The following is a 144,179-nucleotide window of genomic DNA, read 5'->3' on the forward strand; positions in this document are numbered from 1 at the left end:
GAAAAGGGAATTATTGAGGGCTAACACTGCTAGCTAAGCTTGAAAAGTCTTCCAGTGTTATTCTGTTGAAAAGAAAGCTGATACAAAATAAGGTTATGATGTGTCACAATCTTCTCAGGGAGAAAAAAGGAAACAAAGGAAACTTTAATAGGGAAAGGATTAAAGAGTACATGAAAATATAAGTCAGACAAATTCAAATTTAGAAGTATAACTCTTTAATCACTAGACCAAACAGTGAAGAAGTCTGGTGGATCCTTAATTTTTCAATGTTTTCCTGAGTACAACATGCCTTTAAGGAAGAACTGCTTTAGTTCAGAGTTAATCAAACTTTCTGGAAATACAGTACTCACCTATGCATGCTCCCTGGAGCTGACAGCAGTTGCTCAGTTTCTTCCAGAAACTGAGAAATGAAATCCAGAATATACATTTTCCACGAAGAGAAATGCTGCTTTAGTTGAACACAAGTGTAAGTTGTTAGCCCCAAACACAGGTGTAGCTGGGTGGAATGCATTGTCCTTGGAAACTGCAATGGAAGAGGCAGTAAAAGATAAGCATTACAAAATCCTTTTTTGTAACCTGGATTGAAAAATGCTCTAGCTAATCTGTTAACATTTTCACATGCATTTCATTCTGAGATAAGTTTGTGCTCAAACCCTGGATCAATTTGCTAATATTTGAGTTGTTCAGCTTGCATTTCAAAATCTGTTGATGCATATTTTGCAGGAGGAGTTTTATGAAACAGTCAATGGTCAGAAGAGGACCGCTCTTCCTTTGTCAAATAAAGATCAAAAAGAGTGTGATCTAAGCTTGGTTTCAGCCTACTGACTGCTGTAATTATAAATGTAACTTAAAATGCTTCCTCACTATCATAAAGTGAACAGGAAAACTTGATAAGCACAGAATCACAAAATAAGCTGAGTTGGAAGGATCCACAAGGATCATCAAGTCAAAATCCTCGCCATGCACAGGCCCATCCCCAAGAACTACACCACGTGTCAGAGAATATGGTCCAAATCCTTCTTGAACTCTGTCAGATGCTGTGACCCCTCCCCTGGGGGGTGTTCCAGTGCCCAGCCACACTCTGAGTGAAGAATCTTTTCCTGATATCCAACCTAAACCTCTCCTGACACAGCTTCAGGCCATTCCCTTGGGTCCTGCCACTGGTCACCACAGAGCAGTGATCAGTGTCTGCCCCTCCTCTTTCCCTCATATGAGGAAGTTGTATAACAAATGAAAAAAATGTATTTATTTTACTTTCTCATATATTTTCTTTGATTGCTCTCTCCTTAAGACTGTATGTACATGAGGTTACACAGCTATATTTAAAATGAGCTGTCATTTTTTTCCCACATCAAAACTAGGATCTAGTTTCCCAGCCCAAATTTTACTGAGATAGTAAGGTTTGTCTGAAGTTGGCTTTGTTTTTAGACAAATTTTGGGAACACAACACTTCCAACAGCCAGTTGGTCTTGGCACACTGTGATGCCTAGAGAGGCTACCTGGAACAGAAGCTAGACAGGGTTAAAGGAATAAAGCAGGTATCTATTAAAAGGCCTTCAAAAGATACACCTTGGGCAGTACAAGAGCTTGACCATGGCTGTACCCAAGATGGATGCAAGACAGACCCAAGATGGACCATGTGTCATGAGTTTTCAGACTTTGATAAGTTTTGGTCCATTTACACATTGGGGTTAATTGTTCAATTACAGCTTCAGGTTATGAAGTCTCATCCTCCCAGATTGCTCGCTGTTGTTTACACTTTTTGGCCCGAAGCTGTAACGGTGTCTTTGGTTCTCAGGCTGGAAAAGGATTGTTCTGTCCAACTAAACTGTGAAGAGAACTTGCTAACACTTGATATGAAGTTCAGAGTCACACACTAAGGCAGTACAGAATCTGAAAAATATAAAAGCTAAAACTTAAGGGATCATCTGGTCTTCAGATAAGAATGCAAGTTTTGAAGTTTTTGGGCTATAACATTATAGGTATTTTTTGTTGAACTGATTTGTTCTAAAATGGGAAAAGCAAGGACTCATTATTAATATTTTTCTATTAAGTTCTCTTCCTAACTTCAGAGTAATCCTGCTTGAAATAAGACCATTTCATCTGGAAAGGGCATGAATGAAAGGAACTTTCATTTTCTAAATTCATAGAGATTTCTATGAAATTTCAGCATAACAAATGCTGGAGTATGAAGAAACAAAGAACAGCTTCATTATTCTCTCCCCTCAAATACCAACCAACCAACTGCAACCAAAAACAACTTTTGGGAGAAAATCCTTTGCTTTCCTAAATACTTTTTCCAATAAAATTTAATGACGTTAAGTTTCCATGCTATGCCCTCTCCTGTTTTCTTCCAAATAGTACATTTGCAGGTATGCACACACAAACACATCCATATAAATAAATATTTTTATACAGCAACATGCTAGATACTCAAGTATTCAGAGGAATTGAATTCAAATGCTAACAGGGTGCCTAGGATCCAGTTTCTGATAACTTCAACTTAATGCTTTTCTTTTCCTTATAAGAACAAAAGACAGGCTGTGTAAGTCAAGAAAGATTGCTTAATGGCTGCATATGACAGGATGGAAGGAAGATTTTCTATTTAGTAATGAAGTAATAAATTAGCTGTATAAAATAAAAACAGATCCCATTATCCTCTCCCAAATTTTTAGTTGAGAAATATGAGTAATATTGCAGGGACAAGGAAAACTGGATTTTAGTACCATTCCTGCCATCTATTCTGCGTATTAACTCATCATATTAAATACAGAAACAGCAGAAGGAGCTGATGCTGTCAGCAGAGAGAACACAGGATAGTCTCTTCAGGAAATTACTTAGCACTAGGCTAAAATCACACACTCCTTATCACCTCTGAGTTCTTACAACACGGAAAAAAACAGTCTCCCTGTTTCAACCTGAGGTGGGTATTCCTCTAGGCTGACTGGGAATTCTGCCTCATAAAAGGTCCTGTCACCTGGCCAGGCTCCAGTGTGAAGGTCAGTGCCTCAGAGAGAGATTCCTAAAGGAAAAAGAACCCCGGAAACATCCTCAGGAGTGCAATGAAACTGCCTAGTCCAGCAGAAGACCAGATCTATACAGTTGTCTGAGCTCAGGGCCACCTAGGCAGTCACTGCTGCTCTTTGGCCTCTTTTGGCCACTGCTTCCAAAAAAGCTACTTGGAGTGTGCTCCATTTCAAAGTTACAAATATTCTTTTTATATATTATATGCTTGCTAAAAGTCAGTTTGTTGAATTTTCCAATAAAGGCCTCTTACCAAGATTACTGGTCTGGAATTTTCCTCTACAAGGTATATCGAGCCTGAGTGGGAATAAGGGAAGGAATTTAAGATACGCGGGCAGAAACAGAGGAGAGTACAGCTTCAGCCAGGAAGACCTTTAGAAGGAAAAGGGGCTTTTGTGACTGCTTGGCTACTTACTTGGATAGTATTTCAGAGGCTAGGATACACATCTGTCTGAACTTAAGCAAATTATTTAGATAATACTTAGCTATTACCCAAAATATATGCTCAGGAATACTACAAAGGAATGGAAAATGTATCTAACAATGGAACTGCCTCTTCTCATCTGGAGTTTCAAGATGTTTTAATGAATAAATTTGTAGCAGTAGTGTATAAAATTACTTCTGAATTACAGTAAAAAGCTGCAACTTTTCTGTGGTTAGAGCTATGAAAACTCTACTTTGACCAGAATCAAACACTCGTTGAAGGTAAAATTTATTTTGTAAAGTAAAACTTGAATTACTACAAAATGCATCAGGAGCACAACTGAGGAAAGGTACTCTTAGTTAAAAATCTATTTGTAGCTTTAATAAACCACTTGAGAGAACAAACAAATGAAGCACATACCCCACAGGAGGGAGAATTCATGTTTAAAGAGAGATTGTATCACTTTTATAGAGTGAGATTATTAATTAGACATGAATGTATCAGGATAATGGAGCTATCAAACTTTGAAGTGATGGAAATTGCCACAGATGTAGAAGAAGTGACATTAGCACACTTGCAAATTGTCAGGTAATGTGGTTTAATATGTTTAAGTCTTAATATCTGTAAAAGATATCTAAAAAATATAGTTCTTTAACAAACGTGATTAGTTTACTGTAGCAGTACTGAATTCAATATAGCAATGAAATACCCAAGACTCCAGGAGATGTCTTTAGGAAAATTAACTAAGCCAAAGGAATCCAAGTTTAAAACTTCAGAGCTGAGGGTTAATGACATTTTTGAACAATGAAGTATTTTTCCCTGTGAACATTGCTTCTAGAAATTAAGATATGTTTATATTATTACTAATATTGAAACTGCATAATTATGTTTTTAGAGAAGACTTATTCTCCATTAGTGGTCAGCCAATTTCCAGCATTTTTTCATTAATGCAACAGCCACACACAGGTCTATTGCGCTTTAGGTCGATAGTGTAAGTGAGCCTTTCTGGCACTTTTTATATTAAGTGTAGATGTCTACATGCATATGTTAAAATCCTTCCTTCTCACTGTGGCATATTGCCTTCTGAATATCTAGAGTGTAATGCCAAAACCTGAAAGTGTTCTCAAGAGAAATATAACTGCCCTTTCCTAGTGTGTCACACTTGCAGTTTTACTTTTCTGTGTGAATGCAGACGAAGATTATCTCCCAGCTTCTGCTTTAGATAGTTACAATGAAAGGTAAATCTCTGCTATACAAATGGTTCTGAAATGGTTTTACAATTAAAACCAGCATTGCATATGGGTTTCTCTTATTGAAGGTGGGTTCTGCAGGCATAAGGGTATCAATCCTCACCTCAACAACAGCTTAGGAGTGCTGACCTTAAGCTTGGCCACAACCATGTCCTGACTTGCTTTGGACTCTGCTGATACTGGACCAGTGCAGCCTCACTGGCTTGTCCTCAGATTTGCTTCATCCCCAAAGCCTGCCTGGTAGTCTGGACTCTGAGCTGCCCCCAGTCACCCTGCTCGTGTCCTGGCTGCCAGGCTCCTTGCCCCATGGTCAGCTACATCATGCTTGTCTCCCTGTCCCTTTGGGGCCTGCTTCCTGATGAAGAGTTGTGGAAATGCAGTGGTGTCTGTTAGGACATGTGAAAAGGGAAATGAAGGAACTCTATCTGATACCAGTGCCTCCTCACAAGAGCCATCATCATCATCCATCTTCTCACTGCCTGACACACATAGGGAACACAGCAGCTAAGCAAATCCAGTGGCAGAACAGGAATTCTGTATGGGAAGGTATTAAAAGAGCACACAAAGAACTGAGTGCTATAGTTCGGAGTTGAGTGTTGTATTAGTGCTGCTCTAGAACTGACCAGATGTCAATGGGAGAAAGAGACAAACACCCCCTTTACCTCACTTACCGAGTGTAACACAACTGGAGGTTTACACCGAGCTCTGGAATGCCTTATATTAACATCGCTTAACCAGCCATTAAAATGGACAAGCAGTTGGTGAACAAACTGGGACACTGGGGCTGCACCTGTCAGAAGCAACTTCAGCAATGTTTGTTTTGCAGCAACATCAAAGTTTACAGCTCAGCATCTTGTCGACCACAGAGGAACACCTTTACTGCCACGTGTGCAGCAACCCGACACCGCTGAAGTCCAACGCCTTTCTCTACGAGCTCCCCGGAGCCAAAGAGCCGCCTCAGGTCCCCCCAGCCACTGTGGGCGCGGGAGGGAGGAGGGAGGGGCGGCGCAGGCCGTAGGCAGGGCGGGCCGCGGGCAGCTCAGCTGCCTGCCGCTGCGGCTCGGACCGCCACGTGTGCCCGCGGGCGGGCGGGGAGGAGCGCACGACAGGCGGAGAGCACGGCTGGCGGGGCGGGGGGGGGCGGAGCGGAGCGGAGCGGGGCGGAGCACACGGCAGGCCGAGCTCACGGCAGGCGGAGCTGAGTGGGGCGGAGCGCACGGCGGGCGGTGCGGAGCGGAGCCCACGGCAGGCGGGGCGGAGCTGAGCTGAGCGCGGCGGAGCCCACGGCAGGCGGGGCGGCCGGAAGGGGCGGGCGCGTCTCCCGGGTGACGGGACCGAGATGGCGGCGCGCGAGGCGGCGGAGCGGCGCGGGCCCGGCTCTGGATGAGGGGCGGCCGGAGGCTGCGGGAGCGGCCGCCTCTGCCCCTGGAGCCCCGCGACCCTCAGCGAGGCCTCTCCCCCGGGGCAGGTGAGCGGGGGGGGGTCGGTTCCTGCGGCGCCGGGTGCCGCTTCCGCCTTGCTGGGCAGGGGCCCGGCCTCGGCGCCTTCCCTCCCGGGGCAGAGCCGCCCGCGCAGTTCTCCCGCCGCCCGGCCCCGCTCCGTGCTCGGGCTCCCGGCCCCGCGGTGCTGTGGCCGCCGCCTCTCGGCCGGGGGCAGGGCTGCTCGGCCGCTCCGGGCACCTTCGGGGGCGAAATGGGGGGAATCTCGGGCTGCGAAGAACATGCAGTGGCGGAACAGTAGATAAACAGCGTTTGGGGACTGAGGGGCTTGGCACCCTGTGGGAAGGGGCGAGGGCACACGTCCTGTCTGAGCTCGTGGTGGGACGACATTGCTTGGGGTTACCTACTGTTTACACTGACGGGCAGATTTAATAATACATAGTGCGAAAATTTCTTAGCACGCTTTTAAGTACTTAAAAATCTCTAATAACTCACAGAAAAATTAAGTGCTACTATCTGGCTTCGGTGCTGTGTCTAATAATATTCAAGCATTGGCTGGTCAGTAGAATGGTAGGGCACTGCTTTTTGGTCATGAGTTCACAGTGTAAGTGCCTGATTTGCATGTCTAATGAAAAATGGCATAGCTTGCTGCCTTATGGCTCTGTGGAAATACACATGTGCACTGCAGAGATTTCTTTAGGCTGTCTTGTAATGTAATTGTTTATAAATAGCTGGTTCTCCTCAAGACAGGCATTGCAAGATGGTTTTGTAGTGGTAACAACGAGCATGTTAATTTCTTATTTCTGGAATTCCATGTAGTTACAGAAAACTTAGGTCCAGGATGAGAAGTAAGGACTGGAACAGAACTGGAGTCTCATATGCTCTGGTTCTATGTCTGAGAACTTCAGTTCTGTGAAGTGAGTTACGTGAATTAGTGCTTTTGATTCTGCTTCTCTTCCTAATGCCATAATAGCATGGCTTTAAGGTTCAGTGATGCTGCCACTTAATGTATCTATTTATTAAACTCGGTGGTCAAGACAGGATTTTTTTCTCTCTACACACGTGTTCCCAATATTATGTTTCTATGTCAAGTGATGAAAAAAACAAGAAACCAAACAAATCAGCCAGGAAGAAGGCAATTCTCATTAAGTTACAGAGTTGTGGTTGCTGTCTTTGAAATGCAGAAAGTGCTGGTGTTGTCTTTCAGTAGCCGACTGAAAGCTGTTCTTGAATCGTTACTTTGTCTTTTTTAAAATACAAAGTTTCTTTATACATCTTGTAACATAGGTGGTTTGGAGGAGGGTTTGTGTTCTTGAAATCATGTTTTTATCTCTGTCTACTAATCTCAATAAAATTCCATCTCCCTATAAACCTACTTCTGATCTTTGATGTGGCCATTCTACTTTATGTAGAATTTCATACAAGATCGACTTTTAAGAACTTCTGTCCTGACCGCTGAAACTTTGCTAGGGTTTAATCAGCTCTTCTAGTGACAACATAAAGGCACTACTGAACCAGAATGGATTTTTGATGCTGACAAATGTAAACACTTAACGCCATGTTATTCTTTTATGCTAGGAAATGAACTTCGTGTTTTGCTTTAAGAAGGTGAAGCTTTTTTTTTTTTTTGTCTCCTTATGTAAATTGGAGGGGAACCTTTCAGTTTCAGACAAGTTATTTTAGGCATCATCGTCAGGTTATTTACCTAGCTGTGTTTAATATCGGCTAAAATCACTGATTCCAAGGTGTGTTCGTGTTTACATTCCAGAGTCATAAGTGAGTTGATGTGACAGGTAAAAGACGAATTCACTGGGAGAAGACAAGCTTCTAAAATAATCTTAGTGCCCCAAAGTGACTTTATTTTAGAATTGTCTCTGCCTGTAGAAATCCTGTTTAACTGAAATTTGTGTATACAGTTAGATACGAAAGAGGAAGTGTTTCTGCAGGTGTCAGACTTAAGTACAACACTTATTGTACAACGATAAGCAGTGAGAGTCTTGCTTATTGCACCGTAGTTGAGTAACCAGTCCACCTGCGGCTGGACTATGCTGGCTACTGTCAGTGAAGTGAGAGGTGCCAAGAGTTTTAATGAGGCCATTGTTGCAAGCTCTAAGCAAAGTAAAACTGTTAAATAAAATTCTGAACTTTGCTTTCATTCTGTTTCCTTTATGGGTCTCTTAAATGTTTGTTTCCTCATTCTTGTGACTTGGCTCTAAAGTGTTTAACATCTCATGGCTATTGTCATTTAGTCCTTTCTGTGCTCATATTCCATGTGAACACCTGCTGTGACTTCTTACCATTGGAAGGCTCAGATGCACAAGTCAAACTCCGGCTAAATTTGGTGTCTGTAACATAATTGTTGAGTTTGCCATGAGTATTAAATTGATTAGGATTCATGTCTTGATTTATTTGCTTGTTTGTATCTGTTGTAATGGAAGATCATTTGACCCTAAGTCTCATAAATAGAACAAAACAATTTCAGTAGTGGGAGAAGGAAATCTATCCCATTTTATAAATGGGAAACTGAGGCATGATGTGTGATACGCAGAAGGATGTATCAGGCTGGCAGGCAACTGTTACCAGATGTTCTGATTTTTAGTCCAGTGTTTCACATTTGCCTCTATCTGTTAAGAAATGTTTTAGGATTCTTGATGTAGCAACTTTGCATTATGTCCCTGTCATCCTGTTTTATAATTCACTGCTGGTACAGTTGTAGTTCCTTTTGGGATTGTTTATCAGGGAAAGGCTTAAGAAAAGAAAGAGAGAATGTTGTGGCCTGCCATTTGGCATTACGCTGTTCAATATTTTTTCCTGGGAGAAAGAGAAGATACATAGTTGTGGTTCTTTCCAGTGTCTGAGAAAGATAGACAAGAAAAGGATGAACGCCTTGTTTCACTTAACAAGTTTAGTATGATGGTATCACATGAATTAAATTTGCAGTGAACTGAGGAAAATTAGGGTTCTGTGTACATCTATATTCATACACCTACTTCCAAATATAAAATCGTTTACCCTGAGAAATTTAACATAAAATAACTCACAAGCACAAAAGAACCGAACCCCAAAAGGCATCAAACAAAACTCAAAACCTTTAACAAACCTTTAACAAACCTTTAACTTTTCAGGTAGTGCTGTTCTTAGAGCAGCAATGCACATGTTTCAAGTGCAGTTTCAAACAAAGGGGAAAATACTTATCCTTACTTTAAGACAATAATTGGTTCAAGACTCTGTTTTAAATTAATTTATGAAAAAATAATATTAATTAAATTTATACCTATATACTGCTTCATATCATAAATAGCAGTATAAAAACCAGGTACATAGAAGAAAGTTATTTTTAAAGTTAAACTGTTGCTAACACTAGTATGGCTGGCTGATAGCGTATTGTTGACAAAACTCTGGTTGTGCACCTGACAGTTCATAGTGTATGGAGCTTAACTGGGAAGACTGCAATCAGTGCTCAGAAAAGAGATGGGTGAAACACTTCTTACTGTCTTAAATTATAGAGTCACTAAAGTTGGAAAAGACCTCCAAGATGATCAAGTCCAGCCTTTGAAGGGCCTAGTTCTAGCTCAGCTGAAATGAAATGCAGCTTTATCACAGATATGTTAACTGTGTTATAGTCTCATTGTAACTCTGAAATCTTTGCCTGACGCATGGAAAGTGGAGAGGTTCAAGTTACCTGAGTATCATGGGGAATAATGATAGGTATTGAACTCTGCCAAATGGGCATACTGGTGATACTGGAAGTGTAGTCACTCTTACATGGGAATGACCCAGGAAGTGGATTGACTTTTGGTGACTAGTTCTTGTTAACAGTGGACTTCACTGTTGTTAAGTCAGTTCACTGATTCTGAAAGCCAGAGTTCTTGTGGATTATGTTTTTTTCAGTTAACTTTATATTGAGAGCTCAATACTGTATACAATTTGATATAAGAAAAAATGGAGATGAGTTGAAAACTGGGCTCATTTATATACACATATAAATATATATATTGGTAACTGACACAGTTGAACGTTGCTCTGATTTTAGTTTCCCACTTAGTAATCTTCCTAGTTCCTTGACTTTAGGCATAAATAATATTGAGTCTGCAAAGTTTTTTGGTGACTTCCTAAAACAACCTTCTCAGGCAACAGTTATAAGTTTTTTAAATTTAGGGTCTGTCTGTACTGTCCATTGTAGCAGTTAGATAACCTGAGCAAGGGAAAAGAGCATTACCCTTGCTAACACTGAGTACTGTTCTCCTCCTTCTCTCCTGCCTGCCAAGCTGATAAAAGAGTGAATTCTGGTAGAGTGGAGTGAACTTCCTTTCAGAAAAGATGTGCCTTTATAATCATTTCAGCAGGTCACGTGCTCTCATGCCTCAAATCCCAGGCAGATAATTTCTAGCTGCGTCTCCTAAAAATAGCATTTTCTTTCACCAATTCATTGTTAATTTGCAATAATTTCTACCTTTAGGATAGAGAACTTTCCACCTTATTACTGTTCACTCTTCTTTCACTAACTTCCATTATTTCCTAATCATTCAAATTCTTGACTGATGCATTCTTCTGTCATCTAGATATTGTCAACATTGCTCATTCTGAAAGGTAAGGAAGTGCTTGAGCATAATATGAAATGACGGTCCAGTCTTTTAAGCTAAAAGCTAAATATGTCGGACAATGTCTGTTCTTGCTTCTTTGTGGGAGCTGACTGCTTTCTAATTCTGTTAGATGAAAAGCCAGTCTAACCTGGTATAAAGTTCTCTGCATTTCTGCCATGAAATGAAATAAAATAGCACAAATGTTGAAGTAGAGGTGATAGGTGTCCTATGATGCCTTTTTCCTGAGCTACAGCTCAGTAGTGTAGTCTGTAATTTGGTGGGTACTACTGACTTAAGCCTTCCATTTTGCAGTAAAAGTTAGCCTTGTTTGTTTAACAGCCCCTGTATGTTTTTTCAGTAGCAGAAAGTCCTGTTCTGGACAATATGTAAAGAAGCATTTCCAGTACTATATTGCTATTGTTTAATAGTAGTTACGTTATCTAGCAGATGAGCACCAATAAAAATACATCTATGCTCCGTGAAGCTCACAAATCCCATTATGTACCTTTTTAATAAAATCCTCAGGACAGTATTGGAGCAGCCTACCTAATGATCCACCTTCCTGACTCTTCCTAACTTAAAGCCTGGAATATAAAAAGTGATTTAAATGCCATAGCATATTTGAAATCAAGCTGTCCTTCCATGGAATACTCATGGCCTGAGGAAAATGTCACAGGGCTGCCTTCTCTTCTCACCAGGAGGTATGTTAAACTTGCAACAGAAAATGTTGTTACAAGTGTAGATGTGTATAATTGAATCATAACCTCTTATTCTTTACTCTGAAATGTTCACCTGCGGAAGAGAAAAGGGATCCTTGAATTCCAGCAGATTTTTCTGAGTCAGCCTGTATTCAAGATGGTGTGTTGGAATGATGTGATGAGTATAAAATCTCTAGATTATCAATTGTCACTTAAAAAATAGCTACAAACAGGAGTGGCTTCAGCCAAAGATGAATTTTTTCTTTTCTATGTTTGCTATCATGATTCAGTCAGGCGTAGAAATATCATTAGCTCCGTGGGTTAGCTGGTGCAGTAGTTCACACAGGATGAACACTTTCTTCGATGATGATTTTTCAGTGAGACTAGTTCTAAAATAAGCAATATTTGTTCTCATCATACATTTCCATCAAAATGGAAGGTAAATTTAAACAGCTAATTTGAGGTTTCACTTAATGACTAAATCTGTAATTTGTATATGCAAGACATGCTCAAGCGAGCAAGAGCTTCTCTCTGATGATTATTCTGTTTTGCACTGCCGGTGTTCAGTGCCGCTGGTAGTGCCTGAAACACAGCAGCTGCACAGGCACTGCAAATGGTTGCCTGTGCTTCTGCTTTTAGAGTGCCTTTAGCTGTGACTTTACCTGTAATTTTGTGCTGTTTCTTTGAAGGCCATATATATTAGATACTTATATTATTTACATCAGTGAAATATCCAATAGTAGGCAGGTAGCATCTTTGCTCCAGGTACCTGCTCTCTCTCTTTGCATTAATACAGTTTCACAGAATGCTCCTAGCTTAATAGCAACTAAGGTAATTTGCTTTAAGTACTGTATAAAGATATATAATCCTCTGCATCTAACTTTTTTCTTTTGCAGGAAGGGTTTCTTACCATGGCCATAACACAGTTTCGACTCTTTAAAGTCTGTACTTGCCTGGCAGCAGTGCTTTCTTTCATTAAAAAGTTAATATGCAGGTAAACAATTTAATTTGGCATTTAATTTGGTTACCTTTTCTTTTTCAATTTTTCAATTACAGGTTCTTCCACTTCTGTCCTTACCCCAGCACCCAGCCACACTTTTACCAGTTCTAATTTTACTAATTGCAAAACAATCAACACAGATGAAAACTAAATCAAATTAATTCTTTAATTTGTGTATTTGTTGGGAGTTACAAAAGTCTGTGTAGTGTATTTGTGAGCGTATTTTGTTGTATGGTAGGTGAATGAGGTTTTGTAAACAGCTATGACAGGGTTTTAAAGTGGCTTTTAAAACTATTCCATGTCAAACTTGAAGAAAAGCTGTGCTGCACATTTAAGAAAAGTACTTAGCAAGTGATACTTTGTTTTAAGAGATTCAGTTAATGGGAGCATCCACTCTGTCATCATTCTGTAGGCTGTCATTACAAATGTAGGCAATTCTCATCTGGTTTGTCAAAAAAGTTGCCTGAGACTTCATATTCTTCTGCCTATTGAAGATTCTTTCAGAAGTTTGGAGGTCAGTGATTGAAGTTCAAGGAAACTGTTTTTTGGGGTTTTTTTAAATGATGAAGAATGGTTTATTTTTTACACTCTTAAGTCATATGTGGTGTTCTTATGAGTTGTAGACTCATGAATGCTGCGGTGTAGTACTTAGAAGCAATCTAAAAACCCTCAAGAATTAATGTGGAGTAGTAGAGTTCAATAATACAGTAGTAGAGTGCAATAGAGGCAATTCTTGGCACTGTGCTGTCATATGAACTACTGTGTTCCTGCCACTTTTGTGGCATGTTGTTTACATAAACACCATTCTAGAGAAATGTATTCTCTTTTTGTGTATGATGACTACTTTCCCAGTGAGGATTAAAGCATATGCAGAATATGTGGTAGACACAAAATAACTGTATTTCCTCTTCACCTTTACTTATTCCAAGAATAAGAGGAAGCTCTTGACTTGTTGGTAAATTCACTACAGATCTAATGAAGCGTTAAAAAGATACATTTTAATGCTGCATACAATATATATATATATAGATGTCAACCTTAGTTCTGTGATTTGAATTCCAAATTAAATTATGAATACTTGTTGTTCAAGTTCTGAAAGAAGTCAAAACACTGAGTTGATCATAGCTTCTGTATTATGTAGATCCTTCATTTCTCTAAGCATAAAGATATTTTTTATAAGCAGATAATTGTTTTCTTAGTGTAGTGACAATATTTTCATCCTTTTTTCTAACTTCTGAATGAACTATAATCTTAAACAGCTGAGAAACTACTTCAGAGTATAAAAAGTAGAAAACCCTTTCTTTGCTGAATAGCAATTAGTTGAAGAAATGAAAATTTAAAATCTTTCATATAAGCAAGTCCCTGGATCGCATTAATTCAGAGCACTAACTACAGAGGTTTCTTCTCTTAACTGTTAGCTGCAAAGTGTAGTTTGATAAGTTTTGTTTTCCTGTAATGCACTCCTCTGTATAAGTATGCCTAATAACCAACAAATGTGATTTAATTAAACCTTCATTTTAATTCCATGGATATGAGCTAGTACTTAGATTACATAGTTCACATTAGGTTTTCATTTGAAGGAGTGCCTGTAGAGATTATATAAGAACTATGCTGCCTAGAAAGTTGCACATAGTAGTAGTCCTTTCTTTAGTTAAATCTTTTCTTGATAAACAATGTACTGCCTGAATCCAGTTTTCAGGAAATAAAACATGTAAGTATAAAAAGAGATTAAACTTCCTTCCATTTAAAATCTCTAGTTATCTCCAACTGAGAAATCTGGATGCTGCTTATTAGGAAGAAGAAACAAATCCAGTAATTCTTGAGGCATTTGGCATTCAGAGCAGTGATCAGTATCTAATGATAGCTGTGGAGCAGCTGTTCCTGTAGGCATCGTGATCCCTTCCTACAAGAAGTGATCTGTAGCCTTCCTTGGTGCTGCTCTGTGTACCAGATTCTTTCTGATTTTCTATGACAAAAGCTTTCTTCCTATCTTCACCCTTCTTATTGTAACCATTTTGACCTGATTAATGTTTTTTATAAGCCACTTGCTAGTCTTCTAGATCCTGTAGAGAAAGTCAGTGCAGAAGTGATGGCTTATAATAGTATTAAATGTAAATAGTATTTAGGATGTGTATGTTGTAGAGGTCTGAAGGAGGATGTTTCCAAGCTTGGGTTTCTTTAGAGATGTCAAGTAAATCCCATCAACCGGAAGTTCCTAATGTGTTTGAGGGAACAGTGTTTTCACCTTCCTTTACCCCTAAACTCTGTTGCTTTTCAACTTAAAAGAACAATTTATAAAGGGAATGGTAGAGTTAATTAAATAAAACTTGAAAATTTGATGATAGCACCTGACCTTTCCTAAGGAGGAACGTTTGGTCTAGAGTAGAAAACATATATCTACTCATTCACCAGCATACAGTAGAGGTCATATTAGAAGCAATTCAACTAGTTAGTTAGTAGTATGTTCTCTAATATTAAAACTAATGGATAGAAACTAGAAATTGAAGTTTCAGTAGTAAGAAAAAACCACTAAATTTTCCAAGCTACATAAGATCAATTATATGGGTGCTTTGCTATAGGAGCTTACATTCTGGGAAAAACATAAGTGTGAGCCTGAATTGCATTCTGTTGAATTGTAAGGTGTTAAAACACAGTGAATGTCAGCTAGGAATATTTTAATTATTATTCTGATCTTTGAACGTTGCCATGAAGTAAATATTTAGGTGGTTTATTTACAATGCATTTGTGTTGTTTTCAATTTAAATTATTCTATATAGTTGCTGAAAATGCATTGAAAGTGTTCTTTAAGTAGAAGCATGACTTGAACTAAAACTATTGTCTTGCATAAACTCGTGCTACCTCTGTTCAGACTTTGAAGAAAAAAGAGCTTTAGAGGAGCTTTCAAATGAAGAAGCTCAGAAAGTTACTCATTAGACACAGCTTAAAATTTAAAACAAATAGCAAAATATCTCATTTTACAGTAGAAATGGTTCTTCAGCAAATGTAAATTACAAGTGCTTGTTTCTTAAGCACTGACAATATAAAAATTGTGACTGAATTATGCAGATGAGTTGTTCTATTTTCATATTTCTCAGAAGTATTTCTCTATTTCACTGCAATTAGAAAAGTAAGTTGCACTTTGATATTCTTGTGAACACAACTTTCAATTCATTATGAAATTCCTTTGCTTAGCAGACTTTTACTGACAGTAGTTAGCACAAAAGTAATTGAAGCACTAAATGTTTTAGCCATTACTCTTTTCAGTTGTTCTCAGACTTCCTTTTTTTGTTTTTTTTTTTTTAAACTTAGTGCTTATGTTTTCAGAGCTTGGAGGAATCCTACATTTTTTTTTCAGGTCTGGAAGAGGGCGAAAGTTAAGTGGAGACCAAATAACATTGCCAACCACAGTGGATTATTCATCTGTTCCTAAGCAGGTAATTGTTAAAGTGGTAGGTGACTTAATCCCTTAACAGGGTGATTATACAAGTCTATTATATATGCTATTATATATGTGATATAATATTAAGTATATATCTTAGCAAGATATAAAAAGACAAGTTTTTACCTGTAGATAATATTAGCTTGTAACATATTCTTATATTCAGCCTGAAGTAGAAGACTGGTCTTCATGGGATGAAGATGCACCTACAAGTGTGAAGATTGAAGGTGGCAATGGTAATGTGGCTGCTCAGCAAAATTCTTTGGAACAAACGGAACCTGATTATTTCAAAGATATGGCACCAACTATAAGAAAAACTCAAAAAGTAAGTATGACACTTTTGGCTATACTTATGGAGGGTTTTCCTTGCTTTAAAATAAAAGCAAGTAAATTGGCAACTTACAGAAGGTTCTGTTGGTAAATGAGAGTACATACTGGTGCATAGTTTATCATGTTCAATGTTAAGATCTTTGAGATCACATGTTTACATCTTTAGTCTTCAAGTTATTGGAAACTTATGAATAGTTTCATACTCTAAAAGTTCTGGGAAGTATAATGTGTGAACCCTTTAGTCATTTGTGCTCTTATCCTTACTTGAACAAAGACATTCCACGTCTTGCTCTACTGAAGTCTGAGGGAGCAGCCCTGCTGTTTCAGAAAACAATGGTTATTTGTTTCATCAAGTTATATTGGGGATGCTGGAATTAGGGAACTGATATTTCAAAGTAGATTGTTCTTCAAATACCCCTTTTTACTATGGAGACGAGATGTGAGGGCCTCTCTACAGGAGCATCAAGATTGTAAATAAACACTGATTAAAATCTGGTGATTGCAGGTTTTGTTTCTATGTGCGGATCTTTCAGCTGAGTACTTACAGGTCTTTGAGTCAACTGGAAAACCCTCCCAAGTACTGGAATAGGTTACCAGAGAAGCTGTGCAGCCTCCATCTCTGAAAGTTTTTAAGCCCCAAGTGGATAAGCCCTAAGTACTTTCATCAGCCTTAGAGTGACAGTGGTTTGAGGAAGAGGTTGGATTACAAACCTTCTGAGGTCCTTTCCAACCTGAATCTTCCTGTGGTCCTATGAACTGGGGGTGATACTGGTGTCAGCCTTCTGTACATTCAGGATCTGCAGTATCCTAAATTCTTCTAAGGATTTTGATCTCTCAAAATCTGAGGAGCAGAAGAGGACTAGGGAGATGTAGATTTCTTCTTTATGTCTGCTGACATTTTTTTCTTAATAGAATGACCTTCAGGTTCAGAACAAAATTGGGGAAGAGTCCATGCTGTTTGAGTACTGTACACTGGGTTTAAATGTATCTCTAGGGATGACTGCAGGTACTGTAAAGAACATCCCTGTTCACTTGGCCACGTTAACATTCCGTATGAATTTATGTTTATTTCCACTGAATTTGAGGTACGGTCTACTCATGTCACTCATCTATACTCATCTGTTTGGCAGTAGAACCTCAGTCAAATAACAGTCTGTCGTTGCTCAATAAGATTGTCTAGTACTGTTTCCTTTCTTGGATTGGTGCTAGCATACAGTCAGTGAAACTGTGGATCTGCCTTGTTGGGAAGCAGCAGAGGCTCAAAGTAAGCAAAAAAGTTTGTGACTTGAGGTCAAGAAAAGTGAGAGGGATATGTGGTCTTGACAACTGTTTCGGGAAAAGCACTGTTTTTCAGCCAAACTAGTACAGAGCTTTACTAGTTGATGTTGACAGAGAATCTGCAGCTATTGAAACTGCACAGATATGCTACTGGAGTAATTGAGAGAGCTGAGACTACAGTGCAGTACAACTGTGCAGACAGCACTGTCCTCAAAAGTAGTACCTTAAAGTGACCTGTCGCAGAAGCAGAATTTCTTCAAGCAATACATCACATAATTGGTCGCTTTTATAAGTACTGGGAGTTGTGGCTATTTAATCTGTGATTCTTTGTGCCTATCCTCTGTCTTGATACAGTCACAGATTTCTATGTGACTAAAGAAAAACCTAGTGGGGAGAGAAGTTGGGTTTTTGGTTTTTTTTTGCATTTATCATCTTTCACTTAAAAGTTCATTTGACTGTGCAGCTTTCAGAACCTGGCCAGGTTTAAGAGACAGTGAGGTGCTGAGTACTGTACACTCAGTACTCAGAATTATGTGGTCACTAAGGAATCTGTGCAGTGCTTTGATTTACCACTTTTTTGTTGCTTTTTTTTTTATATTTTCAGATCGTTATTAAAAAACGAGAGCCTTTAAATTTTGGGGTTCCAGAGGGAAACACAGGATTCTCTAGCAGATTAGCAGCTACACAAGATATTCCTTTTATTCACCAATCTGTAAGTATGCTCTAAGTATTGATCTTGTATTTGTTGGTTAAATGATGTGCTGTAGGGGAAGGAATAGTCTGCCTAAGTTGTGCATTGTGGGGAGTAAGAGGAATAGCTGTGGAATAATTGAAATTGTTTTAAAATTGTGTGGAGAATTAAGTAATACAATATGTTCTGCTGAGGAACTTGATAGATCAGTGATAAAAAGGTAAGAAGCTTCCATATACTTATATGCTTGCAAATCTGCTAAAGCAATGAACTATAAGTTTTGGATTTTACACAGTAAGTTACTAACATAAGAGTAGAAGGCTTTTTGGAGAGCCTCTGAATAAATAATAAAGCCTTTGCTTTATTATCTTGGACACATTTTAACTGCTTCTCCCTTCCTTTCTGTAGGGATTGTAATGTAGCCGTTTCCTAATTTTTGCTTCTTAGCCTTTGAAAAAATTGTCCAGTTGCCTAAGAACCTGGCCAGTTAGTAGGAGATGCTCTCCCTCCCTTGCCCTTTGCCTTTTTTAACAGTGCTTCTCCTTTGATTGACATTGTGCATGAGAGGGTACAGGCAGGAAGCAGTACAGAATGGTCAGATCACCTCCTTGCACTGTCCTTTACGAAAGTAGTTCAGGAAAAGACTTTCAGTGAGTAAAAGTGTCACTCAACTGATACTGGACATAAAAAAACATGTGGATGTATGTGTTGGTTTGTCCATGCAACTGCCAGAAATCTGTTAAACTACTCATATAATCTGCTCAATTTATCTTCCTCTTGCTAAAAATGCACTCCACTATTTCCCTCCTGCCTTTGTCCAAAAAATCCTTTGACAGCTGAAAAAACTCAGTATTATAGCAGGGAAAAAAGCACGGACAGTAAGATGAGAAGCACTGCCATACTTCAGATATTTATGTAAGTCTGAAACATTAAGGTTAAAAATAAATGTGTAAGGAAACTTTACTGTCATCCAGAAACCACTCTGGGAAGTCACAACACCAGTGTTCTATCTAATTTTTCCATGGGCTTAGAACTTCTCTTTTGTTTCAGCCTGAACTGGGAGACCTGGATACCTGGCAAGAAAATACGAATGCCTGGGAAGAAGAGGAAGATGCTGCTTGGCAGGCAGAAGAAGTTCTTAGGTAATTGAAATTACTTTAATACTAGATAAAGATTTTGCTTGTAAAAGAATTGCATCTGTTTATTTGACACCTTTCTGGTAAGTAGCAAGAATTGTTAAATGCCTCTTAAAACAAATTATTTTTATGCATCTAATCTGTGTGTAACTGGTATTCACCAGAAGACATTTTGGACCTGATTAATTTAGTAGATGACATAGTAGGGGAAATCTGAAAATCACTGGAACAACACATTAATGCATGCACATGCAGATGCTATAGAAACCCTACCCCAACAATGCCCCACCAATCTCAACATTTTTTTGTGTTCAGATCACATTACTTGATTAAGTAAAATACCACATGATGTCCTTATAAAAACTACCATTACCATCTGTGTAAGGTAAAAATAGTTCAGGATAGAAGGTGAAGTGATAAGTGTATGCTTGGAATCCTGTAGGAGCTAGCTTTTCTGACTTAACTAATCTAGCTGATAAGGCTGAATGGAAAATCAGTGTCTTGCACAAAGTCAGTGTGAGTACTTCAGCCGTTCAGTTTGTTTTCTTTTTGTTCTTTCCTTTAAGAGGTATGGAGAGTAAAGAGATGCAAATTGAGTTTAAGTTAATCATACACAATGATTTGAACAGGTAGTGACTTCCAGTTATATCAAATGTTTGCTACATCATCAGGTAACTAACCTCAGATAACTTTATCTTCCTAGGCTGTTGTAATTCTGCTCACTAAATCACAAGTACATGGCTTCCGTGGTCCATTAATGATAATATGAAAGAAAGATATGATCAAAAATCATTCTAAGGAAAATAGGTATTGTGGGGAAAAGAAGAAAGGATTCTGATTAAGTTATTTTAATGTTTTGAAAAATTTACTTTTTCAATTTCTGAAATAAGACAAGAAGGAAGCTACCAGCTCATTTTCAATGCGCTAATCATAATTAGAATTGATTCCATTTATTATCTCTGTCAGTCTTGCTCTGCAGCAGCTTAACATGTGAGGATAGGGTTGTAATACAAATATTTTAGTAAACTTTATCTGGTATGTATGTGTACATTCTGGCCAATACCTTGCTATTCTTTTTTTTTTTTTTTTTTTAAACTTCATTACTGTTTCAGGTCTTGTACCAAAGTATGAGCTTTGTGACATGAATGATGTGCTTTTGGGCTGGTTTTGTTCCAAGGATAGTACTTTTTCCTATAAAAAATATCAATAGACTCAGTAAGACCTTTAATAGCTAGAGTGCAGTCTGCTGAGGCTTAAATAAAAGACAATGAAAATACTTTTTTTTTTTTAACTGAGAAATGGAGCAGCTACTTTTGCTAACTACAGAGGCTGCATTGTATTTACTTAACCGTTACCACATTCCATTACAGATGGTGTTAGGACTATAAAAAGTAGTACTCAAACTTTCTGAAGCAGGGGTTTGTTGTATACGAATTAGCTACTAAAACTTATCTGGTGTGTGTGTATGCCAGTTTATTAATGGAGTGTAAAATTTGTGCAGTGAATATTTCCAGGGTGGTAAAAGTGACATTGTTTGCCAACTGTCAGGTTCATGCTCTGGAATACTTAGGAAGAGAGATCTCTTACATGGTGATAGCAGTGGGGTTTTCCAAAAGCTTTAATTTTTCAAAGTGTCATGATACTTGGTTGAACCTATCCTAAAGATTTCAGCCTATCATCTCTACTGTTGAAAGGGTTCAACTCAGATGGATACTTTTCATAGGATTTCTTTTTGGTCTCACTAAAAAGTACCAAACTGCAGTTGTTATAAAAGGGATGCGTGTCTAAATATTTCCAGTAGGTAGAACACGATCAGAACTCCAGCTGTCTATGGCTTACCACTTGTCCAGCTATTGCTGGCTACCTCAATACAGCTGGTCATTATGTAAGCTGTATCCCAGCTGGGTGAAATAAAATCTTTGTTTTATTCATGACACAGAAATAACAATGTTTATCTGTAAGTGAGTAAAGTCCCGGCTGATTTTTAACAAGATTGGTAGAAAATCCCTTCTGAGTTTAGTTTCTCCTGCAGTAGACATCACTGGACTTTAACATCTGACATTTAATGTAAAACTTAAGTATAGTACTGGACAGGCCTGGCTCTGTTTTCAACAGAGTGTAGTAAGAAAGTGGTATGGAGTCTCTTCTTAATGGTAGCAGTTGGTCTGCAAAATGATCTGAAGATCCTGTGGCCACTCTGGTGAACTAATGCATAAGTATAACACTTGAAAGAAGCTTATATAATATTTCATAGTGCCAAATAGAGGACAGAGTCCCCCTAACGTTCCAGAGTGTTAATGCTGACAATACTCCAGTGGTGCTTTTTGAGAATGAAATGAATGTGCAGAAAAATGGAGTAATGGAGTGCTGATAAGTCATGCAGAAGTGGGCTGTGCCCTGCTAATTAGCAGTGAAGGCTGTATCCTGTGGCCTCTCTGGTGAGTTTATGAATAAGCATAACAGTTGAAATGAGCACACAGAGTAAGTCAAATGCTCCCTGGAATTAAGGGATGCAGAAAGACAGGGCTGAAGAGTAGGCTATCTGAGCCTGAGAAGTTCCTGTAGTCTCTGTTTCCCCATTTTCCAGTAGGTTCTGGGGTGGGATGTAATGAAATTTTCCAGTCATTGGTGAATTGGTGTAGTGGATGATAAGCTGCATTTTCAGTTGAGTTAGTTGGAACTTAGTTTCTTCTGCAAATTTTAGATACCTATCTGCAGCTTCAGACTTTATATTACCAACAAAGTTTTTATCCCAGTGGAAGCAGTTAAGCTCACACATTTTTAGAGTATAGCAGCTCTTGTTTATATTTTTGTTGGCCAGTTTCAGTGTCTGAGGCGAGGAGAAGGTCTCTCACTCTGGGCAGAACTGAATGCAGGTTCCCAAACAGCAGAGGGTGTGGAACCGCTGCTGTGTGAAGGAGCTCTGTGTCCTGGGGGTCATCCCTGAGAAACAAACAGGAGCTGCTGTGATCCCTCCCTTTAGAATTGACATGAACAGCAGCATTAACACCATGTGGCTTTTTGCAACTTTGCTGTCTCTATATATGACTGGTGTGCAAAGCACTTCTTCCCTTCTGCATCAGCTCAGATATGTGGGAGCTATAAAAATCTGCCACTGTAATGTGGCAAATACTATTACTCTGCATATTGCTAGACTGACAGCTCTGTCAGCTATCAGGTAGAATGTACAATAATGAGTGACAATCTAAAAAAAAAAAACCCCAAACCAGCAAAAACTCAGAACTTTTGAGCTACTGCTGAAAGCATTAGATAGATTTTTAGTTTTTGCTCTAGGCCTTACAACAGTCCTGTACTCTCACTGATTCACTTATTCTGAATCTTTGAGAAGCTAGTGGCTTTTAAATTGAAGAATAATTGAACAAATATTACTGCCTAAATATAGATTGGATTGGGTTGGATATTATGAAAAGATTCTTCACCTAGAGGGTGATCACTGGAACAGGCTCGCCAGGGAAATGGTCACAGCACCAAGCCTACCAGAACTGTTTGAACAACACTCTCAGGCACATGGTGTGATTCATGGGATGGTCCTGTGCAGGCCAGAAGTTGGACTTTGATGATCCTTGTGGGTTCCAGCTCAGAATATTCTACAATTCTAGATTAACCTGAAAAAAGGACGTCAGCACAGCAGAAGAATGACTGTTCTGAGCCTAATGACAATAGACTGAAGCTCTGTTTTTATTAGTTATACTAATGTATGTATTGACAGGAACTTAAGGTATGACCATGCTGAAAATTGAGTGTCTGTTATTTAGCAATTCCTGTTTTCTTTAATTACAGACAACAGAAGATAGCAGAAAGGGAAAAAAGAGCAGCAGAACAACAGCGAAAGAAAATGGAGAAAGAGGCACAAAGGCTAATGAAAAAGGAACAAAACAAAATTGGTGTAAAACTGTCCTAACAGAAACCACACAGCAATGGCAGTGCCAGTGAAAAGAGAATTTCAGCTCCACAGCATATTTACTGGTATTGATTTAACTATTTATAGGACTTCACTGCTTGGTTTCAATGCGTTCTTCAGGTCATCTTGGAAGCCAAAATTTTCCCAAAATATCTTGAACTACTAGTACGTAGTTCTTGAAGGAGAAAAGCCCCACAGAAAATCATGCCTTGATGGAATGTTTCCTGCAATAGTTCTTTTCCAGCACCCTTCTTTGCAGCAAAAGTGATTGACAAGGATGTTGATTGAAAAACACTCTAATGAACAGCTCAAGCCTAGAGAAAAGAATGTAAATATTGAGTGGTGGGAAATCTACCTGTAATGTCTGTGCTTACCTGAAACATGTAATTAAACAGTTTTAAAGAACCCTTTGCTTCCTGCCTGATAAAAAAATCTGCTTTTGCTCTTTGATAAAAGTATTTGTAAACACTTCAAAGTTTTCCATGGGAGATCATATTGACCTGTGTAGAAGAAAATAACTTATTATGGATGACCTGCAACTCAAAATGTGCTCCTGGTGGGTTATGCAGCCGAACACTGAAAGTGGGTTTCTTGTCACTTTGTCATTTGCAGCTTCCTGTGCTCCCACTTACATGTGACACTGCAATGACTACCAGCAGTGGCACAGTGGCATCACCACACAGGAGTGGTGCACCTTTCCTAAAAAGGCTGACTTGAATGTAAGGGAGCATTTTAATCACTTACTTGTATTGGTAAATTTGTATTTCTAGCAGAAATTCTTACATTTCCTACAGATAGGAATCCTCACACCTTACAGTCGTTGCATAGTTAGTGTAATTGAGAAAAAAAACTCGTGTCTTCCTGCTAATAAAGCTAGTGTGAAAATTCTCAGTTCAGTTACGAGCACTTTTCAAACTCCATTTTTGCACACTTACTGTACGTGGATGGTAAACGTGCAGTAGGAAGGCAGTGAAAAAGTTCAATGTCTGCTGGACAGAGACGGATGGGAGGAGGGGGAGATCTGTGTGCTTCCTATGTCCAGCCCAGTGCTTCAGTGAATGCTTTTTCCAGTTTCTGTTGTGTGGGTGCTATTGTCCCTGATTCATGGGTTGTATGGATTTCTTACCTTATGACAGATGAGTGACATCAGCACATTTTGCACATGAGACTTGGTTCCTGTTCATCCAGGGGACAGCACAGGAAGTGTCAGTTGTAAGAGAATGAGAAGGGGAGGGAGGGGCATGTGACTAGATCTTTCCTGCCTACAAAAATAGAATTTGTAACTAAGTTCTAGTAGGTTCTGGCACAAGTGTTGCTTAGAGCATAAGTAATTGGGAAAACAAGACAGAATTAATTTTAATGGCTTTACTCACAGAGAAGTTTTTAAAAATGTTAAGTATACTTGTCATATAGGTTCAAATTTTGCACAAGTCAACTGATTTGACAGCAATTTTCAGGTGTTAAAATTTAAAATATATTTTGAAGCCAACACTGCCATGCATATTTTCTGCACAACTGTTCTGGCTGGAGTAGAACAGGTTACTTCAGTGCAACAGTATGGCACACAAATCTGCTCCTACTACACACCTCCAAATCCATCCAGGGGATGGGAGATGAGAAAGTTTATGAATAAGCTTTAATAACAATCAGTGTTTGTCCTTTTAACAGCATGTAAGAAGCAAGGAGGTACCAGTCACAATTCTTTCACTATTGCTGACAAGGGGCAAGGAAACTGGCTATCTACTGCCTGTTTCAAGTGAAATCTGTTGGAAGCTATGTCTCATTTTTTAGAAAACTAGTAATTATTGTTGCTATTTTTAGGATAATATAAAATAGGTATAAATCAATACTATTCATTAAAAATAACAAGAGGTGGGCCAGTTGCTAAGTTGCAAACAAAGCCCCTGAATACATCATGAAAGCACATTTGATCTTTATGCCTTCAGCCATTTTAAAAACCCTTGAGTTCTGCCACCTTCCCAGTTCTTCCTGCATTGCTTTTCCCTCCTACTCTGTACTGCTTTGCTGTTCTTCTTTCCATCTACCTGCCAAACTTGAGCACAGGTGCTCTAGAGATTCCTCTCATCTCTGTCCTGTGCTGACATGGTGCCAGTGGGGAGGACACTGCTCTTGGAGGAAGTTTCTTGAATGGTGATAACCCATGCACTATTATCAGTTTTGCCTTTTTTCCTGTGCTCTCTCTTCTTTCCTCCTTCCTATATCTTGATTTTTATCCTTGATAAATATGAAAACACTTTTGCTAAACTTACTGAGGCTGTTGCTCTGATATTACCTTTTCCATTGATTTGAGTTACTTGAGGATCCTGTACACTCCTGTGTACACTTCTTCTCTTTTCTTCCTGCTGCCATATGCTCCTCCATTTCTCTTTCATATTTTGGTTGTTGATCATGTGCTTTTTCTTTCTTGGCTGAAAGCTGGACTTGATTGCTTTCACTGATATTCTTGACTGTGGAGGAGTGACCTGCCACAAAAACTGAAAAATCATCCTTTCCTTGACTGTGCTGTAGTTGTTCATGCTTGTCACGTCCCATGTTCATTTGTCTGAAGGGTTTTGGAGCAAAATACTTCTTATATAGGGCATATGTAAAACTGTTAAATAGGTTTCTGGAGTTTGAGATTAAGACAGCTAATTTGCAGGGAAAGGAAGGAGAAATGTGTAATTTTAAGTTAGGAACAACCTTGTGAAAAGGACATAAGCAAGGGTGAAAAGAGGCAACAGGCAGAAATTCCACCTCAGCGTGAGGAAGAACTTTACTGTGCAGTTGAATGTGCACTGGAGCAGATGGCCCAGAGCAGTTGTAGTCTCCCTCCCTAAAGATATTCAAGAACTGTCTGGATGCAATCCTGTGCCATGTGCTCTGGGATGACCCTGCTTGAGCAGGGAGGTTGGACCAGATGACCCACTGTGGTCCCTTCCAACCTGCTGCATTCTGTGATTCTATGGAGAATAGAGATGGATCTCTGGTGGGAAGGGGGTCAAATGCCTGAGCCTCAACATTTTCAGCAGCAGGGCATGTTGGGTACCTCTTAAGATGAATATTAAAGAAAGGCTTTTTTTGTTCCTGGATTAGAAAGAAAATGTCTAATGGAATTATGAACATGCATCTCTTCAGCCCAGGAAGAAGCTGACTTGGTTCCTATGCCCGAATTCAAGTATCCTCTGTTTTACCCTGTGTATGTGCTGCATGTCCTCCTCATCATCTGCATGTTTTGAAAATAAGACTTTCCAGTGGCGTACAGGTGTGGGTATGAGCATTTTCTAAACTGAAAAAAAAAAAAAAAAGGATGGGAGTTTTTATTGAACTGTTTGGAGGCTGATGGTCCTCCCCTAGCTGTGTACAGCACCAGTGAAATTCAGGTGAGACACGACTAGGATTTAAGTGTAATATGAGAGGGAAAGCTAAGTTGGTATGTTTGGAGCAACAACTGGCATATCCCCTATGGATTGTGGAACAAAGACCAAAGTCTGGGACTGGTGAGTAATTCAGGTGTGTTCTAACAAAGGGCACCTTGAGCTGTCTATGTCCTTGCAGTATGGAGGAGGAAAGGCAGAGGCTTAAAAGCAAACTGAGTTTGGACAGAGATCAGAGCAAAGGCTTTTATCAGGAATGTGATTGGAATGCTGTCACCTCTTGCTGGGCATACTAGTTAAATGCCTTATGAGGGTTGAACTGACTGAAGAATCTTAAGGCAGAAAGAAACTTTGACATTGTTCTGGTTATGAGACAGCCTATTGGCATCTTAAACATAAGTGTAGGTTTCTGCCACTTTGTTGCCTCTTGCTGCAAAAACCCCCCATGCAGTCAACTGTGAATGTATCTAGAACTGAAGATCACTTTTTCCTCTAAATTATGGTGCATTTCACTGTCACTCAAAGCAAAGATCACTTAAACAATAATGGCTGTGAAAGAAAAATCCAACATTGTAATGAAGTTGGTAACATTAGGTATAAAATACTGCTGTCTTGGCCCTGCACAGACATATTTTGATGTAGGAATAAAATTTTCTGTAATACGTTTCAGTCCTAAGAAGACATATTCAGGAATTATGAAATTCCGTGGTTGTGTAAAATTTACATTAATAATACATCCAACTGGTAATTTTGGCCGTAATGTCCCTATAATTTAAAAGCTTTTGAAGGTGACATTTGAGCAATATGCATTGCAGCAGTATCACAAGGCAAGCCAGATGGCCACAGGCACCCAAGAAGGCAGGAGAGCTGGGAAGACAAAGTTATAGCAATGCAAGCAAGATGCTCTTGTCCATCTCTGTTAGATGGGGATTATATTACTTCAAATGATCTGTTAGAGTTATCTTCCTCAACGTAATGCTTAATGAAGCCCCTGGAATCTCTACTGCAAACACAAAATAATTAATCCTGCAGGCATCACAGGGACATGGAAGTTGTGCGAGTCCCCTCTGTAAGCATCAATATCACTCTCTTGAGTGTTGCAAGTGCTCCCCACACATGGCCAATTATACTCTTTTGTGGATTACTAATAATTTCCTCCCCAAAAGCTGCAGAGCAATACATGGCACTGTCAGGCTTCTCTGCATCCCTTCTTCTCTGGGTCACACATGGAAATACTACGCTTGTTTTGCTGAAGGGGAAAACAGGAGGCCAGTGAGGTTTAAATGGCCAGATATGGGGTTGAAAGCTTGGGTGGAGCCATCAAACCCCACTGTTTTGCTTGTTGGGTAGCATTGCTGTCCTCTGATCTATCCGTAGACCTTAGGTTTTAGACCTGGAGAATTCATGTTTTGATAGTCACAGTATGCAGACACTCTGAGACCACATGCCTGTCAGATGGGTTAAATGTCAGGAAGACTGGTAGTATTCTGGGATTGCAGTGCTGAGGAGTTACAGGTTTCCAGGTGATTGCATTGGGTTAAAGATTAGGTCACTTGCATCTGTGAATGCAGTGTGAGGCAGCAGAGGGTTGTGTGTGCAACTGCAGCCCAGCTGGAGCCTTTAACAAGCCTGGTGAGTACTTGGAACTGTACTCAGATTTTCTCAGTCTAATTCTGTTCTGGAACAGTACCTAATAAGTACCTCCCCTAGTTCAGCCTGTACCTGACAGCTCAGCTAGAATTTTTTTAATACCTTTTCTATAGTAAAACACTCACACATTTGACATTTCTATCATGCTTTACTGAACTTGTGATTATAAAGGTAATTTACAATAAAGCAATTAAATAAACAATAAGTTAAAACACATTACATTTATACATAGTATTTCAAAAGACTATCAGGTTCCAATACATAAAGACTTTAAAACAACATTAAGAGTCAAAGTGTATCCACACCTATATTTATCATTGTAACAAGTGTTAGGACTCCCAACAATGTACATTTTTGGTTACAGTCCCCGTATAAGCACAAGACCAGTGGAATGCTCAAGCAATTGCACAGTTGAGAAGAGCACTACATGAGACAGGCACAAACAATGTGCTGGAAGCTGCCTGGGGAATACGGGTTTTACCTCTAAATTGAATTGACACTTGAGACAACAAATGGAAAGCGCTAGCATGCTTTCTGGAGCACAGGTGTGATACCCTAAGGGAAGGTTAGTGCTGTCTAGAGAAATACCCCACCTTTCTCTGGCCATTTGTTCTCTCATGGGTCTCGCACTACCCTTGAGCCAGTGCAAAGTGCTTGTACATTTGCTCAATGAACCCTCCAGGGAGCATGACTGAGCTTAATCCTAGCTCAGCAGTGGAACATGAAAGAGCACTAGGCTCGAATTCCTGATTTCCCTGGTTATGTTCACTGTGCAGATGTGCTGGCACCAGAAAGTCACCAGCACAGGGGAGGAACATGGTGCCTCTGAGCAGGAGGACTATTTCTGTAAGCAGCAGTACTGTTAAAACATCTTGTGGAATTACGAGGTTCAGCTTATTTTTTTTTTTTTCTATTTTGAAGCAAGGAACATGTTTCTGAACTGATTTATAGTGCAAATCAAATAGTCAAAAGCAAATTATGGACTCTGCCAGAATATACAGTAACATCTTACAATCTATCTCATCCCTCTTTCGCTCTGGCTCAGCCAGTTGCTGCCCAGGGACAGAGGAGACTTTAGGTTTTGATACTGAAGGGTGTTCGGCGTAAAGAGTGCAGGGCCACCAGGCAGCAACCACGAAGCAATGCTCCAATATTATAAATAGGATCTGTTCCTCCTCTCTGAGTACTCAATGCCCACACAATAGTTGGTACAACAGGAGCTGCTACAGCCAGAAGATCCCCAAGGAGACTGCTGCTCCAGTATCTTCTCTTTATTCCTGTATTAACATACTCAAAGGCTTCATCATCATGAGTTTCTGTAAAATCAAGTTCTTTCATGAAACGGTTTTCATTAACTCTGTGCTCCACCTTCCTGCACGGGGACTCCATAGGAGACAAAAGGATGGCAGAATTGGGATCACTTGGAGTTAAGTCCACTATGATACCAGAATCACTGAAGCTTCCAAGAGAAAATTCACCCAATTCCTTCAGTGAAGAAGGTGGGCTGAGAGGACTGGTGTCTTGAGCCCTGAAGATGTTTTGAATGAGCTGCTCCACATCTAAGCTATATGGCACCACGTCAGTCTGGATGGCCTGTTCTACTGTCATGTTGCTTTTTTCTTCCTCCTGGCAATAAGTTAATTTTCCATCCAGAAAGATTTCAAGCATCTCTTTATTTATAGCAGCACTGAAGGGAGCTGGATCACTCAACTCCGAGGTTGTGGTCAAACTCTCTCCAGATGAGTCGGTCCCATTAGCTCTGTCCTCACTAAGAAGCAGATCACTGTCTGCCACCTCCTCCAGACCTTGGTCCTCTCTGATGGGGCTGTCTGGCAGGGTGGCACACAAAGCTAACAGCTTCCCCTCTGAGTCACTCATGTACTCCAGGCACTGCTCATCCCTCACAGAGTGGTTCTGAGCCATCTCCATGCTCTGCAGCAAAGATTCCAGTTTCTTGTTTTGAATGTTTATGTCTATGAAGTATTTCTGAATTTTTTTGTCTTTCTCAGCCAAGCTGTTCTTCATGCTTTCAATAACCTGCTTGAGTTGTTTAATTTCACTTCTTGCTTCCTTTAAGGCCAGCTCTGCCTCAACACGATTGCACTCTTCTTCAATCCAGTCTTCCCTCATCCGTCCCAGCTGAGCTTTAAGCTCTTCTATTTCTGTTTCCCTGTAGCAAAATAAAAATGATGTAACACTTCTGCTGACTGCTCAATTAAAGTCAACATGAGGCCCACGACACAGCGATGGCTCTGCTGCTGAGATGCTCCAAGAAGGAAGCAAATTTCTCCAGGTGCCATTTGTGGCCACCTCTGAGAGAGCCAAGATATGCCAGCTGGTTGCTAATGAGAGTCATTGACCTCCTAAAAAAAAAAACAGCAGCCTTGTGGGCTGTGCCATGATCCTGGACAATTTGAGGCACAAGTGGTGACCTCTAGGTCAGGTCTAACCTGTGTAGTGCTTAAAATCTCCCTTACTGCCTGGCCCTGGAGGAAATGGGAAACAGCTGCTGGGATGCATCCCCAGTGCCTGCCAGCAGCTTGTCATGTAGTGCCAGAGCCAATGCTGGCCTCAGCCAGCCAGGGAGCCCCGTGTGCAGCCACAGGGCTGGCTTTCCCCAGCAGGGAGCTGAGCCTGCTGCAAGCACATGGGGACCAAGTGGGGGAGAGGGGACTCCTGTGTCAGTTCCAGGCCTTGCAGATGCAGAGGAAGAGCACAGGGTCCCTGGAACTGTGTCTTGGGCTCCATTCAAACAGCCCTTTGTGCCTGTTGCTGCGTAATGCACGTTGTCACTTCTTTGCTCAGCATCCATACAAAGGGCTGTTGTGAAAAATTCAGCATATAAGTGACAAAAACACAAATGAGCACAGTGGTTTTTGGGTATGAACTTTTCTTTCACTGGGGAGGAGGGGGACATTTGCAGTCCTACTTTACTGAGAGAGGTAGAAGAGGACATTAAGGTAACACATACTGCCAGGTAGAAACTGTTGTATGTATAAAAGGTCTCAATCCAAATCAGACTTGCATGAAGTTGCCCATTTTAAGTATTCTATCGTGAAAGTTCCAAAAAGGAAAAAGAGACAGCTATATTTATAAATAAACTCATTGTTTTTCACCCCCTTAGTACACTCTGATACCTGAAACACTGAAAAAACAACCTAATCAGACTAATCATATTTTAAATATCTTAATGGAAACTTTATTGGTCAAGAAATGAATAAAAACACTAAGGATTCCCACCCCTAAATGTTCCCAAATAAATCTTTCTGACTGATTTCTGATATGAGATTTACCTTTCTTTAAGTTTGCTTTCAGATTCCTTCAGCTTGGTTTTCAAGTGCCGCACTGCCACTTCTTTCTGCTGCAGAGGAGTCAAATACTGCTCTGGATTTTGTGGCTTAATGCTGTGATTGTCACCACAAGAATTGTATCTCCCTGATCGCCTGAAAAAACCCAAAACAAACCATCACATAACATCACTGTTCCAGTTCTTAAGTCCTGGCAGAATGAAAAACATCCCATTGACTGATAAATGCAAAGCTTGACTCATCTGGGGCTCCTCAGTGTGCACACAAGTTACTTCACCTTGCAAATCAAAGTACTTAAGGGAACAGCTGATTTGTAGCTACAGTGCAAAATTCACTATTTATTTTATTTGGCTTCAGTGTCATTATATCAAATGAGGCTTTTAACTTGAAAATACCTGGCCATCCCCTCACCCCAAATGGGTGCTGTGCCAAGAGCAGGCAGGGCAAGGGCACCCATCTATAGGCAGCCAGGCAAGGCAGCCCAAGGAGTGGGTTCAGCTCTACTTAGGAGTTATAAAGCTGAGCACACTGAAATCTACACTCATCCTGTCTAGCTTTGGGTGTGTATCTTACATGCTTGGCTGCTAAGTTGTCTGGGAGAGAGGGCAACAGCAGTAGCATGGTGGCCATTTCTTCTCTGCAACATGTCACATGCTCTGGCAGGTATCTGTGTCCTTTCTTGTACAGGAAACTGCACTCCTTAGGGAGATGCCTAAGGCTAGGTAGGGTGAATTTTCACCCAAGTGTATCATGTTTCCTACACTATCCCACCCAACTCTCTTCAAAGTGAAAAGAGCCCTACAACAAACAAACCAGTAAATCTTCATGAGAACTGATGCCATGAAAATGCATGAAATAGCCTGCCTTGGAGTGAAAACCAACTGCAAAGGACTTTGACTTCAAGTAAACTTGAATTTTATAGTGCTGAAACAGTAAAGCTTTTACATGGCATGGAGAACCTTGCTGACTGCTAAGTCACCTACAGGAGGCATCACAGCTATGGTGAGGAGCAAGATGACCTGCACAGCAACTCCTACAGCTGATCCCATACTACAGTGCAGAGGGTGCCAATGTACCCAACACCAGGTGGCTGAAACACAGACTTGCCTCATCACTGGACTGCTGTCACTTCCTTTGTATGAGCCTGAGTTGCTGCTGCTGGCTGAAGAAGCCCTGTAACTCTGATGGATGTTAGCAGGACTCAGATGGTTTTTGCACAGTGTAGACGAAGCATCCTTTCCATGTGAAGCAGGTGGACTGGCTCCAGCCTTGTATGATAAGGCTCCATTATTCCGACCATAAGGACCACGACTGGAGAAGAACCAAAACGGTGAAGGCATTATTCTCATCACACAACCCATTATGTGTCTTGTTTTACACACAAAGTTCTCTAAACAATAAACCAGAGAGATAACTGTGAGTGGCTGGAAAAAAATAAAGTTCTGATATGATCAGCCACTGCCTGTTCCTCCACTGGCAAGGGGCTCTCAGTCTGAATTACATGTTCTAAGGAAATCTCAGCCATTTTACATCTCTCTGCAGACAGCACAGTTCCCAGTAACTCCATCAGATCATCCACGTTCCCTGAATCTTTGACTCTGTTAAGTAATGAGAGGCCTGTGGTCTGGACTAATGCCAAAAGAGCCACACTCCAGCTTTCCCTGGCCAGGCCTGAGTGGTGCCTGTGCACGGAGGGTTTTTGTAAGACTGCTTTCATGCTCCTCAGCAAGCAGCCTGAGGGATCACAGTGTGCAGCGAAAACAGATTTTGTTTGGGCCACTGTTCTTTTCTGCCTTTGGCATACTGGGTGCTTCATCTGTCATGGTCAGCTATTCATTCACTTCTATATAGTTTGAACCCCACGGAGAGCAGGCTGAAGTAGTATTAAAAGAGACAAAGGAAACACAGTCCTATTTTTTCCTTCTTTTTATTCTTCCAGTTTTTCTCATACACATTTACCTTTATTTTCCAATTCTTTATTAAAGAATCTGCTAACTGTGTGTGCTTGAAAGCAATTGGTATCCTCCCTGCCAGACAGCTGCCCAAGGGCTGGAGTGCTGAGGCCAGCTTCCTGGGATGTGTCCCTGTCCTAGTCACTTGGCTTGTCATCCTACACTACTATCTTCATTCTCCCATCGAAGTTGCTGTTCTAAATGGTAATGAAATGGCAGGTTAAAAATAAAATAAAATTTAAAAGCCCAAACAAAAAATACCAGAAAAAAGCAAGCCCAGCCAGCAAAAGAGAAGGCTTACATATAAAACAAAAATCAAATGCCAGAGAACTATGAAGCAACATCTCTTTTTAAAATTGTTTCACTTGGTTTTTTCCCTTCTCTGCAAATGGAACAGTTTATAAGGAACAGATGGTTGAGTGGCTGCTGTGAACCTTCATCACACTGCTGCGGTTTGGGTGATTTTGTAATTGTTTTACAATGAAGTACAGGACTGTGGTTTGTGACAACACTGAAGAGTTCCATAGCAAGTAAAGTCAAACAGTTAAAGAAGAACATATTGAAAAGGACATATCTCTTTCCACTTTATACAATGTATCATCAACTCTGGTGTGCGGAAGAACTTGCAGAGACTGTGCTTAACATAGCAGCACATCTGAAGGAGCCTTATTACAGAGGACTTCTGTCCAATGCAGGATGTCTCTATGCTCTAGGTCAGTTATATTAAAATGCACAGCAGTATATGAAATGATACAGAATCTTACCGAAATTAAGGTGATTTTAGGGCTTTCTATTATACTTAGTATACTCCATAGTATACTTAGTACCATTTTTTTCCCAACAGCCAGTAGCTTTACTAGTTAGATGTAATCTAGAGGGAACTTCAGTAGAGTTTATTTTTCTAGCAGTCTCATGCTAGAGATAGGAAAGCTCTCTCAAAGGCTCATTCTGACAACCTCTGTGTGCTGGGGCACATCACGACCTTCGGACGCCTGTGAGTGACTCAGGCACTCGGGTATCCTGCTGCTGCTCCCAGCCGGCCTGCCAGCTCTTCCATAAAAAAACCGGGCAGGAAACCAGTGCTGTCAACTCAAACCCCTTCCTCCTGCTCCACAAAATGTAACCAGCAGGGATTGCGTGGGCAGAACACAACGTGCACTGCTCCATCCCAATGCCCCTGTATTTCAAGCTGTCTAAATTTGCAATTCACATAGGACAGGGAGAAATCTTACAGAAATCTTTCATGAGAGGTTCACTTACACAGATGACTATGATATGATTAAAAAAAACCAAAAAACCTATAGGCTGGGTAAGGGTATTTCAGAAAAAAAATATGCCAACATCAGAGGCAATACTGTCTACTTCTTACAACAAACAATAAGATCATGATCTGGAAAGGTTCAAGCTGAGCTGAAAATTTATGACAGAGATAAAACAAAATATTAAGACCAAAACCAAAAGGTTTAGGTTAACTGGTTAGAAATACTGCAGTTAACAAACATACCCAGCTCTCTCTCTACTCCAGCCAATGTCTTCTCTGCCTTACCTGATTCTATTTCCCATACTTGCCATGAATATACAAAAAAAACCCCAATAGCTGGCTGATCCGGCATACTAGCAATTTTTGTGCTCTGAACACGGCATTCATTTCCTTTTCTTCCTCATATTGCAGCTCTCACCACTGTGCTACCCAAGAGCCTTGTATTAACCTAATTGTTTTAAAATGCAAGACCTTACACAGTAGTCTATCTTTGCACTATTAGAAATATTCAGGAAAAATTGCTTTGCTTACTTGCGAGAAAAAGATGATCTCTTGTTTCCAGCAGCTGACATATGGACTTCAGGTGCTGAAATACTGCCCGTGCTGCTTGAAGAGCTAAAATCGGCTTCACTGCCTGGAAAGGAAAAGGAAAGAGTGAAAACATGATGGAAATTATAACTCAAAGATTGTTTTCAAAATAACAGTGAATCACAAGCATCCTTCCTTTGTCTGTTCTGGGTGAATTTCAGAAGTCGCACGGATTTTCAAACATCCCTGAGACAAGAGATGGATTTGTTCCAGATTTTCAACATTTCTTCAGAACTGGCACTTCAACAAGAGCAGAAAAAAACATTTGGACACAAAACCCTCACGCTACCAAAAGCCATTTCAGGTCTCAGACAGGAACACTTATTGTGACAACCTGTTTGCTCTCTCACAGCCATCAATAGATGAATGAGGCTGCTCACATGGCTCCTTCAGGAGCACAGTGATTAGGAACACACCACTGTAACTAGATATTTCTCATGCTTTAAACCATACAGAAACACTGCTCACTACTTCTGTTTTGTTTTCTGAGATAACATAGAGGTACATATATATAGGTATAAACCCGTACAGGCTAATTGTATATCTATATATTTACATGCATATGCAGGTTTTCATGTGGTACAGAAGCATAGTGAGGCAGTCCTGATAACCTTAAAATAATCCAGTGATCACACGTAGGTCCCAAGTACATCTCAGGTACCAAGTCATGTGTCTGATTAGTGATTTTCTACAGATCACAGCTTTTATTTCACAAGCTCTGGCATATACAAGGAAAACTGCTCTCATTTTGCTAAGGCCAATAGTAGATAGATGTACTAAGAAAGTCTTATCCCCTGGAAAAAAAACACCAAAGCTGTAATTTTTTTTCCAATCTGTCAATCCAATGGCAAACGTCCTATGCCACACCCAGATCTCATGCTGTAGAGCCACAATAATGAATAGTGACCTTAGCTGAGGGGATGGAAATAACTCTCCAACATCCTTTAAGCAGCTGACCAAGGGGAGCATTTCTCACCTGGTAATTTATGGGTGTCATCCCATGGATAGACATCCCCAAGCCAGCAGCTGCAGACTTGCCATTTTTGGTATCGTTTCCACACGCAGGAGATGCAGCTGCAGCCACTATCATCCCCCTGTCACAGCTAGACCTTTTAGTCCTCAATCTCTCCTAAATTCTTCACAGAGCTGATGGTGAAGGCTGTATCTTTCTCCCTGAACACCTGAGACTAGGAAAAGGCTTTATCAGAGCCCGGCTTCACAGCCTTAAATAAACTGAGACAATAGCCAGCAACAATTCTTACCACCTGGCAACACTTAGCAACTGGCCTTAGGATAAGGTGTGATTGGATTTAACCCAATGCTTTCCCTACCTCATGACATCTGAGACCAGCCTCCATTTCTCTATGCCTCTGCATCAGCCCATCCCAGGATATTCCTCAGCCCAATTTCGAAGTGCTCAGATATAAAGCTTAGCTCTTCAAAAGAAGATGCCAGGGATCCAGCTCTAGCACCTCTAACCAGCTCCACAGCCATTACAACACCCCTGATAATCAGACCCAAGCCACCACAGCCATAACCAGATCAGAGCTGTGTGAAAATTTGCAAGGGGAAGGAAGTAAAGCAGCAAAGCCACTTAGTTTCATAGAGTATTTATATCATGTTTACAGATGTAAATGTGAGTGAACCTCTCCTTGGGGAAACAAAATTATCATGGGACATGACGTTTGAAGATGCAACAGAATCTTCCTGATAAACAAAATATCCCCATCTACAAGACTAACGTACACTCCAAATAATCTCTTGGTATCACACTACGCCCAAAACTACTTTTCTAAACAAGACCCAAACAGGTAAACACGTCACACAGATGTCATACCTCTGCTGTTCAGTTCCCCAAAGCATTCCTGCGCTTGTAAGACACCAGCAGCTTTCCCAAGGCAAGTCCTGGCTGTGGCGCAGAGAGCAGGAGCCCTAGCCAAGGTTCATCTCTGGGTAAGGAGATCACATCATAATCAGATCTCGCTATTGAAAGCATTGCTGAGCAGCAAGGCTTAACAATCGCCTCTCCCTGACCTGCCTGGCTTGGAGCACCAAGAGCTGCAGGGCTGGGCACTGCTGATAAGAGCCAGCAGAGCCTGCAAACACAACCATGCCACCAGCAGAGCTTTCTGAAAGACTGAGCTGCATCTGAGACCAGGAACTGTGTCTGCAAAGCATGAACTAACCTTTCTGGCCCCAGTTCTAATAACAGCTATACACAAGCTTAACACTTAGCACAGGAGACTACTTATGTTTAAAATTAGGCATGCAGCTATTTATAGGATCTTTGAGAACATTTTATAAGTTAAAGGGGTCACTGCTAGCAATGGTTCCAAGTGTATAAATGATGTTCAAGCCAGTTTTGTGTGTAGCAGAGCTTGACAGCAATGTTATTAAGAGACTAAAAAACATCTTCTCCCATTTGGTAGACATTTCTGAGCAAAATAACATGGCATCTATCCATAAAATATCCATTGCATCATATTCTCCTGGGTAGGCGTGACTTCTGTCTTACAAATATCTCAACAAAACATGAAACTCCTTGTCTAGCAGCAGTGCAGGCAGGAGCTCAACACGACTTCTCATTCTCTAAAGCCATTCTCCAGGCTGACAGCTTCCTAAGGATGCCTGTTGACTATTTTTGTCACTGTGACTATGTAATGACAAAAGCTCACACGTGTAAGCCCCAGCACAGCCCATTAATTTAGTGCTAACTATGAAAGAGACTGACATTTCTCAACCCCACATTCCTTGGTCCTAACTGGCTGTAACACTTGTTTAGCTCCAATCACAGACTTTCCTCTTAAAAAGACTATCTTACTAACTAACCCCTCCCTGCAAAAGATGCCACACGTTGGGTCACCAGCCTCAGCAGTATGTCATTTGGAGTTCACTCATGCATACTCTTCCACGCTGCAGATCTCAGTGTCCCAGCCCGGTGTCCGTGCTGTCCCCCGGCCCTCAGTGTCCCAGCCCGGTGTCCGTGCTGTCCCCCAGCCCTGTGTCCCAGCCCGGTGTCCGTGCTGTCCCCCAGCCCTCAGTGTCCCAGCCCGGTGTCCGTGCTGTCCCCGGTGTCCGTGCTGTCCCCCAGCCTCCCCCGCCTGGCAGCGGGCTCCGAGCAGCTCGCCCACGCCACGGGAGCACAGCTCTGCACTGCTCTGCAGCGGGGGAGCAGCACGAGCACGGCCAGGGAAGTACCGTCACATTTTCCAGGGCTGCTCTTTGCCGGGAATGGGTATCTGAGGAGCAAGAGTGAAACCCTGCAGAGCCCGGTGCTGTCCCTGCACTTCACCGCTCTGCAGCAGCGGCACCGAGCTGGGAGCGCTCTGCAGGCAGCATCGCTCTCTGCGCTGCCTTTTCGCCTCCTTGCTGCCCCGACAGCGTCGCGACAGTCACGGGCTCGGCTGAGGGAGGAGAGGGAGCCCTGCCAGCTGCTGTGCTGCCTGTGAGAGCCGTGCACACGGGGTGACCGCGGTCCTGCATCGGCCACCGCAGCCCGGGGAGCTCACACCCTCCTGTCGCTGCACGGGAACCAACTGCGACACTCAGGAACGTGTCTAGGACAGGTTTCCCATCCTGCATATGATGCAATTACAGATTTGGGGGCGGGATGGAGGAGCGGGAGAAATGCGAGGGCCGGAACGCCTCCAGCTGGCACTGCCGTGTGTTTATCCCACCGGGCAGGGCAGCAGCCACCACGGGCACATCCTGGGTGGGGACAAGGCTCACCTGGAACCCTGCCCTCTGCACTGCCTCAGGAAAAGTGCAAGGACAACACAGGAACAGGGCCTGTATCACACATACACTGCTCTCACACCTGCTACAGGTAGAACAGATCAGGTACATTGGGCTACCTGGTTCATAAACCACAGAGCTTATCTCTCTTCTGGCTAAATAAATATGACCTCTTTATATGTATATCAGTCTTGAAGCAGGTTTTGCATATAGCTGAAACAGAGCTGCAAATAAAACAGTGCTGACAGAAACAGCTTGTCCTCAAAATGCAAAGCACTTAAATTTGGCGAGATTTCTTGCCTTGAAAAGCACTCTGTTATACAGCAAAGTGACCAAAATATGCATACATATTACCCACTTTGGTGCAGCTACTTGAGGAATAAGTGGCGTGCTGCCTCTAGACAGCTTGATTTAGAGACCCTAGGGGTAGAGCTTGGGCCTGACTGTCTGAAAAAATATCCAGCAAAGTCATTAGAAGCTGCTGGAAAAGTAGAGAGAATTCAGTTGTGATGCCTACTAATGAAAAGACCTAGAGTATATTTCCTGAAAGCATTAAGGCTGTTTTTATTTTTCTGTTTAATGTGGGGTTGTTTGTGCAAGATAGATTTTGTACACCACAAACAACCTAGGGAAGAAAACCACACTGCTCACATACACTGACAAATGCAAAAAAAAAAAGCTGCAAAGAAGCAATGAAATCTTGCTTTAATATTTCAGGCTTTTCTTCAGATAATGACCCATTTTGAAGGCAAATCTCCTAGTGAGAAATGTGCTGAATTCAAAGCATCAAGACCATAGATGACAGTGGGTTTTGGTTCCAGTCCCTGGCCTTTGACTTATTTGATTTAGGATTATTGTACAGGAGACTCTTATTTTGGATTTAACTATTACATTTCACACTGAACAGTAACTGGATAAAAGCAGATGTAACCTTGATTGCAAGGAACAGGTCACAGCTCTCCTCCATGTGGACTGCAGTAATCTCTGGGCAACAGAAGCTGCTCCCACACACTCTGCCTCTGCCTGTGTCACTGTCCCCACTATAATGAGGTCTAACACCAGGGGAGGAAGCTGAGGACACCCAGTAGGTTGCACTGATTCAGGAACTCTTAGGAGAAGCGTAGATTTGAGCTCCTTTGGTCTAAGGAGGGCACTGGACTCAGACCTTTTCCTCAAGCTCTAACTACTCAGGTGTGACACAGCACAGACTGGCAGTGCCCACATTTCAGAGGAATGAAACCTGCTGGATGCCTGCACTCACAGAGATGGTCTGCCTCTGGTATGGAGGTTCACAGTGAATCCAAGGCATGCATGTGGGCACACCCAGGACTAGAGGCAGGTGACTAAATCTGGGAGATGGGCACTTCTCTCTGGCATCTCCTGTGGGCATGTCTGGCATGATTTCAGTACCTAATCATCCCTCTGGTTTTATATAAGTTTTAGTCATCGAACTCATATTTGTGAGTTGTGCTTCACGAATAATAGCAAGAAACTGGGCAATGTCTGGCATCCTCAATCCTAAGGGAACCAACAGGCATCCCTTCCCTAGCCCACTGCACTGGCCAATGAGTGGAGCATCACTCCCCACCCTTGGATGGACATCCACCCAACTGCTCGACAGTGCTGCTCAGCAGACAGGTCTGTGGCCACATTTCAGCTGAGTGCTTGGCCCAGGAACACCTGGGAACTGGGGCACATGGCAGAGACACAGAGGGGATATGGAGCAAAACTTTGGGTGTGGGTCTCCATAAATTGTTTAAATGTGTTGGGCAAGAAGACTTCCAGCTCAAAACCAGATAGACTTTTGGGAAGGACTGAAACACAGATCCTGCTTTCCTGTGTTTGGATCTAAATGTAATTTTACAAATGTTTACTTATGTTGATTTTCGCTCATTTTTCTTGCTTATTCTTTTTACTTTGAAAGAATTGTTGTCAAATAATTAATCTCATTAAGCAGTTTTCTGATCTAAGTACTATAGTTTTAGTAGTAATCTGAATCACACTAATGCAAATTATAAGCATTACAGATCTCAACATGAATACACAATGTGACTTATGTATTCTGTAAAACCACAATCAATCAAGCTCTTCTCTCAAAACACAGTCACTACAAAATAATTACTGACATTGGCTGAGAGCCATCATGCATATTCTGCATATCACTATGATCTGGGCTTGTGTTTTTCTTAATTGTTTCTAATTCACTGATTTGTAGAGAAGCCAAAAGCGGATGTTGGAATAGACAAAGAGCATTACAAGTTGGATTTTTTGCTGCTTTATGTATTTTTAAGGATATTTTTCATACAGAAGTCAGCCTGACCTAATTATTTTTTTATGCTTCTATATGGAGCTTGAGCCATTCTAACAACACCTTAGAAATGAATTCCATAATTTCACTCTTCTCAGCCTGAAGTGACCTTTGTCAGGGGAACATATGCTCATGGAGCAGAAGGGAACAGTCTGGGGAACTTATCTTCATGTTCAAATAAAAAGGCTCTTTGTTATCAGAGACAAGGATGTTGCTTTCCTACACCAACCTCAATACAAACATTGAGACTGGAGGTTCAAAAAATACACTGACAGTTGTATAACATAATGCTAACTTGCATTTGACAGTTTTATAAATTATATCTTTAATCCACCTATGGACAAGTATTTTTTATAAGCAACCATGCAGTATCGCCTCAGGGGATGTTTTTATGTACTGGGCAGTACTATTTGGTCTGTTTGAAGGGAAATGGATATGCTGGTCAGAAGTATTTTTAGGAACTGGAAAATGTCATCTTTGGCAGGAGTAATAGGCGTACATAGAGAGGCAGCAAACTTCATCACAGACTGGGAAAAGATCCCAGCCCTCCTGTCACGTTGGTGGCAGAAGTTTAACAAAGGGCTTTCAGAGGCCCCTTCAGCACATCTCCTAAATCTGGTTCCCGTGTGCAAGGAGGAGAGAAAGTGTCTGGGGCACAGGACAGGAGAGAAGCTGTCTGTGCAAGGAGCTGCACAGGCCCACGGGCACAGGGTATCTGCAAGTGCATGAAATTGCATGCAAAACCTGATTCAAGTGAAAGCTTTTGCATAGTCACTCTTAATATAAGACATATGGTTTTCATTATAATGTGCATAAAACATTTTAAATCAGTTTGACATGTTTTCAACAGGCAAGGGAAAAACACTGGAAGGAGAAATCTATCTGGGAGGTAATTGATGAAACAACCCTGCAATCCCAGGGTGAAAAGTAAAATTTGTCGTATGCTAATCAAATATTTACTGTAACACACGTTGAAATTATTACCAAAAACTAATGAAGTTCAAGTGCCGTCTATTGAAAAGAACAGCAAAACCTTACCCAATCGGTTGCATAAACTATATTTTTTACAGTAACAAATCCAAGGTAGGTCTGAGGCCAATGCATTTCAAGTTATGACTGACATAATTTGCTGCTTTTTTTCACTCTTACTGTTAGAAGCAAAAATGACAGACAAGAAGACTGGGCTTTTTCAGCTTATTAATCCTTGCAGGTTTGTGGTAAGCTCTACTCCACCAGCTCTAGCCAACAGACACAGCTTACCCAGATTTCAAAAGCCAACAGTTTCCTGTTATTTACAGAATCTAAGAAAGGTGGAACACAGATCTGTAATCAAGTGCCTCAGCATGAAAGCAAGACAATGTAATACTAATAAAATATGAAACAAACCTGGCAGAATTTTCATTTATTTTAAATACATTTTATGTAATGGTGTCTATAAAATACACTATTATAAAGCAGGCTTGCTAATTTTTTTTATGCCACATTAGAGGCAGTACATTTCAGACTCCTTGGGGAAGAGATGCCCACCCTGCAGTGGCTGGAGGCTGAATGTACAAAACAGGTCTCCAGCTCCTGGGGGGAGTTATGGGAATTTTGGAACTGGTGCTGTCCCTAGCTGCCATCTCAACTGGGAACCACCTCCCACCAGTGCCACTCAGCAAAGCTTCTCAGCTCTGCCAGATTTGTTTCTGTGCATGCCTAGAAGCAGGTCAGCCTAAAAGGTGATGAACAGTTTGGTGCCTCTTTCGAAAGGCCTGGGTGGGTGTTTCACACTACATCACATAAATCAGGATCCACACAAAACAAGCCCAATGACAGCTCTTTTATGTTGTCTGCTTTACTGGGGAAAGAAAGGCTCCACCTGGGATTCTAAGAATGGGGAGGATGCTGCACATGATCTCCCCAGCATACCCCCAGGAACACAGCATCCAGCAATAAGAACTTGATGAAGAGATGAGGTCCCATCCTTGCAGCTTGTCATGTCCTTCTCCAGCTCCTCCATAAAAACACCTAGTTTGGAATGCCTGTATTTATTAGCCCCTGCTACATGGATGAAATCCATACAGGCCTGAATTTCCCACAGCTCCCACCTCCTTTGGGAGACTCCACCCTGCATGCAACACAGCTGAGAAAACTATTTTCTGCAATCTAAAGTTTTAGCAGAGTTGGGCTACTTCTATCTGGTTATTCTGGATGCTGGGTTTTATTTTATGCATTGTTATTTATTGTGGTTTCTTTACTGGAACAGGGATTGGACATGCATTTTTCCTTTCCCCTAGGCTCTTCCCAAGCTCAGAATTCTTAACTTCAAGGGAGAACCAAAACAGAGTGAAGGCGTTTAAAGAACAGCTTCATCAAGATTTAGATATCTTGGTACATAAAAGCAAGTAAAATACCATTGCTTAAATAGGTCAAACGTTTAAAATGACACCACTATCTGAAAGATCTGGTAAGTTGTTTATGCTTGACCTTCCACTTCTAAGCCCACTCACCACCCACTCAACAATGCCTTTATACAACAGTGCAATCAAGTAAGTGAGATTTGCACAACTAAAATAAAGACATTCCCTTAGCTTTCCATTCCTATGCATAAATACAGATACATAAACACAAGGAATGTATAGACTTATCCACTCAATACTGCTCAAAAGTATTTGAAGTAATGACTCCGAGGGAAGCAAATCTTTTAGGTAGTAATTTGGTTGCCAAAAAAAAAACAAACCAGATCAGAGAACACTGAAAATATAGATGATTTGAAGTCAAACATGGCCAGAAAAATGGAAAATCAGATTTTTCTACTTTCTGTTTGAAATGATGCTTTAATTATGAAAACTAACAAATGCCTTTCTTCTTTAAAAATGTGGTAAAACATAAAACTAAATCCCGAAAAATTCAAAATATTTCAGATTGAATATAGCCTTTGTTCAGTTTGAAACAAAGATTTCCTTTAATGTTTTGATTTGGAAGCAACCTCCAAAACAATTGTTTGCATAGCTCTGCTTTGAACATAGTAAGATGCCAGACAAAAAAGCAATAGGGGATGAAAAGAAAAATAGAAAAGGAAATAATCTATCAACTCCTGAATAAACACTGCTCAGAAAACACTCTAAATCCCATGATTCTCATTAAAAAAGCATTAATAACCTGGAAAAATTCCAAAAAAGGTCAACAGTAATGATAACAGCATTGCAGGGCACTGTTTATGAAGGGAGATTAAGGGAATGCAATTTGTTTATTCTAAGATAAAAATGCATAATGACAACAGAGTTTATCATGGGAGGAGGAATACAGCTGGAAAACTGAACAGAAAACTCTGTAACAGCAACACAGGGTTATGGCTTTGATGCACATTATTTCATGAAAAAATTGCTTGAAGTAAGAACTCACGGTGAGTGGGAGTTGTGCATAGTAAAATGTATCTGGAATAGGTTCAGAATACTTTAACCAGGGAAGTTAGGAAGCTATTTTAAACATTGGCATAAATAATACAGATTGTAATTTAAAAGCAGAGGACAAAAAAAAATTCCTAGGGGAAGATCCATAATGGACTCTTTCGTATGGACAGTATTTCATCCTGTGAAGTGGGCTGAAACCCACAGAAAGCAACCACAAGGCACAGAAAACTGACTGCAGTAAATACACACATTTCAAATGTTCTACCTTGATCCCACACACATTTTAAAACAAATACTTAAGAGTGTGCAGTGTGTATAGCATCGGTTTCTCCTTTCTGGCTCAAATTCCGCTCTGGATTAGCAGAGGAGAAAAAAAACCCAAACAAACCTGCTTGAATACACAAAAAGAATTGTATTGTTTTTACTACAGATCACAGCTATTGCCATCTTCAACACCTACCACTAAACCCCAGGGCCCTTCTCATGCCAGGCCCCCAGCTGTCTTTTCCTGATGCAGGAGCACGTCCCCTGAGCCCCAGGAGACCTTCATTCCCATCAAAAGCACTTGGATCTGAATGATGTATTGTGTGCAGGGACCTCATCCTCTGAGCATCCCAGGCAGAAGCCCCATACCCCACACATCCCATATCCCCTGATTTGCAGTCAGAGCAGTGCCTCTCCCGTGGACCAAGGGCAAGGTTCAGCTCGAGCCCGCGGGCATCCTTGGCCACCATCTCCCTGTAACCGTGGCTGTCCCACTTTCTGTGGGTCTGGAGCAGCACCAGTGCAATTAATGGGCCAGGGACAGAGACAAAAGAGTTATCGTGTGCCTGCTGGGAACTCAGCTCCCAACCCCCAGTAAAGGAGTAACTAAATTAAAGTGGAGCAGCTTCCCTGGGAGCAGGCACCCTGCATCCCCTCAGCCTGCCCGGCTGCTCAGTATCAGGGCACTCCTCTCCTCCTTGCTAAAGTCCATCCCCCACAAGACACACACAGAGATCTAAATCTAAGTTTCTTTTCCATTTACTGAACTAAGCAAGGACATCTTTTTATTTATTTATTTTATTTTCTGTAAGGAAGGAGGTATGTAACTGCAGATTTTTGCCCAAGGCCCTGAATTGCAGGTGACCTGTGCCACCAGCCCAGAGCTGGGCAGGTCACTATGCAGAACAGGTGGCACTCAGGCTCTCAGCTTTTACTTGCCAATTTCTCCTCTACAACTTGTTGGCTTTTTTTTGGGTCCTCTATTTTTGCTGTGACATCTGGACATTTGCTAAGATGTTAAGCCTAAGAGTCTTCTGAACAAAGAAATACATGTCCTGAGAGGCCACTAATTGCCTATGTCTCTACTAAGCAACACCTATAATAATTTTTTAGAAGAAGTTGGACTATAAAATTTGTGACACAGAATTAAAAGATGATTTTTCTATGCCACTTTTAAAGGAATTTCTACATTTGTGTTAAATACTATGAAACGCTTTGAAGTTGCAGCACTACTTGTAGCTTCTGTTTTGCTTATTCTTGTTGATTAGAAATGTTTGGGTATTTGAACATGTTCTTCCACATCAATTCAAGCAAATTTGTTTAAATTAGAGGTTTAAATCTAAAACACATATAAATCTAAACTTAAAACCTACTGCTATGCTAATATTTTTTACCTAACTTTCTAAGCATCTTTTGCTTAAAATATTTATATTCTGGCTATATTCCAGTATTACTTTTCAGAAGTTACAGAGCACTAACTCCACTTCAGTGTGATTTAGTTAGCTTTAGGACTTTAGTTAGCCCTAAAAAATATTTAATTTCTGTGAATCCATAGTGCAAAACGAGATTCAGAATCTCTCTTTGCAATGGTGGGCAGCTTGGGCAGCAGTCTTCACAAAGTGGACAAATGGAGAGTGCCTAAGCTTATCAGGGATGAATACAAGAGGAAAAGGCAACTAATTAGAGCTACTTGAAGTTCCATGTGTGCTCTTTAAGCACAAACTTCCACAATTGAATGTCTAAGAACTTCCCTTTCCAGTAAAAAAAGAAAGAAGCCAAAAAAGAGAAATAAAAGCCACAGAGACTGTGGTTGATTTTAATAAGAGCCAACAGCAGAGGTGTCAGGGGCCTGATGAGGACACAGGAGATGCAGGTAGGATTTATCTGACTAAACGTGGAAGTCTCCCATGTCTGAGTCAACCTGGGTCCCATTCTTAGTCAACATAACCAGTGAATCCTAAAGTAACTGCTTCAATATTTGGTCAAAAAGATCACACACCAGATACAGTGGATTCATTTTTTCTACCTCCTTTAAAACAAATAGGACCTTAGTGCACGCACGCAGGCAAAAATAATTAATCCCTACACTACAAATTGGGAATTGAGGTCAGATAAATTAGGGGCCATCTCTGCTCTATTCATCTTGGATGAAGACCATGAATTCACATATCCCTCACATCCAAAATAGCTCCTGTAACCCCTAGAAGGGAAATGGCAGGTTCACCTGTTAAAACTGTTTTGTGTCCCTTGAGTAATGGAACCAGTCACTTGGACCAGAGAAGAGAGTCAGACCCCATCTGCTACTGAAGGATGTATAAGGAGACAATTAGATTCAAACTTCATTTCTTCTGAATCACAAAAGGTGGGCATTTATGTCAGACAGAGGAGCTCCAACCAATGGGATCTACTGGCTGTGCTGAGTCTAGAACTAGAAGGAAATATTCAAAGGGGCCATAAGACTCTGAATATCCTGGAGTCTGAGGGGGAGGCTGGGCTTTGCAAACGCCAGACCCTCAGCAGAATCACCCCCACCACCATCCCCCAAACCTCACAGGCTGGCCACCTTCCAGCCCTTACTGACTGCTGCAACCACCAAACCTCTGCAGGCTGATGTCCCTCTGGGCTCAGCTCTGGAACACAAGCTTGGAGCATGGCATGGGCTGGAAGCCAGACACTGTCCCCACTCCTGGAGGGTGAGATGTGCATGTGCATCCCTCCCAGAGCACACCCTGCTCCTCTGGGACCTGCAGAACCGAGGCCTGAATAACTCCCTGTGCTGGCAGGTGCTGCACAGCTCCATAGCAACAGACACGACATTAAAGCAGCAAAATATGCAGGAGGACTCAGCACATACAAAATTATTATCCAAAAACATTTTTTATTTAGAAAATCAGCAGTACCTATTTTGTGTGGGTTCAAAATGAAAGGTGAAGGGAAAGAAGAAAAGCAAAAGAAAGTGAGGAAAACAAATAGGGTCAAAAACTGCCCTAATTTGTTAGATTCTGTATTAGAAAAGGTCTCAGAAACTTTAGTGTCAGAACTGAAATTATGAAATACACATATTAGAAAGGAAGAAGAATGAGACTGAAACTGTACAGGAAACAAATGTTGCATATGGTTGGATTTGAATGTCAGGATGGTTATAATGGCTGCTATCAGGTGAGGGATAGAAGTGAAGAATTCAAAGCATGTGTTTACATCTGAGAAAGATACTTCTTTCCTTTTTATTGCTAAGGTGATGTTTTAACAAGCACATCAAAAGCCTTCCAGAAGCACAAGTAATTGACCACTATATCTGCTCTTTGCCAAATATCATGTGGCTTAAAGATATAATGCTCAAGTTAAAGCCCTCCTCATCTGGTTTAAGCTACTCAGGGTACCTGGGCTTTTGCTCTTCCTCTTTTCACTTGCAACCTCCTCTGTACCTGTTAGAGAATCTATGCTCTACACTTATCAATAAAGATTATCAGATCAAGAGATTCCTTGTTAATTCAAGTAATTTAAGGGAAGAACTAATGATCAGTCATAGGCAAGATGTTCCATCATTTGATATCAACTCAATTCACTTGGTCAATCTTCAGACCCTTTTTTTGTTCTATGACCAATTATTTAAAGTACATTGAACCTGATGTAGCTCATTTCCTAATTTCAACATTCTTATGCATGTGACACTAGCCACATATCTAAGTAATTGAATATTCCTAGGAATGGAAGCATGAATTTCCCAATTTTACCACTCAAGTATGGTTATCACTGGTTGCAGGATGGGAACATGGTGTTCACTGATTAAATACTGCATTTGTAACCAGGTTAAATGTTCTTTGACACATTCTTGTTCTAAATTATCCCTCCCCCAAGAAAAGCGGCAGTCTTGGAATGTGGGTTATGAGGTGCTGTTAAATAAGTTACAGCAAAAAGAGACACCAGTCTCCTCATTGCTCTTACCTTTGTGGGATGGAAGGAAGAATGCTGATTTCTTTTAAGGATCAGTCAAAAGGCACTTTGCTATCTCCAAATACAGGTTTTCCATTGGTTTTGGTTTGGTTTTTTTTTTCAAACAACCAAACAAAGTGTGACTTTGTGTTAGAATACACAGTACACCATCAGCATTTTAAGAAGTGTTTTAGCATAATAGGTAGATGTCCTAGCCAGTAGTAAAAGATTCATGAATTTCTTTGTGTGCCATAGGAATTGGTCAAGTTAGCACATTCTGTAACTTGGTTTTTATATTCTGTACTGCTGCTCCTGAACAACAGGGACAACAGATCTATTATTTTCCAAATGCTTGCAGAAATTTGGTACAGAGAATAAAGAAAAGTCATGCAAATACCAGATACAATGTTCTTATATAAATGTGTCAGTAAAACATGTCTTTCTAATGTTTTATCAAACTTTGCAAGATAAAACAAAGTTCTATCATTGCTAACTGATGCAATCAGAAGGAAGTTCTTGACAGTGAAATCAATTTCCAGAATTACCTGTAGACAATCCTCTCACAGAGCTTACACATCAACTCAGATTTTTCAAGTGAAGCACATACACACACACATATCAGACACTGCTATTCCCACACTGTCAGACTGAAATGAGAGAATGAGTTGACAAAAGACCTGTAAAATAATACAACCAGACATCAGGACTATAACCTAAATCAAAACCTTTATGTTTTGTTTTTAAAATAACCAAAGTGACTGCCTTTAGAATACAGACAGATACGGAAGTAAAGCAGCAGTATGGATTAATTTATCTGCTAATTTTATACTAATGGATTAACTAGTGACTACTTGTTGCTTGCACAGGGGACTGGCTTTCCAGGACCATATCCAGCTGAATTTTGACTATATCCATGGATGGAGAGTCCACAGCTTCTCCAGGCAATGTGTGCCAGTGTCTGACCACAGAGAAAAAAAAGTGGTTTCTTGTGTCCAGATGGAATTTCATGTTTTTCAATTTGTGCTCATTGCCTATTATCCAATAAATGTAGGTGCTTTGTGTGATGGAAGCCTCTGAGATTTTCCTGTCAATCTGAACAGAAAAAAGTTTTAATGTCCAAACTCCCAGTAATGACCCTTCTAGGAAAATAATCCATAGCAGTTCAACGATACTGAAATCCAAAAATACTGCTATTTTAGCCAGACTCAGTAATAAACGGCTAGATGTTTTATTAGCAATGAAAAAACCCTTTTTGCACAGTCCTCTGCTACCTGGAATGTTTATTATTGGACCAAGATGTCAATGACAGCCAGTCCTTACAAGGCTTGGGAGCTGACCCTAACTGGGGCTCACCCAGGGCTCCTTTTGTGCAATGGCGTTTACACCTCCATTCTGCAGGATCCTGAAGATGCTAAAAGATCTGGGACAGGCTTAATGTTTTTTTTCTTATATCTTAATAATATCATGTGAAACTTCAGCAATTCCATGGGCTCTAGGAAACAGGTCCAACAGCACACATTCAGTGAGCTGTCCCAGGTGTGCCTGTAATACCAAATGCAAGAAGACCAGAACTTTACAGAAATGCTGAACACAGCTGATCAGATGTCCTTCTCAAATTCTGATGTTCACTGAGATTTAAATAAATGTCTGTGTTAGTTTAAACATGCAAGACTTTTTAAAAAATGACACAACTTCTGCTAAAAATTCTCATCTTTATCCATGTCTTTGAAAGAGGCAGATTTTGAATCCTTTCACTAAGTGTTCTAATGGAAGTCAAAAAAGAAGATGAGAAAGACTGTTAAAGGAAGCAAAACAATTCCCACAGTTCTCAACAGGATGTGGACATGAACTACAGGAATTCAGGAGGGATCTTTCTAGGACGACTACACAAGAATGTGAGCATGTAGAAATGCTTATGGTCCTGTTTAGTCAATTACAAAAACCGTAGGATTCAAAACAGCATCTTGATACAAAACTAAGACCAATGTTAATTAAGTCTTTTTGTGGCTTTTTGTGAGGGCGTTTTCTACAGCACATTCTGTATTGCCTTTAATATCATATAACTGAATCACAACTAAAAGAAGGACCAACTTCTAAAATCCAGAAGTTAAAAGGCTTGTAGCTATCTCTGAGAGTGGATGTTCTATTATCTTCCTTACCGTTCCTGTTCTCTCCATCCTTCCCTAGGAAAGCAGGCACAGGTTTTAAGCCAAGTTCACTTCTACACTGCTGTGATTTGGATTTAATGCACAATAAAAAACATTTTCATGTCTCTCAAATGAATAATTTCCCTATGATTATAAATATTTTATAGGTTTAAAAAGAACATTCCAGGATGACGTATGGCTCTCTACGCAAACTACATAAAATATGAATGATAGCCAAATCTATTTTGTTAATACTTCAAGAGGCGAAGATGGCTTAGACTCACATAACAAGGCCTTAGGCTGTTTGAGAGAACAAAAAAGCTATGTGTTTTTTGTATTTTGAAGTATAGAAAAGAAAGATGAAGTAATGTTACTAGAGAAGCAGAAAAGTATCAGAGCTTGGGAACAGACCAAAAAAATCCCAGGGTTCATTCTCAGTGCTATCCCTTTCTGACATTTCCTGAATTATCTAAATATTTGTGTAAGTGTTTCTCTCAAGAGTCACCATGTTCCAAGAAAACAATACTGGGAACAGAGAGATTTCAACAAAATGACAGGAATTTTGAAGGTGCAAAGTACTATTTGATGTACTTGTGTAAAAAAATGTTGTGCAGGATCTGGTAAAAAGTAGTGGTAGGCTGGATTTTTGTCTCTCATATCTGACTCCTGCTATGTGGTCATTGTCACAAGCCATTTCAGTTTAATATGAAGTAGATACAATCTCTATAAATCAAGAAGGGTTTTTGGTAAAGAGAAAATTACACACAATTTCTTTTATATATGACAAGGACCTGTTGCTGTTATTCTCCTTCATATCCTACTTCCCTTCTACTGATCCCTTGTTACTTGCTTTGTTTTGCTACATGGTGATGCCTCCTCTTTGCACAATGGCTACATCTTCTCAACTGAGCCACCAGAAATTCATGTGCAAGTAGGTCATGGGGAAGAAGCCATGGAATGAAACAGCAATAGAAGAAAATCAAATTAACCCCTGTGGCCAACACTGAAGAAAATGAACCCCAGCTGTCCCCTGGCGTCCATGTCTGACATGTCCCTCACTTGTGTCAGCTCTCACACTATGACATAATTTTGAATAGCTTTTCACTAAAAAAGTGTGAGATACTTGGCAGAAGGAATTTGGAAATACTCTGTAAAACAGACCCAGTTGCTGAATATTGCAAAAGGCTAATAACTTCATATTATAAGGCAATTTAAGTATAAAAACAGTGAGTTAATTTATTGAAAAAGGTGCATAACTCTTCTCCATGAGTATAGAACTCTTCATTAGAAAAGAACTTTTGCATTCATTATTCACATTTTGCTAAGCAACATTCACATTCACAAACAAAGTGGTTGTGGTAGCCACAGCTGCATATTTGACTGTCATACACCACATTCACTGCAAACCTTGTAAAAAATACTACCTATCACCCATTATGCACAGCAGTGTGAGACTGGGAGCACTCAAGTAACATGGTGCTATGAAATGAGCCAAAGAACTTGCAGGGATAGTGGTAAATCAGATTTAATCAACCCTTCCACTGACCAAACCAGTGAAGAGATTTTGCAACAGATTTTCTGCTGTTTCTGGATTAAACATGGTGCTGGCAAATCTGAGCTGGATTTTCGTGGAAGTATCTAAATTGCTTCCAGAGGTAAAATGATTCTGGAAACAATATAGCCAGGAGGTACCTGAGCTCATAAACCATGTCAATTCTGAAGCTCACTATGTACAGGGCCAACTCTGTCTTCATGAGTAATTAAACAGCAGCACAAATATCCTGACCATTTGTAATCAAGAGCTGCCTGTACATTAATCAAATGATATAAAATATTTTATATCTATTCACTAAAATTACAGGAACCAATGGCACATCTGGGTATTTAGATTTGGATGTACAACAGGCAGGTGCTGATTTAGCTGGTGGTCCATTAACCCAAGGCACTGGGAGATACACTCTTGATTCAGTCATTGCAGTACAGGTCCAAATCTCCCTAGCTCCCACATATAGGTTGCCTGTCCTCTTGCCTTGGTCTGACATCTTGTATCCCCAAAGTTATCAGAGCCTGGAAGCACAAAGTTTAGGCAGGATCCAACAATAAATTTAAGAACATCACAATTTTTTTTTCTTATATTAAGAGTAATTTATCTTTGGGCACTGCAATATGTGTGCAATTCCTATGAAACACAGTAAAATCCATTTCAGCTATTTGACATCACCATCGAGCCTCATAAAAGAAAGTGAAGATGTCTGTTGATTTTATTTCCATGAAAAGACAGTAACAACAGTGATTTCATATCTTTCAGTTGGCACTACAGAAAGAAGCCAACCATTTTATTTATTATCAGCATTAGTGGTATCACAGCATGTATGTAGACACCTGTAAATATACCAGCCAATTAGAAAATGTAATTAAGGAAATGAAAGGAGTGATACTCACCGGGCTTTACAAGGCTTGTCTTTGTCTCCTTCTTATATCGGGCCAGCTGCGTATTCCCTTCACTCATTGACCCTGGACTGAATTTCTTCCTGGAGAAGTCTCCATCGCTACCAGTGCAAAAACTGATTGGACTGTTTCCAGCATCAGAAGGAGTCTTAACTGGAGAAACTGACTGGCTACTAGGACAGCCAGTGTCATCTGTAAAGGGAAAACATCAACATTTCTAACTAATAAGTACATGAAAGTTAGCAGAATAAAAGAAACAGTGTTCGAACTACAGCTCTTTAGAGTAAGTGATATGTACAACCCTGGCTCTGAAACCTGGTGAGAAGCTATTTGTTCCACCCATTTTGTGAAGAAATCTTGAATACCTTAAGGCAAGCTCAAAGGGCAAGTTCTTGTTTTACTCAGTCTGACAAAATACAAAATCAGGGGCTACATAATGAAAATTCCTATCTAAGATGAATTCCTTTAGCAAGGCTAGGGAATATTGCAGCATGAAGATACCCAAGAGACACAAATGTTGTGTAGTGCACACGGGCTGCAGAGCAAGTAAGGGCCACATGCTGTCCTTCAAGAAATGTTCCCATATCTGAACAGCAAGACAACAACCTACAGCCCACATGCACAAAGTCAGGAATTTAATGTAACTGGAATTAATACAGGTTCCTCAAAACTGTCTTTCCTTTAAAAGCAACAATGATCATAGAACTCTTCCACTCTTGACAAGTGGCTGTGAGATACCTGGTTTTGAAGAGAGTAGGTTATGCACAGACTGCTTTTGTTTAAATCTGAATTCCTCTGAGAGCACACCAGCACTCCAGGGCATCAACAGCCACCCTGGCAACAGAATCAGGTTCCTGACCTCCAGGGATACAAATACTCCAGCTCTTAGCAACTGAATACAAAGCAGTCTTATTTTGAATGAAATCCACATATCAAAACCCAACTTCATCTAATCACGTTCCATGTAATCTGGATTAATTGCAGTTCCCATAAAAGTCACGATGGTTTAATTGATGCATAACAAAACCAAACACGCTACTCCGACTCTCCTGGAGAGATCTAATTGTTCTTTCCCAGGACAAAATGAAAGCTGCCATCTGAATTATGCCATTGCACTCTTCTGATGCATTATCTTTAGCTAACATGAAACCCAAAGAATTACCTGCACCTGAGCCATATAATTTGCATGACTGTTTTGCACTTACCTCTTCCACCCTGTTCATAATGTAGGTCAAGGCCCATTTTGCACTGAGCTTTGCATGGGCATATTGATTTAAAAGTCAGTGTGTGACTGAGTTTCTATGAGGCAGAAGGGACACCCCAAATCTATCTAACACTTTTCTGCCCACCTCCCCTCTGCAGGAAGGAACAGCTTATGCTTTTGCTTAGCTATTGCTCCCTCAATACAGTAGAAAAACTTCATCCTTTCATGTGATCCAGTTTTCCTTCATGCCTGGGCAATTGTTCTACTCTCACTCATCTGTTCCAATGTTCTGCTTCTCATTTCTCCACGTCCTGCCTTCAGTCCTGAGCAAGGTACCCACAGGTGCTGACTGTCCAGAGCAAGCTGCATGCATTAGGTGCAGGAGCAGCCAGCAGCTTGAGGTGCTGCAGTCCAGGCTTCTGCCAGGTGCCAGGCATGAGGCCAAGCCAAGGGGCAACCCAGCCTACTGCCAGAAACACCTCCCAGGGCACAAAGGGCAGTAACAGTGCAAAGCACTTAATCCAGCTTAATCATATATCATTCTTTCAAATTATCCCAATTAAGCCAAAAAGCATCTCTTTTTGTCATCTTGCTGCTGTCTTCTGCAACTCAAAATTAGTTCCTAGCAAAATAACAGAAAAGAGAGAACTGCTAATAGGCTTTTCAGCCTGTCCCTACATTCATCCTGACTAAGGGTATGATTGCTGTCCACATGACTTTACCTTTTATCCTTTCCATTCCCATCAACATCACAATATAACTCAACACAAAGAAGAGAAAAGGTGGCAATGTCCTCCCAGATCAGCATCTGTTTCCCCCTCTCCAACATTTGGAGTCTCTTCTACAGGCTGAGTGAACATCACCTGTGGGACAGTGGATCAGCACCACTGAGTGAGCTCTTGAATTGCATTTAAGCAGCTGCTTTAGCTATGTCCAAAGCATCTTCTCTTTAGAAGCACACAAATATTTATAATCAAATATATTCAGAAATGAGTGACAGCTTGCGCAGTTTGTTTTTAATTGCGACTTTTCCACTTAGATGTTTCTGTATGTGGCATTAGTTTCCAAACTTTATGTTAGAATAAAAACAACAAAAAATCTCCACACAAACAAAAACCCCCTCAAAACAAAAAAAAACCCCCAAAATCCAAGCAAACTCCCCTCCTAAAACCTCCCACTCAAACCCACAAGAAACTATTTACCTCATCTCTCCACCAATGCAGTTACCTGCATAGGTGCTGCCGACCTCACTGATCTGTTTTATATGGGAGAATTTATGTAGAAGTAACTCCCAAAGCTATAGAGATGCAGCCTGGAAGAACCACAGGAGCTGATAAAACTTTACACAATGAAAGAATTAAACTAAAGTGTTAAAAATTAGGGCATTAAAAACTCCAAACATGCAAAATTCCTACAATTAGGAAAAACTTAGTTAAAGAATACATGCTAAAATAGCATAAAAAAAGTTTTATTTACCACCCCCAACATTTCCTGTGATATCACACTGGTGACACTGTACCATCAGATTATGTCATATCTACATGCCCTTGTTTCACTGTTAAGAACTTCAGCTTTCAGTGCAACAAGGCATTTTAAGAAAGAACAAATGAGCCTGGCACAAAGAATAGCTTTTCTCTACTCATACCCCTTGTAACCTTTAGATACACCAATAACCAGGTGAGTGAGTGCTCCCACTCCAGTGAATGAATGATTTCATTGTATTCCCTCTCCTCTGATGGTTTCTTTTTTATGTAATGTAAAACTTCTAATCCTTCTACTACTATTATCCAGAAGCATGAACAAAATTATAAATTTTCCCGAACTAGGTCAAGCTGTAGAGAAAGATTTTTCTGCATCAGCCTTTTGAATAATCAAAATGATTGCTTCCACAGAATAGAAGAGGTGCCTATGAAACACTGGTGCTCACCATCAAGGAAAGTAAAGCTCTGCTGTGCATTGGGGGGATCCACCTGACCCACAACTCACCACCCTGGTACAAGGAAGAGTGGTGAAGAGTGAGATGCTCTCTAGCTGCTTAGTGCCAGCCAAATGGCCTGCACCTACCTTCATCTTTCCTGCTATTAACCTTAACAGGCTATTTATTTGTGTTTAATATGTAGGCGGACTCCCCAGAGGAGAGAAGCAGACTTCCCTGAGGACTCTGAGGTGGAGCTGATCCCCCTCTATCTCCAGGCAGCCTGAGCACCCTCCCTGCTCCCTGCTGCAGCCACCCCTCTGCTCCTCACCTGCAGGCAGGATGTGACTGCAGCACGGTGTGTACAGAATCTCCCCGGACCTGCAGGCTCCTCCTAAACCCTGCTGGAAACTCTGATGGAAGGAAGTGAGGCCCTCCACCTGCCCAGAAATGGGCCAAGATAAGGAATCTCTCTCAAAAAAGCAAGTAACAGAAGCAGATGAGCCCACAATGGGATTCACTTCCTGATAGGATGTGCATAGTTTCCTGCAAGGTCAGTTAAGGATTCATCCCTGTAACTCAATAGGAGTTTTCCCCCAGTAAGGAATTCAGACCCAGACTCCTCAGAAACAGAGGCAGACCTGATTTACCTTCTCAGGCACATCAGCATCAGGAAGTCAAAAAAGAGAAAGCTGGTAAATAGTGCTGTGAAAGCCTGTACTTCTGATTTTGCCTGAATTTACTTGCATAAGAGAATTGGTAACATGAATTTATAACACACGACTTCCATTGCTTTCTTTCATAGTATCTTTTTATTTCACAGGGGCCTCCTAGGAGCATTCTGGGAGTTGACTTTTCTTTTGAACATCAGCTGGATTTCATCACTTGAAACTCTATGTCCAAGCCCTCTCCCAGATCAGACATGCCTGCCAAGTTTCAAAGCCAAGCATGGGATAGTGTCTCCTCAAACAAACCACCAGAAAAGTTGCTCAGAGCACTCTGACATTTGCACGCCCTGACTAACCTTTAAATAGCAAAGTCAAAATATAAACAACAGTATTAAAGATAATAACAATCTGAACAATTGACAAAATACTATTCTTGTAGACTTTTAGGCTATATGTTAAGATATGATGATTTTCTCAGCACAGATATCTTAGAAGGTTCACTAGAATATCCCTTAGAACCTTCTCTAAAATAATACTGATTCTTCCTAAAGGCTTCAAGAAACTTTGAATATACAACCTCCTTATATAACACAGCTAAATAATTAATGATTCTCTCTCTGAGGAAGCACTGGCTTTTTACTTTCACTCTAGCTGCCAGATCGAGTTAGGCACTCCTGTGACACTGAATGGTCCAGCTCCTGCCTGATCCTTATTTCACCATCCAACATTTGTCTCCTCCTATGGGCCCTTTGACCAGTGTTCAGTCTGTACATAGCCTGAATTTCCACCATGAGATGTGGAATTAAACATGTGGCTCTAATGAAATTTTAAATGTTCGGTGTACCAAGACAAAAACAATTTCCTGGCTTTTACCTGATGGCTACATTTCCATTCCTCCCAGGATCTGTTAGTCTGAGTAGCCACAGCTCTGCCAGGAAGGTGCTCTGCAAGCTGGCTATTGGCAGTGAGGGTATCACAAAGGGTAATTTTTCTGGGTAATCTCAGTCTGCTTGTCTGCCTCACCTTTTTTGACCCTCGGTTTTTGAACTGTTTTGGTCTTTTCTTCACGGCTAGTCTTGTAGCACAGGGGTGTTAATGCAATTAAGAAAGTTGCTGACAGACACCAGAGGGAATACAACATCCACCTTCCACCTGTAAGTCTCTTTCTGTATTAAACAGAGAGAAAGAGGCTTCTCTGGAGGGTGAGTCAGAACCACAGCCCAATTCAGGCTAAGTCACCTCTGAGTCACTGCCTGCAGGGTCTCAGCTCTCTCCAGGGACTAACACAGCCACTGCTCTGACCTGGGCAGCCGAACCAGTGAGTGTAAAGGCTCAGTGCCCAGGCAGATAAAACTGCTAATGGAGATTCCCAGAGCCATTCTGGAACAACTGGGAAACACAGCAAAAGCAGCAGATGAAACATAATAGCATAAAATTAGTAGTGCACAGAGAAAAGCAGAGGTAGGAGCATATTCACATTCACAACATGAGGGTCTCAACAGGCAAAAATCCTACCTCATACCTCTGGAGGCTCCCTCACCTTTCCAGCAACCACTGAGGGAGCACAGCCTAAGGTAAGAAGTGGGAATATTCTCCTCGGCTCCTGATTGTACTGAAACCTTTTGTTTTTACTGAGGCCACTCCAGTATGTGATTGTATGCACTCTGTAAATTTAATAATTTGCTAGTAACAATTTGTTGCTTACAAAATCACACAGACTATAGAAAAGAATATTTTATTAACTTCACTAAAGGTAGAATCCTAAAAATGCTACTAGTTTTGGTCCTTTTGATCAATTTAAAAGTAATTTCTTAACTATTTTGAAGACCTGTTTGGCTTGCTATTTAAGAAGTTTTCTCAGAATATGACATACTTGTGAGGCAAGTCTCTTACCAAAAGTCAAACATAGTAAAGCAGAGCTGAAGCACAAGGACAACTACAGCAGTGGCAGGAAAAAAAAAGAGGAGGCCTACTTATGCAAAAGCCTGCCATGCAAATAATTTCCACATTTAATCTCGGTGTCTCTGCAGGCAAAACTTGAATTAACTATGCTCCATTTTGCTTGTGAACAAAGGCTGGCTAGCAGCTCCACCACTCCCTGAGGTCACCTCCAGAGGCTGTGCAAACTCGTCCTGGAAGGGTTTCTGGGCTCTGACAGACAAATACATGGCTGCTGGGATGTGTGGGAACAGTCCAGCTTCAAAAAAGAGGCTGGATGAAATGATCTCCACAGGTCCCTACAACCTACATGATTTTCTTTTTGTCAGATATTCCACTCTAGAAAACATCTGCTGTTCACAGTCCATCTTTCAAGCTAGAACTTTTGACTGTAATGTTTATGCAATGGTCATAAAACCTAACCCAGTAAAATCATGACTAAACGTCTTCAACGGGTTGGTGAGGATCATCAATGTACAGGCAGCTTTTACACCTGCTGCTCACCAGCCCCTTTGAGCTGGCTTCTGTCACACCCAAAGGCTGACACTAACAGCTGAAAATTTAGTATGAGAGCTCTCACTGACTTTGGTGAGAGGCTCTCTGCTCAGTCACAGCATGGCAGGAATGCTGACAGGCTGAGCATATACAGAAGAGGACAGAGGAAGGTGAAAGAGATGGACTGACGTGCTCCTAAGCTTGGGCATCTTTTGCAATGCAGGATTTCACATAAACATGTCTTTAACATGCTCTTGATGTCTGACTGTACAATTGCTAAGTCATACTGAAGAAGCTAATTTTAATTGATTTTGGCAGCAAGTCTACTAATACTCCTTCTACTTGAACATTTCACTAACAAAAAGGACTGACATGAGCTCTGTCAAAACATATGAAAAAAAAGAGGACTGTATAATTGTGGCTTACTGGCTTTGTCATTGCATTTATAGCCCCACTAATGGTGTATTACAGAAGAGAAGCATAAGGGCTTACTAGTAAAAATATAAATAAAAATAGTACTGTTACTAGGAGAGCTGTGGTCAGGAATAGCACAGCTCCCTGAGTTTCATTATCACATCACAGAAAACATCTGGACAAGGGGTTTAAGGTGATAAAGGACTGAAAAATTGATTTGAATATTTTATAGAAATATTTTTACTAAATCTAAGGACAGGAAAGAATCTAAAAAATAGCCAAAGAAGAGTTTTTTCCTGTTTGGTATGGGTTTAAAGAATTTGGTTGACCTCATTAATCTTTTCTGAGGACAACAGCTGGAGGTGGAACCACTACTGCTACCTCTTGTGGGAAAGCATTGACTACATCCAGTATAAGAAATACTATGCATTTAATATTAAGTGAAAAACATGTGTATATATAGATGAGTTTCTGTGGTGTTGTATGTGGTTTATTCCATTATGAAGCAAAGGAAGAAATTAGAAATATTCTTTCCAGTTTTGAAGGTACCATTTTTGGAAATAAAAATCTTCAATGGACCACAAAGAAATTTGTACCTATTCTTCAAAAGGTGTAACATGTTATACTCATTTGATCTCATATAGCTTTGCCTCCATGGCTAACAGCATATAACTGTGACCCTCACACCTTCAACATCAACTCATAAGGTTGCCCTGATCACCTTCTCATGGAAGGAAATAACATATATATATATTCTATCCATCGTTGTTTTATGCATGTTTTTCTTTTCTATTTTCTTTTAACTATCCTCAAGCTCAGGGTTGCACTTAGCAGCACCACAGAATCTAGTCACATACACTTCAAAACACTGAAAATTTTATGGATATATACTAATCCTATAAATGTAGGGCTAAAATATGTAATGCTGAATTTCTCTTATAACATCAAGATTCTCTTTTAATGCAAAGTAAATCCAAGACTTCTGATTAAAGTTTAATTCCTGCTACAAGCTGTGATTTTCTTGAGTGCATGACAATATTCAACTCAATAGAAAGTTACATGAAAAGCACTGTAAAAAAAAGTATTTGATTATGCATGTGGTGAAGAAAATACCAAATGTTGTTTAGAATTCAGCCCATGGTACAAATTAAGCTACAACTAAAAGGGCAGTAGAAAGGCTGAGGTGTAGCAGAAAGGGTGACTGTTCTCAGGACACCATGCAAAATGTTCCAGAGAGAATGGGAACTGTCCTACTGACCCCAGGAGGTCTGGCTCGGGTTTTAAAGGTTCACAGTACTGACAGACACACGAAGACGTGATAAAAAACATCCAAAAGGTCAAATATTTTGGCTTCCAGATGTTGTCGTGTGGCAAGAGGAAAAAAAGGATTGCTACTTATTCAGGGGGAATAAATACTGAAGTTGAAAGGGAAGGCCAAAAACTGGGGAATGAGTAGACTTTGCTCTTTAGTACTTAGGGACTTTTCTTATTTCCAGGTTTGGAGAAGATCTCTGTGCCACAGAAACAGAACTGGTGGCTCATAAGATGAAGCAATAATAAATTATTGCATGTTAGCTGGTCCAGCAGGAAATTCTCTAGGGAAGCAGCACTGAGAAAAGGAAGCATGTCACCAGAGTCACCCTCATGAAAAAAGGCCATATGTGTATTTTTGAAAGCAGATTTTGTTTCAATGCTTTTTTAAATTAATATCACAGTCATCACTGGACTGCCTTACAACGTGCTGCAAACAAAAGTGCTCGAAAAGACCTCCAGGAGTCTGAAAAAAAAGGCAAAAATGACTGTGAAAAAGCACAGCATAAAGGACTGCAGGAAAGAGAATCTAATTTTCAGTATCACATACTTGAGAACTTTTAAGCATGTTTCTTTGAATCATTAACTCAGAGTAAAAATCAAACACATAAACCAGTAAGGAACTATTTAAACAAAGTATTTTTTCTTATAACAAGAAACAAGAAGAATGAGAGAGCTCACTGTTTCCATAGTAATACATACATATATACCAACACATAATAAGAGCAATTACTTTCAGTAATTTAAACTAACTGTCTGGCCTCATTCTGTTGACTTGTTAAAATACTAAAAATTTAGTTTTCTCTATCTATTTCTATTCGGGAATATCCATTACAGTACACAAACTTATTTTATGTAGTCTCCAAGGCTAGCTGCTTTATAATGCAATCTGCTTCAATGCCCTAACAGAGAAATTATTTACTGGAGTGCAAGAAGGTACAGCTTTTTTCTTCTTCAGTAACAATTGTACAACCTCTTCTTCTTGTCTGTGGCAAGCAAAATGGGCTGTGCATTCACATGGACTTAATAAGCCTGCCTAAAACCTACATGCTTTTTTGGACACCCACTGTGAACTCAGCCCCAGCATCCACCAATAGCTGGGCCAATTGGCAAATAATCTCTGTGATCAAGGGGAGTGTGCACAGGAGCAAGTGAGCAAGGAATGGCAACGCTGAGATTCCTCCTGCAGCACCCACACCCAGGCTTACAGGGCAGCCACTGTACACATGCACATTTATTGTGCCACACATGCAAAAGACAAGATTTAAATAAAATCTTTACCCCAGAAAAGAACAAGTTATGAAACAAGGATTGAACTTGAATAAGCATTGAACCAGATCTTGAAATTTTAAAGAAAAAGCAAAAATGAAGCTTCAACTCCTATTTTTGAAGACTGTGTTGGAATGAGTCACAGTCATTGATGTACAGAAATACTACTGGTTTTCAATAGCTAGTAAGACTATTCAGTCTAATTAAAAAGGTGATTTACAGGAAAGCCCAAGAAAAAGAGGAACTGTTTGATATGGCTATTAACCAAGTCCTCTGGCTCAAAATTCCTTTGCTGAGCTAATTATTAAATGTACAAGTGCTTCCTGCAAGGCTGCATCTTGGTAATCAAAGCTTCACTGCATACCCTGCTGAAATTCTGGCAGCTGGCATCCTAGAAAAGGCTGAAAGAGAACTTGGGCATTATTGTAAAGGTACCATGTAACAAGTCATAAAGAGAAATTTAAAAGCTGAGCTACTCAAAAACCAAAAGTAGAAAAAGAAGTATATCCCAGACTAAATGCCTTTTTCAAAGAAAAGGTGAATACACATAGTGAGCTTAGTACAGGCTGGCTTCAAACCAAGGACATGTACACCAAAACCAAGGACAGTGCTCCGCCCAAAGTATCAGATTTCTTACAAAGCAAACACCAACTGCAATGACCAAAGGCCCAGCAGCTGCTCCTCCATGGATCCATCAGCACGAGGCCAGTCTGAGATGCTCTGGATCACATTCTCTGCCCAACTGACAAGGTAAGTGCAGGCAGCCACTTGGATGCCAAGTGCAACTTAGGAGAGAAACACGCATGGCACAGGCAAATGCTCAGTGGCAGTTGAAGCACACAAAGCTGCTGGGAGAGTGTTTTTCCAACATTTGACATCTTTGAGTTCAGTGGCCAACATCCAAGCCGAAGAAAAGTGCTCCCACATCAAATGACAACCAGGACCCCAGATGCTCTAAGGTTTTAAGAAAGGGTTGTGCATGGTGAACGCAGATACAAAAGCTCAGCTTTCCTACACAACATCCAGACAGCATCCACATTCACTTGGTAGAAACAAAGAATATGAGAAACATATTTTGTCAGGAATATCACAGATACGACTAACGCTCTCACTGTTTCATCCCGACTTACAAAGCAAAACTGACATAAAGTCAACTGCAAATAATTGACCAACATGATCAAGTGAGCCTCTGATTCTCTCAAACAAGACAAAGAGGGAGCTGATCATGCAAATTTGAACCTATCACAGCCAGAACTAACAAGTTCTTCAAAAGAAACGAAGCATTACAAAAGCAGTCTATTTTCTGTTGCCAAGAGATATTTTTGCTGTTACCACCATGCTTGCAGCACTGCCATGGTTCCCAAAACAAACATTAATAATACCTACAAGATTTACCCTCATTTAGAGACAGGGAGCTCCAAGCCTTCACTAAGGCACTGAGACCAGTGTAAGCACACAGGAAAAATGGACATCAGAAGCTCTAGGGAATCAAGCAAAAAATACATATTTAATGGATGAGGGGGAAAAAATAATTTCTATTGATGTAAAAAGAAATGTGTGGATCATAACTACTTGGTGTCAATAATAATGGAAGAAAGGTATAGAACAACTTGACAAGAGAACGGTAAAAAGGAAAGGAATTATTCCAGGGATCAATTCATACTATCTGCTGCTTATCTAAAACATTTTGGGGTTTAATGCTTAAAAGAAATTGCAAAAGAGACATTTATCCAAATGCTCATGAACTTTCTCATACTGCTACATTAGTGTTCCCATCTGCTCTCGTCTTCCAAATTTACTACTTGCTAATTTTAAATACCCTTTTTGCACATGCTGCTTCTCAATTAAGAAGCACCAGGAGAGGCAGGTTAGGGGCTGTGGCCCCTCCACTCACCTCTCCACACATCTGTTCACCATCCCCTCCCCAGAAACAGGAATCAGCAGCCACCTGCTGCCCCTGGGGGATTTCACTCTAAATCAGACAAATGAGGATAAAGAAGGATCATAAGTGGAAGACAGGAAAGAGATGCCAGAATTAGGAAATCAAGTCAGTGACTGTTGCCATACCTGCATCCCAGTGAAAATTCCTTCAAACCTAGCAACAACTGGACCAGGGTTTGGGATGGAGGACAGTGCCTTGGCTGATCCATGGCTGTGTAAGGTCTGAAGACTCAGAGCAGCAAACCACGTAGTGTGTACCTGTATGGGTGCTGCAGGCAGCTTTAGAAACAAAGCTCTCACTTGGAGAAAAAAAATCATACTAAATCAATGCAGCATGCATGAAGCAATAAAAGATGAATACAATAAATAAAAGAGATGAGCAGTTGTGCTTAAGATGCAGGGTAAGAGACCAGCATTGCATGCTGCAATACCTCTGGTGAAAGCTGCCTTAAAACTGTCAAGCCATGAGATCAGACACACCCAGAACAAAAAAAAAAATGTGCTGCTGGGACTTAAGACAGCCTATGCAGTGCAGTGGGACAGCAAGGGTATATGACAGTGGCAGCTACTTGTTGAGTAGATCTGAAGAGCAGAGTACAAACCCAAAAGATGAAAAAAAATGTCAGTGATCAAGATGAAAGGCTTGTCAACAGAGAAGGAAAAAATCAGGATGACAACCAGCCATTTGGGAGAGATCATAAAAATAACGTATTTCTAGAAAGCTTCAAAAGATTTTATTTCTTTGGAATAGGCAAACTCAAGCAGGTAAGGTGGAGGGACTAAAAAGGCACGGGAAAAAGACTCCAGCATTCTTACAATCTTATGATGTTTGTTTAACGCTCTGCATTGTTCACCAAACAATAACCAAATAGATCATTCCACTGAGCCTGAATTGCAAAATCTGGCAAAGCTAGACTCAAACATGGATATTGTGTTTCTCATCTAAGAAAACTTGTACACTGTGTTCAATACACCATTTTTCATGAGAGGAGTTAAATAAGTAATAACAATAATCTAATCCACTGCAGTGAAAACCAAGATAAATAATAGCGTTCTGTCTATATTCCCAGGAACACATCTGGTAATTGAAAATACTTTATGAACTGAAAAAAAGGAAGCTTAAGAAGTTGCTCTGATACTAACTATTGCACAAAATCTTCTTATAATTCAGATTTTTAAATAGAGAATCAAAGAATCATAGAAATATTTAGGTTCCAAAGACCTCTGAAGTCATTGAGTCCAACCACTAACATAGCACTTCCAATTCCACCTCTGAAAATGTAATGCTTTCCAAAAAACTGACCATTAAAAACAAATTTCTCCACACCAAAAATACCTTTTAAATTACCACAGGCATATAGAGTCCAAGGTGTTCATAACGTGACCCTCAATTTTGTTATGCAAGTGCATTAATGTCATTTACAGTGAAGAGTTTCACTGAATTAAAAAATTACTCACCACTAGTAGGCATCTGAGTCTTTCATTGCCAGTTGAGGCATTTAAATTGTATTAAACTCTACACAGGGCAAATATTTAACACACAAAAAAAATCTGTTTTCTCCCTCGTGTAATATTTTGAAAAACAAATGGCATTCTTTGGTCTACAATTGGAGAGTAATAATTTAGTTCTGATCAATCACCCATCCATTGCCCTCTCTGTAGAGAAGCCATCATGTCCATCATGTGTGGTGACAGAACTATCAGTAGAAGACAGAATTCTGAAATAAACAAAGCTTATTTCAATATGACAGTGAAGACTTCACCTACATATTCTGTTCCAATTCATGGAGATCACTGTTAAAATACCAAAAGGAACTGCAGTCTGATATCCTTAATAGCAACTCCCCTGTTTTACTGACTTTTGATTTAAGGGCTTTTCAAAATGCCTTAATACCACGCTGCGGTTGTTAAGGCAAATCTTTCTCTTTAAAGCAAGGCTTCTGCCGCAATAAAACAGCCAACTTTTTTAGCAGTGGATAGCAGAACTCGAAATGGAAACATCTGGTGTCACTTACGGACACATATTAAAAGAACAGATACTAGATTTCCCTGGAAAAATCAATGGTTGCCCTTCTTCATGGGTGAAGCGCATTGCTCATGCGGGCTCGCTGGGAGCCGGACACACGGATGCTGCGGCTGGGATGGCAGCGGAGCCTCGGGGGTGGCCGTGCGGGGCACACCGTGCTCCCCAGAGACCCCGAGCCTGGCGGGAGTCCCCGCCGTACCTGAGCAGAAGCTGTTGCTGCTGATAGTCCGGCCGGAGCCCGCGGACGAGCTGGGCGGGTTGAATTCCCGGCTTTCCTCTTCCGAAAAGGGCGATTCGGAAGCGGGAGACACCTTCTGCTGCGGCCGAAGGACCAAGCGGGGGATGCGGCTGCGGGACACCTCCTTTTCCAGCTGCGTCCTCTGCTCCTGCTCGGGAAGGGACACCCCGTCAGGAACCTCTCGGATGTGCCCTCCTCCTTCCATCATCGAGGCAGGGACAGGCAAATCCCGGCCCCTCCGCCCCCCCCAGGGCGGGGGCAGGACGCGATTTGCCTGCCCCTGCTTCTCCCCGCTCCATCCCCGGCTGCTCACCTTGCTGCTCTCCCGCAGAGGCCCCATCGCTCCTCAGTCAGCGCGCAGCGGGCAGCGGGCACCTGGCATGGGCGAGAGGGATGCGCTGAGCGGGGCTGCGCTGCCGCGGTGGCTGTGGCTGTAGCTGTAGCTGTGGCTGTAGCTGTGGCTGTGGCGGTGCCTGTCGCTGCGGCGCTGGGGGTGGTGTTGCCCGGCCCGGCCCCGCCGCCGCTCCCCGCCCCGACACGTGGTGCCGCCGCAGCGCCCGCGCCGCCCGCCCCCGGCTCCGGGCTCCGGGCTCCGGGCTCCGGGCTCCGGGCTCCGGGCTCGGGCAGGTGCAGGGCTTGGGCTGGGGCTGGAGCTGGGGATGGAGCTGGGCTTGGGATGGAGCAGGGAGCTAGAGCTGGGGGCTGGAGCTGAGGCTGGAGCTGGAGCTGGGGCTGGAACTGGAACTGGAACTGGAGCTGGGCTGGGGATGGAGCTGGGCTGGGGCAGGAGCTGGGGGCTGGGAATGGAGCTGGGCTGGGGCTGGGGCTGGGGATGGAGCTGGGGGTTCGGGATGGAGCGGGGGCTGGGGATGGAGCTGGAGCTGGAGCTGGGGCTGGGGATAGAGCTGGAGCTGGGGATGGAGATGGAGCTGGGGGCTGGGGATGGAGCGGGGGCTGGGGATGGAGCTGGGCTGGGGATGGAGCTGGAGCTGGGGCTGGGGATAGAGCTGGAGCTGGGGATGGAGATGGAGCTGGAGCTGGAGCTGGGGCTGGGGATAGAGATGGAGCTGGGGATGGAGATGGAGCTGGGGGCTGGGGATGGAGCGGGGGCTGGGGATGGAGCTGGGCTGGGGATGGAGCTGGAGCTGGGGCTGGGGATGGAGATGGAGCTGGGGGCTGGGGGCTGGGGATGGAGCTGGGCTGGGGCTGGGGCGCGGCCCCTCGGCACCGCTGCCCGGGGCAGCCCCGTCCGAGCGGGCTGGCCGCGACAGGCGGGAAGGAAAGCGGGCAGGAGGAAACGGGCAGAGGGCGGGTGATGCCGGGACAAATACGGTGGATGTACGGCTATACACTTAGCACCGTCAGATTTCTCTGTTTTTTAGTCATAGAATCACAGATTATTAAGCGTTTGGGAGGGACCTTAAACATTATATAGTCCTAACCTCCCCGGCCATGGGCAGGGACACCTCCCACTAGACCAGGTTGCTCAAGCCCTTATCCAGGCTGGCCTTGAGCACTGTCATGGCTGGGGCATCCACAACCTCCCTAAGCAACCTGTTCCACTGTCTCACCACCCTCACTGGAAAGAATTTCTTCCTAATGTAAAAAACTCCTTCCTACTGTTTTTCAGTAACATGTGTTTATGGAATATGTAGAGAGACAAAAACTTGATTCTGGCATAAAATCACTCTCAGATGATACATTACACAGTATATTTAGTAGCAGTATTTTCTGTCTTACCATTCATTGTGGTAATTGTTGTCGACCCTCCTATTGATTAATGCACATGTGGTAACCTTGTTCATCTGCTCCCCAGAGAGGATCTACTTGAAAAAACAACCATTAGCAGGACTACAATCTGGGCTTTAAGCATACGCACACTATGGGTGAAAAGGACTGCTTTTACACAAAAAGAATGACGAAATTGTCAAGATGAAACTCATTTGAGGTTCCATATATATGTCTGCTTATTGGACTTAATGAGCTTGCAGAAGTTTTACTTTCAGCAATCATATTTTTGGGCAAAAATTCCCTTTACATTTATGTATACTGTCCTAGTTTCAGTTGGGATATAGTTAATTTTCCTATGACACCTATAAAAGGCCCCAATTTCTGTTGGGAACCTCTGTTTGCTATTAGAGTGTAAATATTAAATACTGTCTCAAAAATAATGAAGAGCAAATGTGCCTTTAATGTGTAATGCAGAGAGCACAGCATCAGTAACAGGAAAGGTGATGCATTCATCTAGACCTCAAAGAGGAAAGAGGACACTGGTGAGTGCTGACACACTGATTGTTGTGTATCCAAAGAGTCATAATTACTAATTTATTAACCTGGCATCAGAATTAGATCCATTACTTATGTAGAGCTCCAAGCTATGCTCTGCCAAAAAGATGATACCATCCTTCCTTGGCAATGACAAGACATCTATAATTCAGAGACATGAGATAGTTACAGCTGAAAAAAAAAAAAAAGCCTAAAATTCCTGTAATAAAAATTCTGTGCTTTTAAAATATCTTCTAAGCACTGGCATCTACCTTCCTGCCACAAAAGATTGGGAAGAATTCTGGACCTTTCCCTACTGCTCTAAGATTGTTTCCATGGAAAATTGCAAATCATATGTTTTAATCACACAAATTTGCTCTTCTGTTCAGTAGAGATCAGGTCACCTGAGACCGTGGGCTTCTCCTGCAAGCCAGCCGTGGCACATGTGGGGTGGAAATTTCCCACGTACATTTGCAAAGCTGTTGTACCAGCAGTAGGAGTAAGAAGAAGCTGTGCAGCAGCACTGCCATTGCCATAGTAACTCAGCTCCAGAGCTGAGCTGATTCAATTGTCAGAGCCTGTTTTATCTTTTTCCATTTCAAGCTCAAATTTTTGCCTTGCTAAGAAACAAGATATGAGAAGTGAAGTCTTGAGGCTGCCTCAGGATTCATAATGGGATGTGATTCCCTTTGATCTTCTCTCCTCTTTGCGTAGAGATTAATAGCCTTATCATAAATCATAAAACAATCATTAACTTTCAAGCAAACATTTCTTTTTCCCTTATAGCCATGTATATCTTATAAATATTGAGAAATTAAGTAGCTTTTCAGTAATTGATGAATTAATTCACTTTTAAGTCACTTATTAAAATATTTTCACTTTGCACTAGTTAATCATCAGTACTGGGAGGAACACGTATTTGATATGAACATGTGATATCACTCTTATTCTTCTCTTATGTCTTTTACAAACCAGCAGGATCTCTGCACTATCTATAAAAATAATTTTAAAACCAGAGTTTAACTGAAGAAATCTGTGTTTGCTGGAAAGAAAAAATGTTATGCATTCATAAGGGCCTCTGAAAACCTACAGAATGCAGTGTCTTCTTAGCCTTTCCTTGCTTTACTCCCTCCTGAAAAATACCAGCTCTCCGGGAAGCTGCAGAGGGCTGCAGATTCAGCAGAAGCTCCTGGGCTGCAGGAGCTGCCAGGGGAAGCTGGGCGCTGTGCCAGGCCCTGGGCTTAGACCTTTCCTGAGTGGGGAACAAGGTATATGAAGCAGTTTTCATTCCAGGCTTTGCTACCAATTTCTTCATTTTGGTAGAGTGTTCTGCCAGAAGAAGGTTGTGGGGGAGAGATGTGGTGAAATACAGAGGATCCAGAGTATGTTTTGCTGCTGCCTCTGAATTTTCTCAGTGGAAAGGGGAATGGGATTCCAATTCAGCAGAGTTTTGCTGCCCAGCATTTAGCTGTGTCCATCAGCACAGTCACAAGGAATTCATTGCATTGACACTGCCACATCTGAGCTGCTGAGAGAAAAGCTTCACCTGATGTTTTTGCAAACATTTCCGTGAAATTTGTTTTTCTAAGTTTGTTTGTTCCATCTGATGGCTCATTGTTTTGAGACATCCACAAATGCTGTTTTCCAGTTTCCTTTCTTGCAGTGTAATAGTTTTGCCCATGAGCTGCCAGAATAACAGCAGGAAAGCAGTAAAGCGAAAGTCTCAATATCCTAATTAAGTATCCAAATACCTCAGTTCAGAATTGGGCACTTCAGAATAAGCAAAAACCATAACATACTCAGGAGAGAATCGCCTAGAGCTCAGCAGTATGTACAGGAGTACCTTTGCACCATTCCACACAAGTGGTTTATTCATGCTGCCAGCAGAGACCAAGTCTTGACTGCTCCCTTCTCTCTCTGTGGTATAGCCTTTAATGCTTCTTTCTGTTTCCATGAATTTCCCTTTTCTGTGTAGTAGCTCAGCTTCAGCAAGAAAGCTTCAACTCCTCACTTTTGTTTTGGCCAGTTCTTCAGAATGGAAACAAGCAGGACTTGTAGGAATTCAGAGACAGCAGTCAGCCCAGGTGGCAAAAGGAGTGGAATTTTTTTGTTTGTGTGTGTGTGTGTGTGTGTAATAATTAAAATAATTAAAAGGCTGAACAAGGATTCCTGCCTTATATGAATTCTTACTCAACAGTCACCTCACACACCTTTGCTATTCTTACACTGTCATCATTTGGTAGTTGCATATACTTGCAAAATTTGACTTTGTGGAAAAGTGAATGCTTCCACACTCAGATTATCACCCAAAGAATGCTGGTCCAAAACCAGGCTGGCTCATGGCTCAGACCAGGACTGTTTCAAATTTTTAGAATAGTGAAAGTACTTTTGGACATTTGGGATGAAAAGCAAAGACACATTTTGTGATCTTATGTTCATTAGGGCTAGGTGGCTTTCCCACAAAGTTATTTTGGATTGGAGAATTTTGGTGCCTAAATCTCTCTAGATTCAATTTCATGGGTCTGAGTTTTTCTTTTATGTTTTGGCACTCAGCTTTCAGAGGTTGACAAAGTGCAGGCAATACCTGTACTGGCCATAGGCCATGTTTTAGTCTTGAATTACATCACGCATTACATTGACGTGAGGTCAATGATGAATGAGGCAGAGGGCAGAGCTGGGCCCTGTAATCCCAAGACTATATATGATTTCATTAATGCAGGCACATAGCTGATAATGCTCCTGTTGGTGACTTAGGAAGCATCTGTACTTTGCCAGCTGAGACAAGTTTGCTTATCTAATGTGTCAATCCTGTTTTTCTATTCAGATGGGTTGTATAATATCAGCAGATCTCACTCAAATGCTTCACAAATGCTAAAAAAGAAGACCAGCTGGAGCTAACACTTTTCATAGAAATACTTTACATTAGAAGTCAGCAGAGAATTACCTGGAAAAATTCTTTCATCTTCTTTCAGAAATACTAGAAAATGAGAGAAAGATGAGAAGACTATGAATATCATTATAAGACAGAGAAAACAGAAAAAGGGAAAGATTGCTTCATGTTGGTCTTTGGCAAAATAATAGAATAATTAATTTGGGACTCTGATAACACAAATCATAGGTTAAAAATATAAGTAATAGGTATCAGGACAGCTTTATAGGAAGCATATTCTGTAAGAAAGGCTCATTGGAATGCATAGTAACATTTTAAAACTTACAGCCAAATTCAAAGAAAATACATCTGGGACAAATAATAAAGCTTTGCCAACAGGAGGGGAAACTGTTTTGGAAAGAAAATTTGAGAAAAATACTTTTAGCCCTAAGTGGCCAATATCTCAATATGAGTTCTTAGAGTTAGACTGTGGTTAAGAGAACTAATTCAAAAGAAGTGGAATATTTAGCTGAAATAGGGGAGGGATCTTGCCTGCTAACAAAGTGTAAGATGTCTGCTGGAACAGTGTGTTCAGTGCTATTGGGAAAGAGTTCAAGGGAAATACTACTTTCTGCAAGACATTTATTTAATCTGACTTCTGATAAGAGTCGTGTGATCTGTTTGTACTAGACAGATCTGTCAGTACTACTCAGTGAAATGCAAGCCAGAAAGCAACCTAAAGCACTGTGCACTCTCAGATGTTTGTGAAGCAGCCTATATATGTAGAAAGGACTTGGGCTGACTTGTCTGACTTCAGGCATCTGAAGTTACTGTGTGAAATTATGAGATATAGAGAGGCAGAGTCTTGGCAAGCAGGCACATCTATGCCTGTGCCCTCACTGGAGGTAGAGATGCAAGGAAGGATCTGTGGCCAGCAACTCCTTGGATTTAAACTTTCTCTACAGGGGTCCCAGAGCTCTGCCAAAACTCGTGACTCAGCTCTGCATCCAAATAGTTTGGTAAATATATGAAATTTAGGTTAAAGTGCAGATTTGATCTGCTTTTGAAATAGTGTAAACCCATTTAAAAAATCTATCTAGAAATTATTACCACTACCTATTGTAACAAGCACTCCTGTCAAAGTCTGTTAGTTTGTAGATGTGTGGTCTAAGTGACACAGAAATATTTTGTGTTTTAGACTGCAGCTGGGCCTGAGGTGTAACAAGAAAATCTGGTATTGCTATATGGGTCCAATTTTTCTGATTCATAAAATGGATGTACATAGCAGGACATGTATTTTGATAACCTCTGAGAAGATTACTGTGTGCAGTGTAAAACATTAGGAGTGGTCTTGTTATGATTCCTAAAATCCAGCCATCTAAGCTCAATAATGATATCCTACTGCAACATATGGCTTTTTTATATCATGTAAATTCTATACAGATTTGCAGTAGAGCTTGGGATGCAGCTATGGTGAAGCCCTGAAAAAGATGATGGTGTGCAGCTATTTCTGGTAGATGAGTCCTGGTGTAATCTTCAACCTTAATTTGTTTTAATAGGTTTTGGTATGATATTTCTGAAACCTGAATACTCAGGAGAAACAGATTGGTCAGAGACAGACACACACAATGACTCTTACCTCATTTTGAAAGCTTTTCTGCTTTGGGGCAAGTGTTCATTTTTATATTGGCTCAATGGTATCAGCCAAGCATTATTTAACCTGGAGGATATAGACGTGGTGGATCTGAGAGAAATTTTTTTATATTAAGTCAGAATAAGTGAGAAAGTAAGTAGTGGTGGTATTCAGCAGTTAATTATTTCCGAGTGCTGCATCTCCTAGGGTTATTAAAGAAATTATTTTAGTATCTTGCTTTATTTTCCTCAGTACCTTATGTGTGAAATCGTGAGATATAGAGAGGCTTATAGTATATAGTACTTGCATCACAGAATGGTCAGAAAAAGCATTTGATTGGGAGTCTGAAGTGCAACTTGGATATTTTTAGTTCTATCTGGAAACAAGGGTCATTTGTAAAAAGATTTTTATGACCCCAAATATATGATATCTGAGAAGTGTCTGCTCATTTAACTTGCAGACCTAACTGGATTTCTATGTTCTGATGAGTAGAAAATTTATTTCTGATCTACTTTCATTCTGTTCTTAGAAAGCAGGTAGAGAAGAGTCTGACTTTGAATCCTCTTCACTGTGGGAAAGGAAAAGGATGCAGTGAAATGTGTATATCAGAAAGTTTTACAGGAATTGAAGCACATTCTTGCAGAGCTCTTAAGGTGAGCTCAAAATTAATTGAAGGCATTTAATATGTTTAAGAGTCTGAACTCTCACTGACCTGGTGTCTAACATGGGTCTTAAGAGCTCTCTTCTTTGAAGCAAAGTAATGCCTTGCCAATTGCCACATGCTTCTGCCAAAATGTAATAAATGGAACCAGTACAATTTTCATCACTTTATAAAAACACTCACCCAGGAGTGAAAGGAGGGTGAGATACCATGATGGTGTAGAAGGAGATGGCATCTAGAATGTCCCCACAGGCTCCTCTGTATGATCCAGAAAGTTCTGCTCGAGCTGCAGCCAAGTGAGATGTGATCCAGAAGGTGACAATCAGTTCTAAGTGCTTGGGAGGCAAACACAAGGCAATGGGGAAAGGATGTCAAGGGTGCACATGTGATCTGAGGCACTGCTGGTCAAATAACAATATGATTTCCCATGCTCCATAAATGAAGCACGAATCCATTTCAACTGCAACTGAAGTAAGCAAACCAGCATAAACTGTACATAATTGTCAATGTCAGTAGCTATCCCAGCTTCAGGGAAGAGCAGAAACTGTATTAGCAGAGCACTGTAATTTGAGCTCAGGATAACTAAATTGAATTTAACCAAATATTTCAAAGGTAACAGCAGAAGAATGGTCAAAGCAGAAGCTTTTTACCTTGGTCCTTTTAAATGGCAAAAATATGAACAATACTTCCCCCCTCCCACCACCACCAAATAGACTTTAAAAATTAAGAATCTTGCGAAGTCTTTTATCCTAATCTTTGTATTAAGCACTCTATTAGTCCTTCTGGGGTTGCTTTAATATTAAGATTTGGGATATGCATGAATTTTTCAGTACTGAGGTTCAGTATTGAACAAATAGTAATTTATATATGTGTATTCATTGGTAAACCAGTTCATGAAAATTTGAATATCTCAGAAGAGGAACCAGAAATATGTTTTTTTAATTTATTCACCTGATGTCGTAGTATTTATATTTTGATCTTATTCTTAGAGCCTGGTCTTGCTTCTATCAATTTCATAGTATTGACATAAATAAGCCAAGGAACATAACACAGTTACTCTTCTCCTCCTGCCCTTGTTCCCTTCTGTCTTTACTGACATTCTTGGCTTGACACTTACCTAGCAGTGCTGTCCACATAGGCACTCTGTAAGAAGGTTTGGAGGTTGAATTGTGAACAGGGATAAGGCCTTTTTATAGATTTTTTTCAGTATCTATTTCAATGTGATCTTGAACAGAGCCCTGAAATACTACTTCATATAAACAATAGATGGTAATATTAACAGGAGTAAATGGTTAAGTTTAATGACTTCCACATCAGAAAGATTATCAGATGCCAGTTGGGCTACAAATTCTTAAACAGTCAAATGGAATGATTACTAAACGGACTCAAAATCACTGGTGTAAGGGTTTTGGAGCAGTGTGTTTGTAGTTCACACACTACACTAACCTGTGTACGGTTCCTGACAGGTAATTTCTGCTTGATAACAACTGCCCACATAACATGTGAATAAAGTATGTTGTTACCATCCTCTCAGTCTCTTTCAATAAGATAAGTGTGCCATCTGGGACAATTAAAAGGCAAATGCCAAACTTTTTTTTTTTTCTTTTTTTTTTAAATCTAGGCATCTACTTTAGACAATGACAATATCACATTTTCCACACCTGTCAATAAATAACAGTGAGACTGCTTTGATTCAAAGCCTTGTGAAGTTTCTGAGAACATTGAATACATGAAGGGCATAAATAAGAGTGCCTCACTTTAAAGAAAAGATGTATGTTTGTAGGGCTGCTGAAGATTTTTAGTGTTTATAAATGTCAAGAGGAAGAAATGAGAATTTTAATCTCAATTTTGCATGTATTTTGATAACTTTATTGACACTCTAAGTTTATGATTTTATTTCATTTTTCTCTAAAAGAAGATAAGATAAACAAGAAAATATTTCCTTCTGATAATGAATTGTTGACCGTGTCAAATATACTGTTGATTTATAGCATGATTATTAAGGTGGAAGAACTGGATGGAGTTTGAGCCGTGAATTATGAGTAACAGTGCAAGACTGCATCAGCCCCCTTATCAATTTCTTGAGGCTCAGCTGTGTTTTGCAGGCAGTGCCCTCCCCTTTGGACGAGCCTTTGGCTGCAGCCAGCGTGGAGGCAGAGCTCCTGCTCAGGGATGTGTTGGCTCTCTCTGTGCTGTTCCAAGCTGGCTGGAGGCACCCAGCCAGTGATCCCCAGCTGCACATGTCTGACACCATCCCTCAGCTCAATTTAATTGCTAATTGTGACAAATCCTCCTAGAATTCGAGTGCAGGGGCATCTGTGTAAGTGTAGGGACAGGAATTTCATATCCCATTCCTCCTGGGAACTGCCCTGGGTACAGTGCCACCTGGCACCAGTGGATTTCAACATTCCCTGCTGCAGCATAAAACAGTGTTGGGCAAGCTTTAGTTCAGGAAAGATAAGGGATTGGTTTTCAAATATTTCTGAAATATGACTCAAACCCACCGTTCCTGAATACTCATAATTACCAGCACAGCTGAAAGGTTGTGTCTGACTGTAGCTCCTACCAGAAGTAAGGCCTAAGCTTTGAAATCACCTACTGAGGAAGATACTAAGATACTAAGAGGGATTTGAATTAATACAATTATTGCACACTTACTGGTGATAGGCATTTCAGAAGATTTAAAATCCGTGTTAGTAAAAACATATGTTATTAAAAATTACCTATTCTACACATTAGTTTTCCTGTTTTCCTTGTACTTTGCTGTCTTAATCTAGAAGTCAAGTGGTCATTGGGCCTTTCAAATGATTTGGGGGGTAACCAATGCAGATTCAGACTTTCAAAAGCATTAATTTTTCCTTTGAAAAGTGTATAGAATGTATGTAAGTATGGTAAATGGTAGATTCCATTTATTATTCCATACACCTCTTATTTTTTCTTGTAATTTTCATTTTAATACAGATATTTTGTAAGACATGATGAGAGACTATCACGACTATTTACTGTGGTTTTGGATTGATTTTAAGCAGTCAAGAGCATCCACTCAACCCACTAAAAATATTAGTCTTGAGTTTTCATGGAAGGCAGATTTAACCCACATCAATGCACAATTCCACAAATGCAGGACTTTGATGCAAGGAGGACTGCTCATGGCAAGTCTGCAGGATCTGCCCTCAGATCAGTATTAAAACTGCTGTAAGATGACTTAAAATTTTCATAAATAATATTTAAATAGCACCCAGTGTTCTTTTTTATGGTATCAGTAGAGTTAATAAAAACATTCTTTAAGCCTAGACTCAAGAGAGAACTTGTGACAAAATGAAATATATCCTGCTGAAACCTTCTGTAAGCAAATACCACAAGCTGTGCCAAACAATTATGTTAGTTTCACATTAAAAGTAATACCAAATAGAAAGAGAGGACTTGCATATTCATGTCACCACTGTTTTTGAGTGGTACACCCATTAATAAGGCTGGGAAAAAAGGCCATTAAACCATAAATTGTTTATACAAATATCCAGTACAGAAATGAGTTTTAAAGATTTGGTTTTTTAATAAGGAAGAAATGGATTTGAGTATCAGAACTGCTTTGTAATACTATTTAGGAATATTAGAAACTCTGTTAAGAATCTAGTTTTCATTACAGTTTAGTTATGAATTGGCTCCTCTGATCCTATATACATACAGACTATTTTTTTTCTTTTAATTGTGAGAAGATATGGTGTAGCATCTGCTCTTTGCAACAAAGCAGCAAATAGGGGATTAGTGTTCAGTTCATGCCTGGTACATGGCAACTTTTGAGTTCATAAATGGATTTTGGTGGACACCACTGAAGTGGTGAGTTTATATCTACTTAAAACATCAGGTGAGGGACTCCTGCCAAACCCAACAACTTGTGATGTACTCTTACCCAAAGATACCAAGTTTTGTATGCTGTTGATTGGTGTGGGATCTCATGCTCCTGCCTCAGGGACGTGATGCAATTTCTCATCAGATACTCCAATGCTTTTGCAAGCAGGCTGTATCTGTGACCTGACCTTGACCTCCAGAGAAACTCCTCTCTCCACTGCAGCAGATGAAACTGATATGGCTGGAGAATACAGGGCTTCATAACAAGGGAGCATTTTATCTGTAGAGGTTGCCAGAACACACTGACAACAATTTTGATTTCAGAGCCGAGTTCAACTTTTTTTTAAAGAATCCCTTATTTTTGCCAACTGAAATCTTCACAAATAGGTTTAGCAATGCTTCAACAGAAATACAGGTACTTCTTGGGTTTTTTATCTATGTTTTTCAAAAGTTTGTACATTAGTTTATTTGTTGCCCCAAATATGTGTTGGAAGGCACCTTTCCCTTGGACCTTACAAAACTTCCTTTTCACAGTCTATCACGAATCAAAATTATCTACATATGACTAATCCTACCCAGTCTAATCTCACCAATATTACTGTATTCAGCTATATTTTTTGTATCATTCAGCAAATCATTCAGCACATTTTCAGGGTTACCTAATTCATCTTCTCCAAGTACTGTACAATTTCTCCTTCCATCTTCTGTCTCCTTCAATATGTAAGAAATATTAGTTCAGAAGTCTGAAGCTCGTTTTAATTTAAGATAAGAACATTTCGGGATTTCAGATGTTAGTAGATTTTTTTCTGCTTTATAAGGTGGAAACATTGACTGGCAGGCCCTCTTTCAGTGACAGGCAACTAATAACATCAGCAGAGGTGGGGTTACTTTTTTCTTCTTCAATTAGAATCTCATGTTCTGTAGAAATAGAAAATAGAGAGTAATTACATCTCTTACTGGTTTTGTATAATAATGTGTCACAAATGCTGTTCATACTCCTGACTTTTTCACAGTTCTTAGATGATGGGATGCCTTTTCTAATTTTTCTTAATGATCACTTACATCTGCTTATATTGAAGACATTGTGGGTTTTCTCCAGATTCTTGTTAGAAGTCACTATTCAGTTCCAAATAGGACTAGAAAATAATATGAACAGTATGAAGTCATACTTGGAATTGTTCCCACTCAGAAAATGCTTTTAGATCAAGAGTGCAACCTCATCCAACATTTAAAATAATGGCAATACTAAATAAACCTGAATTCTGTTGTATGGAGTGAAGAAGTTAAATGGTACCTTACTCCTCAGAGTAATTAGGTAGTTTGCATGAAGTTGATTTAGTGTTTCAAATAACAGTTTTTTTATTATTGTCCTGCAGGTTCTGGATATTGGCAAATATAATTGTCTTTGTAATAATTATAAATGCATTTGAAATGTTCTGAGTGGTAAAACGGCTTCTTATTCTGTTGCTTCTTATGGGAGTGTTGGAGCAGCATGAGAGGAGCCTTGATTCTGCAGAGGGAATGGTGTGCATGTGCATCCCCTAGGCTGTGTAGAGGCTCAGGCATGTGCTTATCTGGTGATGCTCAAATTTTTTGTTGCTGAATGTAACAAATCAGGTTCCTTCCTATCATCAGGATGTATGTGGTTTGGTTTCCTCCTCTGTTATAAAATAATAAATATGTTCTCTAGATGGTAATATAAATTATTCTAGGAGTAAGAATTTCAACCGTACCTATATTGATTCTGGTAGATATATTTCTAACTGGCTCTTAGAAGTTTCCAGCAATGGTTTCCATAATCTCCCCAACTACATTACTCTTCCACTCTTAGTTATCTTTACTTGGTGTTTGAGCTTTGTGTGCTAAAGTGTTAAAGTCATTACTTCTTGTCCTGTACTCCACAGCCATGAAGACAGACTGCACTGTTTTTAGCAACTTTTTATGCATGTGAATATTTCCTCCTGCTTATCTCAGTCCTTCCTTATTCTGTTCAGCACATGATTTCCTTCATTTATTTTCATTTATTCTGCTTAAAACAATCATCTTATTATACTCAGATGATATAACTTGTTAGGATGTTTTTAAATTCTAACCATTCTTCAAAGCCCTGACAGTCCCATTCAGCTTGGAGTTGTCGGCACATTAACACTATAGTCCTTATTCCATTATGCAGGGCACTAATGGAACTGTTTGCCAGAGCCAGGATGGATCCCCCTGGACCCTACTGAAATGCATGTTGCCATTTTTATAATGAAGCATTGATAACTGTTCTTCTGGTATTATTTTGCAACTGGTTTCACATCAAGAAAAAGATAGTTCCACCTCTATCACATGTCCCTAGTTTGCTTTGAGAATGCACTGTCAGTACAGTGTCACAAGTACTAAAATCAAAATATATGAGTTCAGCTGTTTCTCTCTTACCCACACGCCTGTGACCCTGTCACAAAGGAATTTATATTGGCTTGACATAATTTATTCTTAACTAATCCACACTGACTCTTAGTGATCTCCTTCTCTGCCAGATTCTTACAGATAGTTTGTAGAAAAATGTTCATTTTGGTTCAGACTGGGAGGGGGGAGGAATTGGGATGAGACCTTCACCATTGGTGGCTGTCAGCTGAATGTCAGTGGATAATACCAGAAAAAAACCTGCCTCTTCAGACTCTTCACCCTAGATGCCCTCCAGACTGCAGCAGGGATCCCTGCTGCCTGGGAGTTAGTAACAGGCTGTGTCTGTGCCAGCCCGCCTGTGTGCCAGGGACGGGTTCCTGGCACATTCATCTGACTCCTTGGGATGCAGCTTCATTCTTCTTAACCTCTTGCATCCCTTTTCAAAACTGAAATCTAGCACAGTTCTCACCAGTGGCAAGCACTTGATTGGCAAGTGATCTTTTTAGTGAAATGAAACTTGGCAGCATGATTTGTTCATACTCACTGAATGGTAGACTAACAGTTCAAGTTTTCCTCTTATGATTGAAGTCCTCCAAATGTCCATTGCATCACTTTTCTTTTTCCCTTGTATGAGAGCAGTAATTTTGTCTTGAAGTTAAAATCTGTTATCTGATAGCCCTTTTAGAGTGAATTTTATTGAAGTGTTGGCTCAAGTGCTTATTTTCACTAAAATGTGACAGCTTAATAGCTATATTAATCTCACTACATTTTAAAATGATGTCTGGTGTTTTCTTTTTCCAGAAAGTGAACATGTCGAAGATGAGAACAAATAACATAAACCTATACATATTTGCATGCATTATGTATGATATAATAAAGGTATTTATCTCTGAATAAACTTTATATATGTGCTTTTTAAAAATAAAATAATAATCAAAATCAATTTAATGAAGTTATTTAATTAGCCCATACCTCTAGCACAGAAAAAATGAGACAGTCCCCAGATGTTGCTGGCACATTCCCTGATGCTCCTGCAAGCAAGTTGCAGCACTGCAGGCAGGGCATTCTGGGGGAAGGATATTTGCATGTCCTGTAGACTCAGGCATGATGGGTAGAAAAGGTGCCTTGGGAAGGTTGTAGTTATTGTTCCATCCCCAGAGCTGTACACTAAAGAGGTGGCCTTGCTGTCTGTTTTCTTCCCGTTTGTGACTGAACCAGTGATTTATAGTCATTGCCTCCAGTTAGGAGTTTGTTCTTCCAACTTGATGCAAACCAGGTGACCTAAGCTCCTCCATTTGAAAACTCACATGCATTTAAAAATAAGCAAGGATAATTTCAAAAGCAAAACCAAATCAAACAAAAAAAAGTCAGGTGAACTTTGGAAAACAATTTTCCATAAGTGATAAATTATTAATTCCAGAAAAAAGTCATTATGCAGTTAGCATTAAAAATATGGCAAAGACTTCTCTTATTTGCTTTCATGGATATTCCACAAAGGTGTTTCTGCTATTGAGGCTGGAGGGCACACATGACTGTAAATGTGGAAGCTTCTGCAAATAAAGCATGGGAGAAGGGATCTCATAGACTTTATGCTTGTCGTAAGTAGTTATTAGCCTGGATCTTTTATCTGCCTGAATGTAATACCATATTTCTTATTTTTATTCTTTAATTATTATTGCTGTTTGTCAATTTATGAGGTTAGAGGATCATAGTAACATTTATAAAAGTAGGAACTCCATGCACTAGTGTACATACATCTAAAAATACCAGAAACATTCTGATTTGAAAGGTGAGATAATGCACTATTTTATCTAGATACTTCCCATTCCAGGAGAGTTCTGTTTCCTAATTCTAGACTGCAAGCTAAGAAAATTAATAAGTTTGTTTCTTTCAATTTGGACAAACTATTTGATGGATAAGGAGCTTGCTGGATGGCCACAGTTTTAAACTAAAAGAGAGTAGGTTTAGATTGGACTAAAGAAAAAGTCCTTTTCTGTGAGGGTGGTGAGGCACTGAACAGATTGCACAGAGAAGCTGTGGATGCCCCATCCATGGATGTGCTCAGGACCAGGCCGGATGGGGCATCCACAAACCAAAGAGCAATCTGGTCTAGTGGACAGTGTCCCTGCCCATGGTAGGAGGGATAGATGATCTTTAAAGATCATCTATCCAAATGATGATAGATTTTCCAAACCAAATCATTCTATCATTCCGTGGTTCTATGACTTTGTAAATAACCTTTAAACTGGTATATAGGTGAGACATAAATTCAGATGCAACATTAGAAGGTGTTAATTACATCTTTTTCAAATAACAGGCAAATTCATCTATACAAAATTCCAGACCTGAAAAGATCTGGGTATAATTTGTCAGCACTTTTTATATGCCATTTGAAAGGGATAGAGTGGATACCAAGAAGCTTTAATTAGCAAGGGAACGAATTAAAGAGATGAGATAACAGAAAACATAATAACTTTAATGGACTTTAGTTTGTGTTTTGCAGAACGAAACTGCCCGGGGAACTGTTTGCAGGCTCTGTTCTCCGGCACCCTCTCCTGGCTGGCTCAAGAGTGGCAAAACGGCCTTGGAATGTGCCAGGACTTTTGGGGATGCAGATGACAGACTGCACCTACATTTTCAATGGAAAGTTAAAGTGGAAATAAAGTGCATGAGAGAAACAAAATCATTTTTTTCTATTTCCTGTAGGTACCATGAGCCTATCTGCAGGATTGAAGAGGGGCTGTATTTATCACTTGGGAAATAAAATCGTGCATTTGCATTCTCACGTGCTTGGACACAGACCCAGACCAGACACCTGTGCTATGTGGTGCAGCAGAAAAGTCACTCCAGTGGGTACAGGTCCACCCCCACTGTGCCTTCCCAAACAGTGCATCCACAGCTTCCAGTCACTAAGCACAATGTATCCCAGGGAACAGAGTACAGGGATTTTAGTTGCAGTTCTGGAAGGAGGGGAGCAGTAAAACAAAATCCGTGTACTGTCAACATTGATTTCATGCCTGACATGAATAATTTCTTCCAAGTATGCAAAACGGGGAGAGAAAGAACATTTTCTAAGCAAATAACCACTTACTTCAGCTGCAATTGTAGTCCTAAAGTGCAGTAATTGCATTAGTCTTAAATTTCACTTAATGCATATGAATGTAAGATGTTATGAAATTAGAGGCAGGGCTTTTGGTAACACGCTGTTTTGTAAAAATGTTAGCATTCTATATTGTAAGAACATCTCAGACAAGTGGAAGATAGATGTTTTTCATGCCTTTAAGGGATTTTGTTAAGGATGTTTATACTTAGAGATGTATGCAATACATAATATATATATATAAAAATAAATATATATAAAAATATATAAAATATATATAAATATATATAAATATATATAATATATAATATATAATATATAATATATAATATATAATGTATAATGTATAATATATAATATATAATATATAATATATAATATATAATATAATATATATAATATATAATATAATATATATAATGTATAATATATAATATAATATATATAATATAATATATATTATATAATATATATTATATATATATTTATAAAAATAAATACATGTAGAAAAGATTCCATCTAAAAGAAAATATATTTCTAAATTACTGTGAAGATGTGATTTTCAAGGCTTTGGATAGCCATTTTCTCATAACAATCAGAATAAGCCAAGTGCAAGGCAGTAGTTTATCAGAGATTTGCTATCTTTGATCAGCAGATATGTCATGAAGGTACACAACAACAACTTCACGTTGATAACAAACTCAGCCACACTTCAATACACAGCCAGAGCTGAAGGCCAAAACTCCCACATGAGCTAACACACATCAGGGTGAGCACAGCAGCATTGCAGTGACAACTCACAGGTTACAGGATTGGTGCCAGATACCAGTCAGGGATATTTGAACCAAAGAATCATGGAATCTCCAAGGCTGGTGAAAGACATCTTAGATCACCAAGTCCAATCACCAACCCAGCACTGCCACCATTTTCCACACTAAACCATGTCCTCAAGTGCCATATCCACATGCTTTTTGAACATTTTCAGGAATGCTGACTCCATCCCTTCCCTGGGCAACTCATTTAATGAAGAAAGTTTTCCTGATATTTGATCTAAATCTCCCCTGGTGCAACTTGACGCCATTTCCTCTCATCCTTCCACTTGTTCCTGGGGAGAAGAGACTGACACCCAACTCATTTCAACAACATTTTTCAGAATCATTAAATCAGTCTTCCACTCAGAGTTACAATAGTCATGCACCAATGTCTCCATAGACATTAATTTGACATAAAATCCCACCCTTTGTGCTGTATGAACAATGGGAAAGAAGAATTTTCTTGCCTAATGCATCTATTTCTACTGTTAGAGAAATTACTACTGTCTGAATAAGAACAAAAACTGGTTGGAACTAATTTATCAATATTCTTTTCATTTGCCAGCTATTTTTAGGGTTTTAGAGAAATTTTTTGGCAATTGTGCGGGGGAAGAGAAAGCCCCTAAAAGATTTACTTACTCCAGTGTTAGGCAGACAAATGCAACTGTCCAGCCTGTGAATCACAGAGGGGTCTCAAGGGACAAAGCCATTAGCAGCGAACCTCTGTGTAAGAACCTTGCACCCAACGTATCTGCCTTTGTGGGCTTCATCAGAGATCCAACCTGTTTGAACTGATGGCTTTTAGTGGGTAAAAGCACTTTTCATTCTTTTAATAGACTCTGAAATATCCTATGAATTGTGCTAGAAATTTTTGCTGATTAAAATGAATGTAATAATTACTTTTACATGAAGAACAAAGTATAGATAGTGGCAATCATCTTGATAATCTAGACTGCTGCAAAAATTCCTGCCATATTTAACATTCATTTGCCAAAACATTCAGTTTTGAGGTAGAGAATCTACTTTCAACCCAAATGAAATGTAAGTAAAAATTGTAGTGATATAATTGAATTAATATAAACATAACTGTCAGATTCTATTTTGAGATTTTTAAAACATAAGAATCAGATCTTTTATACTTCCCTTCTAAATTCCACATCTGCATTCAAACCAAATGCACTAACACCTTCCAGAAATACTGCAGTAAAGTAGGTCAGGAAAAAATGCAGTGCTACATTCAATTTCACAGAATTTAATGGTATTACAGAAATTTCCAGATCCAATTTTTATACCAATTCACTGAAGTGACACTATTTGAGTGACCCAGTCAGCATAGCACCATTGTAGCTGATATAACTTGAATTAATTATTATTATTTAGGCTTGGAAACAATCTCATGAATAATATTTTCAATCCTGTTTTTATTGAGATTTAATGATAAGTTATTTTCCAAATCTTAGTATTCTACAGATCTGTAGTGAAATCTCATTTTATACTTATTGTATCAGAATGCTAAATTCTTTTATTGTATAAATGATTTTAATGAATTTAGGACTAATTTACCATTCTGCTACTCTTCTTTTAGGCAACATGAGCCATCCAACCTTTGAAATGCACATAAAAGAATTTGTTTCTTTTTGAGGAAAGCACAGAATCAAGGTGTTGCTGAATATGTTCTAGGAGTGGGTGCTCTGCTAACAATTAGACAGTGGTTATAAATGAACATCATTTGCAATTGCTAATCAATTTGTAGTATTTATATAAAAATCCAAGGGAGATTGTGATCCAAAACGCTCTAAATTATTTAGTTTAGAAAGAGAGAATCTGATGAGAGAAGTAGTGTTTCATACCCATGTGTCTGATTGAATGCTTCTTCAGTATCTAATGTAAGAGACGAGCTGGCCTTTAGATTTGCCTGTGTGAATGGGGGAAGGGGCAGTGGAAGCACAGAAAATGAACTCATGAATATAAAAATATGATGTCTCCTGCTTCTTTGTCTATGCTTCAAATTTAGATTCTCACACAAGTGTGTTACTGACACCACTGTAGAGAGCCTCTTGGGTAATTGCCTGTTTGGAGGTTGAGAGCATTATCTTGGATGTGGCAGTACCTCCTTTACCTCAGCTGAGGAGTTGAGCCATAGCCAAGGAAAGGACAACACCCGAGGGCTTTGAACATTCTCAGGTGGAGGTCTCCCAGCCTATTTCTTATAACCATTCAATCAGTTGCAAAATATCATTTAGAGACAGAAAAAGAGTTGCCTGTTTGAACAACTCAGTATTATTTTCCAAAATTATTTTCCAAGCTATTTATTGTCTTGAAGAAGATTAAAAACTAAGTGTCAAATTCTTTCCATGAATAGAGAATGGAACAAATTTGTTCCATTGTCTGACAACTTTTCACAGGGGCACCTAGAGTCTCCTAACGGCTTGCTAGTGGAATTTGAGTCATTTTACCTTTTCTATGCTAATGTTTATTGATGCAATTTTTCTGCTTTTTTTTTTTCTGAATATTCAAAATCTTCATACACACAAACAAAAGGAAAAAGTTTCTTTTGCCATTTTCTGAATCCATGGCATACACAAATGACACATGATATTTATTAATTGCTCAGCTTTACATGTATTCAGCACATCTTAGAGAAAAGAAATTATAATTAATTTTTTCACAAAAGTGACAATGTTAGTATGGTAATTCCGTGAGAAATAGCAAGCTCTAAAGCAAATAACCAATATTTGTAATCTCGAAGCCCATTATCATCAGGTGAATTATCTCTTTAACCACCTTTGGTCCAAGAGAATATATTATGTTGACAGTGATCTTCTTTGTCATTATACAAAGCAATTTAATTAAGTTCATAATAAATTCCACCTCTGTTCCCTTACACAGTTTATGTGAAAAATGAAATTAATTTATTTTTGCAATATAGAACCTTTAATAAAGACAAAGGTGTAAAGTAAAATATGTCTCTCTCAGTTGTTTTGCAACTCTTATAACAAGTTTTTATTACAGGCTAATGTGTTTGCTATGGAGAGATCAAAAATTATTGAATTTCTCAACAACTCCACAAGCCTCAAACCTAATGCTGTATTTACTTTTAAAAGCAAAAACGACTGACTCCAATAAAATCACCATGGCTCAATTCTATGCATGTTTTCTAAAGTTGCTTCAGGTGTAATGGAAAGTTACAATTTCACAGCCTGATATGTTGCTCTATTTTACAGTCGGCACAGGCTGAAAATGAGAGAATAGAATCTTCTTACTGTCAAACCTGTGTGTGTGTGCACAGCTGTACAAAATTCCTGTAATGTTCCTTCTTCACAGGTGATGAAGCAAATAATCCACATACTAAAATTGGTCCTTGAATGTTCCTAATAAAAGAAAAGAGTCAGGCACAAATCTTCTCTAATGTAGCAAGATAAATTCCATTAACTGAGCTATAGTGATGAGCTCTATGCTTATTTTTATTATAGATGCAAAGTCAAAATGATTTGAATTACATCACCCTTCTGCCAGACTAGAAAAGTTCAGTCTGTAATTCAGTATAAATTTGAACACTTGTTTCAGTTGCCTTCTTGTATGGAATATTTTGTTTGCATTTTCCTTGAATAAATTGAGATACTTTAGAATCTCTGTATTAAATTTAACCTTTCTGAAGAGTGAGGATAATTTATGCTTATACACTTATGCATACTGCTTTATTTACCTCATGTCTGTAGAGATTTAAAATCTAATAATGATCTTGAGTGTATAAAAATATTCTGATATTTATAAAATTTGATAAATATAACCAGTGACTCAGTGTATCCCAGATTATTCAATTTATCATAAGCCCTTCCATGCAGAAGGTGTTGTAAGGTGAACTAACACATCAACCAGCTACTGTACATCCGTAGCTTTCCAGCAGTTGGCTTTGGAATAAGTTGCTTCTCTCAAATGAATGGAGAAGAGCCTTTCAGTCTACGAAGGGTAAGCTTTCTTAAATTATTTCTCACGTTTTAGGAGATAAGAGGGCACATGGAAAATTATTGTGGAAAAAGTGCTGTATGGTTTCTTATTCTGTGCACTCAAACTCCAAGCGTGGAATTGATGGTAGACCTAAACAGTATCACAGCCTTCCCTATGGAATATTGACTGTGAAAGAGAAAATTACTGTAATTATTAGGGGAATTTAAAGCAAATAAGCATGGCAGGTCAGATGGAGAACCTTTCCCTTCTTAATCCCTAGTCTAGTTATTGCTAGAAGAAATTTTTTCTGATCTGATTCTGAGAATTACAAGTTCTAGCTATCAAATACAGATGGAATAAACTTATTTTATACTATTTCAATGTAAGTAAAAAGAATCTACAGAGAACTTTTCCTTAGGTCTTCAGAACAGCAAAATTTATGTGTGACTTTGTGACAAAACTGAAAACAATAAAGAATTGAGAGAATATTTTATTTCACAGATGTTAGCTATATCGAGGTATCCACTCCTTATAGCATCCAGAACCAAAAATTTGTTTGTACAGAAACTCCATATGAACTCTATACGAGTCAGGTAATTCCAGTAAATTTCAAATGAGAGAGTGTGTCTCATTTAGTATATTGGAGTAAAAGCTGGCATTCAATGTCCTATACTTTATCTATGCCGACTTCAGTAGGGCTAACTGGAGTGCAGCAGAATGTGAGTGTGGCTCTGTGGAGCACATGGCTGTGGGCATCCTTGGCATAGGGAACTTAAAATATAAATGGGAATTTCAGCTTTCATTTTCCTATGAAGACAGCACAGAAAAGGAAACCTGGCTATTCATGTGTGCAAGCTTAAGATTGCAAAAACTAGGGCACCTGTCTGTGGTGGCATTGCCCTACATTTTATTCGAGATCATAGGCTCTTCTCATAAAGATTCATTGCTATTCCTTTTCACCCTGCAGCATGTTTACTACTTAACATCAAGGAATAAAGTAACAGTAATGAGCTTCAGTGAACGTTCTCAACAGATCAAGTCAGAGAGAACTGTGTGCACCTCATGCTGCTGTTCTGAAGTGCAGGCTGAGCACCATGAAGAGCTCAGAATCAAAATGATGAGCTGCTGCTTGTGAGCCCCCTCCTCCAAAGGAGAACCTGCTGCCTTGGCAGCCAGGCAAAGTTGGGCCTCATGAGTTGAGCACAGTTAATGTTCCCACTTAGACATTTTGACCTCCTGAGATACTTTGAATTTAATTATTTGGTGTTAAATATCAAGATTTTATAAAAAGAAAAGGATAAAAAACATTTTACATCAAATAGACCAGACTAGACCAGACTAAACTTGTTCAGTTGAAGGGGATCTACAACAATCATTTATCCAATTTCCTGACCACTTCAGAGCTGACCAAATGCTTAAGGATATTCAAGGCATTGTCTAAATGCCTCTTGAACAGTGACAGGTGTCACAACATTCCTGGGAAACCTGTTCCAGTGTCTGAGTACCCTCTTGGTAAAGAAATATTTTCTTTATACACTTCAAAACTCAGCAAAATTTGCACCCATTTTTTAAATGTCAGACTTTTCCAATAAAATTTTCACTTCCTGAAAAATTATAAGGCTAAATAGCAGTAATCCTTGAGATATGTATATAAGGGATCTGTAATCAAATTAATAACTATTGTTTGTCAGACACTATATGGTTAAGCTGGGTTGTACGACATATCTGGGCTGTTTTTCACTCATCTCAAAATGCTGCCTACATTGATAAAGACTATTAAAATCAGCTAGTATGAAATTATCTCTAAAGGCTAAAAAGTATCAAAAATAACATTTTAAGGATTATTGTAAGAGATTAAGATTTATGTGCTACTTTTTGAGATGAAACATGCTGATTTCTTGATTGCTGTATTATTTTGAGCTATGAACATGAAGAATTTCCAAAATTAGTTCCCTCCCACAAGCATTATTTTCTTAATTGTTTTAGTGCTACTTCCTGGAACAAGTGTTGTTGATTTGATTCAGCAAAGCAAGCACAGCTTGGATCAGCAGTGTCAGTACAATAGGAACGACAAATCTCCTTCACAATTTAAACAAGAAAAGACTTGCCTTTTGCGAAGAGATGAGATAGCACAACAACAACTGTGTTCTTCTTCGAGAACCCTGTCTTGGACACACTGGTAAAATATATTTCCCTTTTTGATCTGGATCCAAAAAGTAAAGCTGTTTAAACACACTTAGCATGCGGCTGTTGCACCCTTTTCAAACAGAAAACAAAGAGACATGCACTAAGTCCTTATTTGCTGAACTGCACCTTTGTTCTAGGCAGAATGCTAATGGAAAACCTGCTACTTACACTGCTCCTGCTACTTTGCAGAGCAATGATTTGATCTGACAAAGAGCTTCTAGCAAAAAATATCCTGTTAATAAAATCAGACCCACTGTGCTGCACCCTTTCAGAGTGAATGTGGGCAGAAACCAGCAGCAGTTCAGGGCATGAATAAATGAAGCTGAAGGATATAAAATCTTTGGCCATGGTAGTGCATGGTAGTGTTTGTTGCCCTTCCAAGAAATTCTTGTGCAAGCATATTCAAGCAATGAAAATAAGATTTGATTGTTGACTAATTCTATCCATTTCTTAACATGTTTCTATCAACTCCATTGAGGCTGTCTCAAAGACAGTGTGAATCAGACATGTCAGTCCTTTTCTGGAGTACTATAGACCTTTTGTGAAAAAACATAGATTGTTTGAAATGAAAAATGTAAAAACAGCTGTAAGGAGATGATCTGAACCAAGGAAAAAACAGTGTAAAATTAGGAATTTTTTTTTCCCTTTTTCTTTTTTTCATTAGGTCTATGATAATATTGGAGTAATTTAATTCTATGAGGCATAAATCAGTGGATTCTGGTTTGGACAGTGCCATCTGTCCCATGGCAAGTGTCACAGCTGGGATTGGGAAAAAATATCCATACTTTTAATGAATCTAGTCTCCTGCTTTGAATATTTTAAGTAGAAAGAAAGTTGATTACATTGATATTCAGCTTTTTTTCACTCTTTAGTAAATATTCACAAACTCCTAAGTAATGGAGGCTAAAAAAGGTATGAAAAGTAACAGTTAAATCATAGTGTAGCAGTGGAGTTAATTGCTACCTGACTCTCTAGAGACCCTCTTACGTACCCCAGTTCTCTGAAGATTTTCCATGTCTACAGTCTAGGTAGCCCTTTCTGTTTTGGGGGATTTCCATCTTGTTTTCTTTGTCTCAGGAATACTTTTCTGCACTGTTTATGTGTGTGACTGTTTTATTACCCTTTTTAATGTGAATCTCATTCAAGTCCTTCTTTTCTGGCCACTTGCCAGCTGGAGAACAGCTTCCCATATCCCATTTATCTTCCTAATAAGTCTCTTCTTGAAACTCCTAGAGTCTCCATATAAATGACTCACAATCCCCCTGTGGAAGTAGCTGCTGTCTTAAGTGCTTCTTTGACTCAGGTGTTTGATCTTGTCTTTCTCTGATCTCTTTGAAGTACTTTATTAATTCCAGAGGGAAAATAATATCACCTGAAATCCAGGTTTCTTCTGCAGTTCAGCCTCGATGTTGTCCTGTCTCAAGAAAGAGCATGGAATCTCTTCAAGTGCACTGTTAAAACCAGCTAATTGCTGACACTTGACCACAAGAACCCTTCCACAATGTAAATATGATTATTTAGTTTAAACCTACAACAGATTTTGAAAAATCACTGGGAAAAATTCATGGCAGTAGGTGTCTTCACTTATGTTGGAGAAACCTGGCTTATTATAGTGACATTGATATCAAAAGGGGTCTGTTTTAGAAAGGGATTAGCACTGCTTTAATCTGCTTTAATATTCAGAGAATCATAGAATGGTTTGGTTTGGAAGGGACCTTGCGAGATCATCTAGTCCACGGCATGTGAGGCAATATCACACGGAGATGTTTATATAAGAATGAATGTTCTGCCAGAGTTTGTTTGTGTTTTCTTTAATCGGTGCGGGAGAGACTGCCACGAGCCTTTCTCTCATGGCGCGGTGCCTGCGGGGGAGCGCGGCCGTGTCCGGGCTCCGGTTCCAGCACCGCGGACAGCGCCCGGCGGAGCGCGCCGGCTCCGGGTGCGGCGGGTCCGGCTCCGGCTCCGGCTCCGGCTCCGGCTCCGGCTCCGGCTCCGGCTCCGGCTCCGGCTCCGGCTCCGCGTCCGGGTCCGGGTCCGGGCCGGCACCGCCCTCTGCCGCTGCCTGCGCCCCTTCCTCGGGCCGGGCACCGCCGGGGTCAAACTGCTCGGAAGCGCGCATGATGTATGCGTGCGGTGTCCATTAGTCTTAATGGGATGCAAACCAGACTCCAGTCTTTCGGGAACCGTGCTTATTCAAGGAGCATGACTGATGATAACGGGAAACGGATTCACCCTTGGACATCCTGAATAGCATCTCTTCTATTTGTACCTCTCTGAATCTAACGTCGAGAGGGCTTTGAAACAGCAGAAGACACATAACATAGCAAAGTGTATTATATACACACTGAGGTCCACTCAGTGTCACATTAGATAAATTTTATCTGTGGCACAATCTGAGTATTTCACTTAGATGAGTCAGAGTGTGCTTCATAAATCTTGTGCTCCAGGGTAGATGGCGTGAATTGCAGGAATTAAAAAGTATAAGCAAAATATTATTTGCATCTTACGTTGTTTAAAGGGTTGAGTCTATGTAGCAAATGGTAGCAGTTGTGATGGCAAATAACACAATTCAACAGAGCCAACAAAATAACATGGACGCTGATCATATTGTCTTTCTGGAGCTTCTTGGATGATTCCAGTGCTACTCTGTTGCTTAGCAGATGGTAGAAGGACTGATGTTTTCTCAAAAACTCTGCCTTTATTGCACATGTACCTCTGGCTGTGGAGAACATCAATAAGAAAATCTCTTGATTTTCCTGCTTGCTATATTTTGGCTCTCGATGAAAGAGCAGAGCTCATTGCTGTCATATAGTGCATGCAGAGTACTTTGAGCCCTTTCATCTGAACTCAAGTATTATTCAGGCAAAACTTAAAACAAAAGGGCAATTCTTAAAAATCCATGTAGGCACGATAGTTCAGTGGAAAGAAAAAGTGATTTTTTTTCAATGTAAAAAACTGAATAGATAGTAGTCCTGACTAAGAATAAATGATCTTGATTATGTGTGTTTAAAGCAGTACTTGATATTATTATTGAAGTTTTCACATGCACATTAAATTGACTTTTTATACATAGGGTGGTAGTTGCTTCTCCAATCTTGAAATACAAAATGGATTTCCAAAAAGCAGATGTACTTCTGAGCAAGTGCAGCCTGTCAAGTTCTGTGCATAAAAAGAAATAATCCTATGACCTGCTTTTCTGTTCAATGTGTTAGCTAAAATGTTTTTGGCACAAGAGAGATGGCTCCTTGGCTCCTTGCCATATGTGTCTTTTCCATACCTGGAGCCATCAGCTGCTTGACTCCCCTCCCTTTCTTCCTCACTATAGCCTTAAAATATAAAATACTTAACAAATGTACATTTGCTTGTACAATAATTATAATGTTTCACACCACAGTGTTAAATTGAATGTATATATGAAGTTCTCAAAAATGGGTGTATAAGATATCCTGTCTGTAGGCTTTCGGGCAGAGATGAGATAATTCACAGTATTATTTTTAGAGGTGCATGTGTTGAAAGAATGTGTTTTTTTTCCCTTGAGCTTCACACAGCCCTAGGATGCACTGACACAGATATTCTTAAACACGGGGTGATCTAAGCACAAACTGAACAGTAATCTGTTTGCCCTGTAGTGTTTGCGAAGGACAGAGAGGATATGAGGAGCAGTGCCCATGCACCCCACCAAAACTCCTGTTGCAGCTGTGGAGACAGCAGAGTAAGCTGTGGAGCAGCCATGCCATCTCCATAGTAACAGAACGGCAGGGATGACGATTCAGTATTGAGCATGCACTATTCCTATTGCTATGCAACCTCTTGCCTCAGGAATTTTTCTGTGCTGACTCCAAACACAATCTTGCTTTTTCCCTAAACCATCTGGAAATATAGAGATTGCAGAGCAATCCTGTACTGCTAGACAAGACTGAATAAACAAAGGCAAATTTTTTGTCAGAATTCTAAGCCACCACAAATGTAAAAGCCATAAATCTACTTGTTGAAGAGACTGTGGAATAAATACTGCACTTATTGAATAAAGAATTAGGTGATATTACATGCTTTTAGATTCCTTCTGTTCACTCCTCACTCAGGAAGCTCAGCTGTAAATTTTCCAGTTGCTCAGTGAAAGGAGGTGGATTAGACAGTATTTTACCCATAACCACCTCTGTGAATCACTTGGAAAAATCTGTTGTTTTTTCACCAAAGTAGAAAGTAGAAACGAGTTCAAATTAAATTATCTTAAAATATCAACAGGGAAAAGGTAATTTTTAAACAGTATTTTAAAAGCCTCCCATGGTTTGGAACCCGGTTATTGGTGGGTACATCTGTGTGGCTCCTTGCCAGCAGATTGATCCTGCTCTGTGCACAAACCAGATTTCTCCACTTTTCTCCAAGCCGAGTACCCAAATAACTAGAAGTGTGAATGTGTACTATGGTGCACCTCTCATCAGTGTTTTATAGCCTGGACTTACTGTCATGCTACCACAACTTCTGGGGTGCAAACAATGTGAGCTCAGTGTTACCACAGACAGTTGAGCTGATATACCACAAAGAATTTAATGCATTCTGTTCCGTGGTTAGTGCAGTAAATTTGTATGCAGGCACCACATTTCACATATCACTTTCCAGAGATTCAGGTTTGCAAACACCAAGGGCTGGACATGATGCAAACCCAACAGCTGGTACAATGACCTTTCTCTTTGCTTATAATTTTGAATATAATGCCTTTATTTAGTATATATGGAAGTGTGACTAGTTCTTCTCCATATTTCTTCCAGATTTTGTCTTTTATTGGCATCTTTCTCATTTCTTTCCCCAGCAAATTAATTTCTTATCTCTCTCTGTGTACTGCAAGGTTTTCATTATTCTACTATTTTTATTGCTTCTTTTACTGGGATTTCCTACTATGTTCAAATAGAGAATGTTGGCATGGCCAATGGGCAGAAGGATTGGAATCCCTAAGGCAGGAAAATGTAATCTGATTTGCATAGTATTTTTCTGTAATGGTGAATCTTCCACTGAAGCATCAAAAAGAGGATTTATATATGGCCAAGGATTTAACCCATAGTTCCTAGATATGATGGTGATAAATATGTCAGAAATTCACCCCAAAAGACATTATTGCTAATATGCACAGGAAATTAAATGTGTAGAGCTGTCTATAGTTGTTCCTTCTAATGACTAGATTCTGAATATTTTCCTGGCTTTAAATGAAATGTTTTAATTATATTTCTTTTTTAATCTGTGTGTACTTTTTTTGCTGAATATACGAAGTGGTGACACATGAAACTCCATGTCTTAAGAAGTGAGAAGGATAAAGAAAAGGCTTCTGAGATGCTGTTTTTGATACAAACATTTACTGACAGGTTTGTTACACTACCCAGCAGTGCTGACCTTATTATGCCAGTCTCATCTTCAGGCAGCCTCCATGCAGCAAAAGGAAAAGAGGGTAGTCTATTTTTATAAAATACAAAATGTACACAGATCACAATGCTCAGTGAAGCAAACACATCTTATGATGACTTTAAAGGAATAATAATAATAATGATAATAATAAAGGTAGGGGTTTTTTTTAAGAGAAAATCTGCTACTATTCAAAGCACTGTGCTGGATTATAACCAGGAGAAATAGGCAGCAATTTTGCCTGAGAATTCAGTGAATAAGGCATTTGAGAATAAATCTCTAAGCCAGATGTTATTAGCAGTGGTATGTATGTTTATGTGCCAAGGTTTTGGGAGCAGGGGGGCTGAAGGGGTGACTTCTGTGAGAAGATACCAGAAGCTTCCCCCATATCAGACAGAGCCAGTTTCAGAAAGCTCCAAAACAGCCACCGGCCAGGGCTGAGACCTTTAAGCTTTGTTGGTAGTGCATCTGTGATGACATGTTTAAGAAAGGTTAAAAAGTGCTGCACAGCTTTTGAGAAAGGAGTGAGAAAATGTGAGAAAAGCAATCCTGCAGACACCAAGGTCAGTGAAGAAGGAGGAGGAGGAGCCCCAGGCACAGATTCCCTTGCAGTCCATGGAAAAGACTGTGGTGCTGCTCGTTGTCCCCCTGCAGCTCATGGAGGACCCTGCATGAGAGGAGGGGAATATGCCCTGAGGGCAGCTGCAGCCCATGGAAACCCTACAGTGGAGCAGATTCCTGGCAGGAACTGTGGCCTGTGGGAGAGCATCCATGCAGGAGGAGGCTTTCCTGGCAGGACCACTTGAGGGCCCACACTGGAGCAGTTTGTTCCCAAAGGACTGTTCTCTGTGGGAAGGATCAACAATGGAGAAGTTTCCGAAGGACTGTATCCTGTAGGACATATTCCATGCTAGAGCAGTGGAAAAGCATGAAGAAGAAGAAGGAGCAGCGGAGACAAAGTTATGAGTTGTGGGCTGACTCCAACCTGCATGCCCCATCTTCCTGATCTACTTGGGGCAGAGAAAGTAAAAGAGTCAGGAGTGAAGCTAAGCCTGGGAAGAAGGGATAGTGGAGAGGAAGGTGTTTTTCTCACCTGTTCTCACTGTTATTAACTGACAATAAATAAAATTGATTTTGCTGAAGTCATGTCTCTTTTGCCCATGACGATAATCGATGAATGGTCTCCCTGTCCTTAGCTCCATTTATAAGCTTTTCATCATTTCTTCTCCCTGCACCCTGCTGAGGAGAGAGAGTGATGGAATAACTCGCTGGGTATCTGGTGACCAGCCAAGGCCAAGACATCACAGTGTGCTTCAATTTGAACAAACACATTTCACACTGGAAAGTTCCTTTTATCTTTTTTTTTGTGGGGGTAATATTTTCAGTGAGCTTTTAAAAACTAACAGGTATTGATAAATTTTGTTCTTTGGAATACCTTTGTGTAGAAGAAATTATGGCAGAAAAGGGACATAATATCTTCCCTGAATAGGCTCTTATGCACAACCCTGTATATGGCTGGGAAAATGATGAAACTGAGCTATCCCTGAATAGGCTGTATGATAAAGTACAGTAAAGTAACAACAGTAAGCGGATGAGAAAGCACTATAGAGTAACAATAAGCGAATGGGAAGGTACATTAAAGTAGCAAATCAGTAAATAGACGTGAGGGAAAGTATAGCAAAATAGCAAATAGGCAGAGAGGACGTGACTAGACTAGGCTGCTAGGCTGCTTGTGCTAAGGGGTGAGGAAGATGCTGTAAAAGCGTGTGAAACCAATCAATAAGTAACAAATAACACGTGGACAGTGCTAATAACGAATTGTATGCTTGCTAGATTTGTGTGATCACTGTAACAAACCCTATAAAATATGCATTCTTTGCTACAATAAATGAGATTCACTCGTACCTCCATGAGGACTACGTGAATATTCAGATCAGATCTCCCGCTGTCCTGACAAGATTTTTCCCAACACCTTTGGTCTAGCTCTCACCATCTGCAGGTCTTTTCTTGCCCCACTGGAAAGGGGTCTACATTCTCAAGCTGTGTACCACAACTTTTAGCCCTATCTGAGAAACTCATGAGAGGTGGCAGGGGAGTTGGAAATAGATGATCTTCAAGGTTCCTTCCAAGCTGAACCATTCTATGATACATTTAGCTGTTGTCCAAGGCCCCTCCTTCCACAACAGGTTTGCAGAAAAACAGATAAAAGATAAATACATATCCATTCACTGGAAGCTAAGGAGAGCTGGCTTCAAACCAGAACATGGAATTCAAACTTCATCAGTGGTACAAAGAGAGGATGGTTTTATTTCAAAGGGCAGAGGAAAGATATCCATTCTCTTCCTCCTTGACTCCTCAATATCATAGAATATTGTTAGTAGAAATTCAGAATAATTTGGTAATTTTGTATGAGTACTCCCAGGAGGAAACAATAAACCAGATAGTGACTGAAAGTTTGATTTACAAAATAGTACAAGAATTAGCTGTTTCTTTATAAACCAATTTAACATCCACCTGCAGATAGACTAGGATGATATGTTGCAACAGGCGATATAGAGTTATCTGAGCTTTACCACATATAGCAACAGGACTGTCAGAAAAATTGTAATTATCAGCATACATCCTGCCAGTGAATGAAGAACTGGCAGAAACAGAACAATTCTGGACAGTCTTGGTGCAGTATTTTTTGTTAGAAGCACTGTATCTGTGACTGCCTAATTCAGTCCCCCAGTGAAGATCACTGCTGGATTCTTCACTGACGTTGTCTCAACCATTTCCAGCTGACTTCTATTTTTCACATTTTTCTGCTGTCTCTGCAGCTTTGATGTGGTTCCATGATCCATTCAATGGACCTGAAGCCCCCAGAGCTTGGGAAACTCCAGTGGGTACATACCACCGTGGAGTTAGTGGCAACGAGTGTTACAAACCCATCAAAGAAGTTTCAACTCAGTGCTGACTTCCCACAGAAAGTCACATCAAGTTTAAAACATTTGTCTCTTGTTTTCAAACGACTAAAAGACTTGGGTTCAAAGAGTCTAAAAAGTAATTTAACTCTCGAGGTTGAACACAACGAAAATAAAGGATCAAGCAAGTGAAACAAGTTAATCACCTATGCTTAATACAGTACCAGAAGAACTTGTGTTATGGCTGAGAGGAAAAGGATAAAACACGGACACATTTGCTGATAATCTCAGTGGAGGTGACATAAACAACTGCCTTTTATCACCAAAGCAGATCACTTGTTTGGACAAGTGAACCATGTTTGTGAGAAATTTCCCCAGTAACGGCTTACCTTGTATTTCAGGAAAAGAGCAAGGTTTACTATTTCCACAACTGTCAGTCTGATATGTGTTTTGATGTCTCATCCATTGAGCTGCATCTCCTTGACAGTAGTAGCCCTGCAAAGCTTTCATGTTTCAGTTTGACTCAGATCCCAGCTGATGTTACTGACATGGAGTGAGATTTTTAGAATATGATCTTCTGCTCTGTAAGCTTATTTAATTTGAAAGAGAATCATAGAACTGTTGAGTTTGTAAAAGATCTGTAAGATCATCAAGTCCAACCAGTAACCCAGAACTCCCAAGTCTACCACTACACCATGTCTCTATGTGCCTATTAACATGTCTGTTAATTATCTCCAGGGATGGTGACTCAACTGCTTCCTTGGGCAGCCTGTTCCAATGCTTTAAAATGTTTCCAGGGAAGAAATGTTTTCTAATATCAAACCCAGACTTGCCGGGACACAATTTTCCTGGACAGCAGGCGATTTCCTCTTGTCCTCTCACTTGTTACTTCACAGAAGAGACCAAATCCCACCTCACTGCAACCTCCTTTCAGTGAGTTGTAGAGAGTGATAAGGTCCCCCTGAGCCTCCTTTTCTCCAGACTAAACACCCCCAGCTCCCTCAGCTGTTCCTATCAGCTTCCAGCTGTCAGTCTCAGCATTAGTGTGGATTTATACTGTTTACACCCTAAAGAAAAAAAAGAAAACCTGATTTTCTGGAGACTTCAATCACTTGCTGGGAATCTTTTTGTTATCAAATTTAGAAGTTGTGCACTTCTGTGAATCAGTCAAAGTGAACTTTGGTGCTACTGTAACTTAAAAGAAGATAAATGAGAGATGAGATAAATGAAAGATAAAATGTTCTGAATTTCCGTAAAGCACAAACTGTAAAACAACATGTGAAAATATTATGAGTTTAATGAACGTGCATGCATACAAAGAAGGCAGGTATTTACTGTAAAGTTACAAACCAAAGTAATGAGAAAAAAAGTCCTCCTATCTTCAATGAAATATTAAGTTTACTTAACCTTCTATTTTCCCACTCCCTTTAGAATTAAGGGAAATGTGATACATATTTTCTTCTGATGCCAAATACTGCTGTGAAGTCATAGTGAGACTTTGTATTGCCCAGAAATAAATTTCCCCTCCTATTTTATAAGTAGGTTAGAAAAATACAAGGCTGAATAAATGTACCTTTTTGCCAGGCAGGTGGATGGATACACCTTACCCCAAGCTGCAGTCTGTTTGAAAGAAAATATTGCTTAGCTTATCTATAATTTATCATGACTAGTCTGGATTCCTGTGCTTTTTTATATGAAGTGATGGTGATGGCATACTAGGAGTATTTTACATAACTTCAAAGAAACCAGACAAAGAGAGAAAAGAGAGTGAGAAAAGTTGAACACTGATCAGACTTTCTACCTGTCAGCAGTTGCATTTTAAATCAAAGATGTTATTTATGTGCAAAAACTGTAGTCCATCTCAGTAATCAAAACCATTTCTATCACCACAGTGAAAACAAAGCCATAGAATTGCCTGCTGTTTTTTTCCAGTGCTTCCATAAGATTTCATCATTCCTTCTCCACTGTCAGGAAATAGGAATCATCCAAGTGTTTTCTTTTTACATTCTCATCATCCTACAAAATGTCTATGTTCTGTGATGAAAATCTCTAAATCCATCCTCATGAAACCTCCATTGTATTCACTACTGAAAAACCAAAAAAATCTTAGGTGTGGGGATGGTATTTCTATTTCTTCTCATTAGACCTTTTTGTTCAGGTGCTGTGTAACACAGAGACCTCTGAACATGATAATTCTTGATGTAGGTTCTGCTGTGTGAGCTGATCTGAAGATGCTTTCACCCAGAGAATCTTCTTACTGATTCTTCTGAGCTGGTTTTGTTTATAGCCAGTTTGTTTCAGCAGCACTTCTATTTCTACTCTTAAGCATATCAGTTCTGTATATTATCTGCAATTTTATTAATTGCAGAATGATATGTCCCAGATATTTTGTATTTAGACTAAAGTGTATTTTAAAATACATGACAGCATTTCTTTTAAATTATAATAAGGTTGCCATCCGTGATATAGGGTTGTTCTGAATTCAATTCTGAGTACTTCTGCTCTTACATTCGCAGTTAATATGGGAAAAATAGGGTAGCAGTTATCAGACCATAAATATATCTATAAAGTCCCACCCCACCCCTCACCCTCTAATTTAAAAAGTCTTAATAGAAGACAGAAGTAGCTGACAGTAAGCAAAGGTCACAATCACTAAATCACATTCCATTTTTTCAGGCTGTCTGGCTTTCCTCAAGCTTGTCATGGGGGCTGTTTTTCAGTAGAGACTGTGTTTTCACACACTGTGATGCATGGAGGAACATCAGAACTCAGTAACTAACTTTAATTTTCTTACTGAAAGTAAGCATTTGTGCTCCTTTGCTACTGAAGAAAATTATAATAAATCCATGACTACAGGCAGATCCTGAGAGCTGTTCAAAGCAACCTTGACTTTCCAGTCTATTATCTCTTTGGTTTGGCTGTGAGGTTATTATGGACTACTTATGCTTTGCTAAAGCCACTTAGACAGGTTTCCAGCTATTCTATGACCCATTCATCTCATAACAGAGCCATCAGGCTTGTCAGGTGTGAGGTACCCTTGATATAGCTGTGCTGGTTGCTCCCAGTCAAATTTTTGTGCCTGGAAATTTCCTCCAGGAAAAGTTTGCCTCCTAATTTTCCTGTGGACAGATATTAAGTGAACAGGCTTCTTCTTTTCTTGCCCTTTGAAGATGGCTGCTACATTGGCCTTTATTACAGTCACTGGGGTTTTCACCTAACTTCTGTGACCTTACAATGATGACTTAGAGTGGCTTTACAACAGCAAATGGCAGCTCTTGTACCACAAACACATCTCATCTAGTTCTATAGGCTTGTTTACATCCACTTTTCTTGAGTGATCTCTAATTTTGTTCAAAAAGTCAGAGACAGCTGCATAGTGGGAAAGTCTCTTCCAGTTGATTGCAATATGGGAACATTTACACCATTTTCATTACACTTAGGAGTTATAAAAGCATCTGTAAACCCAAAACAGCTTAATGAAGGATTGAAAAGGGGCAAATTTGGCTGCAATAATACTGCTCCACAATCTTTAATTTAAATCAGACTACATTTAGTCTGGTACAGATTTCCTCTTATATTAATTTCAGGGTTTTCGTGTTTGGGAGGGTGTTTTGTTTGTTGCTTGTTTCTTGTTTTTTTGGTTGTTTTGTTTTGTTTTTATTTGAATCTTTCTTCTGGCAGATTTAGGTAGACAATGCAACTACATCTGACTGAGTTATTCAGTAAATGTCACGCATTAAATCTGATGTGAAAAACAAGTGTCTTTCAATACACAAGTTAACAGGGGTTTTTGAATCTTTACTCTTTCTAAGGCATTTATTGTGTTAGTGCATATCTGAATGCAATGAATAAAAACCAAAGAAAATTTTATTAATTCCATCATAAAACTGTATGTCATGCTTCAGGGGGCAGCATTCTAACAGTATACCGTGTTTGTCAGATTGAACTTGTTAATTTATGGTAGTATGAATATAAATCCACATGGAATAGGACCATTCTGGTTTGCATGCATGAATTATCCCTTATTTCTATTTAGTCAGGAAATTCAATCTTAACTGAATAACTTCCTTGCAGAGATTTTGTGATGAGGTCTTTTTGTTTGCTGGTTTGCTGTTTTGTTTGTTTGTTTTTTTGTTTTTACATTGGAGATTATTAGATTATACTGTTGTTATTATTGTACTGTTGGACTCAAGCACAGCACTGCCATCTGGTCAAGGGAGGTGACTGTCACTCTGGTGTGTCCCCACCTTGAGTGCTGTGTGCAGTTTGGGGCTCCACAATACAAAGTTGTAGGGAGTGTCCAGAGAAAGGCCACCAAGGGGGTCAAAGTCCCCAAGGGCAAGACTTACAAGCAGTGGCTGAGGTCACTCAGTTGGCACAGCCTGAAGAAAGGAAGGCTGAGGGGTGACCTTATCACAGCCTGCAACTTGCCCAGGGAGGGCAGGGGGAGGTGCTGATCTCTCTCTGGTGACCAGCAACAGGACACAAGGAAATGGAATGAAGCTGTGTCTGAGCAGGCTCAGATTGGACACTGGGAAAAGTTTCTCCACTAAGGAATTGGCTAATCACTGGAACAGCCTACCCAGGGAGTGGTTGTGGCACCAAGCCAGCCAGAGTTCCAGGATTGTCTAGAGGGTGCTCTTAGTCATACTTTTAAGTTTTACCTAGTCTTGCAAGGAGCAGGGAATTGAACTTGATGATCCTTATGTGTACCTTCCAACCTGAAATATTTTATTATTTTATGTGTCTAAATGTGTCAAAATAATAAGCAAAATCTTCTAGACAAACAGATTTCCATAGGATAGGCTTATACCCAGTTCCTGGGATCTGGAGAAATTTTGACAATGCCTGTGAGCTCACATACCAGGAGCTACAGGAAGCAGAGAACTGGTCCCATGAGATGTTGAGGTTCTTGAAATCTTTTGGGTGTCTCTGAGAGTTGGGAGTTATGAAGAACCCTCTATGATTGAGCCTACAGAAGCCAAGCTGTGGCCCCACAGGGTTTGAGAGCTTGCTGTGTGCACCAGGAAGGAGACTGAAGGTTTGCTGCATTAGATAGGCATTATTGTGTTTAAATAGTCACCATTCTCTTCCTCCCCATGATGGCTTTGCTCTGACTACATTGGTGAAGAGCAAAATGGTCTTTCTATAGCTTTTGTCTCCACCACCTGGCCATAATGACAGCTCAATAGTGCAGCCTCAGAGATCTTGTCTCCAGAGGTAAGCTTTAGCTTAAAATAAAAAGCTGTGTATAATTTTTGCTTATCTGGTAGTGTATCATCTGTAAGTGGGTAGCATAGCAGCTGCTCAAACCTGTTCTATTTATTTTAACTTCTTTTTTCTTGCTCAAGCCTTGCAGTCTGAATGTTAGGGAAAAATGTGAATTCAGAATTGAATCTCTCTTTCCCTTATATCTTAGAAGTGAAATCCCGGGGAAAAGAAATCCCTTCTCCATCACACAGAGAATATAATTTTCTGATTTAGCTTGATTATTCCAGCTTTCTTGAAAATTCTCATAAACCAGTTCAAATTCAGAATGAGCACTGGAATCTGTCTGGCTTCATGGTTCCTTAGAGACAAGCCATTTTAAGAACAATTTCTAAATGTCTCCAAATGAGGGCGAATGCTGACACCCAGAGGCAGGATAATGTAACACTTTACAGCGGCTCATGCAAATGTGAGCAGACTGCGCATCAAAAGGAGCTTTAAGAATGGCTTCTGAGGAACCTTTGCACATATTTACAGCTGTAATTCAGGTTAATATTTGTATAAACCAACTTTGAGCAGAAGGCCAGACTAGAGACTTCATGAGGCACCTTCAAGCCTGAATTGTTCTGTGATTGTGTGATTGAATTCACACAACAATATTACATGTTAAGAAGAGCATGGGACTAGGGACTACTTGCAGAAAACTTCATTTAATTCATTAGCTTAGCACCACTTTGGGACAGAGATAAATGAAGACCCAGCTACTTACATCATCACATCATTTTATCTCATTCTCTAGTATGAGGTAAGAATAATTTACAAAACTACCTTTTAGCCTGAAATTCAATCAGTCTGGAAGGCTGTAAAATATGAGAAAATATTAGATCATAATCCATGGAGATGTTTTATTACAAAAAATCTGTCCACAGAAACAAGGCTAAAAATAAAATACCTAATGACCATTCATTGCTTTTATAAATTAGAGCTGCTGTGAGTTTGTTGGTCTGCAGAAATATTTCTAAATATTGAGCAGTCCTTGCCTTACAGAAAAAGAGGGAAGACTGATTTAAGGAACAGCTTCCTGTTGTCATAAGGGGCCTGAATGATGATTGCCTTGGACATTGTTCAAAATTAAATATGCCATCATATAACTCATAACTCTGTTACTATGCTTCAGTGCTGGCCTTTCCTAATTTCCAGGTGCCTTATTTTATAATATTAGCCATATTTTCCTCTGATAGTCATGCTATCACATAGGATGAGTGTAAATGTTGGAGTTATTAAATTCACTGCGAAGCCTTTAGGGATTTTCTTTTCCCCACCTTTTTCTCACCAGAATGTTCATCTTTAAAGCATTCGACTTACATGTTTCTGGTTTTAGTGCACTGTGTACATGAATCCAGCCCCTAAAGACATGAGCTGTGCTCAGTCTTTTTCTGCCCTGTAAAGGAAAAGGATTTCTTCAATAACTTTTGCTGACACTGGCCTGTGTGGATGGTGCAAGCTCCCACTGCTAACAAGTAAGCAAGATGTGTAGATCTGATGCCAGAAGCTCTCCAGGGATCTCAAATGTCTCTAGCTGGCAGAAATCAGACTGGTGTGTGGGTTTGCGTGATGCTGGATGCAATAAACTGTCTGTAGAGACATATCTTCTGCTGATGTTCAGTACTTCTTGTGGCTGAGCTGGAGCCAGCACATGGTGTTGTAGCTATGGTGTGTTTGAGGAGAGGCAGCCTCTCTGCCTGGCTGAGCACATTATTGCACAGTCCCAGCCATTACTGTGATGTCTGGTGTACTTTAAAGACTCTCCTCTGGAAGTGGGACAGAACTCTTTGTTGCTGCTCCAGCCCCTTCCATCTGCCTTTTTGTTTTTCCATGACAGCTGTGTCCTGTCCTCATATTGGAAATAGGAAATTCAATTTTTTTCCTACTTGCTGTGATGCCTTGGGTAGACTGCTCCTGTCTTGCACCACAGCTCTTTTCTATCACTGCTGATACTTACTTAGTGTTTCCAAGTCTGCCTGTGGCTGCTCCTGGCTTCTCCTCACTAGACATTATCCTTTCCATCTCTATATCACTTTATCATTCCCTTTAGAAAAAATTACAGAAGAAAAAAAATCAGTTATTCTAGACAAGATTTAATTTCTGGTTTGGTACATTGCCCATAAAACATATTTCTAATCCAATCTTGTCTCCTGTTGTCAGTCTGACTATCTTCCAACCTGTTGACAGGAACATTTTATTTCAGACTTGTCATCAAATTCTGGAAATGGATGAAGCACCTGTTACTGTGTGTGTTCTTAACAGATAATCATAAAATCATTTAGGTTAGGAAAAAACCTTTTAAGATCCTCTAACTCAACCATTAACTGAATACTGCCAAGTTCACCACTAAAACATGTCTTTAAGTACCCCATCTACGTGTCTTTTAAATACCTTCACAGATGGTGATTCCACACTTCCTGGGGCAGTGACACAAGGTGACTCTGAACATCAAGAGTGAAAAAGCTCATAAATGTAGGATATGGAATGACTTGGTGCTTCCTGCATGTCAGACTGGGACAATGGCTTTAACTAGAGTAGAATGAAACTTTTAAGGCCACAAGATGGCAGACAGGAACAAGGCAAGACTGCAGGGAGGAGAATTACACAGCTCTATGTGAAGTTTTCCTCATATTTGAGCCAAATAATAGTTATGAACAGCGATTCATTTACCTTCTGGGCCACAATGGGATCCCCATAGCACACAAAGGAAATTTCTTCGTTGATGCTGAAGGAAGCAGGTGACACTTAGGACACAGGTGACACTTAGGACACAGGTGACACTGAAAAACCAGCATAATATTAACTCAGAAACTAAAGAAGTCAAGAGTCAAGCAGCATTCTGGCTTTTATAACGATGATCTTTAGAAGAAGTGTATTTATTTCATAGGTATGAATTTTAGACTTTCAAAAGTATGATCATAATAAACAACCTTTTTTCCCCCTGATTTTGTGATTTTAATTTCTTTTTCATTATTATCTCAACTAAATGTACCCATCAGGATGCAATCCCTGTCCTGATGCAGTATGTGATTATCCCAGACCATTCCCTTTTCCCTAATTTAATGCAAATAACTATGTCTCCTTAGGTGGTCAAAAGCATGAGCAATCTTCTCCTGCTCATGGGCTCTGTTTGGGGCAGGTAATGTTCCCACCAAAGCTGAGACTTTGCTGCTCTGAGCAGATCTGGGCACCCTGAGAGCTCTGGGCACCCTGAGAGTGGCAGCTGAGGTCCCTGCCATACACACTGCCACACACAGCACTCACCAGGAGCTGCAAGGTGCCAGGGCCACTGCTCTGCTAAGGGGCTGTGACTTTTGCTAACAGTCCTAGAAGCAATTAACAAGTCAGTTTTCCAGCCAATGGGTCTGGCCTCATGACTTACCAGTGTTTCTTTGAGTGTTTATTTGAGAGGGGGTAGTGGCTCTGTGCAGATTTGTCACCTTATAACACAAGCCACGTACAAATAACACAAATACACTGTGCCCTAGCAAGGACCTAAACAGCACCAGCCTGGCAGCTCTCCAGGGCACAGTCCCACTGAATTACAGGTGAAAATCAAATTGAGCAGCAGCTTTTAGCCATTGCCCACAATCTGAAGTGGCCCTGTCCAAGGGCCCCTGTCTTTGTGTTCCCCCTTGCCCTGTGCATGAGCAGTGTGCAGAGGTGGGGGAAGTGGGTGCAGTGGTGTCATGGTTTAACACAGCTTTGTTTTTAGTTAAAGAGAAAATCCATCAGTTATGGAAGTGATTCTCTGTGAGTACTGCTAACAGCTTCCTCCAGACCCAACAGAACCAATCAGCTGGCTAGTTTTCAATATTGACACCCTGTTAAACCACTTAAGAAAGCTGAACACGCCTCTGTGAAATCACATTTAAAAATCTGAAGACGAAGCCTGGGAAAAGCTCTGTTGCTTCCAGCCTTTGAACAGATACCTGGACACTGGCCGGCTGGGCTGGCTCAGCCTGCCCCATGGCTCGGTTGAGATTCTGCCACCGCTGAGTTCCAGCCATGGCCAGCAGGACACGCTGGCTCTGCTCGGCTTTGGGTGGAGCCAAGCCGGGCTCCATTCCTGCCGTGAGCTGCCGAGCCATCCTGCTCGCTCCGTGGAGAAATCATACAGCTGAGAACAGAGCCTGCCCTGCAGCCCCGTGGCTGGAATTGACCCCAGCAGGGGCCAGAAAACAGCCAGGCAGCCAGAGCCACCACCTGGCTGAGACCACATGGCCATCCACAGGCCTGGGCAAGGTATTGACTCTTGGAGTGCACAGATGAAACTTGCATACATCAATTCTCTCTCGAGTGAGAGAAAAAGGAAAGGGTGAAGACATGTAAGAAGATAAAACAGAGACACCAAGGTCAGTGAAGGAGTCAAATCCAAGATGGGAGGAGAATGAGGAGATGCCTTAGTCTTGGCCTGAAATTCTTTTGTAAGGGTATGGTGAAGATATAATTGATACATCAAATTCTTTTCCCCCCCTGTAACTCATGGAATGCACTGGGGAGATGGAGTGTTCTAACCACAGTCATGAGCAGAGGCACCTGTGTTGAAGCAAGCAGATGTTGAAGTAGCTGTGATCCATTGAGAAGCTTGAAAGAGAGAGATGGGAGGGATGAGAAACTTTGCCCCAGGGATGGAGGAAGAAAACCTCTATTCCCAGAGATATAAGAAGAGAACTTTTGTTTCTATACTAGAACAGCTCATCCTTAAAATTACATCCCAATAAGTTGACTCATGTAGTAGTTGTGGGAAGACTAACAAACCATGGGTGGGACTTCACAATTGCAGATTTCCAGGTGGCTCCTATTGATGAAAATTAAAACCATGAGAGAAATGTTTCTTGTGGAAAAGTCTCCGTGGCATGGCAGAAAAGTCTCCTCTCCCTAAGTGAACTGAAGAAAGATTATTTTAGAAGTGATAAATTGATTGAAAATACCAAATGTTGTCTCTTTATGTTGTCAGTGGGAAAAGAAAGAAGAGGGGAGGAGAAATGTTCTGAAGGTTTATTCTGATTTCTTATTATTTTTCTTTTAGTTTTGTTAATAAGGTTTTCTTTATACCCTTTAAAATTTTGACCCTGCTTTGCTCTCCTCCTAATCCTTATCTTGCAGCAGAAAATGAGTAAATAATTCTAGTGAGTTCACTGGCATTTGGCCAGTGTTAGACCCACCACAAGTGGTCACCCACTTGACACCTGCAGGCACTCAGCTCTGGATATCTAGTATAAACCAGGAGCCATATCCTGAGGAGCAACTGCAAGATGACACTGTAAATTTAATCCAGCAAGAAGATAACAATGTAACGAGCTGCTGCCAAAGCCAAAGAAGCATTCCACTTGAACTTTGTGCTGACTTTTAGTCTTTGGCACAGAAATACCCACTGTGCTACAATCACCCCTTCTCCACAGACCATTATAAAATGCAGCTGAAGGAATGTATAACCTGTTCCTGTATGTTTAGATTGTTTCTCATATAGGAAATATTGATTTTTCACTGTTTGAAGTGAAAAAAAGAAGCTTGAAGTAAAAAGCAAGTAGTTAATATGTTGAGAATGTGTACAGATATAATAAACATCTCTACTCCATGTGTGAATTGGCTTTTTGAATACCAGGCAGAACCATATTTGGGACAACTGAGGCATATTTGGGATAGGCTGAAGCCAGGCCGTGGGCTCACAGGTGGGCCCTGTGGCTGGCCAGGGCAGGGCTATGAGGACTGTAGCTCAGCCATTAGAGCCCCAGCTGAAAAGCAGCTGCCATAGGCCAGGTTGGGCTATGGCCAAGCATTCCCATGGGATGGGGGCTGCCTCAGCTGCTCCAACTCCGAGCTGGCCCTGAGTCCTGAAGACAGCCCTCCTGCCCTTGCCACTGTAACAAAACCTGATATTCCTATTGCTATTTTAGTCCTATTGTTTCCTGATTGGGATTGTTGCCTCCTGGCTTTCATGCAGCCACTTAAACCTTTTGATTTTAATCAGTAAGTCCTAAATTTTCCTAATAGTTGATGACAGTTTGAGGGATGACTCATGTTGGCATGTAGTCTGGCTGGGAAAATGGATCCCACCTTCACATATAGAGGCTTGACACCTGTTTCCAACCAGGCAGAGTGAAGTTAAAATAGTCTTACATGTCCCAGCAGAATGATCAAAAGTCTAGGCTGGAGACGTCCCTTTGGTTTGTCTAATTGGGCTGATCCACTGTCTGTAAATAATTATATATTTGTTATACCCTTGGCTCTGGACTTTCCTGTTCTCCATTCTGTATCTTCACTGGGTGAGAGACTGGACTGTCACTGGTTAAAAGCTCAAGCAATTGACCACTTAACTGCCCATCACCAGAGGCTACAGTTGGATGTTGAGCAAGATAAGTGAATGGGCTGAAAAGATGCAAATCCTATGAGGTTGCATAGTGCTTTTTGTCATGGCAAGGTCCTTATACAAGTGGCTCAGCATGAAAACTCACCTCTGGAAAAGTATTGGTGCATTCAGAGGCAGCCTGATGGTATTCATCTCTGCTGATGGGCCATAATGGCCCAGAACTGACTCTGCTGATGTAAGAGGTGTCTTAGGAGGTGTCAGAGCCATCAAAGACTCCCAAAGTGTCCCATGATCCAAAGTATTATATCATGCAGTATAAAACTTCCTACCCTAGGAGAAGTACCTGGGCATTCCCACCTAAACCTGAGCAAATATAAATCCAGTGGACTCTGTGTTTCATGGGCCTTTCCCACCCCTGGCTGATCAAGACCAGGACCTTCACCACCAGGAAGACCAGAAGAAGACGAGCAATGGGATGCTGTCAAGATCCATGGGGTGGTGATATTTTTTCTATTTAATCTGTCTCTCTGTCACTCTCATTCTCTCCTCCCACTCTCTATTCCTATTTTTTCTATCTCTCCCGCTCTATGTCACATTTACGGTTAAATAAAAATCCACACAATTGACTTCAGCATATGGTCTCATTTGAACTTTAATTTGGACAGAGGCATCTCTCTGATAATTTTAACAACCAGTGCACACTGCACTGGTTCTCTTGGCTTGGCATCTCATCTGAAATCTGAACATATTTATGGAGCCCATGCAGAGATGCTCCTCAGGAAGCTGGATGCATTCTGAAGGAACATTAAAGTCTTGATTGAAGTAATGAAAGACTGTCCACCTTCCTGTAAACGAGTTAAAAATATTTTAAGGATGTTTTGACAGAATGCCCTTCAGATTAAGAGCTGGAGAATGATGGCAGAATTATCCCTCTTGTCTATTAGGCTGCCTTGGAACCGTCTTAATGTTTAGCTTGAAACAGATGTAATTTCTCAGTCCTCAATACAGGCTTTGCTGCCTTATCTTCCTGTGCTGTAGTGAAAGGGCAAGAATATGGAAGGATAGATGTTTTTGTGGTGGGAATGAAACTGTTAATGTTTTATTTGGAAATAAAATAGTTTGTTAAAGATAGATATAGCCTCACCGAATACTGGAGAGTAGGAAAAAAGTGTTGCTTTCTTCCATCTATAGATGTCCATAAGGAGCATGCTTTTCTGACTGTTCTCTTTCATGTTTCTTATTTCCCTGAATATTTCATGTGGGATTTCTCCACAAGAGCAGTGACTCAGTCCATGCAAACCACCAACTCTCCCACTTACCCTCTTGGAAGGAAAATTTATTTTAGCTAAATTGAGTGATTACAGTCATAGAAGAGAAATGTTTGCCTTTTCAAGTGGAGGAGAAGTTAGAGAACCCTCAGAGTTTTTAAATGAGATGGATGGCATCTCCTAGTTGATCTCCTTGTATCCCCAAAGAAAGAACAAACTTCAGGCCATACTAGACTTCAAGCCAGGATATGATCAGCTACCAGTGTCAGGATTGCTGCCTTTGCTCCTATTTACAACCATGCTCATAAAAAGCAGAGAAAATATGACTCAAAAAACTCTCTGGTAGTTCAGAGGTCGTATGATACGGACATTGCAAGAAACTGAAATAGATTAGACATCAGTCTGCAATGGCTTGGCCAAAAAAAACAGGACTATATGATATTTGATGTCTGAATTTATGTACTCCAAGCACGGTGCACTTAATAGTCATCTAAAAGTATATTCTGCATGCAAATATAGGTACGTATATGTACACATTCACACATATGAACAGAGACATGCACACAAATCTCTCTCTCTATGCACACATATGATGGGATCCACAGGAAATATCTGTTCTGGTATATGCATGTTATGCATATAATATACATATTGTACCTATATGTACTTATTTGTCCATATATATAGACACATTTTACACGAGTGTATACTCATATATATACATATATCTATGTATGGTGAGTACAGATGATCTACCTGTGTGTATGCATGCAGTATGTATGTGATTCCTGAAATTCAAGCCTTTTATGATAATATGTTATTCAGTAGCCATAATTCAGCTCTTTGTTGCCTAGAAACTGATGTCAAGAATGAAAGCACTGCTCTTAGTCTCTTTCAAGCCATCTATGAGAGAGAGACAGAGTACTGAGGCAGAAATCCTGATGTTTGAGACCCCACATAATTTTCATACCAGGTACTGAACGTTGAAATGTCAATGCTAGTAATCATCCCAAACACTGTACTGTAAACAGGATTTTTGAAGCCATTTGTATAGACTCTTGCTGATAGTAGTTAAATTCTACTGAAATTTAAACAAATATGATGTGCAATGAGGCATTTCTTCTGTGAAAAGTTGTGCAGTTGTATCAATCCTGAAAAAGCCAGGCAATGCCATTTCATGTTGTCATGTCCATCTGACTTAGTGCCAAAATATATCCTCTCAATGACTTTTTAAATACCAGAACTATAGTTAAAATGTTCCAGCAGAAGAGCTGATTGAGAATCAATTTCATGGCTTTTCAACAGCAATGTGTTCCAGCACTTCAGATTTCCTGCCAAGAAAAGAAAATGGAATTTATTCCTCCTGGGCATGCAGGAAAAAGAATATTCTAGGTTGTTTTCCAAAAGAAAGATTATTATGGGACTTCTCTGTCTGTTACTTCCCGTCATTGCAGTAGATTTTAAATCTAAGGTTTAATTTCAATCATATTTAATGAGTTATTCTAGTCCCAAAACTTTGATGAAAAATGATGACAGGGAAATGAGAGAGATAAAATTAGTGTCTCTGATGAGAAAAAGGCTTAAGTCTGAACTAACTGATATTTCTTTTGTGGTTTGCAGGTTAGTCATTCAGCATTTTTATGTGGCAAGTTGGTCACCATGGGCATAGCTGGAATCAGCTGGGAGTTAGGAGGAAGAAGAGAATTGTGAGTGTTCACATGTGGGGAGAATGTACAGAATATTCCAGTTTTTAAATTAAAAACATCATGTGTAGGAAGACAGGCTTCAGTAACCACAAATATTCAGGAACATTTTTTCCATATGTGATTAACTCAGAGATTTGTTTCATCACTTACCAGCCCCACGAGTGCCCTTTGCAGCATCAGCTGGACAGAGATGCAGCTTTAGCGTTAGAGAGCTCTCAGGGAGGCTGTTTAGCCAAACATGAGACATGCTGTTATGCCACTTACTATAGTTAGCCACTCGAAGTGACAGTATCCTTTGTGCTATTTTCACATTCTTTTGCAGGTTCAATTTATTAGCTGCTTCTGGCAAGTCATACAGCAGTGGCTTTAAAAAACTCCTAACTTCTGTCACCTTTTCACAGCATTTAGCATAATCTAAACTCCCTTGATTGATGTTCCTTAATCAATTATGCTGGATACTGAAGCTAATAATCTACAATGGAAGTGTCCTTGCAATTTTTTTTTTACTCACACTGTCTCTCAGGAGCTAGTTTTTGCTGATATAAAAAGGCAAGGGTCAGATATGGGTAAAAATTAGGGGGTTAAAAAGCTTACAACTGACAAACACCAGTCTATGTGGGAAAGATTGTTAGCAAAAACTCTGTAAAATATTACTAAAAGGCTACAATATTGGAAACTGTTCACAGTCAGTGAAGGTCTAGCTAGTTGTCTGCAAAGAGGTTCTTGCAGTGGTGCCACAACTGTCCCAGCTCTCGTTTAGAGTAAGATTAAGATTTATAGTATTTATCAGGACAATTGCTTCTATTAAAAGCTATAGTATCCACTTAGGAACATAAGAAAGACAATTATTTATAATTAATCTGATTTATGTGATACCAGCTCATTCCCATTTGAGTGTTTATTTATCACAGACTTCTACACAAGCAGATCATGCAGGCCAAACTTTATCCTTTGCTTGTGAGGTCAAGCAGCATTGCATAGCCCATATCTCTTCATCTAAATTCTATCCCCTCATAAGAAGATCACCTGGTTTATACAGCTTACCGGGGAGGGTTTGTGTTTCAAGCTATCCCCTGAAACATGCTCAGACATTCCTTTCTGGTAGTGTTACTAGATGGGATAAACCAAAATCATGCTGGGCACGTATTACTAGTTGAATAATACAGTCACATTTGGCTGTTTTAGGAAGACTTTGACATTATTAAGTCTAGTAGTAAACACAGAGAAGCTGTTTTTCATCTAGGCAGCCAACATATATCAATCACCTTCAGCCTGAAACACAGAGCAATATAATCTATAGTCCAACACCCACCATCTTTCCAGAGGACATTTAAACATGGCATCTTTGTTGCATGACAAGTGTATAACTGGTCACATAATGAGCACATCTGTGCAGCTGCTGGATCACAGGATGAAGAGGGCTTTTCTGACATGCAAAGTGCATGAACCTCTGTTGACTGGTCCTGAGAAAGACCTAGACCAGCTATCTGTAGAGGAGTGCAAAGTAGAATTATGTCCTAATAATGTCACAAAGCTGAAATGCATTCAGTCATCTCATAGACTGGCATTAGGTTGGATAGGTTAAATATGTGACAGGCACAATGCCATTAAATATGGGCTTTAAGTGTGTCCACAAATGTCTGCAGAGTTTACTGAAGAGAAGGATTTCTAGCACCATTTTGTCTTGGCAATTTGGACTTTGTACAGAACAGAAAATGCCTATGGCTTCAAGATGTTGACACGAAAAATAGGGGCTAATCTAAGAAAAAGGTTTTATGTATTTCAGTTATTAGAAAAAAGCAGGTAATGAAACAAGATAGATAGACTTTCATATTTTGATGTTTAGAAACAAAATCCCCATTATCTGGGTTTCACACAAAGAACAAAAGAGAAGTTTACTTAAAGACTGCAAAATGTTTTATGTGACCCTGGAGTAAGGAAAAATACCCTCTGCAAGAGATGAGGCAGCTGTGTTCTGAGGGGAAACAACTGTTATGGGAAAGGTAGTTTGAGGGGCCTGCTTAATTCATAGTATTAATTGATTGAGCTGTGGTCACAGGGAGATAAAAATAAAACATTTTCTCAGCTGCTGTCGCATATGTGAATCTTCTTACAGCAAGAACACTTTAACGGGTAACCAACAAATACAGAGGTGACAGCAAGTGCTTGGAGCCTTATTTAATTGAGCAAGAAGAAAGCACCTCTGGTATATTTGCAGGGTACTGCAATGTCAAATCTAGTTTCTCTAAGTGGAGTGTATTCACTGCCAGCAGATATTTTTCAAGCATGAAGGATTCAGGAGGGTAAAGTTCCAAATATTAATGTCATTCTTAGTACATGTTTCAGTTTAGCCCAATATGAGACTCATTAATAAGATGTAGAATATTTTTTTAGTAACCAGTCTTGCAGGAGCTCAAAGATAAAGCCATATCCTGGATATAAGTACCACTCAAAGGCTCTCTCTAATTACATGTGTCAGAACTCCAGAACATTTCTATTGTAAATGTGTAATTAATTTGCTTACTAAAAATATATCAGGTCCTAAAAATATCTTAAAGATTAATTATTGAAAGACCATTTCAAAAACGTGGGATTCAGGAAACAGACAAAGCCGGATCAGAAACGTATTATCATGAAAAATTATAGTAAGATTTATGTTGAATAAATAAACACCTGGGAGAAAAACAAACAAAGTCTCCTTAGTGAGACTATGCATTCCCACATGTTTATTGCTATTATAGACATCATATTGCAAGGGTTTATCAGGACTTTCCTACTGAAAACTGCTAAGAATGTCTGAATGTTTCTAGCTCGAAATATTTGAAAGATAGCTGGGGTCTGTGTTTTTTTTTCAGGACATCCTTTCCACACTTAACAGTCACACCAATGGCAAATTCATATTAAACCGGAGACAGATTATTCTGTCTGATGAATAAAATTATTTCCCCCTCTGAATTACCTCTCATTTGTGATTTTCTTCAGCTAAGACATAGAGATAGAATGTTGTTCCTCTTATTTCCAGAAGAAACATTTTGTTTGCTTTACTTGGATGATGTCTGTAGGGATATATACATGAGAGGGAGCAAGCAGGAAACTAAGCTCAGGAGAGACCTCTGAACCTAGAACCAATGGGACAGAGAATTTAACTTCCTCTCTTGTAATTTTCTGTATTCCTACACTTTAACAGTGCTTCTGGTGCCACCTACAAAATACTTCCCCTCTGTACTGGGTAGTGTGAAATGAAGGTTTGTTAGAATATAAAAGTGGTGAAAGTCACTAAAAATATTTGTGGGGCAAAACTCATGTACTTCTGACCCCATTTTACCTGTGGTCTTTTTACTCTTTCTCGGGAATGGTGCAATGAAGATTTGTGAAGTCTTAGGCTGGGCATTTCAAGTATATTTCTTTACATGATTCCCATTAATATCTAATGATATTATTGCTTGTATTGCTTTGATGTTGAGATCTTAATGGATTTTATGAATAAGGCAATTTCTCCCGAGGTCAAGATGAAGAAATATCTTTGCAGTAGAATTTAAGAATAAACTTACGGCTGCTTAAACTGAACTTCTGAAGAAAGAAAGTAGGATTTAGCATGCACTTAGGAGATAATTAACCTTAATGTTCTGCAGAGAGTGCCATGATGTTATGCCTCAGTGCAGCCTCATCAGCACTTTCTGGGACTCTTTCCAAAAACCTTAGCTTGAAGCTCAGTGGTTAATTTTTGTCCAGATCTGCTGGGTAATGTTGCTGAGATCTCTTCCGTAGGAAGCAGAATGCCAGCTCATCTTCTGGGACAGCCAGATGCTGAACATCCCCTCTGAATTGAAAACTGCAGCATGCAGCAGCTGCTCTCTGAAGGAGCAGCCACAGACTATCCTGCCAGAATTGAGAAGCTGAAACTAAAGGAGAATCTTGAAGTTTAGCTAAATTCATCCTACACTCATTTTTGACATCTGGACTGTAACTCATCATATGAGCAAACTTGTTGCAGACCAACCTTAAAATACATAAAAGTTGATAATTAAAAACAGAAGAAGCGTAGGCATGTAATACCACTGATCAGATAGTAAAGATTACTGTTTGTTGCTTGACTGACTTCAGAAATAGGCTACTGAGAACTGTCTATTTCTAAGGAACTAAAAGCTGGTTTCCAAGGAGCACGCAAAAAATCTCCATGAAAGTAGGTGAGCTACTGTTCTAGAAGCCCTCAGTGCTTCAATGGGACGCGTAGAATCTCCTCCTATGTTCTTAAAATAAAACAAACTAGTGCCGTTTAATTCAGCTATGCAGGGAATCAGAAAGGCAAAAAACCCAGAAAAAAAGAATCCAGTTATTGCATGGAGAAGTTGTTTGTTATCTTCTCAGTGAGCAAACTCTAGTTACATGTCTTTCTTTCCTTTAATATATTCAGCTGCAACTGACTGAACATTGCCATTTAAAATCTGCAAGTCTTTGGTAAGAGCAAATGTCCTATTAAGAATATTCCTGAGGTCTTCTAGGCACAAAGAAGTGTAATTCTACAGGTATATGTGTGCTTTAAGAAATATTTTCACATTAGCTATTTGGAGCTTAACTTCCCCTTGAAAAAAGAAAAAAAAATTCAGAGATCTCTGAATTGAACATAATTTGCTCAACAAAAACCTCCTTTTTCCTTATTTAGATGAGAAGCTTGGCTTTGTTTTAATTAAATATTATTAAGAAACAAAACTGATACTGTTGTATTACAATTTTGTTTTCTTCCAGTTTTGTACTGGGAAAAATATAAACTGTGATAAATTCAAAAAGAGCTTAAGGTAGCCTGAACATTTTCTTCCTGAAATGGCTTTAGTACTCCTGCCAAAGACATAATCAATTACATAGCCAATTACAGTAGAAAGTACACTAATGGTCAAAGCTCTTTAAGTGACTTATTGTCATAGCTCTGAAATTCCTAGATTTTAATTTCCTTAAAAAGGAAAATGTGAAATCAAGAGAAAATCATGCAGCATGAAACAGCTATAATGGTGAAGGTGTTAAAATCACATATGTTCAGTTTGTTTCTGGTGCTTTGTCAGATGATATCATTTTCAACATCTCTAGGGGTGGAGTGTGTCTCCAATGCTTTTATTTCATGGTTGTCAACTTGAGGAATATTTTTCATGTAACTGCTGCATGTGCTACCTGTATAAATTTGGGAGATTCCCCATTTATGGAGAACTTTTGTCTAATTAGCCATTTAATTGGAAGCTGAAATCAACAGTCTCATTTCATATTTTGATTTGCTTAAACCAATGTGAGTGGAATAGTTCTTGTCCTTTCTTTAAGATCAAAGGCTCAGCCAGGCAACTGTAAATTACACTGCAAGTCTGGAATTACAGAAAAAACTTTGTTAGAGGGAAACTGTCATGGCCATCTCAAATAGTGACATGCACTCAACAACTTCTAATGCATCAAACACAGTAGGACCAGTGGGGTAAAAGAGGAGATTATCACAATGTGTTCAGCACTGGGGGGACCTCATCTGGAGCACTGTGCACAGTTCTGGGCCCTTCCATTTAAGAAGGATATGAAGGTCCTGGAATGTATCCAGAGGAGGGCAACACAGCTGGTCAAAGGGCTTGAAGGCATATCCTGTGTGGAGGGGCTGAGGACTTGCTCTCTACAGCTTCCCAAGCAATGGAAGTGGAGAGGGAGGTGACAAAACATGTGAGAATTGTTCAAATCCATGTCAGGGGAGGTTCAGATCAGATGTTAGGAAGCATTTATTTACCAAAATGCTCAAATGTTGGAACAGGCTTCTTCTCTCTCTTTCTTTCTTTCTTGGCTGATAGCTGTGGATAAAGGAACATGAGTATATACAGTATATACCACCTTGCTTGTTCCAAAGGCAAGAACTGCAGAGGACTCCAGGAGTTAAATATCCGAGGTTGCAGATGTGTGCCTCTGATGTACAGTGGGGATTCATGTGTTGGGTGCTAATGGTCTGCTTACAGCAAATAATGAGAAATAATTATCTCTCAGTGGGTCCAAAAAGACAGGTTGATCAGGGAGCTGCCTGAAATCATCCAGTCTGTAGATAACGTTCAGTATATCCTAAGTCTACCTGAAATCTCTTCATTTCAGTAACAAGCAATAAGGCAATAGGAAATGGCCTTAAGTTGTGTGAGGGGAGATTTAGATTAGATATTAGGGAGAATTTCTTCATGGGAAGGATTGTAAAGCATTGGAACAGGCTGCCCAAGGAAGTGGTGTCATCCCCGTTCCCAGAGGTGGATAAAAGATGTGTGGATAAGGCACTTAGGGACACTTTAGTGTGGACTAGGCAGTGCCAGGTTTATGATTGGACTTGCTGGTCTTAGAGGTCCTTTCTAACGAAACAATTCCATGATTCTCTTCTATGGTTCTATGATTCTAAGTCCTGTTCACCTCTGACGGGTGTGTACCTTACTGAGTGGAAGAGATGTCATCCTTTCTTCAGTTTCAGCTGGGCATCTCTGCTGAAGGTAGATTTCTGCAGCTTGAAAAGCAGGAAGCAGATACCTGTCTTGCAAACTATAATCTAGGCTGGTGATTAAGGCATACATTCAGGAAATGGAAAGACAATTTCCTACTGATTTCCTAATAAGAATTTTACTATGAATTGAGCCCCTTTTTCCCTTCTCCAGAGGGAGATAGAACAGAAGCAGAAATACCAGATCCATTTGGCCCAGAGGAATTGTGTGGAAGGGATGACAATTATGATTATGCCCTTTATGAGCACAATGTAGATTTAGATGTGTATTTGATTAGTAATGGAAATAATATTGAGAACCCCCCCATCACAAATGTGTCATCCAATGAGGGAATAATAGCCAGTCTTTTGCAATTCTTGTGACCCAGTGTCTCATCCACATTTCTGCACTGTGGTATACATTTGACAAATATGGTATCTAGGATTTTAACAAGATAGTTGTGTTTAAAATGAGACTTTTGGTCACCCAAGACAAATCCTCCCTGCTTCACCACATATCTGTACCTCTGCCTGAACTACACAGAGCTTGGAGTATAAGTTAAAAACTCCATACTGCCTGTATTGTCAACATCTTCATACAATGACTTGGAACTTTTCACTCCAAAACCCTGTTGCAAATGACCTAAAACAAGAGAAAAAAAGGGCACTTTGCTTACATTTAGTCTAACTTGTAAAAAAAAATTATAAAAGCTATCTATACATGGCAGTGCAAAGTACCTTCACTGGAATAAAAATGAGAGTGAAAACTGCTGTTTTTCTGATTATGAGTCCTTTCTTATGAGAAACTCTTAAAAGGAAATAAATTTAAATCACTATGAAGAGTCATTGAAAACACTAGATTTTAGAAATTCACACTTGTTACATTTTGTTAATACTACTTTATTATCTTTCGTTGAGAGGGAAAACAAATACTGTGATGTAAGGTAGGAGCTCCTGCAGGTTATTGTCCTATTCTGCTTTCCTATAGCAAGAGTACTTTGATATGGGTCTTTGATTTGTTTCCAAATCTGATTTCTGAATAGTTACATGAAACGGGAGTGTTGATTTTGTGTGTCTGAGCTCTGCTGGTGTCTTTTTGTTCAGAGGTTTGTAGGGTTTTTTTAATGTATTCTGAAGTTTTCAGTAACTATAAAAAGAATTGGATTTCTTTCCCATTGACTTCATGGTGAAAAAAAGAGCTGTAACCAGGTAAAATCTTCTTACCAATGCAAATGGAAAATAAATTTAGTTATTGAGGAGTGGTTTAAGATGATGGTTTGTAGGCATGGAATAAACTGAATTATTTTGTCTTATTTTCTAATTAAGAATTCTGAAATGTAGTTACTGAAGTGTAAGCAAATTTCAGTGCTGTCAAGCCATCATTTGCAGCCAAAGCCTTCATCCCCTATTCTAGAGCGCAGTGGGCTGTGAGTCACGGTCTGCTATAGACATGCTCGAACTTTGAAGGGCTGTTGGGAGTAAGATAATCCTCAGCTATCCTACTGACTTACTTTGTTGACTAATTGTGCTCACTGCTCCAAACACGATGTGAGATCATATCTAAACTGAGACCTTACCCAACTGAAGATGCTGACCGACCATGTGCTGAGATCTTTCACAGATCTTTCCTAAATTTTTTAGCTTATGTTCTCATCTTCTTAAAAGTAAATTAGAGGATGACTATATGACAGAAGAAATTACAAGAAACAAGAAAATGATCAAAAATATTTTTGTTCACAGTACAGACACAGATACTTATGAGTCCAGGTCTCCATAAAAAGCCTCCACTTGATATAACTGCTAGGTTTGAGACTAAAAGAGTTTATACAGTTGACTTCCAGGGGAATGTGAAAGAAGAAAAGTTTTCATGCAGAAAAAGAAAAGACTCAGCTTTCAGAGAGAGTACTTCAGTTGTTGTTTTGTACTTGGTAGGGTACAGGAATAACCAAGCAAATGAGAGCTTATTTTAAAAAGCAAATGAAAGATGCTCAGAACTGAATATGTGAAGATGATAAACTAGAAAAGCAAAGAAAGCCTGATTGAGCAGTACACTTACACTTACACGTCTAAGTATGCATGTAGTTGTGGAGTTGGATATTTAAATTTCCATGATACAATGTACAGCATTAATAGCAATTTTCTACCTCACTTTGTACATCAACAAGAGACTGTCTTATAATTCATTAGAGTGTTTTTGATGCATTATGTATGTCTATGTTGGCTTTACTGAACTTCTCAGATTAATCAAGGAGAAGGCTATAAGCAAGATGTCACATTAGAATTCTGCTTGTAGGAACTGTATCAGAATTTGTGATTCAGCAATTTGTAATAACAGTGGCAAGCAGTAGCATTGTCCTTTCGCTAACTCAGATAGAATGAAATACCAATATTCATCCTACTGATACTATAAATTGTTTAAAATTTCCCATAAAAGAAAAGAATATCAGGATTGAATTTGGCCAGTGCAATTACAGAAAACTTCTCATTAGTTTTAAAAGAAAATACAAAGGCTAAGCAAGAGTGAAAAGTGTACTTCTTGTAAAAAAATCCCGATAATACCTATAAAATATTATTTGAATGAATTGCATTTAACATGATATTGAAGCAGGCTACAGTGGTAGTTGAAAACTGCTTGCCCAAATGAATACTGGGGAAAATAATAGATAGTTGGAGAAATCAAGGCTGAGCTTAACTAAATTGATAGTAGAGCAAAATTGGAGCACTACTCTTATTCATTAAAAGTAACACTGCAAGCATGCTAAGATTCACATATAGACATTTAGAGTTAAGATAAATCATCTTTTTTATAGCAACTAATTGAATTGCATTTATCTTTTCTTATAGAGCTTTGTTTGTTAATTCAATGATGAATGACTTGGATGACAGTGGTGTTTAATGCTATTTATACTGTTTAATGTGCTTTAGGGCCTGGATCTCTTGTCCATGTAAACATCTAATAGGGGATTTTAGCAAAAGTTCTTCTGGCATGAAAAACAATAGCAAAATGAAAAAGAAGCATGCATTAACTAATAAGCAAGAGTTAACTAGAAGGCTTAAGAAATAAAAACCAAGAGTAGAGAAACTGTACAAGCTCAAATCCAGTGAGGCAATGAGGAAGGATGCTGACCTTTAGGCAATGTGTATACTAATGGAACCAGAGGGGTCAGTCTTATTCTCTGCTTCTCATGGCAAGTGGGACCGCACAGTTTATATCCATACACTCAAATTCTTTCTTCTTCTAGTACAGAATGGTTGGTCCTTTGTAGCTCCTTTGAAAGGTTTCTGACTTTTACAAACCCTAAGCTACCCCAGATATTGCCTGTGAGAGTGCTAAGGGGACAGACCAAAAATATGGCAAGGGATGGTGCTGTTAGTGTGAATAAACCCTGTGTTTATCTGAGAACTTGGGCCTTGGTTCTTTTGGCAGACCAGTAAATATATAAATTTGATGTCCAGAAAATCGAAATATCCATACAGACCATATGCAGAGGAAGGAGATAACTGCTGAGAAGAACATGGCAAACCAAGGAACCAGAGAGATATATAATCCAGCAATAGTAATATTTGGAGGATTTTTTCTGTATACAGGTGAAAAAGAGGTCTTATTAGACCTAAGCCACAGAGGAAATAAGGTTAAAAGTATAAATTAGCTCATAAAATAATGAATTAAAATAAATAACAGTGACACAAAAAAAGAAAGAAAACCTCAATGTGTGAGTATGTATTTGCGGTGTAAAGCTCATCCAGATTTCCAATGTGGACATCATTCTATTTCATGCATCCTGAAAAAATATTTCCTTAAATTATGTTTTCTCCTAAAATGTGGTTTAATAACCAAATAACAGGTCTGCAGTGAGTATTTCAGGTTAAGGGACATTATCCAAAATCTGTACTGAATGATTCACGTAAGGATAGACAGCATTCTACTGAGTCTTTCTCCTTGCAAGACAGGAGGTTTTGCTTAGTCTCAGCCTAGAACACAAGCTCTTCTGGAATAAGGAATCCCAGTGTTCTTTCAGAGAAAGTGTGGGCTCCAAGAAAACAGAATATCATTAAATGGACATAATTCCTTTTTTGAGAAGTACAGACACACAGTAATATGCAGGAGCAAAATATTATTCCACTTTTTACACACAAAATCTACTTTACATTTGCTAAGGTTAGATGAGTAATGTTTTCAACCTAATTAACCAATTAGCCCACATAGTAAATTACCTCCCTCTGAGACTAACAGGAAAACTAGTAGGCTGTTGCCTATTGCAATTATAGAAAAGAACACAGAATGTCTTTTGTAGACATCAATGAGTTATTGTAGTCACTCAGAATTATGCATAAAAAACTGTAAGAAAATGAAAAAACAGCTGTGAACTGAATTATTTCTAAAACTTAATTTTTCATCCACCATGAAAAAAAGGCTACCTCTTTTAGGCTCTTTTACTCAACTTTGCATGTGCTCAGAGTAATACATGGATAATTACATTATTATTTATGAAGGTTGTATTCTCTGGTATTGATTGCAAGACATCCTTTTCTTATTTTTTTTTCCTCGCAAAATTTCTGCCAAGTGATTGCTGTGACAGAACCAAGGCAAAAAGAGCAAAAGAGAAAGTTCATCTGACGGTCAGCTGGCAGCAAATATAGTTCTCTTTCTGTGATGCCTTATTACAAATCTACCAGTATGATATTATTTGACCACCATTAACCCCAGATCTGTGCCCTGCCAAGTCATTTGACAAGACAAATACGAGCCATGCATGGTTACAATTTCCAGGTCCAGTGTGCACCACAGGATGAGCGAGATACCTCTGCAGGCCTCAATCACACTGTCATGCAGAGAGACTGCTTGTGTCCTTTTCTGGTCTAGGACTGTGGAACACCAGCTGGTTTGTTCAGTGCATTTCAGGCAGCTTTCTCAAGGCAAAAGTGATATGTAAGGTTAGAAAATCTGTTTCCCAAGCCAGCCATCACATAGGAACTAAACACATAAAATATTTGACATTAGACAAAGGCAGACTGCCTTCCATAGTTCAGCTCAGAGGGTGATGTGTCCTTTGAATCTCACACCTGAGTAAGTACAGTATTTGCACCCAGACTCATGGCACAACTCACTCTTGCTCCTCATGGACCACAGACCATGGCAGATGGCAGAGGTGCAAGTGGACTTAGCTCAGTCTGAGCTGTTCACATTACTGGGAAGACATGCTGCCACCAGTGAACATTAACATGCTTCAGAAAATATTTGGGTTCATAAGTGCTGTGGTTTAGGAATGGTGTTCTTTAATTTAGTGTTTCCATTTAAATGAAAACCCATGAGCTGCTGCATCAGGAGTTCACAGCTGGTGCCTCTGGAGCAGTCCATACTCATTATCCATGGTAGTTATGGCATACAGCAGCATTGCTGTTCAGCAACCAATATTAAATATACAATTCAACATTGCAGACTGTTCTCACCCAAAAATCAAATCCCCTTGAGGTACATTGTACTTCCCTCTCCGTCTGTGTTATCCACCAAGTGCATGAGGTCTTTGAGCAAAAACAGTCCCATGAATGGGTTTGATGCCTTTGCTTGAGGCAAGACTAATCTAAACTTCCCTGAAACATTCCTCATATGCACCATGGGGACTTTATCCCTTCTGCCATATGTGGAGGTTTTGATTGGGCAGGGTCACCTCAATTGGTAGAGCCTCTAGTGTTAATTAACCAGGTGGCAATATGATATACCTTCTCAGCCTCATGCTCTCTGGTCCAGGTGTCTATGATGCTGTTTATGAAATGGGTCCTGTTGTCCAACTCAGTTCTTTCTGGTGTGCTATGTCATCACAGGATTTGTCTTTCAAGGCCCAAGGTGGTGTTCAAGGCAGTGACTTGAGGCACAGGCTGCATCTTCAGCCGTGCAGTGCTTGTTTCCACCACTGTAAGCACAGAGTCTTTGTCTTGGCAGGTTTATGAGAGTGTGATGAAATGAATATGCCAGAACCTCCCCATATTTATATTTCAGCCATCACACCCCTACCAAAGGGGCATTACCTCCTTGGCCTGCTTCATTGCAGCACAGTCATTGTTTCACAATCATGGATGACCTGGGGTGTAGTGTGCATGGTTAAGTACACCCCTCAGTCATGAACCCATCTGTATGTTACATTTCTTGCCTCATGACCTGAGGTGTCATGGGTCCATTGAGCCAGAAACAATTCATCCATATGTTGCCAATCCAGATTAACCTGAGACACTTCAGTCTTGGCATCTTGATCCACCTGTCCATTGCAATGCTCTTCAGCAGCCCAAATCTACATGTCCATCTACAAGACATACTTTCATAGTCAAATTCTCTACCCAGGCAGCCATGTGTTGCCACAATTCAGCAGCATAGATGGATTTTCCTCTGCACTGCCAATTATTTTTTTTGCTTGGTCCAGCCATGGAGCAATCCCATGGAGCATTTGCTACCATCCAGGAGTCAGTGTAGAGGGAGAATGCCAGCCAGTTCTCTTGTTCAGTGATATCTAAAGCCAGTTGGGCACTTTTCAGCTCTGCAACCCAGCTTGATCCACCGTGTCCTTCAGTAACTCCTGTGACTTGCAGTATGGGACTCCACATGGCATCTTTCCATTTTCAGTGTATCTCTATGATATGGGAGGACCCGTCAGTGAAGAGAGTATTGCTTTTCATTTTCTGGTAGTGGATTATATGGTGGAGCCTTCTCCTCTTTTGATGATAATCCAAAAATTTTGCCTTCAGGCCAGTTGGTGATGACTTCCAATATCCTTGAGCAATTGAGTTTTCCTATTTGAGCTCAGTGTGTGACCAGAGGGATCAAATTGCTCCATGGGGCATCAGTGGCATGACCTGCAGAGGGAATTTTCTCTTTGAGCATCCAGCCCAGCACTGGCAGTCAGGATGCCAGAACGAGCTGTGCTTCAGTACCAATCACCTCTGAGCCTCACCCTTTTCCAGTGGAGCTTGGTTCAGTCCATGGCAAATAGTGGTGGTGTGTTTCCATCCCGTGGGCAGCTGGGCACACCTCTCTGTGTAAATGCGTACTGTAGCCTGTACTCTACTGCCAAAGGAATGGAGAAAAAAGCATTGACAATGTCATTTGTGGCACCATTTTACTGTCTTGGATTCCAGTTTGTACTGAAGCTCCAGTATGTCCAGCACAGCAGCACTTAGAGGCAGTGTGATTTCATTCAGGCCACTGCCAGTCTCCATTCTCCCTTGGACTTTGTATTGGCCATAGAGGACTCCTAAAGGGTGAGCGAGTCTTGCTGACCACTCCCTGTGTCTCCAGTCCACAAATCATGTCATGAATGGGGTGGTGCAATCCCAGCTGGTGCAGCATTGTTGATGGTGCTCTGTTGTGATAGCAATCAGTATCTCTTGTTCTTCACACCACAGCAGTCCCACAGTGAAGGGTCCTCTGTGAGACTAGGCAAGGTATTTATCTCTCTAATTTCCTGTGTCTTCCCAGCAGCTATTCCAGAAGTCCAACAATACCCTTTTGGGTCTTTGAAATAACCTCTCCCAAGCTAATTTATGACAAGGATTCCTAGCACCTCTAGGCCAGTCACAATGAATTATTTTGCCATCCATTCTCAGTCAGGCTCACTTCAGTTTTCAGTACAGTCAGTTGTTCTGCCACCCCAGAAATAGGATGGATTCCATGCCACATATCTTGATGGCATGATTTTTGTTTTTTGTTAAAATGTTTTAGTAAGATAATGTCACTGTGGCTAAATTGGTCCTTGTTATTGTCATATAACTCCACACTAGTGCATGATAATGTCCTCTAAATGCTTTGATAGTGTCAGATGCTGTCTAAAAATAACTGGTATCAATCAGGTAGTTAGTGGCTCCACACTTATGTTTTTTCACAGGTCTTCTGTGATATTGAGCTGAACAATTCCTCTATCAAAGATGCCTGAAGAGCAGATACTGCATCTGGCAGCTGATTATTTATTTTCATAATTAGTTCCTTTTAATTTACATTCCAAGGTGGGATTAAGATGGGAATCTGGAGTGTGAAAATATTTTTCCTTTGTTTTCAAAGTAAGTTGTTATTTCTGTTTCAGATCAGACCTAGAGATAAAAATAAAAAACTTATTTTCATGGAACAAAATTACCTCACTTAGGCATCTTCAGGTAGCACATTGATGCTTTTTTTAGAGACCAAGTTAATAGTAAGGAACCTTAGTATTTCAGCTCTTCTCAAGTATGAAGATAACGCACCATGAGTCTGAGGCTTCTAATCAGTATAAAAGCTGTTGTTTATTTTAGAGTTTGTTACTTTAATATTAGTCTTGTGATCCAGAATGAAGAACAAACTTACACTTGTACAGAAAATCCTAAGTCCATTTGTTTATAGTTCCTTTAGATAGGTTACTATAATTAAGTTTTGAGGCTTTAAGTATTTATTCTCAACTCAGGAGTTTCAACTATGACAAGAGTTGTGCAAGACTCATTTTTAACAAGTGAATATTTTAAAAATGGCTACTGAAGTTAATGGAGGTGTCCATCAATTTTCTTCACCTTGGTCTTCTATGTAATTTTTAGGGAAGTACTTCTCAGACCGCAGAGGACTCTTCATCCTGGCCTAAGATTTTCTCTCTTCTCTTTGATTATTAAAAGAGTGTAAACAATTAACTCAGACTGTTTTTAACTCTAAAATAGCTGAAAGCAGATGAATTCCATCCATTGCACCTGAAGATTCTGACAGCTCAGACATACACTTTGGGTTTGAAAAGGGAAAATTGTGTTTGTTTTCTCATGCATGATCCTTAATATTTACAGGACTGGTAGGTGTGTATTTACTGACAAGCAAGTAGCATCACACTGTTTTCTGTAACAGTACTTTTTTGTATTTTAAACATATCAGAGGTAGTGAAAATAATTGAATAGAGAGAGAAATCAATAGCATTTACATTATAAATAACACTTCATAGAAAAGATTGTCAACATGGTTAGAAAGCAAATCTCACAGAGACAATTTGGAACATCTGGTCAACTGGCTTTAATAGTTTTTTCTGTGTTTTTCATGCTGAGACTTTTTCTAAGTCCACATGCTAGGAGGTTAGGCTGCTAGCTGTGCTGTTTAAAAATTCCATCATTAGCATTCCTGAAGAGTTCCTTTTGACTCACTGTAATGGATATGATGATTTATCAGCAATATGGAATGGAGTCTCTGGAAATTTGAATCTCTTCTCATTTACTTTTGGCATAGGTAAAGCACTACCCATTTACCCAGGTGAATTTCCCATGTGAGCACTGGGACTGGAGCCTGGTGAAGATGTGCTCTGCATTGCCCACACATGCTTTCCTAGCACAGAGCAATTGCTTCTGACTAGCAAAAACTACTATAGATAAATATACCTGACCTCAATGGTGTTTACAAAAAGGGCAGAAATGTAAGTTCAGAGGAAGGAGTGGGAGCAGTGTCTTTTTTCTGTAAGGGCAGAGAGAGAAAATAAAAAAGGTATTTAAGAAAATCTTCCCTAAGGAAGATTCTACCATTTCTCAACCACATTTCCTTCTCTTCTGTTTCTCTCCTTCCATTACTCCTCATCCTTTCCCCACTCACTTTGTCTTCATTCATTCATGGCTGCATCTCTATGCCACTTACTGGTGACTGGATAGAATGTAAAGCTGTGATTTTTTCATTTGGTCCCAAGTTCTAAAAACATATTTTGTATCTTTCAAGCCTTTTAGGTCACTGCATGTATATTTTATAACTGCTGTTGAGAGTCTGCATTTCCAAGGGTACCATCCAAAGGCTTCTAATCAAACATTCATGCCACCAAATGTTCTCTTTGATATAGCATTTTGAGACAGCAATTTGATGTTTTGAAAATGAAATTGATAAGACTCTTCAAGAAATTTAAGGTTTTTTAACATTTTTTAGGAGAAAAATACTTGTAAATGTTGAAAATTAAGTTGAGTTTCTTGCAATTCAGTGGATGGCAGCACTGTACAAATAGTGTAGATGTGATTCTTGGACTATTTGTACTCTTTTAAGTACATGTTCGTGGTAACCTTTTGATTTTTTTCTTGGAACTACATTAAATAGCATCTATCAGACTTGATTTGAAAATAAGAATTATGTTTTTACAACCTGAATATTTTTCATATTTTTCCCCCGATTTCTTACAATGCCAAATAAAATGCAGCAGTTGCTCAGTAAAAAACAGAGTATCTTGTTCCTTCCTCTCACTCCAATATGTTTTCAAAACAGAGATTAAATTATTTTAGGCTTTTTTAGTGTGTATCCTACTTGTTTTCTTGATTTAAATCACTTCATTGTATTCCTGGCAAACAAAGAAGGCAAGATTTAATGTCTAGAAATAAAAAGAAGTTGGTGAATTATTCTTAGAAATTAGAGTTGTTTCAAATTTGTAATGTTACTCCAACAATTACGGGTGGACAGACAATATTAATATGCAAGACTTCAGATTGCTCCAGCCATAGGGGATGCAATGATTTATTGCCTGACTAAATAGAGCAGAGAAACAAAACAGCACATGTGATACATGGAACGAGTATGAGATTTACTTGAGGGCTCCATTATTGTATCTAAATTTATTTTTATGTATTTACCTTACCGATCTAGGGTACTACAATAGCGATCTTTGGAGTAATGCAAAAGTTATACATTTTACCATTACATATCTCTAACTGCATTATACCTTTTCTAGACATTGGTATTGATATTTCAATTAACTTGGTCAAAAATCCACTATGGTAGGGTTTTTTTCCCTTTTGCACTCCTGCTTTGGAAGAGAGGAGAGCACCTGAAAAGCTCTCCTTGCATTAAATCTAAGTGTTGCTATTTCAGGAAAAAAGCCTAAAAATATGAATGGATAGATCCTAAAGATCTTTTCGGGCCACAAGAACAACTAAATTTACAGTTTTAAATGCATTCTGTTTCTGTGTTATGCAATGATTGCCCTGCATGTGATCATTTGCTGATGTCCACAATATTTCTGCCATAACCCAGGTACCCACATCTGTGATTGCTCTCTCTTGCCCACCCTTTTGTCTGGCAGAACACTTTCACACATGCTGTAGAGAGTTTGGTGCTTAAGTAAATTGGAAGTCTCTGGGTCCAGCTTATGGCATTTCACTTTAAATTTTTTAATAATTCCTTTGGCTATTTTAAACTTCTCTAGGTTAAATTTAGTCATTTTCGTATGCATTTTGATGAGTTAGCCTTCATAATGAAATCTAAGGAAGTGTTTCTGTGCCCAAAGCTAGACATATGCCAAAGCACCTAGGTGATTCAGTTTTGTAACTGAGAATATTCCTTAATATATAGATTAGCATGAATTCAAGAATGAATTAAAAAGTAAACTTTAGAAGTTTCTGGAAATCTGTGATTTTAAAAATCAAGTCTGCAAGTCAATTTTGCAAGGCATAGAGTAGCTATTATTTGTACCACTGAAGAGCAGGATTGGTTAACTAGATATATACAATTAATCATCTATACATCTATACCAATGGAAAGAGATTAGGCACTTTTAACCTTAAACTTGTGATCTCCTCCAGTGATTGAGTAGGGAAGATGGGGTGAGCTAGCTTTTACAGATTCCTGTCTTGTGTTCTTTAGTTACAGTGGCGCCCTATGTAAATAGATCAGTGTTAGTCAAGCACTTACATCAGCTGAAATTTCAGTCTAGCACAAGGATTTATTAGAATTCCTACACTGAAAGTACCAGGGATGCTCTCTGGCACTGAGTTCAGCTGCTGTAATGTGGCTGGTATTTTTACTATTGAACATATTTTTATTCTAAAATGCTGAAAAGTGATAAAAACCTGATGATTAATCCCTAGACACATGGAAGAACTTTATGGAGAGCTCTGGCTGGCACTAACCTGATAAATGCTACTCCTGGGGGTAATTAAATTATAGATTCTCCTGTAACAGAATTACTGAAAAAGGTAAGAAATCTACTGGTGATATGAACACCGTTCAATAACAGGTAACTAGTAAAGGAAAATGATAAAAATGGAAAAAAGTAGAAATAAGAACAATAAGCAAGAGAAGGGGAGGCAATGGTACTGTAAAATGAGGGCTGGTGCCAAGGACATCATCTATTGTACTCCCACATGCAAGTTTGTTGTCCTCTACTGCTCAAACTCACTTTCTTTTTGTTTCCTAGAGTAACTTTCAAGACAGTCTTTATACAATCATATTTTAATGAGTCAGCATCTAGTGTACTTTAGAAAGCTGCATGAATTCCTGCCCTATTTCAATTATTTAAGCCACAATATATTATTTAGAGGTCTTTGTGTTCATTTGTTTTAGTACAATCAATATATGTGTATCAAAGAAATGTCATTCTCATTTGAGTGCTTTTGAATAAATAGTATTATATATTACTCTCAAAAAGAATGTTTAGAGCTTGTAACACTAGATGTATTTCAAGAATACATAAATGGATCTTTCCTGTTTTAGAAGATAGCTTAATTTCGCAGCTCTCAGACAAATATATCCGGTGCAATATAGCTGTGTGATCTAACCTCTGGGCAGTGTAAATTTAACCTAAGTGCTGTTTCTCTATCTTTTTTAAAACAGTGACATGCATGCTCCTGAATACAAACCGGGGCTTCTGCCCTTATTTCTGGGTTTTACATACTCTCTGAGCAGCTACCTGAGCCTGGATATTGAAATGAGAAGGGACAATGCCAGGTCTTTCTCTCCTTGTTCAGAAGGGAATTCTCCCTTCCTCTCAGTCTGATGGGGATTCTTCTCCTGTCTTTTCATGTCTATTTTTATTCATGTGCTAGAAGTAGTAGTAACTGGAGATCAAGTAGACCAAAAGCAATGATAAAGATTTCCAGGCTTACAGCCTTTGGGGAAATTTCCATTCCAGTGTGGCTGTGGAAAATGAGGGACCTTTGGTGAGTAGGAAAGGAAAGGTCAAACACACCAAAAGATCTGAAACTGAGAGCAAAATTGTCGTGCTGGGAGGAGAGAGAGCAAAATCTCACTGGATAACTAATAGGATATAGGGATACTTGTGGTCACCTTGACAACAAAGGAGCATTAACTAAGAGCAACATCAAACACTGCCCACTGCCCTTTCTTATGAGGGAGGATCTAGATCTGTTGTATGCTTTTACAGGCATTGTTAGTCCTGCCCTGAATAGCAGTAAGACATTTTAGAGGTGGCTACCCTGGCAATTTCCATTCCAAAATGTCCACTGGAAAATTTTGTTGTCATTTGGAGAAAGTGATTATAATTTGTAAAATTCCTGTAGCAAGGTAGTAATTTTTTTCTAGTTTTACTGAAACAAATCAGTTGGGCTTTGAATGCAGACAATAGTGGAAGGATAAGTCAACTTTCTTCAGTTCTCCAGTTTTCCTGGAGTAGGGATAAACTGTTAAGTACCCTAATGAAGCAGGAAGATTCCAAGCCCTGGAGCCCAGCTGCAAATGCAAGTTCATGTATATCATGCTTTCCACCTGCCTTTGCAACAAGGACCCAGGATTCATGTCATGATGCAGCAGATATTGCAGTGTCTCCTTGGTGTAATGAATTCTGTAAGCCATTTAGTCCTCCAGGTGAGTTGGCAGAGTATTTGGTAAAAGTCTGTAGAAAATATTTCTGAGAAGTGTTTAGAAGACCTGCCATCTTTTTTCATACTGGAGTGGCTTTATTGGGAATTTCCCAACCAGATCCACTATTTTTCACACAGGCAGTTCATTAAGTGTGCAAGTGTTTGGGAATTTTACCTTAAAATTATAATTAAGTACACTGAAGGGAAGCTAAAAGGTCAAACTCTGTTTTCATCTCTTACTTACTATTTCCTATCACTTGGATCTTATTGATTATACTGAACCAAATAATTAGGGAAAGAAGCATATTTTCTGTGAATGAGTTGCAGGACTTAGGTATTTTTTTGCATCTCTGTTTTCTAGGCTTCCTTTGTTTCCCTAGTCTCAAGTGACTTTAGCCAGTTTGAATTGCAATGTCTCTTAAATTTTAATAATTTACAAAGCCAAATAATTTTCATGGTTATAGATATTTGTAAATAACAGTGATGCCTGGTATTTTATACTGAAAAATTACTTTCAAGAGTCAGCAGATACATATTTATTGTGAGAAAGTTGAGGACTAGATGAAGCACGAAACTACAGCCTTGACAGAATAAAACCTGTCCAGGAACAACAAAGGCAGCAAGAGAAGCTTCTAGAGGAATGCTGATGATAAAAAGAAGACTACAGAAAATCTGCATCCTCTCTAGAAGGAAATGGGAAACCTGATTACCTGGGATATGAAGAACGCTGAGGTAATAAATGATTTTTTTCCCTCATTTTTCTCCAACAAGTGATCCAACCTCATCAAATTGCAGAAGGCAAAGACAAGAACTTGGAGAATGAAGAACCACACACTGTGGGAGAACAAATTTGAGAACCTGAGGAACCTGAAGATTCACAAGTCCATGGGACCTGCTGAAATGCATCTGGAAATTCTGAGGAATGTGACAGATAAAAATGTTAAGCCACTATTCATCATATTTAAGAACCTCTGTTCCTGATAAGGTCATGGAGCAGATCCTCCTGGAGATTATACAAAGGTACATGGAAAATAAGGATGAGATTGGTGTTACAGTCAGAGAAGTGAGAGATGCCTCTGATTGAACTAAGGTATAAATAAGATCATATACTGAAGTCAACAATACAGATTTTATTTAATAATAAATGTGAGGTAGAGAGATAGAAAGCAATAGAAAAGAGCAGAGAGAGACAGGGAGTGGGGAGAGAGACAGATCAAGAAGAAGACAGTTCCCACCCATGAATCCAGTGTCATCCTTTAGTGCTTCTTCACCCTGGGATTCTCAGTGTCAGGGGTTGGAGTCATTAATCTAGGGGTACCACCTTTATACAGCTCAAGTTCTGAGTATCCATGGAGGTATATTTCTAATTTATATGTGAAGCGAGAATGGATGTGCCTTCATTTGTATGTGAGGCAAGGATGGGCATATCCTCCTTCTCCATATTCTTAAAATAATCTATGATTTGGACTGGCACACAAAGTGAAATTCCATTCACTCCCTTCTCTATAAGCAGTCTGTGGGAGTTGTTTTGCTATTGGAATATGTATGCAATAATGGGACATCCAGGAATTCACTGTTTTGATAGTTACTATACCGAGTATTTTGACTGTGACACGTTCACACCTTAAGCCAGTAGCTGACATAGCCAACAGTATTAATTTATTATTTATTTGTTTAAGACACTGTAGTAGCCCTCATAAATCTTCAGGTAAATCACTCTGCCTGTTGTCAACTGTGTTGGCTTTGCCTTGTGCTATCACCAGTGTTATAAATGTTGTCTTTAAATACATCTTTTGATGTATTTAAACCTTATTTTAATCATATAAAACAAAGGAAAAATAGTATCCCTTAGCTCTACATGTTTTATAACGTGAAATATCAAGGGTTGAGACTCATCAAGGGTAAAATAATGGTAGCAAAAGGACATTTCCTCATCCACTTTTTTTCTTTTATACAATGGATCAACAGCTTTTCTTGGAGAAAAGATCTGTCAGAGGAAAATTGACAGAATGTGAAATTATTAACTCAGAAAAACCTGTCCAAAAATCATACTTCATACATTTCTTGTTCGGTTGTGGGCCAATGGTAACTGGGTAACCATGTTTTATTAAAGATAAACTAATGGAGGTATTTTTTAGTAGATCCTGCTGTCCTTGCCATATGGCAACAAAATAACAAAGAACACTACTTATGGAAGCAAGAAAACAGGGACATATGCACCTGCTCTTAGTACTGCTTCAGAGGTAAAATATTACTACTTTTGCCAACCATGATGGCATTAAATAACAGTTTTGCCATGAGAAATCAGCATTTGCTTTTTTATGGTTTAAATAAAAATGTAGTGCTGCTCTGAAAGCCTGAGACACTGTATAATTACAGAGTATAGAGATAGGGACCTCTTTATTTTTTCTCGTAAAAACTAAAAGCTTTTCTCTTAATTCTGTAGGTGGAGTATTCACTGTGGTATCTTACTACAAAATTTTGAATGTTAAAAAGCTGAGTTGAAGACCTTGATATCATTAGAGCACTGGAATCATCCCTACCTTTGATGCTTACTTAGAAAACAAAAACATGGAAAGGAGCTCTATGTTTTAACCTCTCCACAGTGCAAAGCAGCAAAGCTACTCTAATTCTAATTCTCCCATTTCCCTTCTGGCTGGCATCTGTTCAGCCGTGGTTCCCTGGGCACAGAGCACCTTGCTGCAGAGCTGGCAGAGCTGCCTGCTCTCCTGGACGCTTCTCCTTCACACACCCACCCCAGCTCTGGCCCGGGGCTGATCAGAGTGGTGCAGCTCTCTCTTCGTCTGAGTTTTGCCTCTGCAGGAATATTCCAGTGTGCTGCCTGCTCCAGAGGCACGGTGCAGATGTGTGGGAGCCATCGGGCACCTCCCAGAACTTGTGCATCTGGCTCTGCTCTGCACTTGCATCTTCAAGGTGTTTCACCCCGTGTTGCAAGGTTGAGCTCTTGGGTATGTTGAAAATGTGGTATTTCACCATAATAGGAGTGTGTGGCTATGCAAACTTCCAAGCACTGAGTTCAAGCTGCAAAACTGTCAGTATATCAAAAATGGCAGTATATCAAAAATGTCAGTATATCAAAAATGGCAGTATATCAAAAATTATCAATTGTGTTTCATGATGCTAAGTTCCACTTGAAAAAAAGGAATCAGACAAATCTGATTCTTAGTTTCAGTGAACTAAGCAGGGTCCATAAATAAATTTCAAAGCAAAAAGTTTCAGTGCAGATGCTCTTGCTGTAATAAAAAATACACATTTCAACATGGGACTGAAAAGCATTGTGACAATTGCTTTTCTAGGACATTCTGAATGAAAAGAAACCAAATCCAAATAATTATTTGTGGGCATTTCTGCCACAAGACTGAGATAGGTAATGTTGATAACACATCTAAACACAAATACTGTGTGTAGAGGCCCAGAGAAGATTTAGTTGTGGGATGGATTGTGGGAATGCATCCCCACCTGCACTATGAGCTGAGAAATGCTCCTTAGCCTTGGCTTTGATGAACTGCATGTGGACCAAACCCCTCTTGTATGTTACAAAATTTAATACAAAAAACAGTTTTCAGATACTGCTCAAACTGACCACATTTTGTTGGCATTGTTTAGCATCTAGACTTGAAAATGAGCAGTAGATTATTGCAATCTCTTTGAGCACAGTTTATGACAAATGATAGTTAGGGAGATTTAAAGTGTCAAAAATCAGACTCTTGTGTTTAGGTTGGTTTCTCTAAGCATATTAGAAAGCTATTTCCATGGCAGGGCAGTGGGAGAAATTACTTCCTAAATTACTTTTTAAATGAAATATTCTGATGAAAGTAATTAATTTTGAACAATAAAGTTTCTGGTATTTCTGTAAATATTAGATTAACTCTGAAAAGCTTATTCATAAACAGAAGTTCTTCTAATGTTTTAGTTGTTTGATAGATCCTATACAAACAATTAAGGATATAATTGTTTCTCTTGCCTTGAATGGCTACATATGAGTCTGAATTGTAAATGGAAAAACTGTAACTCCTAATGCTTTTTAATGTTTGCTATAAAATCATCTCGGGGATTATCTAATAAGAGAAACAAGCAACAAATATTGTTCAGCTGGAATTCACTAATCTATTCCAATAGCTGAACTAGCAGAAAACTGCATTGATTTTTTTGAGAATGTTGTGTTTTAAAACCCACTGGAAATTAAACTCCAAACAGGGTCTTTCCCCTGTCGCCTCCAGTGAGAAAGGGAAAAAAAGGCAGAGATTATGGGTTGAGATAACAATTTGCTAGAAAACAGCAATGAAAAAACAAACAGTAACAGCAAATATGCTAAGAGCAGTGTATTAAAGAGGGTGGTTATATGAAATTACTGCTTACAGAAGACAGCCCTGGTGTTACCATGGCCAGTGACACGTGGCTTCCTGGGACAAAGGAGAGAATGGCCAATGTGACCGTGGCTGGTGCTTCCAACCAAGGCCAAGACAATGAAAACCAACAATGGACAAACCTCCAAGATGGACTGATTGTGTCATGCTACCCAGAACAAAAGGAACAAAATGGGGTTGGTTCAGGGTCACGTTCCACTTTTCTTTCACCTAAAGTCAAGTCCTCAGTGATGAAAAGGTGGCATAAAATGAACAATCTAAACATGCCCAAACAGCTCCAGGCTCCAGCTTCTCATGGCAACTATGATAAAATTAACTCCATCCTGGCCAAAACTAGGGCAAAGACTAAAACTCCAGCATCAGGAAATTGGACAGACTCTCCTTGTCAAAAATCCCTTAGTCATCCCATTGTAAAGGTTGTAGGCATAGCCAGCCTGTGGGACACGTCCCACATTTTGTGCAGTTTGGCTAAGAAGGCACATTATACATGATTAGTTAAATAAAGCACAAAAATTTTGAAAGGCAAATAAAATCCAGCTGTCTGTACATGTGTTATTGAGTTGGAAAAATTCTTAAAAGACTCATATGAAAGTATGCCAGTGTTTGAGGACTCTTCTTTCCACAGTCTCACACACGGAGTACAACCTAAGCAACACACATTTGCCACAGCTTAAGACATTGACACTCTTGTCATTCACCTCTGTGCAACCAAACCAGACTTCTTGCCCTAACTTTTCAACTTTTTGGTTTCTCTTGAATTTTCTGTTTGATATTTTGATTATCTGAATCCCCAACTCCTATTTTCTCTCAGATCTTCTAAGATTCCTCTGCTTGATTAACCACCTATGTTCCTGAGGTTGATTTATCTCAATTGCTGGTACCCCTAGTGCAGTAGAAGGAAGGTTCACACTTCACTTTTGAGCCAGTGACTCCAAAAGGAAGTCTAAAAGCTCAAATCAGTAATGGAAAGACATCTGACAACGTCTATGAGGAATAAGTAGGTAATTCTATCTTTATGTTAGAATGCTATAGTTCATATTTCATCAGGAAAAGGTACAGTGATGCCTCAGTAAAAATATACAATGTTCTCTTTTCTGCAGTCAGTGGTGGTCACTATTGCAAACTAAGAACCTTATTACAGATAATTGAAGCCAGTAAAATGCTTTCCAGAGTCACTGGAGAAGAGTGGCTATAGAGCTCATTTTTGAGTAACTTTACTTCATAGACAAGCCCAAGATTTTAAGATGCTGTTTGCTTTCAATCTATGGTAAAGTCCTTGCATTTAAAATAAACCAAATTAAAAACAACCTGGTAAGACAGGAAACAAGAAAAATAACTTTTGAAACAGTTGGAATAAATTAGTTTTGACTCAAAAGTTCTTTGACCTTGGTCTGTGGACCTGGGAACCATTCCTTGCTGGCTGACCTGGAGCTGTCCTGTTCCTGGGCCAGCTGTGATGTCAAGCTATCCTAGTCTCCAGTACCAGGGGAGGAAGGAAGGTTTCCAACATATGTTCTTTTAAATAAATATATTTCCACGGGATATTATGCTTTATATAAATCAATAATTGCCAATCAGAAAACCTTTCCACTGTAAAATATCCAGCCAGCCTTTTTTTGAGATGGTAGGTGTTGTCTGGGAAAAAAACAGAACAGTATCTCTAAAGTATGTTTGAGACCTTCATTCAGGTGATAGTGTTCTAGAGTTTTGCCTGCTCAAGTCTTTGGGAAAAATCAATGCAAGAATATTCCCAAATGAGTATCAAGGGCTCAGCACAGGACGTAAAGTTCAGTCTCTTTGATAAGAACTTTACTGTATTTGGATGACAATATGGCTAAATGGCAGACAGTGTAGACACAATTTTAGAGCAGTGCAAAGGACATTACATTTGTCCATCTTCTGAAAAGTGGCTGCAGATGTGCCTATGACTGGACGTCAGAGAGGTTAATCAGCTGAACCACTGACATCTGTTTACAGGAAAACTACAACTAGGGCATGGAAAACCAGCTGGAGTATAAAATATAAAGTGCTTGCAAAGGGTCATAATTCATCATCAAATCAGAAGCAAACAAAGGTGCTCATACAGATTTGAACATGCAAAGAAAGAATAAAAAGAAGCAGACATGACTTGATGCATGCTGGAGGCATGAAGCAGCTCAGTGCATATGTGCACATTCCCTGCTTGTAACTTTTCATCTTGTGTCTCCTTTCTCCCTTAATGAAGACATTGAAAACTAGAGGAATACATTGTGCTATTGGCAGAATCATCTGTTTAATTTCTTCAATTTCTTTATTTTTAATGTAAATAGATCAGTTACCCTTTCAGCCTCTTCTATGATGAGTGTCCTACAAATGAGGTGATGAACCTCATGCCTGAAGTCTGTCCAGATATGTACTAGAAAGCATTCACAAAACTGAAAAACTTGACATTTTGTTGGTGTATATAGGATGACTGCAAGATCTGTGCAAAAATGGCACAAGTGGCCATGGGTTGATGTCTCACTGTACATAGCAGAATGATTTTTATGCTGAGCTGAGATGGCAAAATTCTAGAAATGTTGTGCTTTTTTATAGATGCTACCCAAACCAAAATATATCCTGTTAAGTCTTCTGTGCATACTGTAGAGACCTTTGTATGTATATATGAGAACAATTCCTCCCCTGTAATCCCAGGTCAAGTGTCCAGACCCCTTTGCACTTTGGGCACAGTGAAAGCTGTAGCCCTTTACAAGCAGCCACATAGAAGTGGGTTTCTAGTCTCATCTTTCTTCCCAATTGCCTATGAAACTGATACAAGGTTCTTAAAGAGAGGGTTTGGGGCTGCAGGTTTGCAACATGAAACTATACTTGTCAATAATTGCACCGTAAAGATTCTGTTTTTAAAGACAGGCTCATTAAACAGGTGACACAAGTGGCTCATTAAAGAGTGACAGGTCCTCAGCATATCTGACATCAGACCTCTTGCAAAGCACCAGTGCCTTCACATTTAGCCTCAGACATTGGGCTTAAAGGTATGGGACCAGAGGCACACACCATACATAAAACTAGTTCTGCCTGAGTCCAGGAGTGCATCATCCAGGACCTGGCACACTGGCTGTACCAGTCCCCAAAATATACCTGTGTTAAATATCCTTACTCAACCTAGAAGAAAGCTGTGAAGCTTGGTGTACTAAAAAGCTCACAAGGTTGTCTTAAATCCTTTCAGAGGCAATAAAGAAATTGAGGGAAATATTTTTGAACAGTCACAATTTCACTCTTAGTTCTTTGGAAAAATAACCAGGCAGTTGTTGATAAAAAATTGAATCACATAAATCAATTTCTTCTGCATTTGTAATCTCTCTGTGAGAATAAGTCAGGTTTTTTTTGCAAGACAGATGGATAGCAAGACAGATGGATATGAAGTCTATGTGCTTCACATAGTTATGCTCTTATAAATATCTTTATATATAAATATCCAGTAGCATAAAAGAAATGGTAAAATTATTGTCACTGATGAAGAATTTGATATAGACCAGTATGTATGCAAATGCATGCATGTGCGCATATGTATACACAAAACAGAATAGGCAATATGTATGAATACAAGACAAAATTTCAGATTAGATTTTTTCAGATAGCAATTTATTTTTTTAACCAGAAATCCTTTGGCAAGGAATTACTAGAGCAGAGAGGCTGTGGATGCCCCCTCCCTGTCAGCATTCAAGGCCAGGCTGGATGGCAATTTGAGCAGCCTGGTCTAGTAAAAGATGTCCCTACCCATACTGGGGGTTGGAACTTGATGATCTTTAAGTTCCCTTTCAACCCAAGCCATTTTATGATGCTATGAACCCTATGCTAATAAATGCTTGATGAAGAAATAATGTATTATTCTCAGTAGCAGGATATGTACATTTATTAAATTACAAGCTTCTTCAGAAGTTAATTTGAGATGCAAGTTACTGAATGCTGATTTTGTTGCAATAGCTACTAATTCTCATAATTTAATGGGCAATTAAAACACATTAATTTACATTTTGAAGGCACAGAAATAATTTTTCCTTCTGAATAAGGTTTGTAAATATGGTTTTTAAAATAAATTTTCTAAATGAAGCAACCAAATGAATATTCAAAGCAGTGCATATTAAATATTACTGCAACAAGTAATTGAAATGGCTGTAATTGTGGAAAGACTTATGCTTATGATTGAAGTTAACTTTTATTTTAAGCCTGTTTTAAGATCAAAGATTACAAGGCAAAGATGTGAAAGTTAGTGAAATGAACACATTTAAATTGCACATGAACTTTCATGCTTGTGAAATAGTAAGTAGGAGCTTTGATTCATATTGACAGAGACATTTGAGAGAGAGATGAAACTTTGAGATTAGTTGATCCCTTGGCTCTGACTTAAGTCAGCTGCAAAATGGCATGGCCTGGAGATGCCAGGCTGTCCAATCTGTTTCAGTAAAGGATGACCCTCTTGGATATGGCATGAAGGCTGTTGGTATGTTGCCTAAAGCAGGTGCTCAGGGACCATTTCAGCACATCAGTTCCTTCAGCCTGCACCCTCCACTGGTGCTGCTTCTGTCCAGAGGCTGTTGTGGGGTGGGACTAGCAGCTTCTCAAAAAGAAAATACTCAGATTGCAGAACCTGACTGCTGGATATCTCAGGACACAGAACTCAGGGCAGTCATGTGAACATTGCCTTCTACTTAACTGTGACCTCTACAAGGGCTTCCAGAGCTAACTCAGAGGCTTGCTGCTTTCCTTGCCAGTGCACTTCAGTGGTCACCCACGTATCCATGCTTCACCTGAATTCCCATTGCTTAATCATGGATACCGAGGTTCATTCATTGCCTTTCCATAATTAGAGGGTCCTCTAGTATTCTGTCACTGTGCAAGCACTGTTGCAGTTTAATCAAATTACAAATCAATTTTCCAATAAGTTTAGGAGCATCAACCTGAAGAAGATAAAAGGTCTGTCCATGGTGAAGCAGCTAGGATTACAGTAGCCCTAAGCTTCATTGCAATTTGTAATCTCTAATATAAATTCTAGAGGCTTTCATCATGCACTGAGTCAACCAAGAGAATCTTGTGATTTAAAAATTGACTGTCCCCTTACTGTCACTCAAACAAATAGATGGATATAATCCTATTACAGGACTACTCCTATATGGTTCCAGTGTATTTCTGAATCACAAAATTAGGTTTTTCTCTTTAACAGCAAATTAGATATTATTGAATACAAGTTCTTTCCCTTATCTCTAAAGGAAAAGGAAACAGGAAAGAGGTAAGGTTTTTCTTCTTATTTTTGTGTTTATCAACACTTGTTATCATTCAAATATAATTTAGGGACATCCTTTATGAGCAAAACCCTTCCAAGCTGTCATCAGCTAAAGAATCCTTTGGCTAGAACTCCAAACCTTACTTTGATATAAAGAGTCTGGCTCCATTGCAGAAAATTTGTCTTCTAATACCATTTCTGTTACTCTTTTAGGAAAATGCTGAAGGTCAAAACCAGCATAAAATAGAAAGCATTTTGTAAAAAGTATGGATGCTTTAATCATAAATTGCTAGATGTGACCTGCTCTGGTATGAGGTTGTGAAGCACTGAAATACCAGCTCTGAAAGAAGCACCTTCCCCACATTCTCCCTTTGGAGTCTAATCTAAAATATCACAAATCAGCACTTTTCTGACCTGAATTTCCATTTTCAGCAGCAGGAAGTTTCAGAAGCAGGAGGTTGCAGAACACTGCTATTTGAGATAACATACATACCACAGCCTGAAAAGAATTTGATTGATTGCTTTTAATAATATTTGAGTACTTTTCAGTTATAAGATATGATATGGCACACCGATACACAATATATTTTTTGACATTGAAGAGATGAAATATGGTGGAATAAAGGGATTATTATGTCTTCTGAACATAGAAACTGGCTTTAAGCTTCAGTGGAGTAATCTAATGGGAAAGAAAAGCTGGTTTTCCTTTAAAGCAGCTCTGTAAAGCAACAGATAGGATGCAGAATGTACAGAATAACCTAAAAAATCTTTACAATTCCTAAGGTTCTGCTGGAAAAAATATTTAATAAGAAGTTCTCTTTAAATCTATATTCTGGGGACTTCTTTTAATGGGACATACATTCACAAGTCTCAGCTAACATTGGTGTTTTAGGCTCTTGTATGCAGATACCTGTAACTTTATTTCCTTGGGAAAGCAGTTAGTGGTTTGGGGAACCCTCT

The 144,179-nt window shown here is 39.7% G+C and overlaps 2 protein-coding genes and 1 long non-coding RNA gene across 6 annotated transcripts; 1 reads left to right on the forward strand and 2 right to left on the reverse strand.

Annotated features, from left to right (window-relative positions):
- Positions 1-6,007: 6,007 nt before the first annotated feature.
- EBAG9 (estrogen receptor binding site associated antigen 9) lies at positions 6,008-23,619 on the forward strand. 3 transcript variants are annotated; one of them, XM_014879349.2, is made up of 7 exons: positions 6,008-6,166; positions 12,315-12,412; positions 15,774-15,852; positions 16,024-16,182; positions 18,070-18,177; positions 19,207-19,298; positions 23,094-23,619. In XM_014879349.2, the coding sequence occupies exons 2-7, from the start codon at positions 12,330-12,332 to the stop codon at positions 23,212-23,214; spliced, it is 642 nt and encodes a 213-aa protein (XP_014734835.1). In that variant the 5' UTR covers positions 6,008-6,166; positions 12,315-12,329; the 3' UTR covers positions 23,215-23,619. The 3 variants fall into 3 exon arrangements, with proteins under 3 accessions (XP_014734835.1, XP_088034567.1, XP_014734834.1); XM_088178441.1 differs by having other exon boundaries at positions 6,014-6,166; positions 15,728-15,852; XM_014879348.2 differs by lacking the exon at positions 6,008-6,166 and adding an exon at positions 9,533-11,421.
- A 4,747-nt stretch (positions 23,620-28,366) lies between these two features.
- Positions 28,367-67,596, reverse strand: SYBU (syntabulin). Of its 2 annotated transcripts, XM_014879344.2 has the most exons (7): positions 67,310-67,596; positions 66,958-67,144; positions 53,572-53,769; positions 35,291-35,393; positions 32,654-32,857; positions 31,532-31,681; positions 28,367-30,408 (listed from the first exon to the last, which is right to left on the reverse strand). In XM_014879344.2, exons 1-7 carry the CDS (start codon positions 67,334-67,336, stop codon positions 29,313-29,315), a joined length of 1,965 nt encoding a protein of 654 aa, XP_014734830.1. In that variant the 5' UTR covers positions 67,337-67,596; the 3' UTR covers positions 28,367-29,312. The 2 variants fall into 2 exon arrangements, with proteins under 2 accessions (XP_014734830.1, XP_088034537.1); XM_088178411.1 differs by lacking the exons at positions 66,958-67,144; positions 67,310-67,596 and adding an exon at positions 55,504-56,205.
- Positions 67,597-68,255: 659 nt separating this feature from the next.
- Positions 68,256-79,411, reverse strand: LOC148225556 (uncharacterized). Its single transcript, XR_015808328.1, has 5 exons — positions 79,336-79,411; positions 78,933-79,191; positions 73,770-74,759; positions 72,206-72,238; positions 68,256-68,819 (listed from the first exon to the last, which is right to left on the reverse strand). It is a non-coding gene; the product is annotated as an uncharacterized LOC148225556 (long non-coding RNA).
- Between the last annotated feature and the right edge of the window lie 64,768 nt (positions 79,412-144,179).

The sequence above is a fragment of the Sturnus vulgaris genome, chromosome 1 (assembly GCF_052056855.1).
Source record: "Sturnus vulgaris isolate bStuVul1 chromosome 1, bStuVul1.hap1, whole genome shotgun sequence".
NCBI classification, from domain to species: Eukaryota; Metazoa; Chordata; class Aves; order Passeriformes; family Sturnidae; genus Sturnus; species Sturnus vulgaris.

Excerpts from the sequence above, each read along its gene's own strand:
- EBAG9 (XM_014879349.2), top strand. The coding sequence starts at position 12,330 with ATGGCCATAACACAGTTTCGACTCTTTAAAGTCTGTACTTGCCTGGCA. Across the intron at positions 16,183-18,069 it reads CTATAAGAAAAACTCAAAAA|ATCGTTATTAAAAAACGAGA; the intron begins GTAAGTATGACA and ends TTATATTTTCAG. Across the intron at positions 19,299-23,093 it reads CAGGCAGAAGAAGTTCTTAG|ACAACAGAAGATAGCAGAAA; the intron begins GTAATTGAAATT and ends CTTTAATTACAG.
- SYBU (XM_014879344.2), bottom strand. The coding sequence starts at position 67,336 with ATGGGGCCTCTGCGGGAGAGCAGCAAG. Across the intron at positions 67,145-67,309 it reads CTCTGCGGGAGAGCAGCAAG|GAGCAGAGGACGCAGCTGGA; the intron begins GTGAGCAGCCGG and ends CTTCCCGAGCAG. Across the intron at positions 30,409-31,531 it reads GAAAGCAAACTTAAAGAAAG|GGAAACAGAAATAGAAGAGC; the intron begins GTAAATCTCATA and ends ATTTTGCTACAG.